This window comes from Tamandua tetradactyla, chromosome 11, assembly GCF_023851605.1.
Source record: "Tamandua tetradactyla isolate mTamTet1 chromosome 11, mTamTet1.pri, whole genome shotgun sequence".
NCBI classification, from domain to species: Eukaryota; Metazoa; Chordata; class Mammalia; order Pilosa; family Myrmecophagidae; genus Tamandua; species Tamandua tetradactyla.
Window position 1 is genome coordinate 22354983 of NC_135337.1, and position 144179 is coordinate 22499161.

The 144179-nt window shown below is 38.9% G+C and overlaps 1 protein-coding gene across 1 annotated transcript; it reads right to left on the minus strand.

Annotated features, from left to right (window-relative positions):
* Positions 1-119090: 119090 nt before the first annotated feature.
* Positions 119091-120911, minus strand: GPR88 (G protein-coupled receptor 88). Its single transcript, XM_077119478.1, has 2 exons — positions 120757-120911; positions 119091-120305 (listed from the first exon to the last, which is right to left on the minus strand). Exon 2 carries the CDS (start codon positions 120234-120236, stop codon positions 119091-119093), a length of 1146 nt encoding a protein of 381 aa, XP_076975593.1. The 5' UTR covers positions 120237-120305; positions 120757-120911.
* Between the last annotated feature and the right edge of the window lie 23268 nt (positions 120912-144179).

A 144179-nucleotide genomic window follows, 5' to 3' on the forward strand; every position in this document is an offset into this window, starting at 1 on the left:
CATCCAGAATTCTCGAGGCATTTGCCTCAAGGAAGAAAGCCAGGCAGATATTGTATTACTTTCTTTTCTGTCTCATCTCTCAAGACCTGTGGTGAGTGTAAGATTTTACCATACTTACAAGCTAATAAGTTAGCCTGCCACAGGCAGAAAGCAGAAGTCTCCTGGGTCAAAGGCAAAGGATAATTTGTTATTCACAGCACTAGCAGTAGACAGAGAATAAGCATTTTCTAGTGATTTCCTAAATTCCAGTTAGCACAAGGTGACAAAAAGAGGACAGGTGACAACTTTCACAGAGTAGGCTGGATTGCAGGAGAAGATCGTTGAGCATAGAAAACTTAAATATATTATACTGGAACTGGACACAAAAAAAACATGCTAGTCCTTTATTCTAGAGAAAGACATAATCTCTGTTTTCCAAGACTTTAAGCAAACCTGCCATTTGCTTCAAAGCAAGACATTGTGTATATCTTGTAAGTCAGTTCACTATGCAAGTGTCCTTCAAAAGATACTTGGAAAAAAGATGGCCAATGTTTCCATTCTGAAGACATGCAGAAATGCAAGAGATCCATAGAGAATAGTCATTCAACTGCCTCATTTCTATTGCATTGTTATAAGTGAGTCGCTGGGACTTGTGCTTACAATCAAGATAAATTGTAAGATAGACTGGACCAGATTTACCCTGCGACCTGAAACAACTAAAAAAGTGGGCAAAATATGTGAAAAAAATGACATATTAAAACACTTTACATCAGACAATGAGAGAGAGTGATCCCTTGGAAATGAAAAACAAATGAGGTAAGCCCTTGATTACCCAGCTACTGACTTGACAGAGTTTCCAGGCCTCAGTGAAGGGAGAGAAAATCCAAGCCAAACCCAGCGAACTCCCTGGGTTGGAGAGACAGGGCTGAGACCAAGGTGGTAGACTTGTCAGGTTAGTGTACCATAGAGGAGACAGCTGCCCAGAGAAAGAATCCAAGATCTGCAGAGAGATCCTCTTAAGTATTCAGCAGAGTACTGATTGGTGCATATGTATGACAAAACTATCTGAGGCTGAAAATAACTACCTGAAAATATTAGAAAGAATGGTAACCAGATCTTGCACAAGTCCAGGAGGAATGTCTGCCAACAATCAGACTAGAAAACTTCCTAATTAATGGGAATAAGCTAGAGTACTTAGGAGTGTCTTGCTTTCGTGGAAAATAATTACTCTAGAGTAAATACTACTTTGGACTGACACTAACAAATGTTAAGAAAATTATTATGTGTACTCCATATATAAATCTAGAGAACAAAATTGAATATGTTAAGTAGAAACATGGAAGATATTTTAAAAGAACAAGCCAAAAGTAATGTCTAAGAACTGATAATTATAGTGTATGAGGTGAAAAAGTGCAAAAGGTGAGATTAAAGACAGATTAGACATTGTATAAGAAAAGATTAGTGAACTTGAAGATATAGAAATAGAAGCTTTCCAAAATGAAGCCTACAGAGAGAAGAAAACTAAATATATATGGAGAACTGTGAGCAATATGGACAATTTCAAACAGCTTAATATAATTTTAAGGGAAATCCTAAAAAAGAGGAGTCAGAAAGGGGAAAAAAATATATTTGGAGAAATAATGGCTAAGAGTGTTCAAATTTAATTAAAACTATAATTCTACAGATCCAAAGTTAATTTCTTAATGTTGATAAATGAGCTGTGATTATGCATGATGGTAACATAAGGGGAAGTGGCAAAGGGTTTATGGAAATGTTCTGTATTACTTTGAAACTCTTCTGTAAGTATTAAATTACCTCAAAAAGTAAGACTAACTACTGTAAAATATAAAAAAGTAGGACCCAACTGCATGCTGCCTTTATGAAATCTATTTTAAATACAAAGACACAAATAAGCTAAAAGTAAAAAGATGGAGAAAAGATACCATGTTAATACAACTCAAAATAAAACTAGACTGGTTGTCTCAATATCAAAGTAGATTTCAGAGAAAATAATATTAAAGGAATAAGAAGGCAATTCTATAATGATAAAGGGACCAATTCATCAAGAAGACATAACATTCCTAAACATTCATGCACATAACAAAACTTCAAAATTAAAAAGCAAATGCTGATAGACTGGAAAGGAGAAATAGACAAATTCACAAGTATAGTCAGATGTTTCCATAGCTGTCTCTCAATAATTGATAGAACAAGTAGATAGAAGGACAATAAGGACATAGAAGACTTGAAAAATACTATCAACTAACTTGACCTATTTGATATATTTATGGAACACTTCACCCAAGAACAGTTGAATATACATTCTTTTAAAGCATACAGGGAACCTTAATAAAGGATACCATATTCTGGATCATTAAGATCTCAATAAATTTAAAAGTATTCAAGTGAGACAAAGTATTTAATTTTACCACAGTGGAATTAAATTAGCAACAATAAAGGGAAGAGCTCTGGAAAAACCTTAAATATTTGGAAACTAAGACACTTCTACAAAGCACAATGAGTCAAAGAAGAAACCAATGAGGAATTTAGATAGTATTTTTGGTGGAACAAACTTAAAGATGTAATATACAAATTTTGCAGGATGCTGCTAAAGCAGTATTTAGAGGAAATTTTGTAGTACTAAATGCTTGGAAAAAAATAAAGGTCTTAGATCAGTAACTTCATCTTTTACCATAAGAAACCAGAAAAATATTGACAAATTCAGTGCAAAGTAAGCCAAAGAAAAGAAATAATGAGTATCAGAATGGAAACCAATTAAACAGAAAATAGAAGAATAGAAATCAGAAGCTGATTCTTTAAGAAGAGCAATAAAATTGACAAACATTCAGCGAGACTGACAAATAAAAAGAGAAAGAAGGCAAGAATTATCAGTATAAGGAATAAGAGAGGTGATGCACTATATATTCTACAGATATTAGAAAGATAACAAAGGAGTGATGTCATCAATATAGTGATATAAGACATCCCTTGAATAAACCTCCCCAGAGATTCAGTGAATAAAATAAATCTCACTTGCTTAAAACCTTGGAGGGCAGTAGAGACTGGAGAATGACTCCACAAATGATGAATCAAAGAAAAAGGAGAATATTTGTTAGGAAACTTCCAACCTTGACCCAGAAGTCTACTTCATCTTCCTCACACAATCCTGCACAGCTTGGGGAGTTACTTAGGGCCAGGAGCTCAGATCCCTTTCAAGTCCCACCAGAGACAGCAGCAAAAGTACCCCATGCATATTCTGGCACAGTGACTCAGGTACACAGAGACCCTGGAGGAACACCAAAAATGAGGAGTGGTGCATACATAAGGGCCCCCAGGAGGAAAAAAGAGAGAGAGTGACCATGATAAAACTGTGGTTGGAAAGTGCTGTGCATACTCAATCCAGTTTTTGTTGATTGGACCACCTAAATACAACATGGACTTTTCTGGAGTGACACACCTGTCTTGATTGACACCATCTGGCTACCTAGTGTCTGATACCATATCAGGGAAGAAACCAGAGGTAGAAAAACCTCACAGAGAAGAAAAAAAAAGGTGAGGAGTTAAGCTGAAAGACTGTAAGACAGGAGGGTCCCAGAACTGAAAAGAGTAAGGAAAACAGAGCACTAAGTGAGGTCAAGGATTTAAATAAATCATAGGAGCTGGGGAGAAAATTCTGTGTAAAAACAGAACAGATTAAGATTCGTGGAGGAAGTTTTCTCTTTGAAGTGAAGCACTCACAAAAAAATGCAACCACAAAAATTGTACCACATATCCAGGGTAAAAATCAGATGAAGAGCTGAGAAAAACTGATCAGTTAAACATGGGCCATTCTAAAGGTCCAGAATAAGTTGGAAAAAGCGTCAACAAAGAGCTTTAACACAATTCCAATCAACAATAAAACCACAGATAAGCAGGGAAAAGTAACCTTCAGAGTTAGCGCAACAAGATAATTAGATTCCTAGACATAAGCTAAAATTTACAAGCCATACTAAAAAACAGGAAGATATGGCTCAGTTAAGGAATAAATTAAAACTTCAGAGAAGACAGAATTTGGAACAACTAATCAAAGAAGGTCAAGTGAATCTCCTAAATCAATTCAAAGAAATGAAAGAAAAATATGCATAAAGAAATAAAAAGGATATTAAGAAGACAATGTGTGAGCATAAGGAAGAATCTGTAAGTATAAAAAGAAACAAAGAAATTATGGTGCTAATAGTAGAGATTAAAATATATACTACAGGGCGGGCCACGGTGGCTCAGCAGGTAAGAGTGCTTGCCTGCCATGCCCAGGGACCCGGGTTCGTTTCCCGGTGCCTGCCCATGTTAAAAAAAAAAAAAAAAAAATATATATATATATTCTTTCTTTCGCCTATTCAAATCTGCTGTTGAATGTTTCTAGTATATATATATATATATATATATATATATATACTAGAAACATTCAACAGCAGATTTGAATAGGCGAAAGAAAGAATCAGTGAACTAGAAGAGAGGGAAATTGAATTCATACTGTCAAAAGAAGAGAAAGAAAAAAGAACAGAAAAAAATTTGAGCAGTGTCTCAGAGATTTGAGTGACAGTAAGAAGAACACACAGCTATGTATAATGGATGCCCCAGAAGGAGAAGATATGGGAAAAGGGGCAGAAAGAATATTTGAAGAAATAAAGGCCACAAATTTCCCAACTCTTATGAAAGATATAAATATGTATGAGCAAGAAGAGCAATGCACTTCAAACAGACTAAGTCCTAATAGATCTACTCCAACACATATCCTAATCAGAATGCCAGATAAAGAGAGAGCTCTGAAAGCAGCAAGAGAAAAGTGATTCTTCACATACCAGGATCCTCAATAAGACTAATTGCTGATTTCACACTGGAAACTACGGTGGCAAGAAAGTAGAGGACGGACATATTTAAGGTACCAAAACAGAAAATCTGCCAACCAAAGATTCCTAATCTGGCAAAACTGCCCTCCAAAAGTGAAGGAGAATTTAACATATTCACAAACAGAAACTGGGAGAGTTCATCAACAAGAAATCTGCTTTATAATAATTACTAAAGGTAGCTCTGCAGGATGAAAGTAAGACAGGAGAGAATAAGTTGGAGTACTGTGAAGAAATGAAGATCATCAGTAAAGGTAACTAAAAAGGTAAATGAAAGATTCAATAGTACTGTATTCTCAATGTAAAACTCTACTCTTTAATTCCTATAAGAAAATACAATTGAATAAGAAAAAGGCATATTTCCTGATAATTGGCATGCAAAATAAAAAGTGATAAAGTGGGGCAAACCCAACATAAACAGGAGAAACAGAGGGATATGGGAACAGAGAACATGCATGCTATTGAAGCTAAGCTGGTATCTTTTCAAATTAGTAGGCTATAGACATAGGTTATGCCCCAGAGTAACCATAAAGAAAGTATTTAGAAAATATGCAGAAATGGAAGGGATCAGTCAGATACATCAGAAAAGATTATTCAGAAAAGGAAGCTAAGATAAAGAAAAAAAAGAGACTATATGCAAAAACCAAAGGATAAAATGGCTGCAGTAAATACTGCTTTTACAATAATAACACTGAATGTTAGTGGATTGAACTCATTAATCAAAAGACAAAGAGTGGATAAAAAAGCATGACCCAACTATATTGTTTACAAGAGACACCTTAGATACAAAATCACAAATAGGTTGAAAATGAAAAATTGAAAAAACATATTCACACAAATAATAACCAAAAAAGAGTTAGGGTGGCTATACTGATATTGGACAAAACGTACTTTAAGTCAAACGCTGTTATAAGAGACAAATAAGAGCACTCATTTATAATTCACCAAGAAGGAATGATCATCATAAATACTTGAGGCAAAAACTGGCAAAACAGAAGGAAGAAATAGACACCTCTACAATAATAGCTGGAGACTTCAATATATCTCCTCCATAGACAGAACATCTAGACAGAAGATCAATAAGGAACAGGGAACTTGAATACTGTGATAAATGAACTAGATCTAACAGATACATAAAGAACATTCCACCCCCAAACAGCAAGGTTTACATTCTTCTCAAGTGCACACACATCATTCTCTAGGAGATGCCACATCTGGGTTACAAAACGAGTCTTAACAAATTTAAAAGGATTAAAATTATATAAAGCATCTTCTCTTACCATAATGGAATGAAGCTGGAAATCTATAACTGATGGGGAACTGGGAAATCCACAAATATATGCAAGTTAAACAGTACACTCTTAAACAATCAGTGGGTCGAGGAAGAAATTGCAAGGGAAATCAGTAAGTATCTTGAAATGAATGAAAAAGAGAACACAACTTATCAATACTTATGGGATGCAGTGAAGGCACTGCTGAGAGGGAAGTTCATAGCTGGAATGCTTACATCAAAACAAAGAAGAAAGAGCTAAAATCAAAGACCTAACTGCACATCTGAAGGAATTAGAAAAAGAACAGCAAACTAATCCCAAAGTAACCAGACAGAAAAAAATAACAAAAATTAGAACAGAAATAAATGAAATTAAAGATAAAAAAAAAGAGAGAGAGAGAAAATTAACAAAACCAAAAGCTGGTTCTTTGACAAGCCCTTAGCTGGAATGACAAAGAAAGAGAGAAAAGATACAAATGAATACAATTAGAAATGAGAGGGGAACATTACTACTGACCCTAAAGAAATAAAAGTATTACAAGACGATAATGTGAACATAGTATTCCAACGAATTATATACCCTAAATGAGACAGGCAAATTCTTAGAAACACATGAACAATGTACACTGATTCTAAAAGAAATAAAGACCTCAACCAATTACAAAATTATCCTAAGAAAGGCTCATGACCAGATGGCTTCACAAGTGAATTTTACCTATCATTCCAAGAATAATTAATACCAATCCTGCTCAAATTCTTTAAAAAAAAAAAGGAAGATGGAACACTATTTGACTCATTCTATGAGGCCAACATCACCCTAATACCAAAGCCAAATAAAGATAATTACAGACCAATCACTCTAATTAATATAGATGCAAACATCATCAACAAAATACTGCGAAATCACAATCAACAGCATTTTAAAAGAATTAAACACCATGATCAAGTTGACTTTAACCCTGGTATGCAAAAGTGGTTCAACATAAGAAAATCCATTAGTGTCAGTATACCAGATTGACAGAAGAGGGGAAAAAACACCTGATCATCTCAATCAACACAGAAAAGGCATTTGATAAAATCCAGCATCCTTTCCTGGTAAAAACATTTATAACACTAAGAACAGAAGGAAACTTCCTCAGCATCATAAAGGGCATATATGAAAAACCCACAACTAACATCATACTCGATGGTGAAAGATTCAAAGCTCTCCCTCTAAGATGTGGAACAAAACAAGGATGCCCACTATCACCACTGTTATTTAACATTTTACTGGAAATTCTAGCCAGAGCAGTTAGGCAAGAAAAAGAAATAAAAGATAGCTAAACGGGAAAGGAAGAAATAAAACAGATGACATGATCCTATACACAGAAACTCCAAAAATATCTACCAAAAAAGCTATGAGAGCTAATAAATGAATCCAACAAAGTGACAGAGTACAAGATCAAAAGGTAAAAATCAGTAGTGTTTCTATATCCAAGTAATGAGAAATATGAGGATGAACTCAAGAAAAAAATTATTTGCAATAGCAACTAAAAGAAATCAAATATCTAGGAATAAATTTAATCAAGAATTTAAAGGATTTGAACAAAGAAAATCATTTGAATCCACTCCCAATTTAAAACTCTCAGCAAACTAAGAAGAGGAGGGAACTTTCTCAATTTGATAAGAGTGTATTCAAAAAACACATAATTAGGTGAAAGACTGAACACTTTCCCCTTAAAATCAGGAAAAAATCAAGATATCTACTCTCACCATTTTTATTCTACATTGTGCTGGAAGTCCCAGACACTGCAAGACATATATACACCTAAAGCTGGAAGAATGGCATCTAGATTGGAAAGGAAGTAGTAAAATTGTCTATGTAGAAAATCCCATTAATCCACAAATAAACTCATAGAGTTAGAAAGCAAGTTTAGCAAGTTTGCAAGGTATAAGATGAATATACAAAAATAATTCTATTTCTATGTATTAGCAATTGACAACTGAAAATAAAAATATAAAAAAACATGATTTCCAATAGCAGCCAAAATATGAAATACTTAGATATAAATCTGACAAAAGATATACAAGACCTGCACACTGAAATCTATGAAACATTGTTGGGAAATAGATTGACACCTATATGAACAATTAAATTTTTTAGTGGGGCAACGGCAATTCAGTGGAGAAAGGATATATTTTTCAATAAGTGGAGCTGGAATAATTGGATATAGATATGCAAATGGCAGGAAGGAAGGGAGGGAAGGAGGAAGGAAGGAAGAAAAGCAGGAAATGAAGGGAGAAGGGAGAAAGGGAGGAAATAAGGAGAGAAAAGAACTTTGCTCCCTACATGCTTCATGTACAAAATTTAATGCAAAATGAATCACAGACCTAAATATAGCAACAAAGCTATAAAACTTCTAGAATAAAGCATAGAAGAAAACGTTTGCAAGTATGAGTTAGGCAAAGAGTTCTTAGATGCAACAGCAAAAGTACTTCCACAAAAGAAAAAATTGATAAACTGGACTCCATCAAAATTTGAAACTTTTACTCTGATAGATACTTGTTAAGAGAATGAAAAGACATGCCACGGACTGAGAGAAAATATTTCAAATCATATATCTAATAAAGCACTTGTATCCAGAATATAGACACCAGTTATTGCAAAGGATGTGGAGCAACTGGAACTCTCATATACTTCTAGTTGGAATGTATAATGGTATAAGCACTTTGGAAAAGTTTGGCAGTTTCTTAAGAAATTAAGTATGTACTTACCTTATGATCTAACCATTCCATTCCTTGGTATCTTACCAAGAGAAATGAAAGCATATGTCATATGAAGACTTGTACACAAACTTTTCTAGCAACTTTACTTGCAGCAGTCAAGATGTGAAAACAACTCAAGTGTCCATCAACAGATGAATAAATAACTAGTGTTAAATCCATTCAATGTGATGTTATTCCGCAATAAAAAAGAATGAACTATTGATGCACACACTAACATGAATGAACATTAAAATAACTGTGCTAAGTCGAAAAAGGCCAGTCAAAAAAAAAGAGTACATAATATGTGATTCCATTTATACATATTTCTAGAAAATGCAAAGTAACCTATAGAAATGAAAGCAGATTGGTGGTTAACTAACTGGGGACAGAGAGGGTGAGAGGTGGGTACAGGGAGAGGTTGGAGAATGGGATTCCAAAGATGCACAAGGGAACTTTGGAGTGATACATTTGTTTCTTATCTTGACTGATGTGATGGTTTCATGGATATGCACTTATCAAAGTCTACATTTTAAATATGTTCAGTGTATGTATGTCAATTTTATTTCTACAAATCTGTTTTATTTTAAAAAGGAATTAGTCACTAATGGGGTCCATATTTAAGAGGAGAGGAATTAGAACCTCTGTTTTGTGAGAGGTGTGCAAACAATTTGCAGACATGTTTTAAAACCACCACATGTGGAAAAAAAAGTGTGGATTAAAAAATTTACCAAAGTTTATTGCTATATATAAAAAAAAAAAACAAGGACAACAAAATAACAACAAAAACAACAGCAAAACCCACTACTCAAGAATATTCATAACAACCCAGAACTAAAATTCTAGAGAATAACAAGGCCAGGGATGGAGTAGGAAGGCAAGAAAGAGATGAAAAAGAGGAGATGAATGTGTGTTAAAGAACCCCCTCCTTGGCCTTGGGGAAGATATTAAGTGTTATTGGTTGATTTTTTAAAAAGTGTGCAAATAAAGTTAACAACCTTTTAAATCACCAGAATATAATTTAATCCTAATTTAAATTTACTTTAAACCCAAACAGAAGGCAGGAGAGGTTTCTTTTAAAGAAAAGAAATTAGAAAATATGAAATGAGTTAGAAACAGGTCTTAATGTAACCACCATTACAAAAGTATATGGGTAAATTTAAAAAGAAGCAGAGTCTTAGTTTGTGTTTGCATAAACAAGACCAGCTGTAAGAACTCTACAGTTGTACAAGTACTACAAGAAAAGGACAAGAAGAGTTGAAAATAAAGAGGTATAAGGCAAATATGAACCAAAAGAAAGCCAGGATAGAAATTTTAATATCAATATATAATTCAAAATAAAAACATCATTAGGGATGAAGAGGGACCTTCCATATGCTGAGGGAAAAAAAAAACAGTCCAAGAAATAACAATTGGTGGTTGAAAATTTTAACATACCTCTCTCAGAAAGTGATAGATTAAGGAGATAAAATATCAAGCAATGTTACTTCAATGCAAATGATTTTTAATATGTTTTGCACAACTCCACAATTTCCTGAGAATTAAAATCAGCTTATAGTCATAAAAAGAGCATGGGATTTGGTATCAGAAGACCTGGATTCCAGTTTTCATCTCTCCTTGTGTGGTAGCTTGGAAAAAAACATGTTTTTAACCTTAATCCATCCCTGTGGGTATGAATTCATTGTAAATGAGATGTCTGGATGAGGTTACCTCACTTAGGGTCTGGCCCAACTAACTTAGAATGGGCCTTAATCCTATTACTAAAGGCCTTGGAGGGAAGCCTAAAGAGAAGGAAGAAAGCCAGAGGGAGTAGCCAGAAATTGAAATAGAACCCCGAAGAGAGAGAAGCCAGAACATGCAGCCATGTGCATTTTTATGTGCCAGAAAAGTCAAGAATGAAGGATTGCCAGAAGCCAGCCCCAGAATGCCACACTTTTCTGGGAGAAAGCATCATCTTGATCACACCTTGATTTGAAACCTCCTGGCCTCAAAACCACAAGCCAATAGATTCCTGTTGTTTATGCCAACTCATTGCATGGTATTTGCTGTAGCAATGAGGAAACTAAGACAACTTACTAGTTTTGTGTCCTCTCTACAATAGGATGCACAATACTTTGCTGAACGACTGTGTGGTTTTATATTTTCTTGTCTGTTTCTCAATTTCCTAATTTCTACAGTAGATATTTTAAAATTACCTGCTTTGCCTAATTCACCAAGTTGGTAAGCCTCAAATAAGAAAATACATGTAAATGTATTTGGCAAAATGTTATGTCCTATAAATATTGTTGTGGCAGTTTCATTATGTCAGCAATTTACCCACTGTTTAGCTGTACCTTTTTAAAAATTAGAACACTTCAGTGTGATAATTCTACTACATATTGGGCGCTAACTCTGTGTAAAATATATCTTTTCGCATCATTTTACCACCAGAAGAGGAATAGATGGCCCCATATGAAAGATGATGAAACCGTGGTTCAGAAAAGTCACGGAACACAACCACGGTCACCCAGTTAGAAATTACAGAGCTAGTATTGAACCACCTCTGCCTGATGCTGAGGTTAAAATATATCAACACTATGTTTGCCGAGTAAAATATGTGTATTAACCAAATAACAAATAAACACACTAAAAAGAATTAAAAAAAAAAAAAACCTGGGAAAGGAAATGCCCCCTTAATCCTTAAAGAGTGTGGAGAGTGTAAGGAAATAGTTGGAATAGTCAGCATTCATTATACCTCAGAGTAGGAGAGAACAGGCAGCGTGAGAAACATAATGAGGCATCTATTTCCCCTAGTCCTTGGCCAGTGGTAGCCAAATATCACACAGAGAGCCCTTACACTGTCCGCCACTCCACACAATGCTCTAGTTCAGAAGAAACGTAGGGAGATGTTTTCCTTGACTATACATGGAGCTTTTCCAGAAAGCACAAAATGAAACCAAATGCTGAAACAAATGGCCAGCGTTTCTTATCAAAGATGGAAACAGCTGAATCCCCTGGGCTCTGTTATTTTCTGGATTTATCAAGAGCATCCAGGAACCTGTTGCCTTTCCCAGCAAGAAAGAGCACTCGTGTACAGTGGAGACAAGAAGTCTCAGTGACAGGGCTGCTTTAAAGATACCCAAAGCATCTACCAAGTACCTTTCCTCAGTGTTAATGAACAGCAAGATTTAGTTAAAATTGTGAGGAAGCCACACTATAAGCCCTCCCCTACCACATCCTATCCCATATTTCAGAATCTTCTTGCTGGGAAACCCCCATTTTCCCTTCCTCATGCTAGCTGGCCTTCTCCAGTTTCCTCTTTACTCCAGCTACAAACCTGTTTTTAATATTCACACCTCAGAGAAAAAACAAAGCCTTTTGCTTATAAAGTGTCATCTCTAATTGTTGAGGGAGAGATTCTGTCACATAATAAAGGTAATTGGGAGGAGAAAGAGGGGGAGCTTTGGGTGGGAGAAAATGTGCATCCTTCCCAAGCCTATGAAATCTCAGGTCTGAAGCCAGTTGACTCTTGGACAAAGACTTTCTCCCAGCACTGCCGGACAGGGGAGTGGGCGTGCAATTCCCCTTTCACTTACCGGTTGTGAGCTCCACTTACTAGATGAGCATTTTGAGGAAGGAAATTTTGTGGCTACCTTGTCAATGAGAGAAAAAGAAAATAGGAGTAGGAGGGTTATTTTACTGGCCACAAAGAGGAAATTAAAATATTTTCCCACCGAAGCATCCAGCTATGCTATCTTTAGACCAGAAGTAATTAAACCAAAATAAAAAGAAAAGCACACAGAAATTACGAGATTTTCTAGTTAAATAACACATTTCAATCTCAGAACTTTCAGCAAGAGAACAAAAAAAGTAAAAGGTCGACCAGATGTCCCGTGAAAAGTGTTGCTGCCTAAGACAGGTTCATGACTGGGTTACCTCTTCTCCTTCTCCCTCCCCCCTCAAAAGTTACCCACGTTACAGGTTTCTCATGCAGTAGAGGTGATGGAGTGGGTGGGGGTAAGGGACTATGCACTTTCTCCTACCCACAAGAGTGTAATGGTCCTGAATGCAAAGATTGTACCTTATTCGCGTTTGTGTATTCCACGTTTGGCAAGAAAAGGGTCATGACGAGTACAAATGTTTCTGTGTGTTTGTCAGCTACAATCTGCTGGTAGCTGCTACCAGGAGCTCTGCATTGTGGATTCCAAGGCTCGAGGAAGTGTGCTGTGATCCATTGGTGCTGTCTGCCATAGATGGGAACTGGGAGACTAGTATAGGACTTTACCATAGCTTTGGTCAATACAGTCAGCAAGTGATGTCTGACTGAATGAATTTACTTAAGGCAGGCTTAAGTGGGAAGACTTCGGCAAAGCAAGCATTTTATTCTGTGAAATCCAAGGGATTTTATAAGGAACTGTTTGGCAATGTTATCTCAGTGTTTGAAAGATATCACACCACTCTGATCAAAAAAAAAAAAAAATCAAAATCCTCAGGCAGGGAGTAAACATTTCTTTTCAGTAGCGGTTCACAGAACCAAATATCTATGTGGGCTGCAAGTTTGTTTGTTAACAAGAGAATATGGCTAGAGGACTGAGATAGCAGTGGGCCCCAAAATGAGTCAAGTCAGGGTGGAGGCTTTTTTCATAGCTAGCTTCTTTTGGTTATAAATCCCTAAAAAGGTCATAGTTACATAATGAAATGTTAGTGAAATTAAATCAGGTAGCTCAAAATTATAAGTTGCATTCACCTTCAGTCACACCAGCAGACTGACCCCAGCCTGCTGGCCTGACACAGTGGCTGTTAGGTGAAATGGCAGTGGCAGCAAGCAGTGAGGCCCTTCAAGTATACCCCCCGAAAATGTTTTAAAAACAACTATTTTTACAACAAGCCTCAGACCAGGCAACCTTGGGATAGCTAGACTCTTGAATCATATTTTGGATGGCAAAGAGATTTTCTTTGTCCTTAGACAAAGAAAATGTTGCTTCATTCTTCCTCTATCTTCATTCCAATCGAGAGGAAAGCTCGCTGTAAGACCTTTAATTTCTTTTTCTTGACAAAAAAAAAGGATGATTGATTGTACCCAAATGAAGAAAGTGTTCAGGAAGAGGAAAAGATAAATGAGCCTTCCCCTGCCCAAAGGAGACATTCAAACTCTTGTGTTTAGCCCATGGGCTGGGTCTGCTCCCCAGTCTCCAAACCCAGCAGTCTCAGTACCCAGTGGGGAGAAGTCACCGTCCGTCTCCGTGTGCATCAGGCATGAAACTCTGCACAGCTGCTGGACGCCTTCAGTGCAATGGGAATATGCCGCTTCCTTTAAGAAGAGATATTATTGTAACTCTTCTCACATGTCATGGGACTCTGATTAAATGCTGGAAAAAAACCAAGTTTTTGTCTTTTAACCATTACCTCAATTTAGAAAGGGAGAGAAGACAGAAGGGAGCAGCTAACAGGGTGTGGGGGCCTCGTCAGGGAAAGATTTCATAGAAGGAGACCCCTTGAGCTGACACTTGCAAGATGGGTAGTAGCTGTTCTCTGCGAATTATGGTAGAAGGGTCAGCATGATTCAGAGGTGGGAAATAGCCAGGCATGTAAGATTCATATCTCATTGTATCATCCTCATTCTCCGGCATGTGCTTATGATTTTCTATGGTGAGTAGACATAATAGCCTGCACTATTGAAATGTTTTTTTCCTCTTGCTCTCTTCTCAGAGGCTGAGGAATCAAAACCACTCTAAAAAATCTGCTTTAGGCAATGAGTACCCATCAAAGGCTTCTAAAGGAGGTGATGACATGATCAGAACTGTGTTTCATGAAGAACCTCAGGCATGAGTGAGGATGATGAACGGGAAAAGTAGAAAACTGAGGGCAAACGGACCACTTGGAGAGCAATGAAATCGCCAAGACAAGTTAGCCTGAACTGGAGAGCAGACAAAAATATGTGGAGAGGCTAATTATTTACCTCTCCTACAAACCATTATTTTGCACATATTTGCTCAGCATTTATTTAGAGAAAAGGCTGGGTGTAAGTGGAAGAATATTCCAATGCCCACTCCACAAAAGACAGGGCCCTGACTTGCAAAAAATCTATCTACTTCCTAAGACAGTTTAGTAACAGTCTGTTATTACCGAAGCAGGCCCTGGGACAGTTTCAGCCTCACCGCAAAGGCTTTTCAATGTACTTCTTTCAACGAATGCAGTACCCTCCTGACAGCTCCTGGTGCATACAAGATTCCCAGTGCTCTTTAAGCATCTTTTATAGATTAGCCTTCCAGGCTCTCAGTTGGCTTGATGTACCCCTTGGTTGTCTCTGCTTAAACTAAATCAGAGCAGAGTGGAGAGGATCCATCCAGGCACTATTAAAGAAGAAATAAGAAAAAGGCATATAAACAAGTAGAATCCATGTGACCTGGTTACTGAAAAGCAGAGGTAGGGCAGAGGACAGACAAAAGTCAGCCATGGACAAGGAACAATTGGAAAGATAAGTCGGAAACTTGACATAGGGGTATCTTGGAAGCTGTATTAGACAGGATTGCTGACAGCCCCCCAGCCTCTGTGGCTTAACATAAAAGACACACTCATTTGAAGTTCAAGGTAATTCCTAGTAGGGAGCCACTCTTGAGAGGCGTTCCTCATGATGGTGACCCTAAGATGTAGGCTACTTCCATCTTGTGATTCTGCCATCCTGTGGTTTCAAAGTTGCCCTGATCTACTAGCAGGTGTTGAGAGGATCATGCACCTCGGCTCAGCAATGACACATATCATTCTGCCCCTGTTCTATCAGCAATAAGTTAGTCCCAGGTCTGACCTAGATGTAAGGGTGGCTGGGAGATACAGTCGCTGCCTCAGAGCTATCCTCCAGCAACTCCGTATAAGGGCAGATAACTGCAAGTTCAGTGGCCACCTGGCCGACTCTGTCACGGGAGCCAAGGGAGGAGACAGTGCAGACCCTCACGTAATTGATAAGTTTTGAAAACTTTCATGAAGACACTTATCCTTGCATAATAATATATAAACTTTATCATAAATCCTTCCAGGCTAAGATAAGGTTATACGTAAGTAGATGCTACTTACTTTTTTATATTTTAAAAATATATTATCTAACCTAATTGAATGAATAGCCATAGAGTAATTTATCTCCAAGTTGGCTTTCATTTTAGTAGAGACTGAATTCTAAAAGTTTTCATGTCCAGGTAAAAAGGGCAACTGTGTTTCTTCACGGCTTTGCCTTGTTCTCTTGGGACCTGGGGAAACACAGCAAATTCTCGACAACTTGATCCAGCAATAAAAGTGAAGTATAACGTCAATGGAAGAAAAGCATAATATCAAACAATATAAATACAATATGGTATTTTTAATATATACGATATGTATACACGCATGTGCATGTGTTTACCACTTCAAACTTTAACAGTAATGTACTGTTAGCAATGTCATTACAAGAGATGTTTGGTTTCTTTTATACACTTGTCTTCTTTTTCCAAAATGTATTCAGTAAGCATGTATACTTTAACAATCCACTCATCTAAAGGGGCAAACAGTTCTAAGGCTTTGAGACTGATTTTATTAACTTCAGGAAAAAAATCTTCCACAGTGTATACAACAGGGAATATCTGAGATACATCCTCCTTTCAGAGATTTTTCTCTTTAATTCAAGTACGTTTGGCACCTTCTAGCTTGAGGCTACTTAATACTTTAGCAAGCTTAATTGTCCTCTGTAATTTAACACTTCTAGGGACAAAAGATGAAACTCTTGCCAAGGAACGTGCCACATAAACAACTTGTTCAGTGATTTTTAACCTTCCTAACAATTTTTTCTGTCACAGAGGGCACAGGGGAAGTGCAGGATGTCCAAGTAAAATATGCAACAACGGCAAGAAATACATTTATGAAACTCTCCCCAAAGTCCTGACAAACACAATATTCGTATTCTTTTTTTTTTTTTCAGTTCTTGCCCTCCACTCTTCTCACCCTTTTGTTTTGATTTTTGATTTCCTTATTTGCCTGTCCTTCCTCAGCCATCTTTTTAGCATCTCTTAAGACAGCTATGGGGCAAAAGGGACCATGAAATCAATGTTCATCTTATGAGAATATAGTGCCTGATACAAAGTAAGTACTTGACTGTAATATATATATTACATAACATATATATATGTATTAACCAGAGCCAAGATTGGAGGCTGAAAAGGCAGCCGTTACAGTAGCAATGTGGAGATTAGCTTGTCGCCCAATATAATGTATTTTCAGAGCGACAGCAATGGGGCCAAATTTATAGACTTTTAGGGAAGAGCTGAAACATGGTAATTCATTTTCATTGTCCTTTGAGTACAGAAAAAAAAAAGATTATAAATTGAGTAGGGCATTATATACTTGTGTAAACATTAGGGCACATATAACTTGAATACAAAATTTTTGTTTTTTCCTCAGATTTAATCACACTTTTTCTACAATTCCTTCTTATACGGATGGTAGCTTAGGTCTTCTGAAGTGATTTACAATCTCGGGGAGTCAGAGCCATGTTTTATAACTTCTCTTATATCATGGACAGAGTTAAGTACTTTGCCAGACACATGGGTAAGTGCTTCATATATACATGCTGATTTATTTTTGGATCAGAAAAATGTATGTACTTTTTAAAAAGCAACAGTAACAAAAATGATCTGAAAGTTTAAAAGACATTCTTAGAGGGAAAAAAACACCAGACCCCTACATACATTTCCTGTACCCCCTACTCATCCTTGCCTTAGGCAACCTCTTTGAAATCTTATAGCCATTTATTCTGGTAATTATTTCCATATATATATATATATACTATATATACATAACCAAAACATATATTATTTCTTCAGCAAATATATACCTTCTTATGGACTTCTTGCATTGGTAGAAATTTAACAGCCACCACTTAGTTTCCATCTTCCCTTATCCCAATAAATTCATGTCACGATGTTTTGTAAAATAAATAATCATTGATTTTATTACAATGATGATGTAAACATGATTCCATGCTGAGCCGAAGAGGATGTAAAAATTACATTTTCCTTCTTCTGCAACTTTGTAGTTTGCTTTCTTTTCTCATTTCTGAAAGTTCTTTGTGTGACTAATTTCTCCATCATATCAGTCAAATGCTTGCCAATATTATTTTTCAAGAACTCTTGTTTTTCTTTCCCTTCAAGTTCTCCCTTCTGGGTTACTGCATCTTCCTGCACACTTGTCACTCTGGGACTTCCTTCTCTTGGCTGATGTTCTTTACCCAGCTATTTCCCAAGCCTTGCCGTCCTCTTCCTTGTTTCACCCATCCTACAATAGCTTTCTATGACAGGATGCATGGAAATTACATTTTTGAGATCTTGTATGTCTGAAGAGTGATAGATTTCCCATATTTGATCCTGAGTATGAATGAGCCAATGAATAGGAAAAGGAAGAGTAGGTACAAAGGCCCAGAGGCAGGAAAGCTTGGCACGTTTGTGAACCTGCAAAAAAGAAGAATCAAGGCTTACACCAAACAGGCAATAAGAAATTGGATTGCAGCATGATTTTCAAAATAATACAATCTAAAAGGAGAACCAAAAAAAATAAATAAATAACTTCAGTTGAATATTAATTCAATAATTTACAAAAGCCAAGAGTCATGTAGAAGATGACAGGATAATTTTATCTACAGTCATTCTGCCATTGAGTTTATATTCTAAATAGCATTCTAGCAGCAGTGAGATAATGTGAGAAAAGACGATTCAAAGAAAAGTTTGCCTGCTGCCCTCCGACAATTTACCCTACCTTCATGTGAGATGATTGCGACTATTTGGTGGCTCCCAAACTTGACTGTGCTTCAGAATTATCAGGAAATGCTTTTAAAAATTTTCCTGTTCTCACCCAGGTCCACTGCATGAGAAACTCACTTGGCTGGAGCTTGGGAGTAGAAATATGAGAGTAAGAGGGGAAAGGAACTGAGGCTATTGTGGGATCCCAGGTCACATTATTCCCAGGTCATGAAAGGCCATCTCTCTTCCATACTCTGGGAGAGGCCAATTACCCACCTATTCAGTGGAGAGATAGAGAATAAGAAACAGTTGAAGACCTCCAGAGACTGCTCCATGATGCAGCTGTTTTGATACAGATATGGGGGACATATCTGTATCCCCAATGTCTCGAATTCTCCCTGGCCTCATGTCACACATTCAATAAATTTATGCTGAATAAAAGAAGAAAAGCAATCTTCATCTTACACTATAAATGCTGGTTATATATCTGCCTCTCCCTACCCCTGACTAGCCAGCAAGATCCTTGAGGGCCTTCATATCTAGAATACCTAAGGAAAATAGTGAAACTATAAATATATGAAACAACGAATAAGAATTTTAAACTTCTTAAATACCTCCTCTTTAATCTGGGACAAAACTTTAGAGAGAATTTTTTTTGGGAAAAGACACATACACACAGAAGCAAATATGTGGATTTTAATACTATGTACACACACACAAAAAAACCCAAAAAAGTGGTAAGAAGTCTTTAACTCCATAAGACACCCAGGCATGGGGGTATGCCCCCTCAAGGAGACATGTCCTGGGGTTGCTAACTTCCATTGATAACTTGCGCCTGGTGGATCAGCCAGGCTTGCCAATTAGACACCTCGTGCGGATTCTGTATCTCTAGCCCTCAATATTCGTTTCCTTAGGAATTGTCAACAAAATGGTCTTTAATCCCATTGTTAAACTTTTAATAATACATCAAAAGCAAATAATCAGAGGTATGGGCAAGAGTTACACAGAAGCAACTTCTTTAAAGTATGATTTGTAATATGAAACTCCAGAGACAACTTACCTGGCAAAATATAGGGTTATATTTAAAAGTACTATAACACATTTCATAATGAATTCCCACGGAACCATTACAGGGTGGATCACAACATGCAATTGACATAAATATTCATGATATAATTCCAAGTTCAAAGAAAAATGCAAAATTAAAAAGAATAATCTCAATTATTAAATAGGAATAATGACAAAGCACTGATGAATAATATTAAAAAACAAAATGATAATGTGTATGCTGAGGGGTGGAATTACAGATTTTGATTTTCCAAATTTTTATAATGAACACAATAGTCAGGAAAAAAAAAACTTGTGTCAATAATATACAATAGTTCTAGATAACTTGCCCGTGTCTTCCTAACACCAAATGTGAATGGCGTTTGGCTTCACCTGGGGCTAGAATCTGGATGTGGGGGTGGAGCGAGCATGTGGGCAAACCGGAAGGGGTCTAACTAGGCCACCTGTTAGGGACCATTCATTAGAAAAGCTTCTAATATCAAGCCCGAGCTCAGCTACCAAACCAGATAGGTTTCTTTGACTCCAAGCAATAGAGATGAACACTGGCTAACTAAAATAGAACGGGATGTATTGGTGGGATATTGGAGCATTCAAACAAAAGAAAAGAGGCTGCAGAAACAAGCTCTGGGTATCCAGGTAGAAGGAGCCTCCTTATCTTGCCATTGCTGATGGATTAAGTATAGCCTATCAATTAACACACACACATACACACACACACACACACACACACTGAAGAATATAGAAAAAAAAATCATGTAAATTTAGTATCAGTTTTAACTGGTTGTTCTTTTTCTGAAGTCAGGATCACCAGTCATGGCATACAGTTTTTTTTTTACTTTATTTCTTTTTAGGAAAATTTAAGCAGCAATGAAATAGCTAGATTGGATATGAGGCTGAGAGATAGAGAAAATAAGAAACAGCTGAAGACCTCTGGAGACTGCTCCATGCTGAAGCTGCTTTGAATTAGACATTAGGTCCTTAGAAGAAGGAAATCTTGCAATGTTCTTATTACACAACTGTTAATTAGCTGTGTATAGTCTTTGTTGGATATTTGAATAAATAAATGTTTATGTGATGGGAACTGTATCCGACTATTATTTGCAAGAGATAGTAAAGTGCTGACTAATAGCATCTTTAGTGAAGACATTGAAAACTTCCTCATCCGGGAAGACAATGCTCAACAGGGTAAGGTTAACCAATGAAGTGCTGTATTCATAAAAAGAGTCAAATGTAATAATAATAATAATAATAATAATAAAATCAGCTTGAAAAAATTGCCCACAAATTTTATATTCAAGAACCAGTATTTCTAAGCCTTCCAAATCTAACCAAACTTTAAATATTTTATCTTGTGTATTATGTCACACACAAAAAATATATACATATATATGTATATGCCCATGCACACTTGAATTTTGGTGTAAGTCTCATAAGAAGACAAACTTTGTGGCAAACAATTTTCCTGTTCTTCCTGTAGAAGAAATGGGAATTCTGTGAGAGTATCTTGCTGTTATTTTCTTTCCTTTCAGTTTTTGAATTTTTTCTGATTATTAAAATAGTAAACATTTATTTGGAAAATTCATGTGTTAAAGAGCAGGAATAAAATCAGTCATTAATATCTTGACATATTTCATCACAATCCTTTCTCTGAATTCTTTATATAACTGAAATATGGTAAGTGCATTTTGTATCTTCCTTTTTTCCACTTCCTGTCTTTATGAATAGATGTTTGACCTCTTTCTGATTGTTCTCTTGAAATACATTCCGTGAAGACTAAATAGGATATGAACACTATAAGGATTTAAAAATGTGCAGCCAAATTGCTTGCCAGAAGTTTTGTATCAATGTAACCACCAACATTTGATGAGGGTGCCTATTTTACTTCTCTCTGATCATCACTGAACTTTTAGAAATTATTTTTTTGCTAATCTGAAAGACTCTGTATTAATTTGCATTTATTTGAATCCTGAAGTTATTGATATTTACCAGCTAGTTACATCTTTCTTAGATGAATTTTCAGCTCATGTTCTTTGTCCATTCACCTCTCAATGTCTTACTGTTTTTCTTATCTCTTTTTATAAATTTTGAATATATTAAGATTATAAACCTGTCTATCATGTTTCTTGCAAATACCACATTTCCCTGATTCTTAGTTGTCATTGATTGTAAGACACACCATTACTTTAATAACAAGTTTCAAGAAAAAAAAAGAAATACTATATTCATAGGAGATGTTGATTTTAAGACATCCTGATTTCAGAAATGTTAAAATGTAGGTAATGTTAAAATATTAAAATGTGGAGAAAGTTAAAATGCAGAGTTGACTCTGAATCAATACAAAATGAGCTTCCTGTGGGTCCTGATGACTGACCCTATCATCTGATGAATGTTGCTGCTGGAGAGAGTAATATGACCTGCTAGCTAAGAATATACTATTCGGATGAAATACACAGATTTTTAATATAGTTCGTTGAAATATTGAATCACTAGCAGTTTTCTGAACTTGAATCAGAAACTACCCCAAATCATTCAGTAAATAAGCACTATTTGATGATGCAGAAATTGCAGGGCACGAACTCTGCTGTGAATGCTGTGTCATGTGTTGTTACAATATATGAGTTTATTCTGGTTATTATGAAGAAACTTATGAAGATTTATCTGTCTATTTATCTCTACCTATCTCTCTATCCAGAGAACGTATTATGTAAGGATATGTGTGTGTTTATAAAATAAGCCATTAATTTTGAGGGTTTAACATCTACAAAAGTTGTCACAAGGTCACTTTTCCAAAGTTTTTTCATATCCAATGTCCAAGAATGATAGAAAGTCCCAGAAAATGCAGTGGTTTTGATACATTAATGATGATAGATATGGGAGACTCATTATAATGGCATACTCAGGCTTCTTTAATTCTATCAAAGCCTTTTTTTTTGAATCAAAGGCCTGAATGTTGAGCTATAATTATCCATTAGTTGGTCCGGGGCCATTTTGTAATGCCGCACAATAGCAATAATTACAGTCATCATTGAATGTGTCCTAATGTGCTAATCACAGTGGAAGAATTTCATGAAAGAAACATAATCCAACAGAACCAATAGATTGGCTCCAACTTACACATTCATTCCAATATTTATTGAGCACCTCCTGTGTCCCTGTTTTGTGTGTGGAGAATACAGGAGCAGTCAAGAGAGACAAGACCACTCATCTCCTGGTATCCACAACGTGGTGGATTTGGAGGCAACGAACAGAAAATACATAGTTAATAAACTCGGAAATGTCCAAGTGTGATAAGTGCCTTAAAGAAAAGAAAATAAAATCATGAGGCAACGACTGGTGGTGAATGGCCAGGAAAGACTTGTGGGTGGGGCACATTCTCAGAGACAGCCCAGGACAATCCTCTTTCGCCCTGGTCTCTCCTGTGTCTGCCCCTGTTTAACAAAGCTTCCTATGACCACAAGTCTATGCCTTAAATTAATTAAAATCTGTTGCAGGCTGATACAACTTGTTTGTAATGTAAGAGTTTATATTTAGGTATAAATACTATTTGAAATGTAAGAGAGTGGCTGGGTTTTAGCAATATAATTTAAAATCATTACTGGTTACCTCGTGCACAGGCAGCCTCGCTGCTTTCCATGAAAACAATAACTAACCCAGTTTGTACCCTTAACCAAAAGGCTCTCTGGGGCTCTTTTTCCAGGGCAGTCATGTACTAAGTTCCACTCGTACAATAGCTGTTGCTCCTTGTCTGGATGAGCAGACCCAGTTTCTTGGGGGCCCACGGCTGTCAAAAACAAGCTATTCTTCAGTCTCTACATCTTTGCGTTCTATGAGAAAATCTAAACCTTTGTTTCTCCACTGGACTATAGGTCTAAGTATGGTGGGAGGGAACAATGTTGTGTGCTTTTGTGTTGTTCATTCTCTGTGTATTTACATTTTCTGTAAAGTTCATTTTACTGTCATTTGAATGTAGAAAATTAGACTTGAACTAGCCAGCACTACTGGTTCTCACTCCCCTCATCCTAATCCCAGCCCTGTTGGATGCTGCCTTTATTTAAAACTTTGATATTTTGTTCACCATGAATTTTTTGCATTAATTTTTATTTTTTTTTAAATATTGCATTAAAATATTATTTATCTTGATTGCTGAGTGTTTGACAGCCTCTTATTTATTTATTTTTTGTGCATGATCCAGGAATCGAACCCAGGTCTCCCACATGGAAGGCAAGCATTCTGTCACTGAACTACCTGCCTATAGTCCCTTAAATTTTGCATCTGCGGTGAGTGCCTTACTCTACTCACCCTAGTCCCTAGGCCTCCTTTGAATAATTATGTGGTGCAGAAACCAACCACACTGAATTGTGAGAATTAAATGTTTGTTGTCCTAAGCCACTGTGACATGGGAGCAGCTGATGTTATTTACCCCTAATACAATTCGCTAATTGTTCCCTGGATCCAGTGGGTGTTTCTCAAGCTTTTCCTTAGTTCATTTAGTAATATTTCCATATTATCTAAGACTTCTTTAATGGCTGACTCAGGAGGCATGCTGACTGTTGGCTTCCTATTATAATTTTAGAATCCATTTAAAACTTTATATGTACGCATGCATATACATATCCCATTCTGTTAGTATACAGAGACAATTCTCAGGCAGCAGTATAGCACAGCAGTTATAGACATAGACTATGGCGTCAGATATTCTGGATCTGAATTCCAGTTTGGTAGATTGTATAACCTTAAACTAGATACAAGCTTCTCTAAGCTTCACTTTCCTCATCTATAAAATGTAACTACCTCATAGTGTTGGCTAAAGAATAAATGAGATAATGCTTGGCATATAGTAAGCACACAATAATTGCTAATAGTTGTTCTCAATTCCTTTTTTTTTTTTTTCCTTTTGGGTAGATGCCACTTCTTAACTCTCCTCCTCCTTCATTTGGGAGGATTTCTGTTAGCAGAACCAGTGATTTAAACAAGAAATTTGAACTGCAAATTAAACACTCAGCCCTACTGCTGAAGAACTGAGTGATACTGACAATAGTCCTAGATAGGGTTGCAGAAGCCTTTGGGACTACACGTCCTAGAAGCTCAGATGCCAAAAATGACTCCAGAAAGCTGTTCCCACCCATACTGGGAGCTGTCAGCAAGGGAATTATAAATAAGGAATGGAATATCCTCTCCCATTGGATTAAATTCAAAATATGCAATGGTAGTCAGAATTCAGCTATCTTTGCCAAAAAGAAATCAAGTAAAAACAATGGATGTTGGAATTTTCTCTTGAAGTTGATTTCCCGCAGGGACTTTTTTTTCCTTGCTTTTACCTGTAAGTTTCACAATTCACAGAAAAAATTAATAACACAAGGAAGACTAATACAAGTTTCCCCATTGTCCTAATGGCAATTTATGGGAAATATTCTGCTTTGGCTGATGAGAGAAGATGAGACTGGATAAGATAATTCACTTTTTGTTTCAATTTACTGAAAATATTTGCTTCCTGGATTATCGACTCACAGAAGATTAAAGTTAAGAGGGAAATCGCTAGAAATCACTCAGAGAATAACTTCTATTTTATTTTGCAAGTGAAGAAACAAAACCCCTGAAAGGAAGTCCCCTGACTCTTGGTCTATTGCTTTATTGCATTATGCTTCTGGAGTAGTGAGGTTCAGCTGTCGTCGTGACCAGGTGATGGTACCCAGTTGTCTGTTACTGTGGACCGAAATCATCAGCAGGTGAAATTCATCTGTAGCTGATGACATCTGCAGTCAGTTAAGGGAAATGCCTTCTGCAATGAATGATGTTTAACTTAATTACTTGGAGGCTTAAAAGACAGAGGTCAAAAGAGCACTCAGGAGCTCAGACCTAGACATTTAGAGATGCAGAAAGGAATAGCCCCTGGGAAAGCTGTTTGAACCCAGAAGCCTGTCGGGAAGGCCAGCCAACATTGCCATGTGCCTTCCCGGGTGACAGAGAAACTCACATGAAAGTTGCATGCCTTTCCTCCAAAGAATTGTAAATTTGTATCTAAGTAAATCCCCTTCATAAAAGCCATTCTATTTCTGATGTATTGTATTCCCATAGCATTAGCAAATTAAGACAGCTTCTGTGCTGGGCATCCATTAGCTAATCTTTCTGAAGTGTTCTGCAATCATACAAAAGCCCTCCAATGATTTTCATGCTGCCCAAAGACTTCAGAGCAGGCCACTGATATGATATCAGTATTTGTAAGTTCCTATTTCTTCTTACACTTAGCAAAGTACTTAAAGTGGTAAGGATCAAGCAATGATTTTGAAATCAGTATCTATTTCAAAGGAACAAGTAATAAGCTTTAGCTGCTTTGGGCTGGAATATTAGACATACATCTGCTCTTATTTTTTTGAGCTTGAGAACTCTCAGATAAGATTTGTGTTTTGGCAGAATACAGAGAGAAGGAGGAAGCAGCTGTGAAGGGGCTGATGGCCAAGTTGATGATGTTTGAAGGCTCCTATAAGAACCTAAGTGGCATAAAATCCAAAGACATAATGCTGTTACACTCCTTTACACATTAATTCAATGAATATAGTACCAGGCACTAGGTTACAAACTGGAGAATCAGATTCTCTGCTCTTAACGGAGGCAAATGTTAACTGCTGTCATCCAATCTGATAAGCATGGTAAGGAGCTGGGGTTTGAGAAGTCAGGTGGAGCTATACAGATGGGGACTGGTAATCTGAGTTTTGAAGGATGAGTAAGTATAGGTGGACAAGATAAGAAGGGCATTCTTGACAGAAAATTCCAAACAGTGAATTTTCTTCAGAGATGGTGACTCATGAGCTAAATTTTGAAACATAAGTAAGACTATGCCAACAAGATAGGAAAGGACAAACCTGGCTGAAATCCTGGCAAAGGAAGCAGAAAAAAGCATGAAAAGTTTCATTCCAGATTCTCTTTGCTCCTGATGGTCAGGGACCATGTGCTGCTCAACTTTATAGTCCTAAGTGCAGAACAGAGTCTGCTAGAAAGGAAGGTATGTGAAATGAATGGCTATTAAGTAAATAAATGGAAGAATGCTGGGCTCAGGTATCCTCATTTTCAATCCTCAGAATTTGGGACTGTGTCCCAAATGGGGCCTGGGATTCTATGCATTTTTCCAAGCTCCCTGAACCTCTGGCATGAGGCATCAATTAGACCGCTGTGATAAAGGGTAACATTTGGCAGCAGCTGTTTGGATACTCAGCGTACAGCAAATTGAAGAGGAGGTCAGCACTATTTTCTTAGCCTTGGGTTCTGCTGGGAAATTGAGTAAGTTTTAATACAGAGATAAAAAGTCAGCTGCCAGATGATATACTGTGAACCACTGATTATACAATTTGGATGATTATTTGGTATGTGAATATATTATATATATATATATATATATATATATATATATCAATAAAATTGCATTCTAAAAAAGCTGTCAGAAAAATCAAGGTTAATGGTTAACAGCACAGACTTTGGAGTCAAGTAGGCTGAGGGCAAATCCTGACTACCATTTATAGGTTGTTTGGCCTTAGACAAGTTTTTCCACCTGTAAAATGGAGATAATAAGAGTACCTCCCTTATTGGGGATTTTATGAGGATTAAATAAGTGAATATCCATAAAGCATTTAAAATTTGAGCTTTATAGCTCAACTTGAGCCTGGCTCATAGCAAGTATTACATGTTTGTTAGTTAATTTGGCATTTTAAACATGTCTTTCTCTTTCCACACAAGTAATATACTTTTCCTAGTTCCCACTTTCCTCTCCAATCACCACCTTATCTTCATTTCTTCCTATACTTACTGTCTCCACTTCCTGGCCTTCTATTCACTACCCGACTTGCTGCGATTTGACTTCATTAAATGTACTCTCACTGAGGACACTATACTCAGAATCTCCTAATAGAATCCAATAGCTTTTATTGACCACTCAATTGAATATGTTGTTGTTGTTTTTCAATTGAATTTTAAGTCAATTATTCCCTCCTTGAATGACTCACTTCTCCTAGTTCCACAACATCCGCTACTGTTTTTCCTCCCGATAATCCAGTCATTCCTCTTTCTTCTCAATGGGCTTCTTTTCTTTGTCCCAATCCCTTAAACATCACTGTCATGCACTAACAAAGCTTTAATTTCCATCTGTATATTTGATGATTTTCAAATCTAAATCTCTATTCCAAATCTCCCTTTGATAGAGACTTCTAGAACCAGCTGCTTCTTAGAGATCACCACTTGCATTAGGAGCTCAAACCTAATAAAGTTCAAAAATGTATATTTGTATGTCTCCTCCTATACATTTTCCTCCTTTTGAAGGCTCCCTTTCTTAGAGAATGCTACTGCATCCACCCTGCTGATCAAGCCTGAAACCCAGACTTAATTCTTGGATGCTCCCCCTTCCTAAGCCTCCATATCTGAATCAATCATTGATTGGTTCTAATATCTTTTAAATCCATTTTTTTCCTCCATCCCAAAGGACACTATCCCCATTAAGCTTCTCTTAATTTCTGACCAGGATCCCTGGACCAGCTTCTCTGCCCCTAGACTTGCCCTCTCCCCTTCTTACTCCAGCATGAGTGATCTTTCTAAAAGTCGAATTTGATGCTCTGTCTCCCTGCCTGAAAGCACTTCAGTGGCTACCCATTGCCCTAGAGTCAGTCCAAACTCTTAATTCAGCAACTAGGGTTTTCCAGAGGCCTCTTGAGAGAATTGATTATCTTTAAAAATTCAGGAATTTTGTCAGCTGGCCCTTAAGTCGTGATACCTTGAAATCACCTACAGTGGGAATATTTACACCATGAAAATCAGCAAACACCCCCCAGAGATGGTTTACCAACATGCTTCACCTATACAGCCTCCTGTTTTAGCACTCCCTGGCTGGTGCTCTGTACTCCAGTGGTACTATACTACTGCTAATTGTCTCTCACTTTGGCCCCCGTATACCGCCATTCCCTCTGGTGTGAATCTTCTTCTCCCCCTCTCTATTGGCCATCTCCAATTCATCCTTCCAGTCTTATATTAGTAGCACCTCCTTAAGAAGGCCTTTCCTGATGCACCGACTTCAAGTTGACTTAATATGCTCCTTCCACGTGCCCCCATAGCACCTTGTTCTACATAAGTTTGTGTCTGCATCTATGCCCACATACAAAATGAGGGTTTGCTATTTTTCAAGCAATGTAAAAAGAGCTTTAGGCGGGTCAAGATGGCAGCTTAACAACATGCGCGTTTTAGTTCGTCCTCCAGAACAACTACTAAATAACCAGAAACAGTACAGAACAGCTCCTGGGGCCACGTCAGTGACCAGACACATAGCGTACCCCAGTCTGGATTGGCTGGACCAGCTACGAGCACCCCCCTGAACTGTGAGTTCCCAAAGCTGTGGTGGCCAGTGCCCCTCCCCCACAGGCCGCTTCCCAGAGGGGAAAGGAAAGGACTTTACCAGAAGCAGGGACTGGGCACAATCAAATGCCAATTGTGGAACTAATTAACAAATTCTGACTACTAAAAATAGGCCCCCAGCTTAGGTGAACCTGATCAAAGCAGAGGATGCTCATTTTTGCCCTGGCGCCAAGGGGGCAGGACTGATAGAAAAAGGGGGGGGGAGGGAAAGAAGGAAACAGAGGTTTTTGTGGCTGTGTATCTACAAAGGCTTGACTGCCTCTGGAGACAGCGGCAGGACTTTTCAGGCTGCAACTGCCCCAGGCATAGGCAGAAGTGAGCTCTTTTGGGGGCTTATCTGGAGCCTGGGCCTTCCCCAGGGGAGGGGTGAAACCCAACTCAGGTGGAATCCCTCCATCAAGGAATTCAGACCCCAGGGCTTGGTAATTTGAAGCCATTAAAACCAGCCTACAACTTCTCCTCTGTCTCCACCATGCCCCCAGCAGGGAGAGTCTGCCAAAGTTAAAGGTACCACATCATCTTATGCTGGTGGGACCTACAGTCAGACAAGTGCCACACACAGGGCAGGATAAGAAAAACAGAGTCCAGAGACTTCACAGGAAAGTCTTTCAACCTGCTGGGTCTCACCCTCAGGGAAAACCGATGCAGTGACTCTTTCCTCCTGATAGCAGGCTAGTTTGGTCTGGGAAAATCTGGCTGGGGTATATAATATCTAAGTAGACCCTCCTAAGTGTGGGTGTGGGGGGGGGAAGGCACCACACAAGTAGGGCAAGAAACAAGAAAACAAGAACTGAAAAATTCTCCTCTGTTAAACAAAACTTAAGCTAAAGGTCCAGATAAAGCTGAACAGAATGTCAAAGAACAGATAGACAACAAATTCATCCAGCAAGAAAACCCTAGATAAAAGAAGTGAAAGCAATCTCCAGAATAAACTAATTAAGGTAATTAAATGCCTAGATGCCAGCAAAAAATAACAAATTACACTAGGAAAATTGAAGATATGGCCCAGTCACAGGAACAAACCAACAATTCAAATGACATACAGGAGCTGAAACAACTAATTCAGAATGTACGAACAGACATGGAAAACCTCATCAAAAACCAAATCAATGAATTGAGGGAGAATATAAAGAAGGCAAGGAAAGAACAAGAAGAAGAAACTGAAAGTCTGAAAAACAAATCACAGAACTTATGGGAATGAAAGACACAGTACAAGAGATGAAAAAAACAATGGAAACCTACAATGGTAGATTTTGAGAGACAGAACATAGGATTTCTGAACTGGAGGATGGAACGTCTGAAATCCAACAAGAAACAGAAACTATAGGGGAAAAAAATGGAAAAATATGAGCAGGGACTCAGGGAATCGAAAGACAATATGAAGCACACAAATATACGTGTTGTGGGTGTCCCAGAAGGAGAAGAGAAGGGAAAAGGAGGAGAAAAACTAATGGAGGAAATTATCACTGAAAATTTCCCAACTCTTATGAAAGACTTAAAATTACAGATCCAAGAAGTGCAGCATACCCCAAACAGAATAGATCCAAATAGACATACTCCAAGACATTTAATAATCAGAATGTCAGAGGTCAAAGAAAAAGAGAGGATCTTGAAAGCAGCAAGAGAAAAGCAATCCATCACATACAAGGGAAGCCCAATAAGACTATGTGTAGATCTCTCAGCAGAAAGCATGGAGGCGAGAAGACAGTGGGATAATGTATTTAAATTATTAAAAGAGAAAAACTGCCAACCAAGAATTCTATATCCAGCAAAATTGTCCTTCAAAAATGAGGGAGAAATTAAAACATTTTCAGACAAAAAGCACTGAGAGAATTTGTGACCAAGAGACCAGCTCTGCAAGAAATACTAAAGGGAACACTAGAGACAAATATGAGAAGACAGAAGAGAGAGGTGTGGAGAAGAGTATAGAAAGGAAGACTATGAGTAAAGGTAAAAAGAAGGAAAATTAGATATGACATATAAAATCCAGAAGGCAAAATAGTAGAAGAAAGTACTACCCATGCAGTAATAACACTGAATGTTAATGGATTAAACTCTCCAATCAAAAGACATAGTCTGGCAGAATGGATTGAAAAACAGGACCCATCTATATGCTGTCTCTACTCAAAGGACACGAGGCCAAGGACACAAATGGACATTTGCACACCAATGTTTATAGCAGCATTATTAACAATTACCAAGAGATGGAAACAGCCAAAATGTCCATCAACAGACAGTTGGCTAAACAAACTGTGACATTTACATAAGATGGAATATTATGCAGCTGTAAGACAGAGTAAAGTTATGAAGTATGTAACAACATGGATGGACCTTAAGGACATTATGCTGAGTGTGATTAGCCAGAAACAAAAGGACAAATACTGTATGGTCTCACTGATATGAACTGACATTAGTGAATAAACTTGGAATATTTCCTTGGTAACAGAGACCATCAGGAGATAGAAATAGGGTGAGATATTGAGTAATTGGCACTGAAGGGACACAGATTGTGCAACAGGACTGAATATAAAAACTCTGAAATGGACAGACAGCACAATACTACCTAACTGTAATGTAATTATGTTAAAACACTGAATGAAGCTGCATGTGAGAATGATAGAGGGAGGAGGGCTGGGGACATAAATGAAATCAGAAAGAAAAATAGATGGTAAAGATTGAGATGGTATAATCTAGGAATGCCTAGAGTGTATAATAATAGTTAAATGTACAATGTACAAATTTTAAAAATGTTTTTGCATGAGGAAGAACAAAAGAATGTCATTATTGCAGGGTGCTGAAAATAGATGATAATTAATACTTTAAAATGTCACCTTATGTGTGAGACTAAAGCAAAAAACGTTTATTTGTTACAAAATTTATATTTTGACTAGAGCATTTCCTAATATAACTCATGTAGATAGTTTGATTGAATGTCATAAGTGCTTGGAATCTCAAGTAGGATATGAGATTTTGTTGGTTTGTCCAGAGTGATGCCCTGATGAATCCCAGAGTGATTTGATCAGTGACTGGAAAAGTATTTGCAAGCCCCCTTCAGGGAATGGTGAGAGTGGGGAGAAATTCAACTTCCCCAAGTTGAATTCTTGATATTCTCACCAGCAGTGTGGACAACCAAAGCTATAGGCTGAGCCCCCAGTCTTGGGGTTTGTTCATATGAAACTTAACCCCACAAAGGATAGGTCAAGTCTGCTTAAAATTTAGCCTAAGAGTCACCCCCAAGAGAGCCTCTTTTGTTGCTCAGATATGGCCTCTCTCTCCAGCCAACATGATGAGCAGTCTCACCACCCTCCCCCTCTCTGCGTGGGACATGACTCCCAGAGGTGTGGACCTTCCTGGCAACGTGGGACAGAGATCCTGGAATGAGCTGAGACTCAGCATCAAGGGACTGAAAAAAAGCCTAGAATGAGCTGAGAATTAACATCAAGGGATTGAGAGAACCTTCTTGACCAAAGGGGGAAGAGTGAAATGAGACTAAGTGTCAATGGCTGAGAGATTCCAAACAGAGTTGAGAGGTTATCCTGGAGGTTATTCTTATGCATTAAGTAGATATCACCTTGTTGTTCAAGATGTAGCGGAGAGGCTGGAGGGAACTGCCTCAAAATGTGGAGCTGTGTTTCAGTAGCCATGTTTCTTGATGATGATTGAACAATGATACAACTTTCACAATGAGACTCTGTGAATGTGAAAACCTTGTGTCTGATGCTCCTTTTAGCTACTATATCAACAGAAGAGTAGAACATATGGAACAAAAATAAATAATAGGGGGAACAAATGTTAAAATAAATTTAGTTTGAAATGCTAGTGGTAAATGAAAGCGAGGGGTAAGGGGTAAGGTACGTATAATCTTTTTTTTTCTCTGTTATTGTTTTATTTCTTTTTCTGTTGTCTTTTTATTTCTTTTTCTAAATCGATACAAATGTTCTAAGAAATGATGAATATGCAACTATGTCATGATATTAAGAATTACTGATTGTATATGTAGAATGGAATGATATCTTAATGTTTTGATTGTTAATTTTTTTTAATTAATAAAAAAAGTTAAAAAAATTTTAAAAATTAAAAAAAAGAGCTTTAGTACATCACTTCATTCAATAACTCACAACAGTCCTATGAGATGGGGACTATCCTTAGCCAAATTTTACAAATGAAGAAACTTGGGCTTAAAGCACTGTCATTTGTAAATGGTTAGCAACGGGTCACATCAAATGTCTGGTACTTACCCAAGTACATAATAAGTACCTATTTATTTGCCTGGATCACCTACTATTCTGTAAACTCCAGTTCATCTGATACTTATGACACTTCCTGGCACTTAGTAGATGTTTATTATGAATAGGTATTGAATAAATTAATCCTAACCTCTAAAATGACTGCTTGCCAAATTCTACATTATAACCTTCACAGCTCATTTTTTCCAACATCATATTAATAATTGTAAATTCTCTAAAAGCTTACAAATAATTCTGACTGGAAAATTTATCCACTAATCTCTATGAATAGCTGTACAAGACTCTGTTTTCAGGAAACAGAAATCAAGAACACACCCTCAATTGCTGCTAGTCACACCTCAACTCCACATTCCTCCCGGGTTCCCATTCACCAAACTTGAGAGGTTGGAACTTCTCCCTTAAAAGCATTGGCTTTCAGATGTTCTGAAAGATTAAACACTCAAGCTTTTTTTCAGTGTTTTGTTTTTAAATTGTGATTTCTTTGTGATCACTGCTGAGGTTCACTCGATCTTTTTCTCCAGATTCCAAAATAGCAGCCAAGAAGTTGGAATTTGAATAGGGAGCAAGAGTTATGAGCCTGAGACCTCACCCACTACAGTTCCAGTCACTTTGTTGCACCATAGACTCTTAGGGCACTGTGTTAAATAAATATTTATAGAGCATGATATTCTCACACAAGAAATAATAGTTATTTGGGAGTGAAACTACATCCAACCTGCTTTATCTCTTGAATTTCTTCAGTCTTCACGTCTGATGTCTATTACACTCTAGCAGGATCTTGCCTATAAAGGTTTTCCTCAATACTCTGTTTCACTATGAATTGGTTCCCAAAGATGACCATTATTCTTCTATTGTAGAGATTTATTTGCTTGTCTTTGAACTTTATATATAAGTGGAAACATAACTGTTTTCTTTTGCAACTAGCTTCTTTTGCCCAATATTATCTCTATGAGATTCATCCATATTGTTGCATGTAATAATAGCTTGCTCTTTTTTATTGATGGGTAAAATTATCTTGTGTGAATATTCCATAGTTTATCCATTTACTGTAGATGGATATTTGGGTGGGTTTCCATCTTTGATCCTTATAAATAATGCTACTATGAATATTACAATACATATGTGATGGTTAGGTTCTGGTGTCAACTTGGCCAAGTGATTATGCCCAGTTGTCTGGTCAGACAAGCACTGGTCTGACAGTTACTGCAATGATATTTTGTGGCTGGTTGAAAAAACAGAAGGGTGATATATTCAATAATCAGTCAATTGAATGCATCTTTGGCTGATTATATCTGTGATCAACTAAGACATGTCCCCTACAATGGGATAATCCAATCAGTTGAAGGCATTTAAGGAAAAAGAGTGACTTTTTCCCTGCTTGTTCAACCAGCAAGCCTCTTCTGTGGAGTTCATCCAGGCCCTTCAATGGACCTCCAGCTTCACAGATTGTCCTACAGATTTTGGAGTCTTTCATTCCCACGATTGCATGAGACACCTTTATAAATCTCGTGTCTACGGATATTTCTTGTTGGTTCTGTTTCTCTAGAGAACCCTGACTGATAGAGCTTGGCACCATGAGTAGTTCTTGAGAAAACCACTCATAAAATGATAAAAGTGGATTTTACAATTGGTCTTCTGTTCTGACTTCTATTCTGACTAGAATAAGAGGCACTAATGACTCTGCTTACAATAATCAAGATTGCATTGATAGTCCATGGGGTGAACTGACAAAAGAGATACTCAAAATATCACCATTAGATTCTGCTAATTGTACCCTTATATGAGGCAAGGCTCTTGGTAAGAGTGTTTTTGACACCTTTACAGAGTTTTGTTGAATTAAGAGTTAAAATAATGTTGGCTGGTTGTTGTTAGATATGCTGGATACAGTTAAGAGGGAAAGGGACAGGCTGAAGGCTTCAAATTTGCAACTTAAGCTCCAGATGAATGATGTAAAGTTTCCATGTTTGCCCTGAAAGAAAATCTTATTTCCTGTAGTTGCAGAGTTGAGGTCTTGGAAAACCAGAAAGCCTCATTGTGCAAGCAGCAGATTTACAACATCTAAAAGCTCAACCTTGTAAGGTGTCTGCTGTTAAAGTAAGGGCTTTGATGGGAAAATAGTGGGATCCTGAAACATGGGATAGAGATATATGGCTTGATAATGATGGTGATGGGGGGGACGGGATCCCTGGAATCTGCTGAGACTTTGCGAGACAGATCTGTAATGGACTGCCCAGAGGAAAGAGCTTCCTGACATCCAGCCTGCCTTGAGGAAACAACTTCCTGGACTCCAGTCTGCCCAGAGGAGTCTGCCATCCAACCTCTACCTAATGATATTGACCCTTCAGTGTCTGTTAAATCTGTAACCACCTCCCCTGGGGACACAGCCCTCACTCTTCTGTCTGGAATGTCTAATCCTGTTTCACCAGATGAAACTGCAATGGAATGCCCTGAGGTAATTGGCTTGAAAGACACTTCTATTTCTTTTCATGGCCCACACCTATCACCCCTTTTCTTCGAGACCTATAACTAGACTAAACCCCTAACAGGCCCTGAAAGGTGAGGTACAAAGTGTGACCCATGAGGAGGAATGCTATACTCCAAAAGAACAGTGTGAGTTATCCAATCTATTTAGACAGATTTCAGGAGGATATGTGTAGGAATGGACATTAAGGGTGTGGGATAATGGTGGAGGAATATAAAATTGGATCAAGTTGAATTAATTGATGTGGGCTCACTAAGCAGAGATTCTGCATTCAATGTTGTGCCTCAAGAAGTTAGAAAGGGCATTAACAGTTTGTTTGCATGGTTGGCTGAAATATGATCAAAAGGTGGCCAGCACTGCCCAAGGTCAAAATGCCAGAACTACCCTAGTATAATGTAATGAGGGGATCCAGAGACCTAGAGGGATTGGAACGTTAGAGTTGATTTATCATTGAAGACCTGCCTGCACACCCCAGGAATGTTCAGAGGACACATCTGTCACTGGAACCTTGAGAAATAAATTCATGAGGTCAGCTCCATCATCCCTGAAGAGCCCTGTAGTCGCCTTTCTCTCTAAGTCCAATATTACTATGGGCACTGCTGCACTGAGCAGGAATCCTTAAACACAGTGGGGATGATGGGATCCCAAGTTGGCAGAAGCCATGTGGGGATGGCTAATCACCATAGACAAGATGGGCATGGCCACCAGAACGGACTGCAGACTCAAAGCAGCAGTCAAAATAATCTGAATCACAGAGATTTGTGGCATTGGCTGGTAGATCATGAGTGTACCTAGAAGTAAAATAAATGATCCGGCTACTGAATTCTTGTTTGAACTGTATAAGCAAAAGAATTCTAGGTCAAGTGAACAAAAGTCTAACTTGAAATGCAAATTCAGAGAGTCACAGACCCTTAATCAATTCCCAGATTTGAGGCAGTTTACAGGCCCAGAACCCCTTGAATTAAAGGAAGGCTGGGTACCCTTGGGGAAGGACTTTTTTTATGCTGTCCCCAAATTTACACTGTTAACCTTTCTCCCAGTCTTTCCCAAGTAGACCTATGGCCTGTTAGCAGGGTAACTGTGCACTGGGGCAAGGGAAATGATCAGGTATTTCAGGGATTATTGAATATTGGCTCAGAAGTGACACTAATTCCAGGAGACCCAAAATCCATCACTTTGGTCCACCAGTCAGAGTAGAAGCTTATGGAAGTCAGGTGATTGATGGAATTTAACTCAGGTTCATCTCGCAATGGGTCCAGTGGGTCTCCAGACCCATTCTGTGATCATTTCCCAAGTTCCAGTATGCAATAATTGGAATTGACATGCTCATTAATTGGCAGAATACCCACCGTGGTTCTCTGACTTATGGAATGTGGGCTATTATGGTAGGGAAGGCCAAGTGGAAGTCATTAGAACTGACCCTACCTAGCAAAATACTGAATCGAAAGCAATACCATATTCTTAGTGGGATTTCAGTGATTAGTGCCACTCCTAAGGACTTGAAGAATTCAGGGGTGGTGATTCCCAACATATGCCCATTCAACTCTCCTATTTGGCCTATGCAAAAAACATATGGGACTTGGAGGATGACAGTGTATTATCATAAACTAGCCCAGATGGTGACTCCAATTGTAGCTGCTATCCCAAATATGGTATAATTGCTTGAGAAAATCAACACATTGCTTGGAACCTGGTATGGAGCTATTGATCTGAGAAATGTTTTTTTCAATAGCTGTCAGTAAGAACTACCAGAAAAAGTTTGCATTCAGCTGGCAAGGCCAGTAGTATATCTTCATTGACCTGCCTCAGGGGTATATCAACTCTCCAGCCCTGTGTCACAATTTTGTCCCCAAGGAACTTGATCATTTCTCCCTCCCACAGGACATCACACTGGTCCATTACATTGATGATATCATGTTGACTGAACCTAGAAAGCAAGAAGTAGAAACTACTCTAGACTTATTGGTGAGATATTTGCATGTCAGGGGATGGGAGATAAATCCAGGGAAATACAGGGACCTTCCACCTGAGTGAAATTTCTAGGTGCCCAGTGGTATGGGACATGTTGAGATATCCCCTCTAAGGTGAAGGATTAGCTCTTGCATCTGGCCCCTTTTACAACCAAAAAAGAGGCCTAGTTGGCCTATTTGGATTTTGGAGACAACATGTTCCTCATTTGGGTGTGCTACTCTGGCCCATTTGCCAAGTGATCAGAGAAGGTGCTAGTTTTGTGTGGGAACCAGAACAAGAGGAGGTTCTGCAGTAGGCCCAGGCTGCTGTGCAAGCTGCTCTGCCACTTGGGACATATGATCCAGCAGATCCAATGGTGCTGGAAGTGTCATTTGCAAATAGGGATGTTGTCTGGAGTTTTTGGCAGGCCCCTTTAGGAGAATCACAGCACAGACCCTTAGGATTTTGGAACAAAGCATTACCATCTGCTGCAGATAACTACTCTCCTTTTGAAAAATAGCTTTTCGCTTGCTACTGGACTTTAGTAGATACTGAACATTTAACTATCAGCCATCAAGTTACCATGAGGCCTGAGTTGCCTATCATGACCTGGGTGTTGTCTGACCCACCAAGCCATAAAGTTCAGTGTGCACAGCAGTTCTTCATCATAAAATGGATATGGTATATAAGAAGTAGGACTGGACCAACTTGCCAGGTGAGCTCACTTCCCTCCCCACTACATGGGACATAACTCCCAGGGGTGCAAATCTCCCTAGCAACGTGGGACAGAAATCCAGGGATGAGCCAGGACTCAGCATCATGTGATTGAGAAAGACTTCTGGACAAAAACTGGGAAGAGAGAAATGAGACAAAATAAAGTTTCAGTGGCTGAAAGATTTCAAACAGAGTTGAGAGGTTACTCTGGAGGTTATTCCTAAGCATTATATAGATAACCCTTTTTAGTTTATGGTGTATTGGAGTGGCTGGAGGGAAGTACCTAAAACTGTTGGTCTGTGTTCCAGTAGCATTGACTCTTGAACACGACTGTATGATGATATAACTTTTATAATGTGACTGTGTGATTGTGAAAACCTCGTGTCTGATGCTCTTTTTATCCAGGGAATGGACAAATAAGTAAAAAAAATGGATAATAAATAAATAATGGTGGGGACAAAGAGTAAAATAAATTGGGTAGATTGAAATACTAGTGTCAATGAGAAGGAGAGGTAAGGTGTATGAGAGGTGTGAGTTCTTTCTTTTTTCTTTTTATTTATTTTTCTGGAGTGATGCAAATGTTCTAAAAAAATGATCATGGGGGAGATACACAACTATGCAATGATTCTTATACACCTTATTTGGACTGTATGTGTGTGAAGATATGTCAATAAAAATATTTTTTAAGGATAAGAGAGGTAGGACTTAAGCAGGTCCTGAAAACACAAGTAACTTACATGAGAAAGTGGTCAAAATGCCCATGGTTCCCATTTCTGCCACATTATCTTATCTTTCCCAGGCCAAGGATATGGCCTCTTGGGGCGTTCCTTACAGTCAGTTGACTGAGGAAGAGAAAACTCAAGCCTGGTTTACAGCTGGTTCTGCCTGATATGCAGGGACCACCTGGAAGTGGACAGCTGTAGCACTACAACACCTTTCTGGGATGTCCTTAAAGGACAGTGGTGAAGGGAAATCCTCTCAGTGAGTCAAAGCAGTTGTGCTGGTTTAAAAGGATGCATGACCCCTAGAAAAGCCATGTTTTAATCAAAATCCCATTTCATAAAGGTAGAATAATCCCTATTCAATACTGTATGTTTGAAACTGTAATCAGATCATCTCCCTGGATAATGTTAGTCAAGAGTGGTTGTTAAACTGGATTAGGTGATGACGTGTCTCCACCCATTTGGTTGGGTCTTGATTGGTTTACTGGAGTCCTATAAAAGAGGAAACATTTTGCAGAATAAGAGATTCAGAGAGAGCAGAGAATGCTGCAACACCACAAAGCAGAGAGTCCATGAGCCAGTGACTTTTGGACATAAAGAAGGAAAATGCCTCCCAGGGAGTTTTGTGAAACCAGAAGCCAGGAGAGTAAGCTAGCAGATGATGCCATGTTCACCATGTGCCCTTCCAGCTGAGAGAGAAGCCCTGACTGTGTTCACCACATGCCTTCTCACTTGAGAGAGAAACCCTGAACTTCATCAGCCTTCTTGAACCAAGGTATCTTTCCCTGGAAGCCTTTGATTGGACATTTCTATAGACTTGTTTTGATTGGACATTTTCTGGGCCTTAGAACTGTAAACTAGCAACTTATTAAATTCCCCTTTTAAAAGCCATTCTGTTTCTAGTATGTTACATTCTGGCAGTTAGCAAACTAGAACAGCAGTGAACCTGGTAGTTCATTTTGCTTGGAAGGAGAACTAGTCAGAAGTACATTTGTATACTGACTCATGGGCTGTTGCTAATCATTTGGCTAAATTTTCAGGGACTTAGAAGGAACATAATTGGAAAATGGTGACAAAGAGGTTTAGGGAAGAAGTATGTGGATAGACCTTTCTGAGTGGGCAAATAAAATGAAGATATTTGTGTCCCATGTGGACGTACACTGGGAGTGACTACAGCAGAGGAAGGTTTTAATAATCAAGTGGCTAAAATGACCCATCCTGTGGATGCAAGCCATCATCTTTCCTCAGTCACTCCTGCGGGCTCATGAACAAAGTGGGCATGATGGTAGGGATGGAGGTTATGCATGGGCTCAACAACATAGACTTCCACCCACTAATGCTGACATGGCTATGGTCACTGCTGAGTGCCTAACCTGCCAGCAGCAGAAACCCACACTCAATCCCCCATAACGCATCATTCCCCAAGGTGATCAGCCTGCTACCTGGTGGCAGGTTGATTACATTGGACCACTTCCATCATGGAAGGGGCAGTGATTTGTTCTAATTGGAATAGACACATACTCTGGATATGGGTTTGCCTTCTCTGCATGCAATGCTTCCTCAAAAACTACCATCTGTGGACTTAAGGAATGCCTTATCCACCATCACGCTATTCCATGCAATATTCCTTCTGATCAAAGAAACCAGTTCACAGCAAATGAAGTGTGGGAATGGGCACATGTTCATGGAATTCTCTGGTCTTATCATGCTTCCCATTATCTAGAGGGAGCTGTGTTCATAGAACATTGGAGACCCAATTACAGTGCCTCCTAGGTGCAATAATTTGCAGGGCAGGGGCAATATTCTCCAGGAGCTGTTTACTCTCTGAATCAATGTCCATTCTGTGGTGCTGTTTCTCCCATAACCAGGATTCATGGGTCTAGGAATCAAGGGGTGGAAATGCGAGTGGCACCTCTCACTATCACTCCTAGTGACCCACTAGGAAAATTTTGCTTCCTGTCCCTGAAACATTAAGCTCTAGTGGTCTACAGGTCTTAGTTCCAAAAGGAGAAGTCCTCCTACCAGGAGACATAACAATGATCCCATGGAACTGGAAGTTAAGACTGTCACCTGGCCACTTTGAGTTTCTCATGCCACTGAATCAACAGTCATGAAAAGGGGTTACTGTTGTGTCTGAGGTGTTTGATCCTGAGTATCAAGGGGAAATAAGAGTACAGCTACACAGTGGAAGTAAAGAAGCATTGTTCTGGAATACAGAAGATTCCCTAGGTCATCTCTTAGTACCTCCATGCCTTGTGATTAAAATCAGTGGAAAACTGCAACAACCCAAACCAGGCAGGACTACCAATGGCTCTGAAAGTTCAGGAATGAAGGTTTGGGTCACCCTGCCTGACAAAGAATCATGGCCAGCTGAAGTGCTTGCTAAGGGTAAAGGGAACATGGAATGGGTAGTCAAAGGAGTAATAAATATGAACTATGGCCATGTGACCATTTACAGAAAAGAGGACTGTGATTGTGTGAATATTTCTTCCCTGTTTTGTTATGAGTATGTTTGCATTTATACATAAGAAAATATCTTGTTTTCTTCTTATCATATGACATAAGTTTTATTGTTCAGGTTTTAGTATTTAAGTCATGGGAGATGAATTTTAAGAGTGAATGTTACATAAGGACTTGCACCTTATTCTGGAGAGATGTGCGTTTCTGGTTTTACACAGAACAGTTGAGTATTATTAGGTGAAGCTTATGTCTATTATGGTGTTCTATTTGGAAATTAAGCATGTTTCAAGGTGATGTGTATAGCTGCCAGGGTGACAAGGGGTAGCCTGTGATGATTAGGTTCTGGTGTCAACTTGGCCAAGCGATGATGCCTAATTGTCTGGTCAGCAAGCACTGGCTTGACAGTTGCTGCAAGGATATTTCATGACTGGTTGGAAAACCAGAAAGCTGATTAAATCATCTGTCAGTTGATTGCATCTTTGGCTGATTACATCTGCAATCAACTAAGGTGTGTCCCCTGCAATGATATAATCCAATCAGGTGAAGGCTTTTAAGGAAGATGAGTGACTTTTTCACTGCTTCTTCAGCTAGCTAGACTCTCTTATGGAGTTCAGCCAGACTTTTCTTTGCTGCCAGCTTCATAGCCTGTCCTATAGATTTTGGTCTCTTCCATTCCCACAGTTGCATGAGACACCTTTATAAATCGCGTATTTACAGACATCTCATATTAGTCCTCTTTGTCTAGAGAACCCTGACTGATACAACATGTTTGGAGTGGTCATATTTCCATTGGATCTGTATCTAAAAGTGGAACTGCCAGAATATAGAAGTGGCTAGGTTTTGGATCTTTGTCTTTAGCTGACTGAAAAAAAGTTGGGAGAGGGAGATTGACAGAAAAATTACAAAAAAAAAAAGTGTGTTTCTTGACCTGCTTAGAGAGTATGTATTACTACAGTTGGCAGAGTTGAACAGAAGCCCTTCCAGCTAAAATCTCAAGGAGTGAGTGGATAACACCAGAAGGCATTTGAACTACATCATTAATATATTGTATATGGGCTAATGAGAATTATTTATGTGACTTATTTGAGCCTTTCAGGCTATGTCAAAATTCTGAACATGCTGCGTATTCAATGTTCTTGAGAAGATGGGAGTATTCCAACTAGACCCAACTATAAAACCTTTGATACAACACAAAGCTATCTGTGGGCCCCAAATAATCACTGATGGGTATGGTTTTTTTTTCATTTTTTTAATACTCTCATCTAGTTTATCTTTTTCATGGGCCACTGTGGGATTTGAATCTTCCACTTGGAAGTCATCAGTGAAATGGTACCAACCTTCAAATAAAATATCTCCTCCCCTCTCTTAGGGTTTTTCCTAGGCTTGAGTCAAAGTCTTTGTGTGCAGAATAAATCTGGTGCCAAGTACAAGTTAATAACAAATGATGCTTATCCTCTGGGGAAGCTGAAGTCTGCTCAACTTCCTCCTCATTCTAGAATTGTTTCTTCTTTCCCTTGAGTCGTTCCCTGCCCTTCCACTCTTCCCAACACCGCCACACACAGATGATTTGTGTTTACCTTTAAGGTCCTAGACTCCTTTTGCAAATCATATTATCTTCCATAAAACTCCTCTGATACTCTGATAATGCAGATCTCTAACCACCTTCTCACATCTCATTGGCATTAGATCAAGTGTACAAACATTATTTTGAGGTTTTGTCTAGACTTTAAAAAAATACATCCTGGGAATAATGCCAGGCTGTTTTGATTAACTGGGCAGCTCTGGAAATTAAGTCTGCCTTTGCCATTCCTCACTTGAATTACGGTATTCATTACTGGTTTTCTATAAATGGTGTGCTGCAGAGAGTTTCAGCCAGTACAGGATGTAGCAGCTCTGAGTCTCATGACACTGCTCATTCCAAGTCCATTTCACCTTCATATGTGTATATATATCCTTATTTAAACTTCTTAATAAATGAGGAATCAATTGCATATTTTTTTCTACAAACTTTTACCAAGTCCCTATGATAGACATAGGTGTGGTCCTCATAGCCTTTCTCTCTGATGACCTCCAGCCCTGTTGGTCCAATCTAATTCTGTTTCGCAGGAACATGGATTACAGCAGACTATTCTATACACTACATAGAAAACCACTTTTCAATGACTACCAAATTTGTTCCTAAGTTGGAATCTTTATGTACAAGTTGAAGAACTATGCAAGCCATAATTTCATTCAAATTGGTTAGTATCCTTGGGTGCATGAGAGACCTCAATCAGTTGAGAGTAATGAGTATGCTGATGACCAAGCCAGATCAGCTTTACCTTCACAAGATAGGGGTGGGGGCAGGAATTGGTTGTTACAAAATGACCTTTCTTATACATTGCCTCTAGAAGAAAGGAAGGCAAAGAACTAACTTTCATTGAGTTCCAACACATGCCAAAACATTGTCGAACATTTCACATGGGCTACCTGAAAAATTCATATTTACAAGAGAGACGTGAAAGAACTCCTCATAACAACAAAAATGGGGAATTCCTTGATCTATGGGTGTTATGGATTTTACAGATTCTAGTCTAATCTGAGGGAAGTTTCTTTAGGAATGACTTGGATAATTGCTGGGAGAACTCATGAGTATATTTTCTCAACGGCTGCTTCCTGCTCTTTGGCCTTGCCATATGTATCTGCCTCATTAAGTATTTAATTTAATAATTTATTTATCTACATCTATATTGCTGTCTAGCAGCTCTCCTCTGGATGGAGCTTCTCCTGTGTTCCTGCTCAGGATCTTATGTTGGCGATTGTCCTGTTTAGGCTGCCTGCCCTTCTCACTTTCCTGGAAATTATTGGAAATATTCTTGATTGCCTCCTGATTTTAGACTTGCCAATTCTTTTGCCAATTCCTCCCACATATCGCTTTGGCTCTACAAAGTCAACTCCAGTAGGCTCTGGACTTCTTCCACTTCAAATTGGTATCATTTCAGTTGGTCCTTCACTCCTGTGTAACTCCATTTGTGCTGGTTTGAAATTGTTATGCACCCCAGAATAGCCATATTTTCTTTCCTATTACAATCTTGTAGGGCCAGACCTATTGTGTAGGGTGGAAACCTTTTGATTGGATTGTTTCCATGAAGATGTGACCCACCCAAATGTGGGTGTGGCATTTTGATTAGATGGAGATGTGACTCTACCCATTCTGGGTGGGTCTTAATTAGTTTACTGGTGTTTTTTAAAAGGAGAAACATTTGGAGAAACCGCAAATGCAGACGCAGGTGTAGACACAGATGTTTGGAGATGCAAATGCCTCAGGAGACACACTTGCTTGAGAATCCAACAGACATTGCCATATCCTTCCCATGATATGCTAAGCAAGCTGGAACCCACAGTTGTGTCCCAGAGAGCCACGTGAAGGCCCAGAGATGCCTAGAGAGGAAACCACCAACGTCAGAAGCTGGAAACAAAAGAACCAAGAACAAGGACCAAAAGATTCCAGCCACGTGCCTTCCCATGTGACAGACATCATCCTTTCTTGAGTCAAGGTATTTTTTTCTTGGATGCCTTGGTTTGGACATTTTTAGGACCTTACAACTGTAAACTTGTAATCTAATAAATTTCCTTTATAAAAGCCATTCCATTTCAGGTGTATTACATTCTGGCAGTATTAAGAAACCAATACACCCCTCTAGATTTTTTTTTTTTTTACAGAAAAATCATGCATAAAATACAGGATTCCCATATACCACCCTTTTAGTAATACCTTGTACTAGTTTGGTACTTTTGTTACAATTGATGAAAGCACATTTTTATAATTGTACTATTAATTGTCCATGGTTTAATTTAGGGTATAATGTTTGTATAGTGCAGTTTCATGGATTAAAAAAAATTACCCTAATTCCATATATACAATATAAGATTTCTCCTTTTAACTACATTCAGATACATAATTCAGTGCTGTTAATTATGTTCACAATTGTGAACACCCCTCTAGATTTGATACCTGGAAACATGATCTTCCAGAGCACAAATGATTGCCCATGTCTACTACACCTCTGTACAGTTAAATTAAATGAATCACATTGGCCAAAAGTTATGACAGGAATAATTCTGTTAGTTGTTCTGTCTCTTGGCCCCAGCTTAAAAATAAAGTCAAAGAGTGTTTAAATGGTAGATCCTGAAAACCAACAAAGCATTCCAAGAGAATCTGGATCTGTTTGTATTTTTAAGGCATAACATTTAATAATTTAACAGCATCTTTGAAGTTATTAAATTATTTAATAATATCTTTGAAGTTAACATTAAAATCATTTCCCTGTGTTGGTTTATTTTTATAAGATACAAAACATTTGGAAATCTCTGATTTTCTGACCAAAGAATGGATTATATATCAAGCAAGTTACCAGGTATTTAGTTTAGGTGTATATCCTTATATAGAATTAATCAAATAATTGATTTAAAACAATAGTCTTTGTAAAAGGCTTGCAATTCCTCTATGAGAGGAAATGTTTACAAGCTGATTAATTGATGAATTAAATGGAGCTCATCTCCGAAATGGCTGTCATCAATTCCTTCCCTCCCTCTGGGTACATACCGCATCTCCAAGGAGATGGAGTCTAGTCCTCCACCACCTTGAAACTGGGCCGATCTCTTACTGCTTCAACCAATAGAATATGACAGAAGTGACCGTGTGCAAGTTCTTTTGTGAGGACTGGAAGTTTCCACTTCCTGCCTCTTGGAAGGCAGAGCTACAAAATACGTAGTCCAGGTTACTGTGCTGGGGAGAGAGGTCACACAGAGGAACACTGAAGTGCCAGCCTTAATAAAACAGCCACTTTGGATACTCAGCCAGTTGAGCCTTCACTCGGTAACAGCCCCAGCTGTTGTACGATGACAATTGCATGAGAGACCCCAAGTAAAGACTGCCCAGATGAACTCACAAAACTGGAAGGGACAGTAATAAATTATTGTCAGAAACCACTAAGCTTTGGCGGGTGATAAAGCAACAGATAAAAATAGAGACAAAGAGTCTCAAAGTTCAGTATAAAGCAAGAATCCAGACCAAGTATTTCCAATTAACAAATTTTATCTCTGAATTTACCTCTCTACACTCAATTGGCCTTTCTCCAGTTGTTTTAGCTACAACTTTAGTTGAGTCCTACATATAGTTTATGTGTGTGTGTGCATATATATATATATGTGAAAATTTGAAAATCTATTAAATAAACACACACAGTTCAAAAAAGCTATTGGCACATCATACAATGTCATTACTGTATAATTAATGGTGGGGAATACCTTTGGAGATCACCAAATTTTACTTTTCTATGATTTATTGGGCAACAGGGATATGCCATCTGATATATGCCCTTATTCTTTTTCCATAAGAGGATGCAAACAGAGGTCATTCTATGGCCCTCTGAAAATATCCGACATGATAATTTGTGCTCTAGTTTCCTAAAGAAAATATCCTGCATGATCATTTGCTATCTGACTTCCATGAGAACTTAATTCTTTGCCATAACTAAGAGACCAGAAAGTAGAAATATAAAGCTTCCTAGATCCATAGCTTGACTTCCAAATATCAAAACAATCTACCTGCTGAACTTCCTGACCCTATGTTTTAGTTTGCTAAAGCCATTGAAATGCCAATACCATAAAATGGGCTGGAGCTTTTAACAATGAGAATTTGTTAGTTTACAAGCTAATAAATTACAGTTCTGAGGCTGAAAAAATGTCCAAATCAAGGCATCATCAAGATGACACCTTCTTCCTGAAAACAGGCTGCCAGCAATCCTGGAATTCTCTGTCAGATGGCAAGGCACATGGTGGCATCTGCTTGTCTCTCCACTCTCTTCTGGGTTCTGTTGCTTCCAGCTTCTGGCTTCAGTGGTCTCCTCTGTACCTGTAGCTTTTTCTCTTAGCTTCTAATTTTCTTTGTCTATTTACTGCTTTTACGAAGAACTCCAGGAAGAGGATTAAGACCCACCCCGAATGAAGTTGGTCATACCTTAAGAACCTACTCACCAAAAGATCACATCTCAACTTCAGATCCTACTTACCATGGGTCCACTTCCACAGGAATGGATAATTGAAGAGCACACTATTCTGGGGTCTATAAAGCATCCAATCCATCACACCCTATACCCTGATTTCAATAATCGGGTCTTTAATTTGTACTTTGTACTTTGTACTCGTCTTCTCAGCAAAGGCCACATTTATCCAATTGCTTAATCCATAATCAAAGTGATATTTTTGCTGCCTTTCCTTCAAAAACTTTGTAGTTTGAAGGAAAGTATCCAGTCCTGTCATATCTATCTCTAAAATCACTGAATTGCACACTTTAAAAGGGCACAACTAAATAAAACTTATGGTTTGTTAATAAGGAAAGGGAAGTTATTACACATTTCTTACTGCTAAATTCATCAGTTCTTCCTGCCCAAGGATATGCTCCACATACCAGGGACATCAACCTCGCCTAAATTAATCGTGCTCTGGTTGGCTTTTATTTCCTCCCAGAGCCTTCTGGGCTGCAAGTATTCTAGCCATTTGAAGAGATGGGGGGCAGGCTGTGGGTGCAGTAGAGACACAAAAATACCCCTCTCAGGAAGTGACATTTAGAACAATAAACAAGTTCCAGGTCACAAAAAATTTCCTTTCAAGTATCGTTCTTGAAGCTCATCAATACACTCTCCAATAACTGCTTATTTTGCATAGTAACATTTGACAGGCCTTGTGCTAGACATTGAAGATTTAAAATAAGTACAATATAGGCACTTAGAAGATCCCTACAACTTCCCTGACTGCTTGTATATATATGGTTAAAAAAAATTAACCTGATTTTTCATTAGCAAGTAATTAGTATCTTTTTTTATTTCAAAGAGTGAATATATCCTTTATTCTGGTAAGAGATGCCTTAAAATCATTTCTTCTTGATAATTCCTCTCAGCTCATTTTCCCTCCTGTCCTCCTTTTATGGAACAGATTCATCTTTTCAGAGGTTAGCCCACTCACGGCATTCTTGTCTGCACCCCTTCCAATGACCCCTCCATCATTCAATCTCTATAATTTTCATTATCCAACCATCACAAAAAAATCCCCATTCTTCACAGATATTCTCTCCTTATCCATTACCAATGATCTCCTACACTAATTTCAATGCCACTGTCTTTATTCCCATCCTTTTAGAGATCTCAAAATTCTTTGATACCTTAACCTCTCTTCTTCAGACTCATCTGCCTCAGCTTAGCTGATTCTGCACCATTCTGTCCTCATCTCTTCCCTGGCAGTGCTCCCCAGTCTCCCACCCTGCCTTCCCCAGCCTACATGTGGGTAGTCTCCCAGGCTTGCTTTTCAGCCTCTGTTCCCTTCGTATTCTCATCTACATCCATGGCTTCAAACATCACCTTTCGTAAGTCCACATCTCCAATTGCAACCACAGTCCTAAACTCTATTCTCACATTTCCATATGCCTACTAAATATTTTTATCTGAAATTCCTCAAACTCAATATACCTGAAATAACACTTATTAGTTCCTATTCCATAAGCCAGTTCCTCATCTTACTTTCTAATTCTGTTAATGGCATCACACCATTGTCAAATCATCTTCTGTCTCTTTGTCTCTCTCATCTGCCTCCCTCTGTCTCTCTCTCTCTCTCCTATGCCTACTAAAACAGATCAGTTTTCAAGCTTTGTTGATTCCCCTTGCAGGTTGCCAACAGTGTTCTGTCCTATTCCCTGTACTTGTCACCACCCTGGTTCTGGCTTCTAGTGTCTTCTGTCTGGGCTCAAAGTAGTCTCAAAAATGTCTTCAGCTTCTCTCCAACCCATCCTTTAGTTTGCTTCCAAAATTTCCAATGGCTTGCCATTGCCTACTGAGTAGACTCTAAATTCCTTAGTTTGGAATTTAAGACACTATGATTTCTCTATGTGGTAATTTACCCTCCAGAAAAAGTGAACTCTTCGCTTTTTTCTGAGTACACCTTTTGCTTGAGTGCCTGCACATAGTTCTTCATATCTTTCTCTTTACCTTGACTGCCTTTTCCCCATCTCTTTCTTACAAAATCTTTTTTATGCCCGATAGAAAGAACATATCCACCATTAAGTCATTTATAACTAACCTCAGTCAAAAGAAATCTTTCCTTCCTCTCACATCTATAGAATTTTGTTTGTGCCTCATTTTAAAATTGCATTTAATTGTGTACATAGCTTGCTTCCTCAACTGCATTTTAACTTTCTTAAAAATGGGGACATCCATGGTAGATTATATTATTCTTCCCAAATATTCACTGCCCTCCTCTTGGGAGACATACTTGTCTTTCCCACTTGTACATTTTGGTTAAGTGACGGGCTTCTCAACCATCACATATTTCTGCCATCCCTCTTTTCCCCCTGCACAAGACAGGCCTGTGCCAATTAGGGGATGCTGCCTTTGTCCAGGTCCTAGAATGAAGAAGATAGGGAATAGAGCTGCTGTGAACTCACAAAGGATACTAACGCAGATGAGAAATAAACCAGTGTGTTGTAAAGTACTGAGATTTAGGAGTTGTTTGTTAGCAGCATAATTTAGCCAAAGTTGGATCAATTTACTCAATTCAGCAAATATCATTCAGTCGTTTAGAAGGTACTCTATGCTAAGACTACTTTAATTACATGATACATGCAAATATTTGAAAGATATGATGTCAGCCCTCAATGGTCTTTATCCTGTATAGTGAGATAAGATATGTGCTCAAGTTACCATAATACAAAGCAAAATGTGATAAATCTATGGGAGAATTGCAAACAAAAACTTACAAGGTATCAGGAAAGGAAGTGATGCCATTACACTGGAGGATTCAGAAAAAGTTCCATGTAGGAAGTGCTATTTTTATCTCTCACCACACCTAGCACACAGTAGGTTTTAAAGATTGTGAATTGAAACATAAATTAGTTAATAATAAAATAGACACAAATGGACAGCTAGTTATAGTCAATAAAGGCTGACACTTTGGTATTTATGAAATCAATTAATTTGCCACATTGGGGCAAGTGAAATGTTTCAGGGTAAAAGATAATGGGACTTGAGAACTTGTGAGTGGGTGATTTTGCTTTAAGTAGGTCCCTTGATGAAAGAAGTCTTACTCATCCACACTGGCATCTTCTAAGCTCCAATTATTTCTGGTTAGTCATGTGGCTTTTCATATGATCTGCTGCTTTTGGCAGACTACTCCAACAAATTTAACTCACAGTCAGCAACCAGAGGCTTCCTATTTTCAGTTTTACCCCTGATGGGAACCATCAAGCAGAACTGATGGGTGCAGTACTTCTGAGTTCGCTATGGTTGGGGGCACAGAGTCCAGGGATCAGTAAAGCATGTCCAGCTAGCTTCAATGCAGGCAAATATAGTCACCTGAAATAGCCTAAAACAGGATTTTTAGGAGAAATCTCTCCCTCACTGACTCTGTCTCTCCCTCACATGCTTTTGGGATGATTCAAATGATAAATGCCTGTTTCCTGGGTTCATACATTACAAATTCAGGAATCAGTTTAATAGCTTGATCATGCACCAGGAAAATGTTGAGTACAGAGCAGGAGGGCCATAAATGAACTCTTGCCCTAGCTTTCCCATGACCTACACCGAGCAATAGAGCAGAATGTCTATCTCTAAGGTCTTCTCAGCTTTGAAAATCTATGAGTACAGACTGTACAGATTCAAAAGGATTTGTCTCTGGGAAATGGGTAGCCTGCTCTAACTTGAACACTTTTCCAAATGATATGGGATTGTGGCTCCATCCACTCTCCCCCCAGTGTTTTCCTAAGTAAACAGAGCATGCAAGTTTTTGTTAGATGCCAGCCCCAGGGCTTACCCCAGCGTAGTATAGAGGCTTCGCCATGTCTATGCCTCAGTCCACGGGCCTCACATTTGAGTAACATCTGCTGGAAATACTAACACAGAGTCTGGTGGATGAAAGTAGGTCTTTCCCTTTCTGTATAGAGACCATTCTTTAAGCATAAAGTGAGCTTGCCAAGTGTGCTTACTCTGTGTTAGACAAATAACTTCATACAATACAGTAACCCAGTACAGCTCAAACCTAAGCTCACCATACATAGCAATCTCAAGACATTGAACCAGTTGCTTACTCTTTCTGAGACTTAGTTTTCAGATCTATGTAACAACCACCTTGCAGGACTCCAATAATGTTATTTTGTGGATGTGAAAGTGCCTAGGCCCAAAATGCACTTACATGAATTCAATGTGTGTTTGGTTCTCTTCCTCTCAGGACTCCCCCTTGGCACATTTCAGTTCCTGTCTTGAATATTGTTGTATTAACTTTTAAAAAACTTTATTTTTTGGTTATGTTGCTTTTATCTATGTTTAATATATTTTGCAGTATGATGAGAAACCATATGCAAAAAAAATGTAGACAATCCAGGAGGAAAAAGTACCAGGTCATCCCATGTAAAAGTGTTATCTGCTTTTAGGCTTATTAACAAAATTTGGGATTTCTCAGCACCTCACAAATTTCCTTTAGCCCATGAAATCTTTGGTTTTAAAATGCCCTACATTTTCACACCTCCTGGCACATCATCCATAATTTTCCCACAGGAACCCAGTCCGGAAGTTCCCACAGGCACCCAGTCTCATCTTGTCCCAATCCCCTCCCCAACAGCCCAATTAACTCAAATTCCTGGACCCGCCCAATGCTCAGCCTGGCTTCCCCCAATGAAGTAATGGCTCTTCCCACAACCCACTCCCATCACTCTCACGAGTAATAATCACCACCTTTCTCATAAAGTTTAATGAAAAGGGGCTCCATATCCATTATTTTTTGTGCTTTGTCTCTAAATGTCAGAAAATTCAGACATAAAATTGTGTATGTGTGCTTTCTAATGAACCAACCTACAGTTTACAGAGGAGAAAACTAAAGGACAAGAAGGTGAGTGATTTGTCCAGTGCCAAGAAATTAATATCAAAGGTCAAGGTTAGGCTTGAGCTCTAAACTTTTCTCCTTTCATCCTTTCATTTAGTAGTAAGACCCCGGCACAGGGTGGGCTCTTAATAAACAGTTTATTGAATATGTGTTGAATGAATAAATGTTCATTCTGTAAATGGAGGGTAACACTAGTTTCTGAAGTAGGTCCACATTGGAAGGTATGCTTCTTGCTTTGACAATGCTGTATGCAGGGTTGTGTTTAAACATTGCTTAGAAGTCCTGATGTTAGTGGCCAGTTCTGCAGACCACACACAGCACACATGACACAATCTTCAGATATTTCATAAGTTAAGAAACAAAAAAAAGAGAAGCTATTAGAGTCTCACTCTACGACAAGGCAGAGGAAGGAAAATGATCACATATGGATCAGCATTTCATAATTTTTTATGTGCTTTTATAAACCTTACCTCATTTGAAACTTCCATCAACCTTATGGAAATGGTAAGGCAGATATTATCATATCCATTTTCCATTTTAAAAACTGAAAGCTCAAATAATTCAAGTGACTTTTCCCATGTTACAATCTTAATAAGCAGTGGAACCAAAACTAGATCCCAGTTCTTCTGGGATGAGAATTAGTCATTCCTGTGCTAAATCAACAGCTATTAAGGCATTTAGCAGGCTACCGAATATGGCTTTTCTTTCTTAATGGGCACTTTCTATCTTCCCACCTTATTTAAGAACCACATACTTTCTTCCACAAGGTAGGTCCTCAAATGATATTATTGTTATTTTAGTGAAGAAAAACAACATTTTTAAGACAGCAGCTGCACATAGCAAGTTGGCTGTTTCAGGATATTTACTCATTTCCTGATCACATTACCCAAGCAAGGATGAAAAGTTAATTTATCAGTAAAGTCCCAACAACTTGGCTGAGTAGGTTTTCATGAGGGAAATTCATTCATTTTAAGAGAATCTGTTTCAAGTCTTTCAGAATGGGCCTCATTAGTGTCTTTAAAAGAAACTAATGATGAAAAAAATTATTTTCTCCTAAACTCTAAGATTAGAGATATTATCCTCCTTCCCTCCTCTTTTTCATTTTTAGAAAGTAGGGGATGTTTAGATAAGAATCTCCATCATTGACTGAGAAAAACCCTAAAATGAGCTGAGACTCAGCATCAAGGGATTGAGAAAACCTTTTCTACCAAAAGGGGGAAGAGTGAAATGAGACAGTGTCAATGGCTGAGAGATTCCAAACAGAGCTGAGAGGTTGTCCTGGAAGTTTTTCTTACACATTAAGTAGATACCACCTTGTTAGTCAACATGTAATGGAGAGGCTGGAGGGAACTGCCTGAAAATGTAGAACTGTGTTCCAGTAGCCATGTTTCTTGAAGATGATTTTATAATGATACAGCTTTCACAATGTGACTGTGTGATTGTGAAAACCTTGTGTCTGATGCTCCTTTTATCTACCTTGTCAACAGATGAGTACAACACATGGAATAAAAATAAATAATAGGGGGAACAAATGTTGAAATAAATTTAGTTTGAAATGCTAGTGATCAGTGAAAGCAAGGGGTAAGGGGCATGGTATGTATAATCTCTTTTTTTCTGTTTTCATTTTATTTCTTTTTCTGTTGTCTTTTTCTTTTTCTGAATTGATGCAAATGTTCTAAGAAATGATGAATATGCAACTATGTGATGATATTGTGAATTATCGATTATATATGTAGAACGGAATGATCACATGTTAATGTTTTAGTTCATTTGTTGTTAATTTTTTTTAATTAACAAATAAATAAATCAAAAAAAACAAAGAATCTCCATCATTTATATAGATAATATTTATGGAGTGTTCACTATGTATGCCATACTTTTTTGTGCATTATCTCATTTAACCATTGTTGGACCCTCTGACATAGGAATATTATTACTCTTAGCATATGGCTGTGATGGTTTGGTTTATGTGTCAACTGAGCCAGGTAATGGTGCCCAGTCATCTGGTCAAGTAAGCACTGGCCTAACCGTTAATGCAAGGACATTTCATGGACTTAAATCATCAGTGAACTGACTATACCTATGGCTGATTACATCTCCAATCAACTAAGGAGAGTGCCTTCAGGAATGAGAGACATTTAACTCAATCAGTTGAAGGAGAAGTCAGAAGAGAGAATCTCTCTCTCCACTTCAGCCAGCCTCTCCTGGGGAATTCATTGAAGTTGCCAGTTGTGGCCTGCCATACAGAATTTGAACTCATACATCCCCACAGTCACATGAGACACTTTGATAACATCTCATGTTTACAGATATCTCCTGTTGGTTCTGTTTCCCTAGCGAACCCTGACATCAAGTAAATTGCCCAAGAATACATAACTGATAAGTAGCCGAACTGAGATTTCATTTAGGTCTCTCTGAATTTGGAATTTAACCACCACACTATATAGTTTTCATTATTAAGGATGGTAGGTGATGAATCTCACATCATAGTCTTCCTTGACCTAAGGTATGAAACTTTTAGACAGTGGAACATAGACTCAGCTTCCTTTAGAATTTAATGGATCAAGCTATTGACCCAGATAACAAAGGCCCCAACTTATCTTCTTTCTAATCCATAAACTTGGAATGAGAAGACTTTTAACTTAAAAACTCACTGCACATAGTATATACAATTAGATTAAAGTGGAAAAATTGCCAACTTATGACCCATCAAAATACGTCTGGTCAAAAACTACAGTCATTTTCACCCAACACAATAAAAATAAACAAAAAACATGGAGTCATATTCTCAGAGGGTACATTTGTGTGTTTGCTTTTGTTGTTTTTTTAATACACCTGAAACACATAACATGGCATGTGACTAAAGGCTAATCCAGATTCCCAGGACCTCTGATGAAACAGCTGCTGTGTGATTAGGCTGGGAGAGGTTTGGAGTCTAGATGGCTAATCCATCACGGTGTGGAAGGCAGCCTCTCGAGAACATGTAAATGGGACAAAGAGCTCTCTGGGAAAGTTACAACAAACATGCTCCAGTCCTCTGGGTTTCTGTTTAGGTTCATTTCACTTATAATGATTCTTCCCCATCTTTAAGATCCTGGGAAGCATATGATACACCAGGCAGAAGGTATACATGTTTCTCAACTGCTTGTCTTTAATATGCAGAAGAGATTCTTTCTAGATAACCACAGTTTAAGGGAGAAACAGCAGGGCAGAGTCCAGGATTCTGCATGGATTGTTTATTCAAAAAATTTCTAATAACTAACAGAGCAAAAACTTGATTTAGGAAGTTAAATTTAAAACCCTATTTCAGGAACCTACGAGAAGGATACTTCAAAATAAAGATTTCTCCTAACTTTTAACATACTTTGCTTTTTGACATAAAGTTCACTTACTTCAGATTAAATACTGCTGGATAGTTAGCCCTCTCCCCCAAGGCCATATTTCTGGACTATATTCCATGTCTTTTCCATCCATTTAGGACTTATTTTCAGTGGAAAGGGAATCAGATGGGTCATGTGTCCTTAGAGTTCTTTTTTAGCTTGTTGTAAGTTATTCATATCCCTTCTCCTAGTCTGTCAGCTCACCCATGAACCATTTGCATACCATAATAAATGGTAGGTATTTTGAAAATGGCCAGTATAGATGCAGCTCAATTTAAGGCAGAGATTTCCAGATAAGAAGTCAACCGGTCTTTACAGGAATTGAGTCTTATGACTTTCCTAACAGTTTCATTATACCCTAATCCCTGTGACAAACACTAAATCTTAGAAGTAACTGAGGGATTTAGTAAACAGTATATTAGTGCAATAACTTTATGCCATCTACAAACCCATAGAAATGGAGGTGCATAAAATACCTTGAATGTTACTGCATATGTCACTGAATAGCAGATAAAAATTTTACTCTAATATAAGTCCTGCTATTTATTCATTTATTCAGCCATGCATCCATTCAGCAAGTATTTGTTGAGTGGCTCCTACATGCTGGCCACTATGCTAGACATAGGAAATATAAAGGTGAGCAGAGAGACATAATTCCTACAATCACAGAACTAATAATCTAGTCCAGGGTACAGAGGTCAACTGGAAATCACAATACTTTGTATATTAAAATGCTTTCATAATGGGGGAATTATAGTGTGCCATAGGGGCCATAAAGGATGGACAACTAATGCAGTTCTGTGTGTGTGTGTATGTGTGTAAAGGATGATTGTGGCCCATAGGGGCCACAAAGGATGGGGAACTAATGCAGTTCTGTGTGTGTATGTGTGTAAAGGTGATTATCAAATGCCTCAAGGATTAAAGGTTGGTACTTAAAATATGAGTTTGATTAGATAGATGGTAAGATGGTAAGGGGTGGGAAGAGGAGGGACTAACATGGACAAAGGTTCAAAGGTATTGACAATCTTTCCACATTATTTTCCTCTGTAAAAGAAGGCTGTGTCATGGCCAAACATTTGGGCAAGACTGTGTCTTAACTGGCCAAAAGCTGTTGCGCATACAAGTTTTTTCCCTGTTTATAATGGGTAAGCTGGTTGGACATGCCATTTATTGCCTTCCCACTTAAAATATTATCAACCTTCAGGAAGAGAGCGCAACTCACTGTATTTCCCAGAACTCGGTGCAGCATTCTGTATACACTGGAAAGTTAAGTAATGCTTGTGCTAAACAAACAGATAAATGGTAAGGAAAGTTCAGCAGCCAAGCTGGAACTCCCAGAATTTTCAAAGAAGCAGTAATGTTTATCTAGCAAAACTTTTTTTAGCCAACATTACTTTCTTAAGTTTCAGCTTTAGGAGCTTAGTAAAAAGATCCTTCTTAAAAAAAATACCTTGGCAATGTAAATAGTTACTGTACTGTAACTCTAACTTGAGTTAGCTGACTCCATGGATTCAGGAGGTCAAAATCAGAAGCATCAAGCCCAATGAAAGGTTAACTTCAGGGAAAGAAAGAAAATTCATTCCATAGTCCCCATCCATCAGTTGCACCCTGAACTCTGGCCAGGATTAAGGAAATATCATTGCATACAGTCTGTGGCCCATACTGCGGGGTGGACATTATGCGAGGTGCTGTTGACTTGGAGATAAATAAGAAGTAGTTCCTGTCTCCAAGATGAATATGGTACATAGCAACTGCTCAGTAAACATTTGTTAAAAAACTAAGTGAATATGGTTTAGGAGTTGTCACATATATAATCAAAGCACTTATAAAGTATGCTACAGATTTGTTTTTATATGTGGGGTTCTCTCCTAGACTATAGAAATATTTGTATCGTACAATCTCTTGGTAGTCTATGTAAAAGGCTAATTACTCCTTTCGGTCCTGAAGGAGTCCCTGACATTGCTTCTGAAGATAACAAATGCTGCAGCACTGAAGGAGCCCCATTGGTACTGCAGGTAAAGCTCTTGTTCCAACATTACCCTACCCTGGATGCAGCTGCTGGACCAAAAGAGTGACTCTGAGCCCGTAGCAGGGGCAGTATCCCAGAACACTTGAGCTGCCATCATCCCGAGAGAGCTCTCTTCTGCAAAGAACACATGTTTATAAGTAGCAGGATTCTACTTCTGCTCTTGGATTACCAGCTCCAGCACTAAAGACCATTAAGATGAGACAATCAAGCACAAGCTCTGATAAGAGGGATCAGTGACATTTCCTGATGCAGAGGACAAACAGCTTCCTCTGAAACTGGAAAATATGACTGTCATGGCTATTCATAAATGTACTCAAAATAAGGTCTCTCTCCCCTTGGACAAGGGCAATCTCAAATCTCAGAAAGTCAAGTTCTTATTTTTACTAATCCTAGTGATACTGGCCAGAAGCTCTGACTTTCGAATTCACTGAGTCATGGACGAGCAGTTTGTTTCCAGGGCACTTCCCTCAGGCTGGTGTGGTGTGAATCACTGCCAGGTCATGACCACTTCTTGGGTGAAGAAATCCACTTGGTTTCACACACTTTGGGATTAATGTGGATTGTTGGGTGTGCACGGAGGAATGAGGGGGACACTTCTTGCAATCCCTACGTGATTGCTTATCTCCCATTCTGTTGAGGCAGTAGGGTGGGGGGACGGAGTGAGCTAAGTGGCAGTGCAGTAACAGGCGGAAGATGCAATGTTTATTGCTGCCTGTACAACTCTCACTGATTGGGGAAAGAAAGAAAATAACAATGAGCAGCAATATCCCACAACTTGAGTTTCACTGACACAAAAATGTTCTCCATCAAACCCCTTCCGCCTTTATCCTTCTTCCCTAATTCTTACCTCCCCAAGACAACTGGGAACATTTTCTGCCCTGGTTTCTTTAACTCTGGTATTTGTTCATCCATCATTCATTCAGCAAGTACAAATTGAAACCCTGTCACGTGCCAGACACTGGGATTCAGTTCCACTTTTTCTGTCAAGTGATTAAATATTTTAAGTATAGAGAAGTTCTGCAGTAATAAGGTATCTGAGAATCATGGGGACAGGGAACAAAGGATATAAATTAAGAACTCTGTTAGAGCACTTGCTGATGACTTTCCTAAAAGTGAGACACTGAAGCTGAGTCTTGCAGAATATTTAAGGGTTTGCTGGCAAATAAAGGCAGGGAGAAGTCCACAGGGCAAAAAATAGAATTCCAGGGAAAGGAAAAATAACAATAGCAGTAGTCAACATTTCCTCATGTTCTAGGATCTGATGTGTTTACAATATTTTAGGTACACTGTTCTGAGCTCTTTACTGGATTAATCTTTTTAAGCCTCACAAGAATCAGGTAACCTCTATTATTATTTCCATTGTAGCTACTGATACACAGAGAGACTAAGGAAGTTGACCAAGTTCACACAGTTAAAAAGTGACAAGGCCACAAAGAGATCCAGAGCTTGAGATCTTAATCACTATAGGATACTATACAGAAAGACATGAGCCAAAGCAAAAGAGAGAACAGGATGTTTAGGGGAAATGGGAGTAGGTTTAAATGGGACAGAGAGGCTGGGGATGGGGAGGCAGGGAGAAGTGGAAATAAATGAGGATGAAGAAACAATGGGCTAGATTATGAAGGGTCTTTGTATCCCATTAGACTGTGTACTCAATCCTGAGAGCAACTGGGAGTAATGGAAGGTTTTATACCCAAGATCAGATCTGCACTTCAGGAAGATATCTAAGAGCAGATCAGAGAACAGATTGAAGAGGGGCAGCAGTGGACAGGAAAACCAGTTAGGTCAGTGCTGAAATTGCATAGTGGAGAGATGGTCAGGGACTCAAGAAGGGGAGCAGGAACAAGGCTGAGAGGAAGGGAGAGCTCCAGGAGCTGTCTAGATGTTAGAATTTACAGAACTAGGAAGGAAGTTGGCTGGATGTGGAAATTAACCCAGAAGGAAAGGAAAGAAAGGTGACTTTCAGGTTCAGGATTGGATAGATAGTTATGCTTTACCAAAACAGGGAATGGAAGAGGAGGACCTGGTTTAAGAGAGAACAGTTTGCTAAGCATAGTAAATAACCACTATATTTGGTTGAGTTGCCCATTCCAGTTCTCTATTGCTGCATAACAAACCATCCAAAATCTAGCAACTTAAAACAATATTTTGTGGTTCTCATTCATAGAAATGTGAGTTAAGTGGGCACAATTGGGAATTCTTGCCTCAGGTCTCTCCTACAGTTACTGATGGGTGTCAGCTGGGGCTGCAATCATCTGAAGGCTCAACTGGGATGGTTGTACAAGAGGGTTCACTCACAGGAGTGGCAGTTAATGCTGGCTATTGGATAGGCGCTCAGCTGAGCTTGTCCATCTACATGTGGGCTCTTTACATGGCTTGGGCTTCTCACAGCAGGACATCTGGGTTACTAGAGATAGAGTCCCAAGAACAAGCCTAGGCAGAAGCTACAAGACTTCTAATGACCTAGTCTTGGAAATCACACAGCATATCTTCTATTCCATTCATTAAGAGTGAGTCATTTGAAGAATGAATAACCAGCCATGCAATGAACTGGTAATAATTTTCTTTTAGGGAATAACTACAAGGGTATGGGTAAGTTGGGAACGCACTTGGCTTGTTCAATGTAGAGACTAGAGTAAGACAAGCTGGCAGGCAGAGTGGGGATGGGAAACATGGTCAGAGAGTAGCCTAAGATTGATTTGGAGAGGGACCAGAATCTTGACCCTTCTGATAGACCACAATTGGATATCATTCTAAGTATAGCAGGAAAGTCATTGGAAAATTTTAAACAAGGGAGTGACATTATTTGGTACATTTTAAAAAGATCACTCTGTTTTAAAAATAAATATACACCTACCCAGCAATTCTACTAAGCATTTACCCAAAACAAATGAAAACAGATGTTCACAAAAAGACTCACACAAAAATGTTCATAGCAAATGTATTTGTAGTAGCCCAAAAGTGGAAAGATTCCAGGTATCCATCAATAAAAAATTATAAACAAACTGTGATATATTCATAAGTGAACTATTACTCTGCAATAAAAATGAATGAATTACTGATACATGTAATAACATATTATATGATTCCATTGAAATTGTATTCTAGAACAGGAAAAACTTGTCTATAGTGGAAAAAATTAGTGGTTTCCAGGAGGAGGGGGCTGGGAGGAAGCATGAGGGAACTTTTTGTAGTAATGAGAATGTTCTGCACTTGGTAAGAATTAAATTTACGCAGTTGTCCAAAGCTCAGCAAATGTAAACTCAGAATTTAAATTGTACATTAAGAGACAAAAACTATGCATGAATATTGAACCCATTAATGATGTACATGCTGAAGTATTTAGAGGGAAGGGAGTTAGTATCTGCAATTTCTCTAAAATGTACCAAAATTAATATGGATTAACGGACAAATAGAGGGATGGATAGGTGGTCAGAAATGTGATAAAACAAGTATAAATAAAATGTTAACAGTGAAATACAGATGGTGGGTATATTCCAAGAAAGGAATTTTTCTTCAAAACATATGCATTTCAATGTAAATACAGAAAAATATCAGCAAAAGAGATGAGAGGCAAGGTAAAAGCAAATTCTATATTTATGTTGGAGGCATAAACAGCAAGACTTTCTATAGATTGCATGCATGAAATGAATATGAAAAAATCAAAGATGACTGTGAGGTGTTTCTGCAACTGGGTAAATGGTAGTATCATGTACTAAGATGGAAAATACCAGATTTATAGGAGCAAATCAAAATGTTTTGTTCCTAAGTTTGAAATGCCTATGGGATATTCAGTGGAATTATCGTGTAGTAAGTTAAATACAAAGTTTTACATCTCAGAAGATAAAATATATGTAAAGTGGCACCAGGCCTGATACATAGTAGGCATTCAATAAATGCTTAATATTAATTTCAATTATTTGAATTATTATAGAAGTGAGTAGAGATAAACCTCTTAACATTGTATGTTGGTATACTTGTTTTTTTACCTTATAAAGGTGATAAAGTAAAATATACAGTCAGATCTGAGACGCATGTGGAACAGCTAATATAAGGTTTTGATTAAGAGTCATCATTGAATAATATAGGGCTGAGAGAGAGTTCTGCGTGACCTGTTATCTTATTCACCCCTCAGGCAGTGTCACTTCCAAACCACCTCAGAGAAATGAGGATTTATTTTCTAATAAATAAATCATTCTAATGTTTAATAACTGCTGCAGTCATTCGTGTTTTTTTCCAACGTGAATTTGTCTAAATATAGTGAGAGCTCAAATTACTGGAACACAGCTCCTTAAATTCCTAATATATGATATGATTATGTTTATGTTTATCAGATATGGCAGAGTTCCTGGATGGATATGCAATACAGTATTCTCAGATAGAAGAAATCCAATACATTTTAGACATCTTTGTTAGAATTTTCTATTTTTCACCAGGTGCAGCTCACAGATAGAGCCCCTAGATTAACCACGTAGGCAGGAGAATTGGGGGGGAAATGAAAACCTGTCATCGTGTCATTATTTCAGCACTGAGCCTTCAGGGTGTAGGAGAAATGTCACTCAGAACGTCTTTGCATTTGCCTGAGCTGGCATCAGTATCAGCAGCTGCGTGATCACTTAGAGCTTGTTGAAACTCTCACCTTTTTTGCTTCCATCTATGTATTCCTTCCTCTCTTCAGTAGAAACTGGGCCAGTGTTTGCTCAAATGCAATCATAGTTTGTTTTTTCTTTTCACAGTTACAGCTAATAGCTTACTTGAGCTCTTAACAGAGTGCTAGGCTAGATATCACTGTGCAAGCATCATTTCATTCAATCTTCATAGCAACGGCCCTAAGAGGTGGCATCTATTACTGTCTCATATTACAGATGAGGTGATTGATGCTCCAAGAGGTTAAGTAATCTGCCCAACTAGTAAGTAAAGGAATTGACATTCAAAAACGAAGTCAGACAGAGGAAAATCTCTTAACTACTGCGTTCTCAACTTCCCAAAGGGAATGACATCAGAAGCCTGGAGAGTGAGGGAGCCGTGACTGAGCCTCCAGAATCTTCAAGCACAACAGTGAAGCTACATGGCTTCTGTTCTGTCTCTGAGGGCAAAGCCTGAATTAGCAACTCCTGCTCTATATGAACTTGGAGGCTTCCCTGGGGGTCCCTTCCTACACATACTCCAAACTCTCCTAACATCCAACTTACACCTGTAGTGCTTTCACAAGACTATAAAGCTTTATATTCCCCAGTAAAGATGAAGTTGAACTGCAAATACTCCTTTAAAAAGCAAAGGTGATTTAAATTCACACTAGGCTATACATGACATGTGTTCAGATTTGCCTGGATAACATTTAGCTGGCAGAGATTGAGGAGAAAAGGAGAAAGAGCAGCTAGCTGTAAAGGGGTGTAGAAGGACCGAGAAAATATTCAGAAATAACTATTTAGACCCTGAAGGCAAACTTCACCTAACATGTTACTGAGTGTCAATCAACCCATCCCCAAAAGAAGTAAAGATTATATACACTGGCCCCCAGACTATTGTTTTTGGAGCATTGAACATACAGTATATGGGATTTCACACAGCACCTACATCGAGCTTTTACCTTGCCTCGCATCTCTTTTGCTGATATTTTTCTGTATTTACATTGAAATGAAAGTGTTTTTGAAGAAAAATTCCATTTCTTGGATAGATTATATATAGATAGATAGACAGGTATATATATCTATCTACCTACAGTTAGGTGCTGAGTATTAGTCAGGGTTCTCTAGAAAAACAGAAAATACAGGAGATATCTGTAAATATGAGATCTATAAAAGTGCCTCTCACAACCATTAGGACACAAGAGTCCCAAATCCATAGGGCAAGCTGCGAGGCTAGCAACTCAAATAAAGGTTCTTGATGAACTCCATCAGAGAGGCTTGCTGGCCGAAGAAGCACTGAAACTTCTTCTCCCTTCAAAGTCTTCAACTACCTGTATCAAATCCAACTGATTGAATTATCTTATTTGTAAGAGGCACGCCCTTAATTGATCATAGATGTAATCAGTCACAGATGCAATTAACTGACTGATGGTTTAATAAACCAACCTTCTGGTTTTTCAACAAGTATAAAATATCCTTGCATAATGGTTAGGCAAGTGCTTGCCTGATTAGACAACTGGGCACCGTGACCTGACCGAGTTGACAATGGAACCCAACCATCACAGTCTACCCCTTGCCAACTTAGCAGCTATACATATCACCATAAACCACACTTAATGTCTAAATAAAGCACAATAACAGAAATATGCTTCATCTAACAATAATCAGCTGTCCTGTGTACAACTGGAAATGCACTAAATTTCTCCAGAATTGGGTTGAAGTCCTTAAGTGACATTCACTCTTAAACTTGATATCCTATAATTAAATACTATAACATGAACAATACAACTTAAGTCATATGATAAGAAAGCAAGATTTTTGCTTTATATGTAAATGCAAACATACTTTTAACAAAACAAGGAGAAAATATTCACACCATCACAGTCCTTGCTTCTGCAATTGGTCATGTGGTTGTAGTTCATGTTTATCACTACCTTCTTCCACTACCCATTTCATGTTCCCTTTTCCCTCAGTAAGCACTTCAGTTGCCCATGGTTCTTTGCCTAATGGAGTACCCAGACCTTCATCCCTGAAGTTTCTGGGTCATTAGTATTTCTGCATTGTTGGGTTGTTGCAGTTTTCCACTGACTTTAATCACAGGGCACAGTAGTACTAAGAGATACCCTAGAGGATCACCTTTATTCCAGGAAAACTCTTCTTTACCTCTATTGTATAGTTGTATTCCTATTTCCCGTTGATAGTCAGGATCAATCATCCCAGACAGAACAGTAATCTCCTTCCTTGTCTGTTGATTCAGAGCCATGAGAAGCCCAAAGTAGCCAGTCTTAACTTCCAGTTCAATGGAATCATTGTTGTGTCTCCTGGTAGGAGGACTCCTTTTGAAATTAAGACCTGTAGATCAACAGAGACAGGAAGCAAAAATTTTCTTAGTGAGTCACTAGGGGTGATAGTGAGTGGTGCCACTTGATCACCAATTAAGTGGTTCCTTGACTCCTGGACCATGAATCTTGGCTATGGGAGAAACAGTACCACAGAATGCACACTAATTCAGAGCATACACAGCTTCCTGGATAACACTGCCCCAGCCCTGCAAGGTATTACTACTTTAGTTGTTTCCAAAATTGTGTCTTCAAAAAGCCATTCCACCACTCTATCAACCCAGCTGCCTCTGGATGATGAGAAACATGGTAAGACCAGAGAATTGCATGAGCACGTGCTCATTCCTGCACTTCATTTGCCATGAAATGGGTTCCTTGATTAGAAGCTATGCTGTGTGGAATACCATGATGGAAGATAAAGCATTCCTTATATCCACAGATGGTAGTCCTGGAGGAAGCAATGCATGCTGGGAAGGCAAACCCATATCCAGAGTATGTGTTTTTTCCAGTTAGAACAAATCGCTGCCTCCCCAGATTGAAGTGGTCCAATGTAATCAATCTGCTACCAGATACCAGGCTGATCAACCCAGGGAATGGTGCCATATTGGGGACTGAATGTGGATCTCGGCTGTCGTAGATTGGCACTGAGCGGTGGTGGTAGCCATGTTGGCCTTGATGAGTGGAAGTCTACGTTGCTGAGCCCATTCATAACTGCCATCCCTACCCTCATGACCACTTTGTTCATGAGCCCATCAGGCAATGACAGGAGTTGCTGGGGAAAGAGGCTGACTGGTATCCACAGAATGGGTCATCTTATCTACTTGATTATTAAAAACTTCCTCTGCTAAAGTCACCCTCTGGTAAGCACTCACATGGAACACAAATATCTTTATGTTCTTTGGCCACTCAGAAAGGTCTATCCACACACCTCTTCCCCAGACCTCTTTGTCTCCAATTTTCCAATCATGCTCCTTCCAAGTTCCTGACCAACCATTAGCAACAGCCTGTGAGTCAATATACAAATGCACATCTGGTCAGTTCTCCTTCCAAGCAAAATGTGCTGTTCAAAGTTCTACCCACTGGAAGGATTTTCCCTCACAACTATCCTTCGAGGACATCCTAGAAAGGGGCTGTAGTGCTGCAGCTATCCACTTTCTAGTGGTACCTGCATATCGTGCAGAACCATCTGTAAACCAGACCCTAGTTTTCTCTTCCTCAGTCAACTGACTATATGGAACTTCTTAAGAAGCCAGTACTCTGGGCTGGGGAAGAGAAGATAATGTGGCAGAACTGGGGCCATGGGCATTTGGGCCACTTCATGATGTAACTTACCTGTGCCTTCAGGACCTGCTTGAGCTCTATTTCTTTTTTTTTTTTTTTTTTTTTTTTTTTTTTAAAGTATTTTGTTTATTTTATTATTTTTTGTTTGTTTGTTTGTTTTTTACATTGGCTGGGGCCGGGAATCGAACCGGGGTCCTCCGGCATGGCAGGCAAGCACTCTTGCCCGCTGAGCCACCGCGGCCCGCCCTTGAGCTCTATTTCTTATATACTATTTTCATTTTATGGTGGAGTGCTGCTGTTCATGCCCAACTTTTTGGCTTAGTAGGTCAGACAACACCCAGATAATGTTAGACAACTCAGATATCATGGTAACTTGGTGGCTGATGGTTAAGCATTCAGTATCTGCTAAGCCCCAGAAGCAGGCTAAAAGCTGTTTCTCAAATGGAGAGTATTTATCTGCAGAGAAGAGTAAGGCTTTACTCCAAAATCCCAAGGACTTTTGTTGTGATTCTCCTATAGGTGCTTGCCAAAGGCTCCAGACAGCATCTCTATTTGCCACTGACATTTCCAGCACCATTGGATCTGCTGGACCATATGGCCCAAGGGGCAGAGCAGCTTGCACAGCAGCCTGGGCCTGTCACAGAGCCTCTTGTTCTGGTTCCCACACAAAACTAGCAACTTTTCTGGTCACTCGATCAATGGGCCAGAGTAGCACATCCACATGAGGAATATGCTATCTCCAAAATCCAAACAGGCCAACTAAGCATTGTGCCTGTTTTTCTGTAATAGGAGGGGCCAGATGCAACAGCTTATCTTCCACCTTAGAAGGGGTATCTCAACGTGTCCCACACCACTGTATGCATAGAAATTTCACTAGGGTGGAAGGCCCCTGTATTTTTGTTAGATTTATCTCCCATCCATTGACATGCAAATGCCTTACCAAAAAAGTCTAGAGTAGTTCTACTTCTTGCTCACTAGGTCCAATTAATATGTTATCATCAGTATAATGAACCAGTGTGATGTCTTTTGGAAGGGAGAAGCAATCAAGTTTCCTGTGGACAAGAATATGACATAGGACTGGAGAGTGGTATACTCCTGAGGTAGGACAGTAAAGGTATACTGCTGGCCTTGCCAGCTGAATGCAACTGTTTCAGATGATCCCTAGTAACAGCTATTGAAAAGAAAAGTTTGTCAGATCAGTAGCTGCATACCCAGGTATAGGCAATATGTTGATTTGCTCAAGTAATGATACCACATCTGGAACAGAAGTTACAATTGGAATCACCACCCGGTTAAGTTTACGACAATACACTGTCATTCCAAGAACCAACCCTTTTCTCTACAGTCCAAATAGGATTGCATTGAATGGGGATGTGGTGGAAATCACCTGTATCAAGTCCTAAAGAGTGGTATTAATCTCTACAATCAGCCGGCAATCCAGTATTGCTTCTGATTTACTATTTTTGCTGAATAGAGGCAGTTCTAGTGGCTTCCACTTGGTCTTTCTTACTGTAACAGCCCTCACTCCATGACTCAGAAAACTAATTGGGGACTCTTCCAGTTGTGCTAGTAATCCATAAAATATATGAGCATTTCCTTTTCCCCAGTGCACACTCATCCTGGTAAAAGGCTATAGGTCTTATTGAGGAAGTCTGGGAGGAAGATAAACAGTATAAATTTTGTGCAGTGTAAAAGGAAGTTACCCAGCCTTCCTTTGATTCAAGAGGTTCTTCTTGTATTCAGAATCTCTGCTTAGTGGTCCCATATCAATAAATTCAGCCTGACCCAACTTTATATTCCTTCCAACAATTATCCCACACCCTTAATATCCATTCCCACACATATTCCCCTAATTTTGGTCTATATACATTGGAAAATTCACATGATTGTTTTGGAGTATAGCACACCTCCTCATGGATCATACTTTGTATCTTACCTTTTGGGATCTGTTGGGATTTTAATTATAGGTCTTGATGGAAAGAGGGGGTGGTGGAGGGGAGTCATGAAAAGAATTAGAAGTGTCTTTCAAACCAACTATCTCAGGAAATTCCATTGCAGTTTTATTTGATGAAATAGTATTACTTGCTCCAAACAAAGGAGCAAGGGTTGTTTCCCAAGGAGAGGTGGTGGCAGATTTAGCAGGCATGTGGAGTTAATCTATTTAGATGGAGGTTGGATGACAGACTCCTCAGGGCAGACTAGAAGCTGGGAAGCTACTCCCTCAAGGAAGGCTGGAGGTCAGGTAGCTGTCTCCTCAGTCCAGACTGGAGATGGGTTAGCTGTTTCTTCAGGACAGACCATTACAGGTCTATGTAGCAAAAGCTCAGCAGAATCCAGGGTTTCCATGTCCCCACTGCCATCATTATCAACCCGTATGTTCCCATCCCAAGTTCCGGATCCCATTCTTATCCAATCAAAGCCCTTACTTTAATGGCAGACACCTTGCAAGGTTAAGAATTTAGTTTATATTGTAAATCTGCTACTCACACAATGAGACTCTGGGTCTGGTTTTCAGAGATCTCATGTCTGAAAACACAGGAAATAAGATTTTCTTTCAGGGCAGACACAGAAACTTTTGCATCTTTCATATGGCATTTCAGTTGCAAATTTGAAACCTTCAGCTCATCTCTTTCCCTTGTAATTGTTTCCAGCATATCTAGGAACAACCAGTCAACCTCATTCTACCCCTTAACTACACAAAATACCGTTAAGGTGTCAAAAACACTCCCATCCAGAGCCTTGCCTCATATAAGCATACAATTAGCCAAATCAAATGGTGGTGTTTGTGTCTCTCTATTACTAACTCATGCCACGGGCTGTCAGTACCATCTTGATTGGAAATAGAGTCATTTGTGCCTTTGAGTCTAATCAGAGTAGAAAACCAATTGCAAAAACTCATTTTTAAGATTGTGTTTCTCAAAAACACTCTTGGTACCAAGCTATATGAGTTAGGGTTCTCTACAAAAACAGAACCAACAGGAGATCTCTATAAATATTAGATTTATAAAAGTGTCTCATGCAATGTCCAAAATTCATAGTGCAAGCTGCAAGGTTGGCAACACTGATGAAGGGTCAGCAAACACCATAAGAGAGGTTCACTGGCTGAAATAACTGAAAAATTTCCCTTCTCCCTTAAAAGTCTTCAACTGGTTGGATCAAATCCTACTGAATAGATTCTCCTGTTTGTGGAAGACACACCCTTCATTGATTATAGATGTAATCAGTCACATATGCCATCAAATTGACTGATAATTTTATAAACCAGCCTTCTGGTTTATCAAACAGCCACAAAGTATCCTTGCTGTAATGGTTAGACCAGTGCTTGCCTGACCATACAACTGTGCACATCACCAGAACAACTTAACACCTGAACCTGACCAAAACAGCCTCTTAAAGAAATACATACAAGTTAGAATTTATTCTTATATTCCCCAAGCCATACCAGTATGTTATTCTGAGGCCAGGATCTGGAGCAGAATTGGGTGATTCTCCTCCAGAAGTGCCTACAGTGTATGTTCTGACATTAATACACATTACCTAAATAAAGAATTTACTGCTGCCTAGTATCAAATTTCATATAAATTATTCTCTTCTTGAATCAACAGATCTTTAGATCAAATTAAACATGTCTTGCCTTTGGGTTTAGAATATTTCATTTGTCAAGTTTTCTGTTTGAAAGACAAAAAACCCCACTACAAAGAAAATTATCCATTTTTTATCCACACATGAGAATCAGCTTGAAAACCTGTAGTAAATTTGGGGGGTGGTAACTAGTTTACCACCAATTGTTCAACTGAATTCAACTGTCATTTTTTCCCAAGCCAATTTTTGTGTAGTTATGGCCTAAATCTAGATCTTTTTAGACTTAAAATAAACTTTCCATCCCTACATATCCTTAATAACTAAACAGTTAAGACATGGTTTAAAATGGCCTGAATTTGATCCCTGGAATCTCCCTAAAAGTGATTTCACTGGGGCAGAATTTCCCTGAGAAAAAAATAAAAAATAAATGAAGGCAGACCTTATTTTGGAATATGCATATCCCTTATTTGGGGAAGGGAAGGGAGCTATTAATCACAGAAAATTTGTCTTAAAGTTGAACTTTCTAAAGTAGAACTGCACAACAATTAATAAATTAGAAATACAAAAAGTCATAGAATGAATGTCTTAATAGCATCACATTAGTCGTTTATTTGGTTATAAAATGACCAACCACAAGAGGCAAATCATGTTTGCTCAGTTATTTCCCCACATCTGAGGAAGAGATAATAGATGATGTCTCAGGCAGACACAGCATAGGAGCCAACAACCACTGAGGTACAGAGTAATTTCTAATAATTCTTTCCAACTAGAAGAGTCACCTTGAAAATTCTACACAGCCATATGTAATGACATGACATGACAACCACAAACGACTATTTTCAAAATGGGATGCAAAGTAGGATTTAATTTTGATTAAAATCTATTACTATGATTTAAATGTCAACATAAGCAAAAAAGCCTACTAGACATAAAGTATAACATTATCAGTGAATAGTGCTGACTGATGGAAGGGTGAAGGATCTTTATTTTCCTCTTTAACTTTATTATACTTTCTGAAGTTTTCTAATCATACTTTTAAAAGCCTTTTTTTAAAAAGAGATACTTCATATATTATAGCTGTTGGTTTCAAGCAGAGACCCAAAGAACTATCCTCCCATGTTATGTTGGCTATTCTGGACGCTCAGCACGAATGGCCATGACATTGGAAGACATGAGGTACTGCTCCACCCTCATCCTCATTGCCATGGCAGAGGCTTAGGAATGCTGGCCAGATCCAGATGGCTGGAGATAGGTGCAGCTCCTAGGGATCTCGAAATTCTGAGAAAGCTACTGAACTGTTCTCTCCAAGTGGAGTGACCACTGCAAATGGGAAGCCAGAACCCTCTTCTGTCTGCTGATAGATGGTTTTGGTAATCATTTGACTCAGAGGATTTGAATTTATCCATTTTTTAACCAAGTATTTCTGAACTTCTCTCAAGAAATAAGAACCCAGACCACTTCGTTTTTCTTCTGGGTTATTGAATGCTACAGTCACACATAAAGCAAATTTCAGGGAAATGGACTGAAGTGGCCAAATGTTGTTTCCTCCCTCTCTGGACAACAAAGAGAGAGAGGTGATCCCTGCTGGAGCTGCCAGGATTGAATGAGCATTTGGACTAGGTCTCAGGCAAAAGAGACATCTTTGTGATGGAACAACTAAGTCTTGGATAGGAATCCACATAGATATTTAGGTGAGAACTGTATAAGTAGTGCCCTGGAATATGGAGGGACTCAGTTTCTGGTTATCACTATCTAACAGCTGTGTCTTAGCCTTTCCTTACCTATAAACCCCCTCCTTCCAATGAACTCAGACCCTGTTCTCTTTGAAACAATAGCTCACAGGACTGGGTCCTTCTTCATTAACCATCCTCCTACTTCTAGCCAGTGCAAATTTGTGTAGTGGCCATCCCATGTAAAATACAGTAAAAATTATTGTATATAGTCTCAATTAAATTTTAAAGAAAATGGTATGAAAACGTAAAACAGTTGATCACCTGAAAAAAAAAAAAAAGAGATACTTCAGGGTGGTACAGCAGTGGCTCAGTGACAAAATTCTCACTGGCCATGTCAGAGACCCGGGTTAGGTTCCCAGAGCCTGCCCACGCCAAAAAGATGTCAGACTTCTTTTCTCTTTCCTGATGAACTTTTCTTTCTTTCTGCAGCCATATCTTTAACACTATACAAATGCAACTCTTATTAACATACCCTTAACTATTTGCAGCCAATAGGAAGGAATTCAGACTCTTTGATGACATGTGTTGATGATATGGTATCTGATGGTTACTAAGTTTGATTGGAGACCACAGAGAGAAAGAAAAATTTCATTTGATTTTTTTTTAGAAGAATTTTTAAAAGCCTCTGAAGGCTTATATAATAATCTGGCAATACACCAAATTGTTGTATTTACAGCATCTGTTACCTTTGGCGGTCATAAACATAACTTGACTTTTTTCCAAGGAAAGAGAAATATGCAGTGTTCTCTGGTTAATTCACATAATTAAAAGCTTCAAAATCTCCTGGAATTAAAGTCTCTGATGGTTCCTTTGGTAAGAATGAGGGGAAGCTTATGCATTTACTTAAAAACAAAGTCAGTAGGCATTGACTTTGATAAAATGGGTCAAGGGAAGGCTATACTGGCAGTAGCAGCAGAGAAATACAGCCCTCCATGCCCTTGACTGCTTCTTCTCCGGGCATGTGGCATTCTTCGGGTTAGGCACACAACTGCAGGCAGCAGGGGCATGCATGAAGCATTGGAAGAGTAAGGAGACAACTACAAAATCAACCAGACTCAACTGGGCAACATTGCAGTCAGATCACCTAAGTTTCCAGAGAGTGAAAAATTCATTGAATGCAAAAAAAAACTATAATGCAGGGCGGGCCAAGTGGCTCAGCAGGCAGAGTTCTCACCTACCATGCCAGAGACATGGGTTCAATTTCTGGTGCCTACCCATGCAAAAAAAAACCCACAAACTGTAATGTAGGGATTGAGACTACAGCTTCAAGAACAGTGCTACAAACTTTAGTGTGCATAGGAATCACCCAGTGAGCTTGATAAAACATAGGTTCCTGGGCTGCTCATCCAAAGAATTGATTCAGTCAGTCTAGAGTATGCTCGAGAACTTGCATTTCTACCAAGTTCCCAGCTGTTGTTATTACTGGTCTGTGGGTCACTCTTGGAGAATTAATAGAGTCAGACTGTGGCCTCAGGTACCATCGCCACCATTTATTAGCTATATGATGTTAAAAAGTTAACTGAGCTAACCCCTTTCATGCTCAGCTAACTACTCTGTGAAGTGGGGTTTTAATAGTCCTGCAGAGTAGTGCTATTGTGAGAATTAAATGAAATAAGCCACGTAAGGCTCTTAAAATACTCCTTGGTGAAACAATCAATGTCACCTACTTTAATACCAACAATGCTATACTATTTTACCTGGCCCTCTTAATTCAAAGATGAGGAAACTGAGGCTTCAGGAGATTAAGGACTATCCCATGGCCCAAAGCTAATGACCAGTGGACCTAGGACGTGGACCCCATTTCCATGCTCTCTCACTTCATCAGACTGAGTATGCATGCCCTTGGGACATGTTAGAGAGGTTGAACATTTTCAGCTGGTCTCAAATCCATGATTTCCATGTAGCAAACAAATACAGAAACTCACTTGAAAAGAATATAAGCTCCTAACAAAGCTGACTGACAACAGTGTCATACCAATTCTGCCAAATTGAGAGAGAACATACTGTCCTGGGTTATCAAAACGGGAAACAAAGGTCATGATGAATGAGAAAACTGTTATAACCCTAATAACTAAAGTGCTGGCATTACCCTGAGAATACTGGCTTACACTGAATACATCTCCTGACCCCCAAGGAACATATGGGAGGGGGGCAACACATTGTCACAATCTAAGCTTCCAGGAGGAAACTTGAGATATCAGAAAGTTATTGCCAGAGTATTGCCTACCTTTGGCCTGCTAAGACAAAATGCCTTAACTTGTGCTTTAATACAATGCACAATTATGCATTTTTTTACAGAACAAAATAAACGACTTTTTTCCCAACCAGTAGAATATGATGTGATTTCAATAAAGCTGCTGAGAAAGGCAAAAACTCCTAAGTCTTGCTGTAATAATATGTCTATGCAAGAAATCAAGGGATAAGACTCTTCTCAAGTCTCCAGTCAGCTTTCTGCTTTGGGCAGTTGGCATACTGAAGAGAAACAGAAATTCTTAGAGTGTTTCCTTCAATGCAGATCTCAAAGGAACGTGTTATATTAAGAGTTACTTCACACCATCCCAAAGATTCCAGCAATCTTTACATGATATCAGAAAGCTTCTTTGAATCTTGTTGAATTGACTACTTCCTAGGGTTGTTATAATGCTTTAATTGAGTAATATATATATATATATAAGAAGCTTAATAAATACCATAGTACCTAGTAAGCGCTCTGTGTTTGCTATTATTATTATTATTATTATTATTATTAATTATTATGGCTTAGTGCTATGGTAAAGTCCTTGGGTTTAATAGGCTGGTTCAGATCTTTGTGACCTTCACAACTATGTGAGGTTAAGAAATATGTTCCCCAATGGGATTAAATATAGAAAAGTAGAAAATGGTTGAGGGAAAGAAATATTTCGACAGTAAAAATTTTACCAAATATGAAAACAAGACTTTTTGCAAAGAACTGAGTTTGTTTTTTGCTTGTTATTTCAAATTGGTCTACATATTCTGTGAAGGGATATTTAGGACTTTTCAAAACCACAATAGATTTATTGTAATCGAATATAAGCAGAATATGCACACAAGCACACAGCAGGAAACATTCTGTCTTTTCTTCTGACTTTTCTATTCATCAAAATCAGGTTCTTAAAAACCCAGATGTCTCACAGGAAGTCTGCTTGCCACGTTTATTTCAGTAACCATTTAATTAATTATTTTATGTAATAGTTTCATGTGTTCTGACATTATACCGAATCTGAAGGGTCACTTTTATTATTAGTTTTGAACAGGACAGTTGCTCCTGTTCATAGCATTAGAGCCCAAATGCATGTGTTTTCATAAATGCTAGAGATATAATACTAGGCAAGTATTCATGACTGTAGGAAAAATATTATTCAAAGAAAGTTAAAAAGTATGCTAATTGCAATCATTCTTTCTTCACCATAGAGAAGAGAGGTAAGACTCACTAACCGCGGGTGATAAGTTCAGCGTTGTAAAAGACATGTGTGCATGTCGCCAGGGGAGAGCATAGAAAACAGAACATGGTTGTCAGTCATCCTCTGTCTTTATGTCAGTCTTAGACTTTTGCAGGTCCTCCTAAGCCTGTGCTGCGTCCATTCCTATTACGATTGAACTATTGGCTCTATCAGAATTCCATTCTGTCTTAGTTTGCTAGGGCTGCTATGACAAATACCACACCCACCTTGGCTTAAATGACAAGAATTTACTGTCTTGCAGTTTGGGAGGCTAGAAGTCCAAACACCAAGATATCAACAGGCCATGCTTTTTCCTAGAATTTTTGGCATTCTGGTGGTGGCTCACCAACAATGCTTGGGGCTTGTAGATACATCTCTGCCTCCAACATATGGCAGTCACTCTCTTCTCTGGTTTCTCTGATTGTATCTGAATTTCCCCTGCTTACATCCACTTCAGACATATTGGATTAAGGCCCACCTTGTTCAGTTTGGCCTTATCCACCTCGGAACTGGGTTTTCAAGACACACTTGAAAACATTTCTGTATCCAGTCTACCACACCTGCCCTTTGGAATGGGGTTGGACCCGACTTCTCAAGCTTCTCTACTTTTCGCTGCACTTCAAAGATTATCTTAAAGTTGAGTTTCCAGCTCTCCAAGTTGTCTGATCCTGGGAAGTTTATGCCCTGTCTCATCTAGCCAAAACAATCTCATCCATGACCTGAAGCCCATATAGCCCCCAATCTCCTGCACAGGGTGACTCCTAAATTGAAAAGCTAAGTAAGATTGTGGTTAAATGTTTTGTTCAATTTTATTAGTTAGCATAATATTATCCAATAACTTGAAGTCAGGAGGAAAACACTGGTATAAAGTTTTAATATAAATTATAAAACTTGTGTAAGATAGATTCACTCTTATATAAATCTGCTTTTCTATTGTATACTAGACTTAACTTCTTCAATAGGAAATTGTGGTTTAGACTAACATATTCTTTTGGTGAAGAGTGTCTAGATACCTTTCCCCATTTCACTCTGCCACTGTGCTGTAGAGGGATGAACTTCTAATTTTTGAAGCCTTCTGTCTTGCTACATTAGGCACAGGGTGTTAGTAAGTTAACCTAATTCTTAATGCAACTTTCCCCAGGAAGAAAAACATTGAGGAAATCACAACAGCAACAGTTCATCCAGGCAAACACTTATTTAACTGCTTTAACCCTCAGTGGGATTCCTAATTCCACCACTAGAGGAAAAAAAGTCAGCTTCATTTCTCATCTTTGTCTTTTGGACAAAAATGACATTTTCTTTTCCTTTATCGAATCTTAGGAGATTATAGCAACATACCTTTAATCATGCCAATGTTTTATTTACAGAATACAATATATGATTTTTCAAATATGATGTGATTATCATCTACAAATAGAATTATGCCTGAATAACAGAATTCAGACAAATCAGATAGCTAACTTAGGGCCAAATAACAATGATTAATTAGATAAAAATTCACAAAAGGAACAAATTATCTTTCTCTAAAAGACTTCCAGGACTTCTATCTCAAAGCTCCACCAGATGGTTTTTATATTCATTAAAATTCATTTAAAACCAAAGGAACCCAGGGCCCTAACAGAGCAGAGGCTGGGCAGTAATGCAGTGCCACCTAGCTTCTCTCCTGCAAGATGGAAACCCAGCACCAGATCTTTGCAAATGCCGACGAAAGTAAACTGGGTCCAACAGTGTGTTAAGGCTTTATGAGGCAGTCATCCAAATGCAGCTGAACATCAGAAAGTACCTGGAATCAGGCAAGATCTCTACAATCTGATTCCACTGCTCAGTCTAACCTTCCCCCATCCCCACCCCCAAAACTTTTCAGAAGGAGAAGGCAGCATGTATAACATCTACTGTGCTTATGATTATAATTATGCAAATCATGTATTTCTCCTAATCACCCCAAATCGATAAGTCATGACTATTCCTGCCTGTGTTATATAAGCTTTTGTCCAGCTAAAATTTCCTCTCTTCTTGTTTCCCCTTTCAAATCTTTCTAATCCTTCAAATCCCACTACCTTTATACAGCTTTCCTTACCCCAAACCTCAGAAATAATCTTATCTTTAAATTGCATTGTGTTTTCAGTTCTTCATTGTAGCTTTCATTACTCTCTACATTCCTGCCCATTCAAAAGTCAATAGACAACTCTCTTATTAATTTCCAAAACTCAGCTTCCTCTCCTTCAGACAAACAGATTTGCAATTTTTTTCTCTCCCTATCAGACTCTGAGCAGGCACTATGTTTTAGTATCCTGGTTTAGAGTAGGCATTAATAAATGGTTGTTGAATTGATAGTGGTTGAATGTATGAACTACATAGCCTTTTAACTATTTTGTGTGTCTTTTGTCTTTCCAATGAGTCTACATTGCTTGGGAAAGAACTGTCTCTCTTAATCCTTTTATTCTCATAGTCTCAAAGACTGATTCCTGTTTATCCCTTTTGACCTCGTCAAAAAACAACTACATTTCTTAGTGAGTTTATTCTTTCACTTCCCAAGACAACAACTCTCTTTTTTTCTTCCCATAAATACTTCCATTCTCACCCCTAACTGAAGATTTTACTCCTTACTTCACTGAAAAAGTAGAAGCAATCAGGGTTCTTCACGGTATGATCAATCAGAAATTCTGAAACCCTCCTTCTGCACAATATCTTAAAATGCTCAATAAAGTATTCTTCAAAGATTTGCAGGGTGGTGTGACGGTGGCTCAGTGGCAGATTCTCATCTGCCATGCTGGAGACCTGGGTTCGATTCCTGGTACCTGCCCATGAGATAAAAAAACAAACTTTGCAAATAATTGGATGAACTGGCAGGAAAATTAGGGAAATCAATTGAAGTAAAAATTAAGACCAAGAGATAGATAAATATTAAAGCTACATGATACAGTGACATATATACCTTTAGCTTCATTATTCAGCAGGGACTGATGATAAGGTCTTTAGAGAGCCTGAGATATTGCAGCCAGATGGGAGTCTGCTCATACAAAGATCTGAGACCCAGACTATTTGCAATGCATTAGCCAGACGGATGTTTTAAAAATGTCACCCAGCTCATAAGGTTGTGGAAAGATGGCAGAGTAGAAAGTTCCAGGAATCAGTCCCTCCATAAGAATAGCTATTAAGCAAAGTAGAACAGTCTGAATCAACTATTTTGAAACTCCAGAGTTGGGTGCAGCATCCAAGGAAGAGCACGTAGAAGAGACTAGTAAATTGCTGGAAATGCCCCTGATTTACACTCTTCCGCATGGTGGCAACCATCATGCATCTCCCAACTTCACAGCACGTAGCAGTTTAATGTACTGACACAACTTGCTGGTGCAAGAGTGGGATATAACAACCCAGTTCACCACGATCTGGGGATATACAGCCCAAGCACTGATCACTGCTTTTGTTTAACTACTTTGGAATACTGGGGCCCACCTCTGAGGGCAATCATTGTTCCAATTTGCCACAACAAAGGCAGTGGAGGAGACGTAAAGACTGAACACTTCATCCGAGTTGTGCAGACAGTTGAAGGAGTTCCTTGACTGGGACAGCATTAAGAAAAGAAAATGCAATTTGGGGGAACCATGGTGGGACTTCCTAGCACCTTTCCTGGGTGCTTCCTTTTCCCCTCCACAGACAATTTGGAGCCAGTCAGCACTCAGTTTGTGGGTCCCTAGCTTTGTTTCAGCAAGAAGAGACTGATTTGGAAAACAATTTTCCCACTCCAAGAATTTGTCCTCCATGTCTCTTCCTGTGAAGTAAAGGCAGTATTCAAATGCCTGTAAACAGGGGAAATCCTATGGCTGCTAGCAAGCACAAGCCCAAGACAAGATACAGATCCAGAAAAGACAGGGAGGCTGATGGACTTTACATGTGCCTTAGGCTGACTTTCTTGATAGAAGGCTGAACTCAAGGATTATACCACCCAATGCAAAGCCACTTTGCAAAGACAGGGAAAGGTGTTTTTTTGCTTAGGTTTATTTCATTTTATTAGCTTCTGATATTCAAGAAAATCTCTGTCATAATCACTAGCTGGATAAAAATTCAAGAAGCAGACAACTCAAACAATAAATTCCAGATTTAACAGTTTTAAATATTAGAATATATAATGTTCAATAAAAGATTACAAGACAAACAAGGAAACAAGAAATGATGGCCCCTCCATATGAAGAGGATAAAAATACATAACACATTAATGAAGAAAGAACAGCCTGTGGACTTTTACAGGAAAAAGACTTTAAGAAAATGACCTTCAATACACTCGAGGATATGAAGGAAAATACAGAGAAAGAATTAAAGGATCTCGGGAAAACAACGAATGAACAACATGAGAAATTCCTATTTCTATTAAGAGATAAAAATTTTTAAAAGGAACCAAACAGAGCTACTGAAATTGCAACCCACAATAAGTGAAATAAGGAATGCCCAGGAGGGTTTTGACAACAGATTGGAGCTGGAAAAGGAAAGAATCATTAAACTTAAAGACAAGACCATTGAAATGAGTAAGGTCAAGGACCAGAAAGAAAAGAGAATTATAAAAAGTGAAAATAGCCTAGAAGACCTGTGGGCACCATCAAGTGTACCAATATACATGTTATGGGAGTTCCAGAAGGAAAAGAAAGAGATTAAGGGGCAGAAGGAATAGTCAAAGAAATTAATGACAAAAAAACTTACCAAACTTAGAAAAGACATGAATATGCATATCTAAGGAGCCTAGAGAACAACAAATAGGATAAATTTAAAGAGAAATGCACTCTACCATATAATGGTCAGATTGTCAAATGTAGAAAACAAGGAGAAAGTTCTGAAAGCTGCAAGAGAAAGCAACATGTTATATAAAAAGAAGTCCCAATTAGATTAAGTGCTGATTTTTTTTATCTGAAACCATGGACACAAAATGCAGTGAGTTGAAATACTTAAAGTACTGAGAGCACAATCCCCTCTGACTATGCACCTATGAGACTTAGAAGCAGTTTTCTGCTTTCAATATACAAAGGAGGGACAATCGTAGAACATTCTCACTGCTATAGGGAGATGCTGGAAGGAAAACCAGGGTCAAGGATCCTAAACAGTTCTGAAACCCTCCATTAAATTTCAAGGTCTGAGAACAATCTATAGAAAGATGTTTCTTATTTCAGGAATTGATAGAGCAGCAGCCCCACCCTTTCCATGGGTGCATGCAGCAGCCCTGCTCTCTCCAAAACACTGGGGTGAGGGCTTCAACATCACCAAACATTGGGGAGATGGCCATCCTCTCAGATCCAACCTCCTCAAGCATCAGGGTTGCAGCCAGACTCTCTGCAATCCTTGGGGCACAGGATCCACACCCTCAGAACAATGGAGTGGTGGCCAGACTCATCCAATCCCTGAGGAATGTGCCCCACCATCTCCAAAAGCTAAGTCAGCAACACTCTTCCTGAACAATGGAGCAACCAAGCTCTCCTCAATCCCCCAGCCATCTAAGAACTCTGGAGTGGTGTATTAGTTAGGGCTCTCTAGAGAAACAGAATCAACAGGGAACACTTGCAAATATAATTTATAAAAGGGTCTCACATGACTGTGGGAATGCAGGGTCCAAAATCTGCAGGGCAGGCTATGAGGCCAACGATTCCAATGGAGGGTCGGGATGAACTCCACAGGAGAGGCTCACCAGCTGAGACAGGAAGAGCCTATCTCTTCTGAATCCTCCTTAAAAGGCTTCCAGTGATCAGATTAAGCATTACTCATTGCAGAAGACACTCCTCTTTGGCTGATTACAAATGTAATCAGCTGTGGATGTGACTGACATGATCATGATTTAATTCTATGAAATGTCCTCATTACAACAGACAGGCCAGCACTTGCCCAACCAGACAAACAGGCACCATCACTTGGCCAAGTTGACACATGAACCTGACCATGACAAGTGGTAACACTCTTTCTCAACAAGGAGGTGGAAGGCCTGCCCTCTGCAAGCACCAGGGCACACTCACTGTCTCCACATACACAGGTGGGTGTGCTCTCCTGGTGTGAGGTATCTTTGTATCAAACCTCAGCTTCCATCGTTCTGCCTTTGAAGTCATTTCTCCTTCAATCTTTTCCTTTCTATCCTTGTTAGACCTGGCTGGTTGTGGTTCCATTCATATAGATCTAAAAAAAATTTGTCAGTTTTGCATGCAGCACACTGGGGTCCCAACCATTAGACAATAAGACTTTCTACAAATCCTTTCTGAATAACTGTGTTTCTAATCCTGACTCACACTGAAATGGCTGACTGGCTCCATGCTCAGTTAAATCCTCGTATGGGGCACTATCCTCTGGGGACTCACTTTCTGGAAGCTAAGCATTTTCCAAACCATCAATTTCTGGTTTTTTTGTGCCCAAGAGTTCGGTTCGCAGCTTATTCCTTTCTTCTCGCACTTTACTATAAGCTGCAAGAAGAAGCCAGGCCACATTTTCCGTATATAATTTGGAAATCTCCTCAGGTAAACATCCACTTTCAAATTCTGCCTTTTAGCAAACATCAGTACTTAATTTCACCAAATTCTCTTCCACTTTAAAACAAGGGTCACTTTTCTTCTAGTTGGCAATGACACATTCTTCATTTCCAATGAATGTTTCATCAGAAGTGCCTTTCGTATCTGTACTTCTACCAACAGTCTTTTCAAAACAATCTAGGCCTTTTCTATCAAGCTCCTCACAATTCTGTCAGAATTGTTCCCTTACCCATTTTTTTGGTATTTGCATCTCAGCACCCCTTCTCTCTTGCACCAAAATCTGTTTAGTTTGCTAACGCTGAGGAAATGTGATATACAAGAAATAGACTGGCTTTTAACAATGGGGAATTGATTAGCTTACTAGTTTACAACTTTAAGGCCATGAAAATGTCCAAATTAAGGCATCAGCAGGACAATAATTTCTCCCTGAAGACCAGCTCCAGTAAGCTTGGGCTTCTCTGTCAGATAGCAATGCACCATGGCAACACCTCCTATCCTTCTCTCCTGGGTTTCATTGCTTCCAGTTTGTGCCTTCAGTGATGTCCTCTCTGTTTTCTGTGTGTCCTCTTTCAGCTTCTCTGGGGCTTTTTTCCTTTCTTTTATCTTCTTATAAAGAACTCCAGTAAGAGAATTAAGACTCAGCTTGAGTGAGTTGGGTCACATCTCAATTGAAATAACCTAATCAAAAAGTTTCACCTACAATAGGTTGTACCCACAGGGATGGATTAAAAGAGCATGGTCTTTTCTGGGGTGCATGTGGCTTCAAACCATCACAGACAGCCATGAGGCAGAGGCAGAAATTGCTACATGGAATGTCTGCAAGCTACCACTGGAATCCTACAGACTTCAGAGGAAGCATGGCACTGCTAATTATCTAGATTTTGGACCTCTAGCCTCTATAACTGAGAAACAATAAATTTCTTCTGTGTATGGCCAATTATTTTGTGGTACTTTATTACAGCAGCCTTAGCAAGGTAAGACACAAAGCCATACCTAACTTCAAAGGATCCTGGGAAAGCAGTCTAAATGTGACTTCAGAAAGAAAAGGAAGTGGGGTTTGGTAAACACATAGTACAATACTATCTGTCATGAGCTGTTACTTGGTGGTTAGTTGATTTATAAAGGATGAGAAATTTGCACTAAAATAGGAGAAGGAAAGTTTTTTAGGGGATGGGAACAGCGGCTGCAAAGAGGTATTAAAAAATCGCACATTTCTGGAACTTCTAGTTATGGTTTTGGCTAAATATGCAGTATGAAAATGGAAAGGCATAAGGTTGGGAAATTGACAGAATCTGGACAATGAAGGGCCCTTGTATGTCATGACAAAGGGTTCAACTCATCCTGAGGGTAACTGGGAACGATTGAACGGCATTAAGGGGAAGAGTTGTAGAATAACATGATCAAATGTATGTTCCTGAAAGAGCACTATGATAGCTGTGCAGAGAATGAACAGTGGTTAGAGAAAATGGCGGCAAGAAAATCAGTTGGGAGGCTGCTCCAGAAGTATAACAAGAAATAGCAAAGGATGGGAGCCAAAACAAAGGTAGTAGCTGAATAGGGCGTGTTAAATTCTTCCTTCTTTCTGGAAAGTCTCATGAGCATGCTAATTGTCTTTGATGAGCCGAAAACTCTGTACTTTCAGCTTAGAAATTCATCTAATAAAGAGGTTAGTAAAGTCACATTTTAATTAAATTTGTAATTGAACTTGTAATGGCTGTCATTTAAAAAATAAGGGTCAGCAAACAACTGAGGCATATGCTGGCGACATCTGGAACATGGAACGTTAAGGCCTGAAGATTCAATGAATCTAGCAATGGAGTGAACAAAGCAAATGGAAACTGGATTGTAAAATGTCTCTGGAAAAAAACACTGATTACCGAATGTGAATATTTTTACAACATTCCTTGAATTTGTTGTGTTTAGTTAAGTAATAATCTAAGTAATAACCTGGGAATAAGGAGGGAAAAAATATATGACTCTATTAAGGGTTCAAAATAAAGAGTCAATTTCTGAGGCATAAATAAATAAATATCTAATGGATAAAGCTATTTTCCAAGCAAAGCTAAAGACTACTGGCCGGGGAAGGGGCAGGGGAAGGGGTGAGTGAACTCTCATTTATATTGATAGTGTGTAAGAAGGGGAAAGATGATGAAAGCTCTCACCCCCATATCCATTGAGATAGTATAATTCTAACAAAAAAAAATGGAAAGGGATAGATTGTTATCATAACAGGTGTGTTCAACCCTACCAGATAAATTAATATCACAATTTAATTAAATAAAGCTTTAGGTGTTTCCCCATAACTATCAATACTTTTCCACTTTTCTCTTTACTATTATAAACTTACCACTTTCCTGAGTCATTACAGATCCACAATAATTCCAATTTAGAATATATAGATATAAAATGTTGATGTTGTAAAGCCATGGAAGACAAAGGAAACAGAAAGCTGGTTTTGTTTTGTTTTTTTCTACTTTGAAAAAAACAGAAGGGTCCTAAAAGGTACAGGGCAAATGAAAGCATCAAGATAAATTAAAGCAACCTTTACAAATCCAAGATCACTCTGTATATAATACCTGTCATATTGAAGTAGTAGAATTATGAATGAATAACTTATTTTTCTCCATCAAACTTTGTATGTAAGTACATTACTTGTATAATTTTTTTAAAAGAATAGAGATAGATTCACCTTGATAAATAAATTTGCTCATAAAATTATCAGGGAAATCTAGATTTAAATCTCAGCACCACCATTTTACGTGACATAGAACATTAATATCATTGCTATCATTATTATTTATCACTATAATTTTAATCATTAGTATTATTAGATTGCAATCAGCACCTATTACATGCCAGTCCTGCTGAGTGTATAAGGAATTTATATACACTACCTTATTATTGAATCTTTCAAAACATATTTGTTACCTATTAAAAGCTGATTAGGAACACTTACTTCATAGAACAGTTGTGAAGATTACATGAGATTATACATGTGAAGCAGTTTGTAAACTGTATTATATTATACAGGTATTTGTTTTAATTTTGGGATATTCCAATTCTAAGGTATACTCAGATAATACATACACATTTACTAATACTTCTACTTTCTTAAACAGTGGTAGAATTGGCCTACTATTGAACTTTAAGGAATTGGCTTCTCTTAACTATAACTACTCTCTGAGAAGCAGGCACAATGTTAAAAACCGAAGCAAACGCTATTATTTTGGTTTTTAGGGCTTCACAGTTCTAAACATGCAGAAAACACTTCTTTTCAGAAAAGAGTTAAGGAGGAAAATTGGAGAAGAGGGGAAAATTCCCTACATCCTTAAGAACCCACTAATAGGAATCAAGTTCTGAGGTCTCTCCACTCTCAGTCACTGCTACTTCTGATGCTTCATTTTCCTTCTCTTTATGGGCTTACTAAACCATATGGCATATTCAGAGTGAGAGGAATTCCTTTTCCTTTTCTTTTTTTGCTACTAGTTTAATTTAATGTGTGTATATGCAAATTATTTTTACAGGCTGCAAAAGATAAAGGAATTTGAACTCAGAGAAAGGAAGGTAGCCTGTCTCTACCTACCACTTAGTGCTAGGAAGTTTTGCTTAGCAGAATACCAGGCTATATTTCTGCTTTAAATCTGGGGTTCCATTCTTTTTTGCACCTTCTCAAAGAAAGAACCATTTGATTGTCAAATTGCTCAAGCCAAAAACTAAAAACTATGCCTCAGTTGTCCCCTTCCTTATCCTCCATAACCCCTATGGTTCTCTTTCAAATGCGTCTCATCTTCACCCACCACTTCTATCATTGTCATCCTAGCTCAAGGCAAAATTGTGTCTCACCTGGGCTTCTACAACAGTCTCCTAACTCATCCTTTCTCTTCTTTCATTCCTGAAAGGGTATTTGTATCCCTCTTGGTGCTTAATTTTTCTCTCACATGTTCTTTGTTTTTCCTTTTTTATTGTGTTTTGGGATAATTCCTTCAATTCAATCTTCTAACACTACATTGTCCAATATGATAACCATCAGCCATAAGTGCCTACTGGGCACTTGAAGTGCAGCCAGCCAGTCCAGATTGAGGGGCGCTATCAGCACAAAATGCACACTGGGTTTTAAACACTCAGCAAAAAAGAAGAATGTACAAAAGCACAGACAGTGACTCCTAATGTAAACCATGGACTTTAGCTATCAGTACAATTATAAAAAATGTTCTTTCATGAATTGTAACAAATGTACCACACTAATGCAAGATGTTAATAATAGGGTGGTATATGAGAACTCTGTATTTTACGCATGATTTTTCTGTAAAACTACAACCTCTATAAAAAAATAACAAAAAGAATGCGCAAAGTCTCGTTAATGATTGTTTATACTGATCATATGTTAAAATGATAACATTTTTAATATAGAGAGTTTAATAAAATACATTATTAAAATTGATTTCAACTTTTTCTTTTAATGTGGCTACTAGGATATTTAAAATTATATATGTGGACTCATTATATTTCTATCAGATAGCATTGTTCTCCATTGCTAATTCAGTTCTTAACTGTTCCCACTTTTCCTTTTTATTGAGGGGTATGGGGCTTTTTTGGAAATCATGTTTTCAATTTCCATTAGTTTAGTATCTTCTAACTTCTTTTTCACAATAATCTATTTTTGTTTTATGGTTTAAAATCTCAAATCTTTCTGAAAATATATGAATAGAATTTCATTAACATTCTCTTCTATTCTCCACATTAATATATTTCTTCAGCTCCTCCTTTTTTTTTTTCATTCTAGAATCTCTCTTTCATGGTGCTGGTTTACCCCCCAGTGGTTGTGGTTCTTGGCCATCTGTATTTAAAATGAGTATCTTGACTAATCAGTTACTGATGCCCACATTGTGTTTTCTCATCCCAGCTGGAAATGTCACTTCCCTTAGCAGTGAATAAAGATTTTGATTAAAGTAACCTTAGATGTAAGGAGTAGGTAGGACATGTGGCCTGGCTGGCCTCTCTTTAGAGTGTCTGAGAAGCTTGCCTTTTTGATACAGGTACTCCTTTTCCATTGTGTCAGTTGTATAAATCCTGAGGCACTACTTTAAGTATCTCACTAGCCCCAGTAGCAACTTTGGAGGTCCTTAAGATATATCATCCATTTTATTTACTGTTTTCAGCCTATTACAAGAAATAATTTTAACCTAAAAAATGGAAGCCAAAACTCATTACAGAACTATGTGCTAAAACAGTCAATAGAAGAAGAAAAAAAAAAAAGAAGAAAGACAAATTATCATTATGGGAATAACTTTCAATCTACTCAAATAATCTGAGTATCTTCTTCATGCTAGCCCAATCCCTGGAAAAAAGGCAATATGAGAGAAAAACAAAGGATATCAACTATCCATATATCTGTTCATGACAAACATCTAGCTATTGAACCTATCCAAAAATGAATTGACCTGTCTTGGGGTTCTCACTGGATAAATTTGCACTGGATAAGTAAGAGAGGAAATTCAAGTACTTAACATGTTTAAAATTGCTTCATTTCTAAGGTCTATGCTGAAGACATATCAAGAAGAACATCCTTGGATGTATAGAAGGAACACTGACATGAAAGTCTTGATGCTTTACTGCCAGTCCCAACACTGCCACTAGATAGCTGTATAACTTGAGCAATTCTCTTAACCTCCCTGGGCCTTAACTGTGAGCAGCTCAAGTGCAGAGTGTGTCTTTCCCAAGACCAATTACCTGGGTTCAATCCTGGCTCCACCATAGGAACCCCTTCTTGACTCAGTTGTATCATTTATAACAGAGGTCAACAAACTTTTTCTGTAAAAGATCAGGTAGTGAGTATTTTAAGCTTTTCCAAACCTAATACAGTTTCTATAGCATATTCTTCTTTCTTTTTTTAAATACAACCTTTTAAAAATGTAAAAAACATTCCTAGGTCATTAGCCCTACAAAAACACACATAGTTTGCCAATTCCTGATCTATAAAATAGTGATAATAACAGTGCTCCTACGTAGGGTTGTTGTGGCTATTGAAAGAGTTGACAAATGAAAAGCATTTGAAACAATGGAGGGCACATAGAGAGTTCTCAATATATATTAAATGACATTATTGCTATTATAATTGTTATTATATCGTAGCTCACTTAGAGCTAAGAACATATGATGCTTATTGGTTATTAAATAAATGAATAGGTAGTAAATGAGATATCTGCACACAGATGTTTTAAAACAACATTGTTCAGAACTGCTAAAAGATGGAAACAACCCAAGTATCCATCAACCAATAAATAAATAGCACACCATTCACTGAAATCTTCTAGCGTTATCTGTACCAAAATCATAATTCATAATCATATTCTGTCTTGTGCTGATACCAAGTTGTTTTATTGATTCAAATTAAATTCCTACTTGGAGCCAGGTTCTGGGCTGGGCCTTGTAAGAGTTCAGACACAGAACTTACATTCAAGGAAATTAATCAAGTAATGGGGAGAAAAAGCTTATAACTAATGATAAAATATAGAAAACATTTTTATAAAGATGCACAGATAAAAGCATCATTTCTTAGCTCTCTTTTCCTTTCCCAGGTATTTAATCCGTATATGCACTATAAAGAAAATCTGAACTGTATGTCTTTAGTCTGAAACTCTTTGGTGCACTCCAGTCTCATAAATAAAATTCTCCATTCCACATCTATACCTGAATGGCATATAGGCATCTCAAATGTAGTGTGTTCAAAACAAATTTCTATTCTTTCCAAAACCCACTCCTTCCCCCATTTTCCCATTTTTTTACATCACATATCCAAGAGTGATTTCCTGGAAGTTTTACCTTCAAAACACTTGAAAAATCAAACCACACCTCCCCACTTCCACCATTTCCACAAAGGTCTTAACCTATTGCTGGTGCTCTGGCTTCCTTCCCTGACCCACTACAGCCTATTTGCAACCCGGGAGCCATAGTAATCCTTTTGAAATATAAATCAAACGATGCTACTTCTCTGCTCAAAACCCTGCAATGGCTTCCCATCTTGCTGTAGGTAAAAGCCAAAATCCTTAAATAGCTAAAGAATCTGCATCTCAATCCTAATGCCACCCTTACATATCCGACCTCCTATCCTGTTAGTCTCTCGTTCTCTCTCTCTCTCTCTCTGTCTATCCTCTCCTCTCCAGGCTCCTCACTGACCTTTACACTTGCTGTTCCCTCTGTCTGGAGCACTCTTCCAGCTTACTCCCCAACTTCCTTCAGGTCTCTGATTCAAGATCATTTCTCAGTGAGATCACCCTACTTACATTTGCAATCTTTCCCCCCAACCCTAAAACTCTCTACGCTCTGTTCCTGATTTACTTTTCTCCATGGCACTCATCACCATTTAACATAATACATATACTTTATTTTGCCCGCCTTCCCCCACCATATGGTAACCTCCATGAGAGCAAAGATTTTTGTCTACACATAGTAGATATTTGTTAAATGAATGAATGAATGAATACATGAGCAAACAAATGAATGAAGTGCTACAGGAGTCCAAAGGAAGGGCACATCACATCCTGACCAAGGAATAAAGCAAGGTTCATGGTGGAGGTGGCATGCGAGTTGGTCCTGGAAGAATTGGCAGATTTGAACAATAGAGATGTTACATGGAGCCTTATCACTTTGCCAAACTTAGAAGAGTTTGGGGCCAATTCTAATCCAGTTTGGCCTCATCTTAACTAATCACATCTTCAAAGATCTTGTTTACAAGTGAGATCACATTCACAGGGAGTTCCGATCATGAGTGTCAGTACTAGAACACGTCTTTTCAGGGTGCACAATTCAACCCAAAATGCCTGCTGATGATTATATTATGCTCCTAAAACTCATCATGTGATTTATCTCCTCTATGAGAATCAAATAGGGTACTTATTTTATCTTGAGTAGAAAATGTGGCAAACAAAACAGAATGTTTATTCTGGAAAGAATTATAGGGTTTTTTATTCTAGCAACTCTCATTCTCCAATGAGAAAGTGGGTTTCTGAACATGTAGACTCTATTCAAGGTCATAAAGTTGGTTAGTTTGAGATCCTGGACAAGAGCTCAGAGCATCTGGCTTCCTGTCTAGGGCTCTTTCTCTGTTGTTAAGTTGACAACTGTCCACTACATTGTTTGTTTTATTGAATAGCAAAGTAAGTCTGCTAGCCAATACTTGGTATATTATCTGATATATCCTGCAAAACTTGAGTTCTGGTCTCCACTTAAGTTCCTACTGAAAGTCAAGGTTGGTTTAACAGTTGTTCATGCCATTCATTCAGTAAATATTTACTAAGTACTTACTATATGCCAGGCTCTGCAAGTACTGTCAGTCCAACAATAAGCATGACAGTCAAAGCCCTTCCTTCACAGAGCTTATGTTCTGGTAGGGGTGGGAGAAAAAAAACAATAAAAACTACTAAGTGTTGTGATAAGAAATATGAAGGAAAAAAACAAGATGGCTGTGGTAGAGAGGAAGAAGGGGGCCTTACTTAAAAACAGTGGTCAAAAAGGATGTCAGAGGAAGTTGCTAAGAAGAGGCATCGTTTAGACCTGAAGTGTAAGGAGTCAGGCATTGGAAGAGCTTTTTGATGGAGGGAATAGCAGATGAAAAGGCCCTGATAGAGCAGAGAGCTTGGCATGTCTGAGAAATTGTGTCTGGAGCACAGTGAGGCAGGGAAAGAGCAGACTGAGATGAAGTTGGAACGGAAGGCAGGGACCTAACACACAGAACCTGGAGGTTCTGGTTTGGAGCTTGAGTTTTATATTAAGTACATGGGAAGCCATCAAAGGATCTTAAGCATGGAGTAAAATTATTTTATTTGTATGTTAATAAGAGTTTTCTATGTTTGGCACAGTTCTATACACTCCAATGGAAAAAAAACTCATTTAATTATCATAATAGCCCTACGAGAAAGGTGCTATTATTATTATTATTATTATATAGCTGAGGCAACTTCAGCACAGAAAATTTAAATAACTTGCCTAAATTCACACAGCTAGTAAGTGGCAGAACCAGGACTCAAAGCAGGTAGTATCATTTCACGTGTTCACTTATAACCACTATAATTTTATTTTTATGTACAATAAGGATCTGGTGGGTCACGGAAGGAGGCATTGGAGACAGAGATAACCAGTTTGGGAGTTATTGCAGGGGCCTAAAGCTAACATAATAGTTGCCATATTGTGGCTAAATTAGGAAAGTGGCAAGGAAGATACAGAGAACTTTGCGGATCTCAGATATATTTTGGTAATGGATTCTAAAGGAGGTGAGGAAAATTAAGGAATCAAAAACGGCTCTTCAGTTTCTAACATAAGTAGCAAACTAGGTAGATGCTGATGTTATTTACTGAAATGTAGAAGATGACAGAAGCGAAACGAGTTTCAGAGGTTAGGAAAAAAAAGAAGGTGTTCTGATCTAGCTATTTTAAGTTGAACATGTCAAGCAAACATGTGGGTGAGTCTGGAGCTCAGAGGGGTGGGTATGAAAATTTAGAAATAATCTCTATAAAGATTATTTATAAAACCGTAAGTATAGAAAAATAAACTTAGGGAGAGTATAAAGAAAGACAAGAAGTTCTGAGAATAATTTCTGAGGGTCAATGATGTTTAGAAGTTGATTATAAAAACACTCATTATATCTATCTGAGATACTGTCGACAGTGAAACGGGAAAAGCAAGAAGTGTGGTAACAGAAAATCCAAGCAAGTCTTGGGTTTCATAAAAAAGGAATGGCCAATATGTCAAATGCTGTTGAGAAGTCAAGCAACAGGCATAAATTAGGTCATACACACCACATGATCCTAGGGGCTCCTGGGAGCTCTCAACTTCTACCCACCAAGGCCCCAAGGTCCCACACATAAGGCTTCATTCTTTTTTCCATTACATTCAAAGTCCCATGAATGAAATATCAAATTGGGTCACTTCTAGCCCCCAGAGTGAACAAGTTTCAGATCATGTCTGATTTCTGCAGATTTTACAAGGAAGAAAGAGAGATCAGTATAGGATAATGAGGGAAGAGGGGATACCATCCAAGTGGGAAAGAAGAAAAGGCAGAAATGAGGAGTGTGGGAAACATCAAATAGCAGCTTTATTTCACACATTTTCTTGGAGAATGCGCACTATATTGAGCCATTTCTGTTTCTTACTAGTATTCTGTCTGATATCTGATGTGAAGACTGAGCATAAAAACTCCTTTACATCTCTTCAGTGTATAAACAAATGTTCTTTCAACTTAATATGCTGTTGATAATGAAATTCTTGACCTAGTCTCTTAAAAATCCCCATGTCAACATCCTCACTGAGGAATAAAGAGTAAACACCACATGATGCCCCCATTTTACTAATGTTTTGGAGGCCAAAAAAGACACATTAGGAGACTTGCTCTTTAGAGCTGCTCCAAATTAGACCAACCCATAACTGTAAGGAGTGTGCATTTGCCAGGCAGAAATTATTCCATTCCTAGTTGGATGCTGGATGGATTTGAATTATAGCTGACACACTGAACCTGAACCCATTGGTTGTCCACTTTTTCACATTCTCTTAATTCTTCTTTGATCTTTCCCTGACCCTGTGGGTTGAGGAAAACTGGGTGCCAAATGTTTTCAAAGTAAATGGGTTCCAATCCCCTGATGATATCATTCATCAAAATACCTAATATTTTGGAACCTGCTTTCACATGTCTGTAGAACAAAACAAAGGAAGATGGCATCCTCTCCATGGCTAGTGGCTAGAAAAACAATGATGTTATAAAACAAATGTTTCTTAACAATAGAATATGTCTGTTCAGATCAAGAATGGATGGGTGGGGTGTATGGGTAGTTCAGTGGTAGAATGCTTGCCTTCCTCGCAGGAAACCTGGGTTTGATTCCTGGACCATGGACCACCGCCCCACCACCCCCAAAAAAGGAATGGATGAGTGAACTAATGAATGAAAGAAAAAAAGCACACTATGCATTTGATTGTTCGAGATATGCTTCCAGTGGCTGTGTTTCCTTCCAGACTCAGAACATGGTATAAGATTGTAACAGATATGATAGGAATGCAGGAAAAGCTACGCGGTGCATAAACAAAGAGACCTTGGCCACTGAATGGTGGGTGACCATGTCCTGGACATTTGTCCTTGTAGACTTTTTTAAGCAATCACAGCCAACTATTCTCAAATCGCTTATCTGAGGATAAAATTTCCCTGACTGTACAAAAATGAGGCAGCTGGTGGCCTCCCTAAGGAGGTATTTTTTGCAAAGCAAGCATTTCCCCTCTGCAGAGTAACCCCCTTCAGAGAAGATTAGCATTCCTGGAGAGGCTCCAAACTGCCCAGAGAGTCTCTCTGTCCCTGGAGTCTGAACAGAACAACAGTAAGAAAGAGAAAATGTCTTATAAACAAAAACAGAGGAAAACAAGTGCTTCTCATTTGCAGCCTATAGGGGAGGGTTAGTTGAGACACTAAGGATAATTGTTCCCAGGGTCATGAAACCACGTTAAGTCAACATCAGAGTCAGAGTTGTGATTTGGCTCTCCAGTGACTTTGCCAAGCATGAGTCCCTCTTTCTTTAAATTAATCATTGGTATTTCTTATACTAACCCTACAGTGTTCCTAGATGGTCAGCATGGTATGCATCCAGTTGTTTGATGGGTTTGCCTCTTTGAAACAGTTCCTTGTTAAGATTTCACATCCAGAAGTGAGAATATATTGCCAGCCTCAGCCTCCATTCATATTCTTCTCTCTTACAAGATCTGTTTCCTTTTCCCTCTTTACCTGTGAAAAACGGCCATGTTGTCTGAAATGATCATTTGTCCCAATACCTTGAGGCAGCATGAGTTAGAGAAAAGGGCAGAAAAATCAGATCAAACGTGGCTAGTGTTCCAACTCCACCATTTACCAATTGCTTGACCTCCAATAAGCTCCTAACTCCTCTGAGCCTCACTTTCCTAGCCTTACATGAAGCTAAGAATACATACTGCACAATATTGTTGTGAACATTACCTAAAACAGTATACGCAAGCTCATATCACACCATCGGCACTTGGCAAGCACTCAATAAATGTTGGCTACGTTCAGGTCCTGTGACCATGCTCACCCCAAACAGAAATGACTCTCATTTTTCCCCACACCCCTAGAATATTTACAGGCAATCCTTATTTTATTGCATTTCACTTTTTTGCACTTCGCAGATACTGTGCTTTTAAGCAAATTGAAGGTTTGTTGCAACACTTCATTGAGCAAGTCTACTAGCACCATTTTTCCAACAGCATGTGCTCACTTCCTGCCTCTATGTTACATTTTGATTAAGATATGCACATTGCTTTTTTTAGACATATGCTATTGCCACACTTAGACTGCAGTATATTGTAAACATTACCTTTATATTTACTGGAAAACCAAAACATCCACGTAACTCGTTTTATTGCAAACTTGCTTTATTGTGGTGGTCTGGAACTGAGCTCATAATATCTCCTTGTATGCCTGTACTATTTATCCATTTATAGAATACCTATCATGTCTTGCTTAATCCCTTCCGTGACACGGCACACTCCACAAGGACATGGAATGACCACGCATGACAAAATTGTATTGTCATGCCCATATTCTCTAGCAGTCAGCTTCACATGGAAAGCACTCTGTGAATATTTGTTAAACAACAAAAAAAAAACTTTATTTTATAGTAGCAGATCAGTATGCAAACTTTCTTCATGTCATTTTTATTTATAAGTCTTCACAAAGAGAAAAAACTGAAGATGTAAGTAATAAATGAGCTGGTAAAAAGGCAATAGCTCCTATTGAGTCCAGATTATGATATTTATTAATCACATCAAGTCTCCTTTAGTCCCCATGTACAAAAAAGAAACTCAGAGATGTAAATAACTTACCTAGGATATCACAGATAATGATAGCATTTCAAGAACTCTGACTGAAATGTTTCTATACAAAATTAAAAAGAGATTGAGGAAGAAACACAGGGTTGCATCCAGAACCCCTGATGATCATAAGTTTTGATCAACTCTCTGTTTTGCCTAGTCACTATCTAAAAGTGACAATAATAACTGAGAACCTGCTAACAAGTTGGTTAAATTTTATAAGCTATCCAGTCTTCTAAAAGAAAAAAAAAACTAAAAAGGCAACTCCCTGGAACCCACAAGTCTTCTGTATTTGCTAAAATTCAAAATCTCTTTGTTACCTTTTGTCTCCTTCCAATACACAAGGTCTTTCACCCAGTTGAGAAATACTTGTCCTGAGAGATGTTATTTTAAAGGCTAAAATTTGCACCCTCAGCAATCCTGCCCTAGAACGGGAACAGTCTGTTCTCCAGAAGATCCCAGAGCTTCACAATCCAAACAAATATGCTACCAGGATCTCCTCCACAACCTCAGAGGATAGGGTCCAGATACCTACAGAAATAAAGTGACCCTCCAACAGTCTTTCCCCTACATAAGAGCTTCAGATGGCTGCTTATTTTCTCTCCAAAGTTCTTAGGATTTAAAACTTTGATTTACTTAGGAGGAAAAATCTTCTTTCATTCCTCATGGTCTTTAGCATCTTTTCCCTCCTAAACAGAGACAAACACATGTTCAATATGCATGAGGCAGCAGTAGTAGCCTGGCTCAGGAAGGGGTGGGGGTGAGGATACAAGGGTGAGGTAGGAGGATAAAGCAATATCAGGAAGTAAATCCTCAAGATTGTTTTGAAACACAAGTCTAAAACCCACAAACCTCTGATTACATATTCATGATGTCTAAGCTGCTTCACTCAGAAGTGAAGCCCTGAGGTTGATGTAGAAGCCAGCCCAGGTTTTAGATCACTGGCCACTCTTTTCTTCTCCTCTATGAATTGAACTCATGCTCTGGTCCACGGCTCTTCTTAGCCCTGAAATCTTGGCCTGCATCTTAGGACCACCAGACATCTCCTCCAGCTCTTCTCTTCCTGTGCCCTTTTGGTGACTTTATTCAACCCCATCCTTATTTTCTGTCTCATGATTCTATTTATCAGGTCCTGCTTCACATCACAGTGAGCCACATCAAAGTCACCTACATCCTCATAAATGTGTGGTTTTATCATGCATATTTGAATTTCAGATTGTAAAATTTGATTTTACAAACTCAGTATTTCACACCCTACTTCCTGTTCCAGGAGAAATCTGCATGAAAATCTCAACTATCTTTTCAGGGAGATGGGCCATAGTTCTACAGATTACCTCTAGGTTTAACTCCTGGACCAATAGGAGGTTTGATGGATCAGAAGCTTTCCCGCAAGAGAGTCTAAAATAGAAAGATGACGCTAGCTTAGTACACTTGGAGAGGAAAGCCAAATTTGTCAAGGCCAGGGCAGGTTATCACACCTCCATTTGGACTACTGAGATGAATTTTATAATTGCACAATGGAAGCCATACAATAATTAGGTTCAGGAAGAGTGTAAATAACTTAATGGATGATAAGTCCATGACGGGTTATTTAAAGAGACCCAAGGACATCCTGAATCGTTAAGGTCAATGGCTCCATGCAATTCTGTGAACTCACACTAACTATCCCTCAATACTACTAGAAAAGATCTCTTTTTTTAAAAGGGATAAGCATTCAAGGACAAAAATGAATTAACCTGTCCGCTCACAAGTTACCCTCACTGTGTCACTAGGAAATATTAGGGCTTCTTACAAGAAAAGTGAAGAGGACACAATTTAAAATATGTTTTTTCTCTTTGGAAAAATGAATGAGAATTAAAACTATGGAGCAAATTTGAAGGAGAGGATGATGGGAGATTCAGGAAGAAAGGATTGAGACACCATGCGTGTCCTGGGATTGAGGTTGATTTTCAGTGGGGACAGAGGCTTTTAGAACAACCTTGCCTGGAAGTCCCCTTGCCAGTTCTCTGACCCAGCCCTAAGGAAGCTTGTCCCATGTTAAGAAAAACCAAAAGACGAAGGCCAGCTTCAAAGGAGACCCAAAGTATCATGATGATACTTGTGAGGAAAGGGTTCTCTTCATGCTTCGTGGAAGAAACGTCATCAGACACTAGGGTGAAGTGGTTGAAAGGGTGACCACAGTTGACAGCCCGGTCTCTTTCCTGGGCAAAAAAATGGCAACCTCATTAGCCAATCAAGGCCATGAGGGAGAAGGAGCCATCAGCCAATCTGAATGTTTTAGCAGAAATTGTATCTTCCTTCAATAAGACTCTTCCAGCCATAACTTCTCTAAGTATGCAAAGTTCCCATCTGCAATGAGGTTTGGAAAACCTCATCCAAATCCATTGTGTTTCAGTTCCTGAGGTAGCACCAGAGCTAGCCGGGCTCTAGGTGAAGATCAGAGGGAGGTAAAGGCAAATCGCACTCATTCACCTATCACCCACTTTTGTCCTTTTGCAATCCCTGATTCAAATTTTTGTCTGAATCATTTTCTCTTCCTACTGGATATTTATTTTTCTGATGGTCATATCCTTATTGTTTATTATTACTTAACTACTGAGAGATCATTTCTTTTTCATTTGATTTAATTTGTTTATAAAAGTACTCCTATACTTTAATTGCAGAGTTGCAGCTGTGGCACACGAGCATTTCTGCGGGTGAACGATGTATGGCAGGGAATTGGTGAGCAGCTCCCCCAGGGTCCGATCATCCAAACAGCGACTGGGAGGCATATTTGCAAGAGAGAGCCCGCTCTGTAGGGAAATATTGTGTGCTTTATCTAGATGAACAATCACTTGTATTTATTCTAAAGAGATACCTCACAATGTTCATTTCAAGGGATTCTGCAGGTGAAAACCCTAAAACAGAATATTTTCCCTTTAAAAAAATTACCACTGGCATGGTAAAATTTGCCAAAATTGCATTTACATGAATGAAATATCATGTGTCTACAGGGAACAGATTAAGAGCTCAACATTTCTACATACGACTAAGTGAATGTTCTTAAGGTCTCGCAAGGTCTGGCATTGGCAGTTACTTAATTTGTCTTAGCCTAGTACTGCAACTGCGTGTGTGTGTGTGTGTGTGTGTACACACGTGTGCATGTGTGTGCGCGCGTGTGTGTGTGTGTGTGGTGTAGCCATTTTACAACCTTCACTCTGAGGCTCTTCCTCTGCCTACAGAATCTGATGAACCTTCTGCATCATCCAATTCTTCAAGTTAATGCTTATTTTATGCACTAGTCAAGTACACAAATTGTCACTTTCTAAAGTGTGAAGACTAATGGACTTACTTTACTGCTAAGGCGATATGCAAACAGGGCTTGTAATTAACAGTATATTTGAAAAAAAAAGCAGCACATAGTCATTCAGAAAGGTGCAATTACTCTTGAACTCAGGAAAAGGGAAGTAAAGCATGAATCTTCCTCAGAGGGACAGATCTGGAGAGTCCTACTGTGGGCTCAAATAATCCACTTGCAAATTTCAAAACACAAGAGATGAGGAAATCACAGGCTGTCACTTTTATTTACCACTTCTCTCCAACCAGACCTGCTTACACCGCTGCATCTGACACCAGTGCATATAGAAGGTTTTGGAGGCATGGCCAGCAGTTGGCACATTCATTGTTCCTGAATCTGCTGGACCACAGCCCTGAACACGTATGTGGCTGTACTTTGCTCAAGCAACCTTAGCCCCAACCTCAAAGAGTTCTGCAGACAGGAGGATAGGTGGGGGACAGAAGTTATAGAAACACATTTTGAAAATTAAAAAATGCAACTGAAGTTCGATCTTAATCAAAAACAGTAACAAGCTCTGCTAGATACCCACAAGGCCTGCTAAAAATATGCAAAGTTCATCCTCAGTTCAAATCTCAGACTTATTTTTAGTTCACAGCCTAGATCTGAAATGCCATGCAGACACTCTTTGTTTTACCTGGAAGATAGTTATTCAGTGCAAACGGACTAACCTGTTCTTATATGGCAAGATGAAGCCAGGACTGAAAGAAACTTGACCCTTCTTTCCTTGCCATTTTACCAAATTAGGAGCACAGAGTTTGGAGTCAGTCGAACCTGGATTTGAAGATACTACTTCATGACAACTTCTCTGAGCCTCCTTTTTCTTAACCTTTAAATGCATTGTTTGTAAGAATTAAATGATATCATATATATATATATATATATATATATATATATATATATATATATATATATATATGAGCACAGGCCACTGTACTACATGGTAAAGGAGAAATTCAATAAGTTCTTTCTTCCCACTTTGATGTTTTGCTTTGGATCATGTGTCGGGTTAGACATAACGATATAGATACACGACAGCTGCTTCCCACTGACCCGGGGACACTTAGAAAAGAAAAGGCATTGGCGGAAGAGATCGGGAGAGTTTAATTCGAAACCAGATATCTTTAAAACAGGTAATCTCGTTGTGAGCTAAAATCACCCTCTCCTCTGAGACTGACACGAAACTGTACTGTGCCCTCCCCACCCCTTCCTTTGGTGAGAGGTCCTGTGCTCTATGAAGACTTCTGTAAAACCTCAGAGGCTTGGGCTTTCACGGTCACTTCTGACCTCAAGTTCACGCCTCTGCTGCACTTCCCAATTGACTTGAGACTCGCCTGCTCTTCTCTTCTCCCCTTCCCAAGTGAAACTCGGCCTCTGTTCACCGAATTCTCAAAAACCAAAGCAAAGCCAAAACAAAAACAGTCATGTAAGCATTTAATGAATGGCAGACTTTACAGAAGGTTTGAGGATGCAAGGAACTGAATAGATGCCGCTTGGCACCCTAAAGCCCCTTGCTGCTCGCTTTTCTACCGCATCCCTCCCATCGGCCGTCCCTCTCCCTCCAAACACCGTCTCTCATCAAGATTCCCCTAACATTATTTGCAGAGAGATTTATTCCTCTACCCCCCACTCGACGCCGGGACTTCTTCGGCACATTCAAAGACACACTGATGTGCTCTTGAGAACGGTCAGCTTGGAGTCACCCTTCACAGAGGAACTAGCCGAGGCTGTGAAGTTTTAGTCTTTCCTGCCTTGCATTTCCCACGCCCAGCAGTTTCTGTAAGTGGAAGGAAGTGGTATAGAGATTAATTTTCCCATTGATATATGTTATTCTCCCCCCCCACCCCAAACGCTTAAGAAGGCAGCACTGACTATTTTAAGTTTTAAATAACTTTTTTTTCATCTGGTTACACTCAAAACAGCAAATGGCAATGAGGGTCGGTGCTTGGAATAAAGGCTTCAAACTAGGCTGAGTGCCATGTGTCTCCATATGGTACAGATCGTCTTACTCTTAACACACAAAAATTCATATTCAATCTGTGCAGTACCATCAGGGTTAATAAGGTAGATAATTATTGCCTTGAAAGAATTTTCCATCCAAATAGTCCACTTGGCGCTTTTAAAGATTTAACTAGTTTCAAATAAAAATCACCAAAATTCCAGCTGCAAATATTTACCCTTTAAGGTGAAGTGAAGCAATATTTTTATATTCAGGGGTATTAAGGGAATATTTTAAAAGAATTTTATAATCCTAACAAACCACCCTAATTCATCTTTATTTCTCTTACAAAGGGAGTTTCTACTGTCTTTCTCCCTCCAAGGTTAAATCCCCAAATTTATCCTGATCAGTATTAGAACAGAGAAATATTCTGTAACTTGTATCTAATTGATTGGCATCTTACTTGTTTATTTATTTGTCCCCTTGAAATGCCATGCATAAAATCCTCGAGACCAGAAATCATGCCCCCTGAGGAACACAGTAGCAGTTTAGCAGTTTAGAAATGGGCAAGTCTTCCCATTTCTCCTCCTGGAAACCATATGAAGCAATAAGAAGAATAAAGAAAAATAAAACCTAAAAGCTGTTTTTCAGTGAAACTATCAAAAAAGAGAAAAGCTGAAAACTCCAAATTGCTTATAAGTTATGCATGAGATGTCATAATGCTGTGGAGAAAGACAAGGAGTGCAGAGAGGGTCTAACAATAGCAGAACTAAGGAATCTCCAGCATATATGCCCAGGAAAGAATACTGAAGACATAGCATTAGGAATGAGGTTGGGAAAAAGATAAGGTTTGCAGAGTGCTTTGGGGGACCGAGAGAGGGAAGGTCTTGAAAAACATCAGCAAAGTACACTTTCTAAAATTGAGTGTATTACCTTGGTCTCCTGTGATAGTTGCCCATTAAAAGTTGAAGAGGCCAAGGGGTGAGAGCATCGAAGCCCTCCTGAACTAGGTTATCTGAGAGACAGAAGAGGCATGGCCACACAGAGGCACCATATTTTAACAGTCTGCATCTCTTGTTGTAACAACAAAAGAAGGAGCTCTTGAGCAGTGAAGCCTGGAAAGCTATGCTAGCCCTTCCCTCCATCCATGCGAATATCCTAAAACAGTCCAAAAAATATGAAATTCCTTCCAATATGAGAAACAAGAAAAGGAATATGCTCACCATACAACAAGCAACTCAGATTGAAGACAGCAGCTCGACTCTCCAATAGACGATTAAAACTTACCAGAAAAATAGTACTTTAAAGCAGATAAAAATTATAACCTGGAATTCCAACATAAATATTTTAAAGCCTAATGACACCATCACAACTCTGAAAGTAGACCACAAAGAAATAAAATAATTTCTGAGAAAACTCCAAATAGCATAAGGACATGAAACAGGAATTAGCAGTACTCAAGAATGAAATAGAAAATGGAGCACATAAGACCATTTCAGAAATAAAAACTAAATTACATGGAGCACAAAGGAGAATAGCTATCACAAGGGCCTGCATTAAAACAAAAGTAAAGAAATAAAATGGATTCAAGTCAAAAATATAAAGGGCAAGGGAAGGAGAGCCAACCTACTCATAATTGGAGTTCCCAAGGAAGAAAGCACAAGCAGTGAAACAAATGTTTTAAAATATAATTCAAGAAAACTTTCCTGAAATTCAAAACAACAGACTTGAATCATTGTTACAAAGGGTGTATGTGAATCAAGGCAAACTGACCAGAAGAGTTAACACTAAGATATCCCAATAAAATTATTTTGTTTTAAATATTAAAAGGAAAAACAATCCTTTGGGAGTTAGCAGAATTAAAACAAATGATTACTACGAAAAAAATTCAGGTTACATTATACCTCTACACAACAACATAGGAAAACAGAAGAACAAACTTATAAAATGCTCAAGGAAAAGTTCCAACGAGGACATTGGCATTTAGAGTGAAATGGGGCACCATGAGCGAAGTTTAAGCTGAGGTCCGACAGGCTCTAACTTGTGTGTTAAAAGGGCATCGTAGCTACTGCACTGACATTAGATTGTAAGGGGGCAAGGTCAATAACAGGGAATCCAGCTTTCACAATATTCAGGTGAGTACAGCTTGGACTAGGGTGGCAGGAGTGGAAATGGTGAGAAATGATAGGATTCTGAATAGTCAAGACCATTTTTTACTGCCTGGAACAAGAGATGTGAGAGAAAGAAAACACTCAAGAATGATTCCTCAGCCCAGGCGCTGGGTCCCTCCTCTTCCCACACTCCACGACACTAAGGATTCAGCGTGCTTCTCGCTACGGCAAGTCTCTGCAGACATTTGGTGAGTCTCCAGTGTTTTGTTTTGTTTCCCTTCGCTCTTCTTCCCTCCTTATTATTCCCTTCTTCCTCATTGTGATTATTCTCCTTTTTCTTCTGAGTTTCAGAACAACTGTCTAGGTTATCATCAGAACTACCCTTACACTCTTGAGACATGGCCTGATATGGTTTCATATTGTCCAGTCATTTAAACTGCCTTCATCATATGAAATGGCTGAGTTACATGGAGTTTTAGCAAAAGATTGGGCTTTTCTTTCCTAAAATGTAAAAGCATGATGATCCACAAAGAGTTCAGTAAACTGTTTTCTTCATTGGGAAAATGGGCAAAGAGTTTTGGGATGTTATTATAATCTTGCTTGAGCCATGGAAAGTCTTGGAAATTTTTTACGGAAAGATCTAAACTAGATGTAACCACAAGGTAAATCTTTGGAAATAACAGTTTTAATTCTCTAAAATAATATCCATGGATGAATAGCTTTAACCTCTGAAATTGAAAGGAATTGTTAAGCCCAAGGTTGTGATGCATTGTTAAATTATCCTTGACCATTCCATCCCATTTAGGTTTAATAAGTCCCTTAAAATGCTAGTTCCTAAAAATTAGTTTTCTGAATAATAATGACCATCATTTATTCAGTGCTTATGGTGTGTCAGATACTGGTTTAAAATCCTTTTCATACATTTCGGGACTCCCATGAAATGAATTACTGTTTTAGAGATTAGAAAATGAGGCTCAAATGCATCAAGTAGCTTCCCGCATCAATTAAGTGGTAAAACCAGTGTCTGTTAAACTCAAAAGCCAGTATTCTTAATCAGTGCCCCACCTGTCCTTTTTCTTTAGGCATCAACTCACAGAACAAAGGAAAATGTCTTTCTCAAACCAGGTTTTAATTTGTACTTTATATGAAAATTGCTGCATTCATTATCTTCCTTGTCAAAAGTGATATCTCCATGTGCTGAGACCGTTTGTGCCAATTTGTGTCAAAAGAACAAATGATGGCAGCTTTGTTCAGTGATGCTTTCTTTTCTGGTCAGTAGTGTTTAGAAAGAAAACTCTTTAAAGATTAACCATCAAATTAATGTACATGAGTCATCAAGTCTCAGAATAAATTGTAGACAAAGAGATTATGTTTGTAATTTAACCCACTGTCTGCGTGATGAAACACATGACAGATTTTATCTCCACATTAATTAAAACTACAAATAAAGCACACTAAATTAGGGTTTCAAATTCAACAATATATGAATAATTAATAAATGAAAGAAACTGTAAATAAAAAAGCTCCTCGCTTTTTAACTCTACCGTATGCCACTTGCTTGGTGTAGCCAGCTGCCTCCAATCATCTTCATCTTTCATTTTTGAGAGCAAATTTATGCTGAACTATAAATAATTGGCTGTCATGCTTACTTGTTGAAGTGTGTATATTTGGCTGGCTTAGTTACTCTTTTGGCATTTATTTCCCTACTTCTCAGTCATTATTTCGCAAAGAAAATCTGGGAAAGTTGCAACAGATCAAGCGCGGTCTCTGAGGAGCACGGTCTACAGTGCAAACACTGCCCATGGACCCATCAAGAGTCTATTGAATTTTCTGATGCAGAGGTCACTGCAAACCTTGGCAAGAGCAATACTAGAGGAAGATGGAAGGCAGGATAGAGATGATTAGGTAAAAGAGGGCCAAGAAAACGGATGCAGGGAGTATGGGCTATTCATCCAATAAATTTGTCTGGAGATGACTTGAGCATGTTAAAATTCTGTTGAAAAGAAGCCAGTAAAGAAGGGGAGATTTAAGATAAAGGCGTAAGAAGGGGAATAAAGGATAGTTCCTGGTGTCCATGAGGATTGAAGGGAATATTGCTCTAGGGCATGAGTGAAAACCCACTAGAGCTGGGGAAAGGTACAGGAAAAACTCTATCCCAAGGGAGGGCCTAGATGATGACCTCGAGGTCCCAGATAACGACAGGCCTGGAACCATAGCTGAGAGAGGGTAGGAGCACTGAAAAAGGCCACATTCCCTACACCCAGGAATACAGAACCTGGACAAAACTGAAGATTAATCTAAATAACAGAAAACATCCCTCCCCACCCCACCCCACCACCACCAAACTGAAAAGAGTTGAGACACATGTAACAGTGGAAAGCTGCTGGGGGAGTTGCAAGAGCATGGAGACAGACCCTCTCTGAGGTGCAGCACAAGAGGAAGACATTGAGCTGACAGAGGAGCAGACATTGAGAAAACTCTGGCAAATCAGCCCCCACACTGAGCACAAGGTATCACTAGAGGAGTTTGGAGGCTGTGGTGCACTGAGGGTAACCATAGCAACAACAAACCTCAACCCCAGCTTAATTCCTAACGAGAGTAATTCAAACTCCCACACTAGGAAGTAGGAAAACTTGCTCATTTCCAGGTATAAAAACTATTTACCTCACTATCTACTGTCCTCCACAAGATGTCCAGCTTCCAACAAAAAAATTATGAGGCAAATGAAGGGCATGAAAATACATACACTGACAAGAGACAAAACAATGTTAGAATTGGGAATTTAAAATAACTGTGAGTAAGATGTTAAAGATCCTAAAAGAAAATATGGACAACATGCAAGATCAGATGAATAATCTCAGCAGAGAGGTGAAACTATAAGGGAAAAAAAGAGATAAATTTGGGGGGTGGCAGGGAGTGGATAAATCTCTGGGATTGTTTGAGAGGTGAGGGTGAAAAGAGAGAGAAAATGAGGAAAGGAGAGAGATAATTACTATGATCCTACATACTAAGGTAAGAAACATAGGAAGGTTAGTTTTAAAAGGAATGATTATGGGCAGCCCAATGGTAGAATTCTTGCTTGCCATGCAGGAGATGCAGGTTCAATTCCTGGTGCCTGCCCATGCAAAAAAAAAGCAGGAATGATCATAAGTTCATTTTCAAACAGCTGGAGTTTAAGTGGTCGATGGAACATCCAAGTATTTATAGTCAATATAAATTATACATAGTGGTTTAAAATTCAGGAGAAATATCTAGTTTGGGATCAGCAGGATACATATGGTCATCCGAATCACTGGAATGGATAATAGCCCTCAAAAAGTTTGTGTACATTGAGAGCAGAAAAATGTATGGAACAACGTGTACACTGAGAACAGAGCCAACATTTAAAGGGTCGGCAGATGAGGAGGAGCCCACAAAGGGGACTGAGAAGGAGAAGAACCAATGCCAACAAGGTCATGTCAACAGCATGAATGCTTCAGAGAAATCAAGTAAGATATGTGACAATTAGGTTTGGCCACAAAGACATCATTGATAAGTTAGCAATTCTGGTAAGAAGTGGGATAGAAAATCGGTTTGCTGAAAAAAAGAAAATAGAGACAGCCAGGAAAGATACCTCTTTCAGCAAGCTTTTCCATAAAGGTGGGAAGAGAAATAAAGCAGTAGACGGATGAAGAGTGTATTAGTTAGGGTTCTCTAGAGAAACAGAACCAACAAGGAACACTTGCAAATATAAAATTTATGAAAGTGTCTCACGTGACCATAGGAACGCAGAGTCCAAAATCCACAGGGCAGGCTGCGAAGCCGATGACTCCGATGGATGGCCTGGATGAACTCCACAGGAGAGGCTCACCAGCCAAAGCAGGAATGGAACCTGTCTCCTCTGAGTCCTCCTTAAAAGGCTTCCCATGATTGGATTTAGCATCACTAATTGCAGAAGACACTCCCCTTTGGCTGATTACAAATGGAATCAGCTGTGGATGTAGCTGACGTGATCATGACCTAATCCTATGAAATGTCCTCATTGCAACAGACAGGCCAGTGCTTGCCCAATCAGATGAACAGGTACCACAACTTGGCCAAGTTGACACCTGTCCCTAACCATGACAAAGAGATATAGTTTAAAAAGGATTTCTTTTCTGCAAGATCAGTTTGAATATGGTCAGGTTCTGATAGGAAAGATCCAGATAGAAGATAAAGAAGAGAGAGTTTAATTGATGAAATATTTTCACTGACAAGACCAGTGCCTATCACCCACTTTTATATATTCAACATTTATTTAGTGCCAATTATGTACTAGGAAATAAGACATGGACCAAGACATAGCCCTAGCCTTCAAAGCACTTATGGCGTTGAGAGGCATTCAGATCAATAAACAAAAATTTGCCATAGAACATGATATGAGCTATAGATTGATCACTGGATGCTATGAGGGTATGTAGGAAGGGTATATAACTCAGTCTTAGGGAGTCAGAGACAATTTTCTAAAGTCAAAAATTCAAGGGAGTAGAGAGAAATCACCTGATTTCTAAACAAAGGATATAGTTTATGAAGGTGAAAAGGCTAGAGAGAGCACTTACCATTTTGGGAAATACCGTAAGTTCAATGTGACAGAGCCGTAGCAGACAAGAAGTGTGTTGAGCGGTGAGAGAAGAGGCTGGAGAGGGAACAGATCATGAAAGGCTCATAAACCATGTTAAGCATGCGGAATCCAGGCAGGTAATTTAGAATATTTTAACCTGAGGAATGTCATGATCAGCTTTAAGTTTAGAAAGTTCATTGTGGCTACATTGGAATGGATTGGTGGGAAGCTACATCCCCATTAAGATGATTAAAAGCAAGCAGGAAGGTGGTGGAGTGGAGGATCTGAATAAGGTTGATACTGGAAAAAATAAAGGACTGCCACTCCAGTTTGAAGGTTGACTCAAAGCCGAAAATGATGGATTTGTAATGGCAATGATGGCTGCGATTACGTGTCTCCATCCATTAACTTTCATCAGTCTTGGAATAGGGGTGAACAAGGCCAATATTTGAATGGCAGAATTGGGTTCATGCAGTTGAGCACAAAGGAAGTACAAGGGGCCCGAGGAGAAGAGAGGGTTGTCAGCAGGGTTAAAGTTGTAGTCCATGCTGTCCACGCTGGAGCAGAAAGAAACTGAAGACAGAAAGAGGGATTTTGGAGAAATGGGAAGAGTTCAAGGATCAGAAGGAAGTCTTCATAAAGTCAAAGAACTGGTATAGAGCTCGTGGCCATGGAGAGATTTAGAAGAAGATAAGCTCGTGGTTAAAGTGGAGAATGTTTGAATTTTAAGATTTTGGAGGTGGATCACTGTTAAGTGGAGATAAGTTTCGTGAACTGGCCGTGGGGTCTGGAAGCGGAATGTAGGCTAGGTCAACTGTCATTCAGAATATTGACCTGAAGATAAAGACAAAAGAAATATTGAGATGGGAAATTTTTATTGAAATTGATTTGAAACCTTAGCTCTGTGGCATCTATTTTTAAAATAAAAAATATTATTGGCAAAAAAATAGTCATGACGTAGGCAACAGAAGAGAGTGGAATGGGGGTTACTTGCTGCCAACACTGTTTCTCCCACAAAACTTTTTATTGAAAAAGTCTACCTTCACCTATAAAGACTCTAGAATCTCTTGGGTCTACAGTTTCCAAGTTAAGGAAGAACATCAAGTAAAATGTGGAAGTACAACCCTCATCTCAAAGAGTTCACAGATACTACACCCAGTACCTGGAATTCATTTCCCTCCCTCCATGTACCCCCCCGCCCCCAACTAGCATCACTTGATTAACTCTGACTCCATCAGGTCTTTTAAATGTCACTTCCTCAGAAAGGCCTTTTCTGACACTCCAAGCTAATTTAGTTCTCCCGTTTATAAATTTTCATAGCATTTGACGCTTGTTTCTTGTCACTTATCACAGCTGTAATTAAATAACGATGTGTGGAATTGTTTCATGTTTCTCTCCCCTCCTGATGCTAAATTCCTTAAAGGCAGTTTGCACAGTATAGAAGAGGCTTGCTGTAAGGGAATAAATGACTGAAACCAAAATTGCAATAATTACGCTCAGCTGTCCTATCCCGTGGGGAGAGTCTGAAGAAGAAATCACATAAACATGTTTAACTTGGAGGCAAAGTACATTAAAGCCAAATGCATCTGATTCCTGATGTCGGGCTCTGACATGGTATCTTATGAGGCCAGGACACATTGCTAACAACCAACTCGATAGAAGTGCATCAAGGAGGGGAATCTATTTTTAGCTATAGTATTACTTTATGCTTTCAGATGTTCATCTCTGCAAATGAGTTCCCCTGTTCTTGCCTTTTTCAGATCAAAGTAAGATAAATTTTTTTATGAAGTAAGAAGACAGTCTCTAAAACAAAGCATGTCCTCTCAAGCTCCACTCCAGCTCAGAGGTTCAAAGTGCCTTTGGTAGGCCGTTCTTTGCTTTTCCCTGAAAATAGGGATGGTCAAATTAGGAAATATCCTTCATAAGGATATTTTTGTAATGACACTATAGACTCAAAGCCAGGCAGGGGAAACAGTCCAAAAAGAACAAAATGAAAATTTGACTATGAATCTAGTGAGAGAAATGATGTACTACAATGATGCAATCGGTTAGCAAGAAACCTACATTATCCAATTATAGATATATTTTACTGCATTTGTAAATATGGTCCTGTTATGTAAAAACAAGCTATAGACTCCCACAATCAAATGCAGTTTATGAAATGCCCTGAAGATGATAATATGCTTCAAAGACAAGTCACGTAGCTTCTAGGTTAACAAATGGTGTAAAGGAGGTCAAAGCTGCAAGCTGAAATGTGTTACAGATTAAATATTTCCCAGAGAGAGAGAATCTTATTTCATGGAGGGGGGTTGTAAAAAGATAACAGACGGCCTGCATCCTTGGGATGTCATGTCGGTAGGGGCTGTGGTGGAAAGAAATGTGCAGCTTTTTAAGATTTGAAATATAATTTCATATTTTAAAAAATTATTACATTGTAATACAAACATTAAAAAATTTAAAATGACATATATTTCTCAACTGATACGGATGTGCAGAAAAGATTTCACTTAGAATCACTAAGGAGACGTAAGATTTTTATGTTTAGTCAAGGAAGACATAGGTATGGAACCGATTGGCCCAAAGTAGGACTATGGAATGTGGTTGGATCAGTGTAAATTTACTTTCCACTTCTTTTTTTTCCTATACCAATTTAATAAGAGAAGTGAGTAGTACAGGAATGGTGCAGGTCGCTAAACCAGGTAGGCTAGCTCTGCAGACAAGAAGAGAACGAGAAAGAGAATCTCCAAGTCCTCCCCCCACAAGCTGAGGGGGTCTAGCTCCTCTAAAAGATGCATTGTAGTATATGTCCCAATTTGCAGATTTGAAAAGCACTTCACTTTCCCAGGACTCAAACATATAACAGCAATTGGCCATATTCAACATTTAAAAGTACAACGCAGAAAAAGCTGAAGCATTTTCATTCTAAAGTTTGGTGACTTCTAAAAAGTGATTGTGATTTGGCAGAGTAGGTCTTTTGATTTGAAGTTGGTGTGCTGGTTTGGAAGGATGTATGTCCCCTAGAAAAGCCATGTGTTAATCTAAATCCCATTTCATAAAGGCAGAATAATCCCTATTCAATACAGTGTATTTGAAATTGTAATCAGATCATCTCCCTAGAGATGTGATGTAATCAAGAGTGGTTGTTAAACTGGATAAGGTGATGAAATGTCTCCACCCATTTGGGTGGGTCTTGATAAGTTTCTGGAGTCCTAAGAAAGAGGAAACATTTTGGAGAATGAAAGCGATTCAGAAAGAGCAGAGCAGAACAACATAGCCACGAGAAACAGAGTCCACCAGCCAGCGACATTTAGAGATGAAGAAGGAAAATGCCTCCCAGGGTGCTTCACGGAACAGGAAGCCAGGAAAAGAAGCTAGCAGATGACACCATGCTCACCATGTGTCCTTCCAGATGAGAGAGAAACTATGACTGTGTTCACCATGTGCCCTTCCACTTGAGAGAGAAACCCTGAACTTCATTGGCCTTCTTGAACCAAGGTCTCTTTCCCTGGATGCCTTAGATTGGATATTTCTATAGACTTGTTTAATTGGGACATTTTCTTGGCCTTAGAACTGTAAACTAGAAACTTATTAAATTCCTCTTTTAAAAGCCATTCCATTTCTGGTTTATTGCATTCTGTCAGCTAGCAAACTAGAACAGTTGGGAAATTACTATTCTCACCACTGAGAATCTGGCACAGCCTTCAAATGTCACATTTAAGAGAGGACCACAGACTCTGAACTTGGCTTACAGAGATATTCCTCGTGGTGTCTACTAGTGAGCTGTTTGTTATGTTTTTTTTTTTTTAAGATGTTCTGGATTTATGCAAAAATCATGAATAAAATACAGGATTCCCATAATAATAAACATCCTGCATTAGTGTGGTACATTTGTTATAATTGACGAAAGCACATTTTTATAACTGTACTATCAACTTCTTTTTCCCTATTAAATGGTTCCTTTGCAGTTAAACACACAATGCATAGTCTGGCTTCTGTGTCAGTGATAAATAGAATAATAGTCCCCAAAGCAGCCCACATCTTAATCCTCAGAATCTTTGAATATGTTGCTGTACATGACAAATGGGATTTTGTATATGTTACTAAGGTTAAGAACCTTGAAGTGGGGAGATTAATTCTGGATTACCGGGAAGGATCCAATCTAATCTCATGGGTCTAGAAATATGCAAACAGAAGGCAGGAAGGTGGGTCAGAAGCATGTAATATGAGAAAGACTCAAACTGTCACTGATGACTTTAAGATGGAGGAAAGGGGCCATGAGCCAAGGAATGTGAGCTTCTGAAAGCTGGGAATGTTTACTGTTATAGCAAGAAAATGGAGACTTTGGTCGAATAACTGCAGGGCACTGAATTCTGCCAACAACCTGCATGAGCAGAAAACAGAGTCTCCAGAAAGGAAAGCAGCCTTCTAATATATTAATTCTAGCCTGATGGGTTTGTATTGGTTTTCTGACCTAATGAATTCCAAGATAATAAATGTGTTATTTTAAGCCACTAAGTTTGTGGTAATTTGCTATGGCAGCAATAGAAAGCATATACAATGTTATTTGCCTATCATTCTCTAAGCTTGCAACATCTTATCCCCTCCTTACTGCTAGGTCCTTCCTCCTCTATAAACTCGTCCCTGACTTCACTGACATTTCCCTACTCTGTTCCACTGTACGGCATTTCTACTTAGCACAGTTAGTTATCTTTTTAAACTTATCTTCTATCTCCGTTATTAAATGACCTTTTTAGGACAAGGGTGATGCATTAGTAGCTGTGGCACATTGTAAAAATTGTTACAAACCCTTTCCCTCCCATACACATGGTCTTGCAATCTGACTTTGAAGATGCTCCCATCTCAAGGTGAAGAATATTCCTCCAACCTCTGAATCCAGGTAGGCCCTGTGCCTTGTTGTACCACTGTACATTAGGAAATGTAGCAAAATAGAAACTTGCAAAGCAGTTGTGCATTGGGGCTCACCCTCTCTTGCTGCTATCGAGATCCCTGAAATCACCATCATGTGAACAATCCTGGGTTAGCTCAGCCAGCTAACTGCTAACCCACCTAACAGTGAGTTACCTACCAGAGAGATACATGGACCATGGAGCTCCAGCTGACGACACTTATAAATGAGTTTGGCTGAGACCCATAGAACGACCAGCCCAAATTACTAATTCACAGACTCATGGGTAACCAATGTTTGCTGTTTAAACCAGTAGATTTGGGGGTGGCTTACTGCACAGCAAAAACCAACTTATACATAGTCTCAGCGCTCTACGTGGGGTTCTTTCTGAGTAATGTTGATGATGATTGTCAATGACAGCAATGACAATGACAAAACGGAAAAGATGAGAAAGCCATATTTAGTTCTAGTAAAACAAAAAGGGCAATGGCTTCATTTCCACATCCAAATTTAGGTGCTTCAAAATTAGGGTGCTTCCGGGTGGTGCAATGGTGGCTCAGTGGCAGAATTCTTGCCTGTGATGCCAGAGACCTGGGTTCGATTTCTGGCACCTGCCCATACAAAAATAAATAAATAAATAAAAATTAAGGTATTTCAAAATTTTTGTTCAAGTAAATCAAAAAGCACAAGAGTTTAAAGATTTGGGGTTTACATATACTAGAATCTATTATTGGCCTCCAATAAATCCAAAATAGCTCTGTACTAAGCTTTTGCATTAGTAACTTTTGATATTTCAATCTGTCTCTCATTGTTTCAAAATGATGGGAAGCACAAGGTTCTCACTGTGTCATGCTAGATCCCAGTGAGCAGGACGAGCCTGGCCGGGTCTGCACCACTTTTGCTGATGTAGCCAGCCAGCAGGAGTGAGCGTGACAAAAAAATTAGTAGTAATGTCTCCCTTTTCATTTCTGATTTTAGTTATTTGTATCCTCTCTTTTTTTGAAAAAAAAAATTTATATGGAAGGGTAAGAGGCTCAGACTAGCCAAAGCCATCTTGATAAAGAAGAATGGAATTGGAGGACTCACACTTCCAGTTCTTAAAACTTACCACAAAGTTACAGTAATCAAAACAGCATGGCACCGGCACAAGGAAGGACATACAGAAGACCAATTCTGTCTTCTTCATTTCAAGACCAATGAAACAGGATTGAAAATTCAGAAATCAACCCTCACATTTATGGTCAGCTTATTTTTGGTCTTTGACAACTCCATTGGGAAAGAGTAGTCTCTTCAAAAACTGGTGCTTGGAAAACTGGATCTCCATTTGCAAAAAAAATAAAACAAAACAGAGGACCCCTATCTCACTCCTTATATGAAAATCAACTCAAAATGGATCAAAGATCTAAATATAAGAGCTAAAACTATCAAACCTCCAACATGAAAATGTAGGGAGGCATCTTCACGACCTTGTGTTAGGCGATGGTTTCTCAGACTTTATACACAAAGCACTAGAAACAAAAGAAAAACCAATTAAATGAGACTTCCTCAAAGTTAAAAACTTTCGTGCCTCAAAGGACTTCATCATGAAAGAAATACACAGTTTCTCTCTCTCTCTTTTTTTTTCCCACTACCTGGGAGCTGTTTTGTTTATAGCTCTCCTCAGTAGGTAGTGTTCCTCCAGGGTCTCTACATACTTGGGTCCTGTGCCTGGATCTGAGTGGGGTTCTAACTCATGCTGTGAATTCCTCTATAGTCTGTGTCCCCAGAGGGATGGACCCAGGCCACTGCCTTTGGAGAACTCCAAGCATCTCAGGACCGAGTAAGGGGGTCGGGAGAGGAGCAGACCTCACCAGGTCAGAAATTTCCTACCTGATAATTGTCTCATTCTTCAATTCAGCTTTTGTGGAGTCTTTCTCCAGTCTCTACCATCCTCCAGAGCTCTAAGCAAGTGGAATTTGTCCTCACATTCACTGAATCACTGGATTGATTTGTTTTCAGGAGATGCATTGCATCACCCTATTGATGACGCCATTCCCCTCCCTTTTGTTTTGAGAGCTGGTATGTGATTACCTGTTGTCTAGAGTTACAGCAGCCACCTTAGAATCATGAAACAGCAAGCATGGAGATTGGCAGAATGCAAGGATGCAAAGAACATTGTTATGCCACTGACCAAATTCTGAAAGCACCTATCTCCAGACTTCTCTTTTATGTGTTAATTAAACATCATCATTGATTAAGCTATTTTCAATTAGGTAATGTGTTCCTTGTAGTTGAACATATCCTAACTGTTACCAGCTCTAGTGGTAAATACATAGGCCTCTCCTCAGAATATCTTTCATCTGCTCACACTTATTTTTATAGATAGGTGGAGATATGTGTGTATGTGTGACCTCAATTATGTACAATAAGTATACACAAGAAGAGAGGGGAAAAAGTAGACGAGAAGAGCAAAACATTAAACATGGTAATTTTGGGTAGTATAAGTAATGGATTTTATATTTTCTACTATCTTTTTGTGTTTTACGTATTTCCTATGAAAACAGACACTAATTTCCAAATTTTAAAAATCAACTTTATTTTTAAGAAGTAAAGCTTTCATAGGGGCAAGTGTTTGTAGAAATAGGGAAATTCAATTGTGTCAACATTACCTAGAACTTTCACTTGACTACAAGCAGAGCACTTGTTACAGCATTATGACCTAAAAGATGCTACATACTATTCCTCTCCCTGAGAAAAGAAATACGAGACTGGACCTAATTTATTCCAGAAAAGATTAAAAATTAAAGCACTTACTGGCTAGTAAAAATAGCAGGGAGCTGGGCTGGATGATCTCTGGAACCTCTTCCAGGCCTGTCATTCCCTGGACTGACAAGGAAAGGTAAAGACACTTCCTGGGCTATTTTTCCCAATATTCTAGCAAAATAATCTAATGGAACAGTAATGTTTAAGAATTTTACAAACCAAAAATACACATTTTTCTATACAAGGCCCTGGGAAATACTTACAACTTCTGACCTTGAATTTAAAGTAGTAATTAGATTTGAAACTTCTTATTGCTGCTTTAGCAAGTGTGAAAAGAGCTGGATATAACAAGAGCATAAATTTCCCTCAAAATAAGAGCATTGACAGCATGTGATTTATATACAAGACATATGATCCCATGCATTACTTTGGGATATCCTTTGGCAAGATATGAAATGGGAGCTCATATTTATTCTTCGGTGTATTACTGTGAGAAAAAAAAATAAACATACAAGCGAAATGACCAAGTGATTTTTTTCTTTCAGAATTAGTGCCATCAACTGTAAATATACATTAAATACCTACTTATGTTTCAGGTAACTGAGTATACAAAAAGATAAAAGTCAGTATTTCTCCTAAAATTATAAAAAAAAAAACAAAACGTAAAAAAGACACACACACACACAAAAAAAAAACTTTTCCTGTCTAGTTTTGTAGACAAGAAATACCCATAAAAGCAAGAAGGGACTGTGTGGTAAGAACAAAACAGGGCAGGAGTTCTATGGAGGAAGAGCTTATGGCTGGGAGGCTCTAGGGAGGACGTAGAAAGAAACCTGAGTCTTCCTTGAAGGAAGGCCAGGGGTTAGTAAGCAATGGAGAGAGAGCACACCCAGGAACGTCTGCAAATACAGTCCAAGGCTCAGACACAGTAGGGACCGTGGTTAGAAGATACTGCTTAGTCCAACTTGGCCATAGTACAGTAGGAAAGTAGGGGAGCTGTAAGAGAGAAATTTGGAAAATTAGGGAATGTTCACATCACAGAGAGAATTCCACATCTGACTAAAAATTTCTGATCTTATCCTACAGGGTAATGGTTTGAACACAGGTTTGACTCCTAGCTTCTCCACTTACTTACTGTATGAACTTAGTAGGCACATTAGATCATTTTTATTTAGCTCTTTTTCTTTTGTGTGTGTGTTTTGTTATGGCTTCGCTTTTTCTTTAACTTTTCATTATGAAAAATTTCAAAGACGCACGAAAGCAGAGAGAATTGTGTGATAAATCCCCATGCACCCACCATCCCCCTTCTACCACCGTCAATATCTCACCTATCTTGTTTCCTCTACTCCCTTCCCACTCTCTCCGCAACAGCCTCCGGTTACATTAGGTCTGATGAGATTCCCTACGTGAGGAAACCCTAAGTGTGCCCCTATTTCAGGGGCCCTGCAGGTAGGAGGAGCTGGGAAAGCAAGGTGCCCTTCACATGCACTTAGACAAAAGAAACTAAAGTGCCAACTTGGTCCCCACACTGAAGGGTCTATTCCTGTCCTCTTCCAGCCACTCTCCTTCCCATGGGGAAATAAGTTCCAAGGGAATGCACCCTCCTAAATCCCATGCGCCCCTCATCAGTTGCTAGTGCCTGGAACGCAAGAATTCCCTGCCCAAACTGTCCAAGCCTACTTTCAAGGCATACTCTGCCACCGGCATGTGTACTGCTAGATCCCAGGGGAGCAAGGGGGCTGGCTGGCCAAGGGGGAGAAGGGTATGAGCAGAGCTCAGACCTGTGGGCTTAGCCTCGCGCATACATGAAAGGTAGAGTCAGGCGTGGCAGGGGTGTGGTGGGGGGGAGAAAGTGTCCTTCCTTGTCACTGAAGACCAAGGGCTCCACACACCTAAGGGGCAGGCCTCTGGAAGTAAGGAACATCTACAGTTTGTCTCAGTTTTCAAATCTAAATTTATGCCACTGATACTTCCCTTTGTCAAGTCAAATCAAGGCCTGCAAAAGAACTGGATTAGCTTAGGCTGGGTTCCTGGAAGAACAGAACAAGTTACACAGGAGGCAGTGAAGTTGGCCAAAAAAGTTGCCAAGAGAAGATGACGGGTGTCCTGAACCATGAGTTGAAGCATCCAGGAACCAGACTTCAGTGGGTGAGCAGATTTTTTCAAGGACTTTTTCTATCAGAGGGTTAAAGTAAGTCACTTCTCCCTTCTTCTGCCTCACTCACCCCATCCTTCCATTTGGTCCTCCAGCATATCACCTCCATTGTAGAAACCTTAATTCTGAGACACAAGGAAACTCGTTTGACCTTGGAAATCTCCCTATAGCATTTAAAACAAAAGCCATCTCTGGATGCCACTGTGCAAAACAGGATTCTTGCTTATGGACATACTTCATTTTGTAAAGAGGGAAGTGAAGAGCTGGTGGTTAGTACCTATTACCTGCATCCGAGAATGATGTAGAGAGTGATGTGAGAAAGGGTGAGAGGGTCTAGGCCTTAAAAGTCATGCATCTAAAGAAAAAAATAGAAGGCAAAGTAGGGCAGCCCACGGCAACAATTAGGATTTTTTTTATTCCTATGTGGATAATAGGTGGTTTCATTTGAATAAGAACACAATCTCCGTTAACTTAATTTGTAAAAGCAGTCACTCGGCATTCACAGCTAGTGCCCTAGGAAGGCATTTTTAGACACATCACTGCTACTTTGAAATTAAAAGTGAATCAGTCCTGTGGAGTTAATTGCCAGTAAATATAACCTGAAGTAGGTCTCCCACCTGGCGCTGAGCCAGTATGAGAAGATTCTCAATGTTAGCAGGAAACATTGCAAGATATCAGGTCTACACTTGCAAAGCTGAGTCTATATGTGTGCCAAATATTTATTGGAGCAAGGGGAGAACTCTTTCCCAGCATCCACCGTGATAAACAGATAACGGCCTTATTAAAGGAAGCGATTTTATAAAAGTGCCCTGATGCCCACCCCCACTCCCCAAAGAAAATCCTCAGCTCTGTGTGGTTATTGCAGCCTATTCTTCAAATGGCTATGTTTACAGAAAGCAAATTATACCTGTTTCTTTTTAATGCTGAAATACTAGCCCTATTTAATTATATAAAGTAGGGAATATTTTGGAAACTAGAAATAAAATTAAATAAACCCAACACAAAAAGTTACTTTCATTACTGGTGTTTCGGAATAATATGTCCTCTGGAATGTTCTTATGGAGGTTTGCAGAAAATCAGAATCAGATAGAAAGAAAAAACCTCAGAGAGATAGTTGTCTGAACTTTAATTAAATATTTGAATCAAGGAAAATGGGAACAGATGAAATCTTAGTAAAAGAGAAATGGTGCATGCACAAAGGGGATAGTTTAATAAAATGACCGCTGATATACTGATGATGAACATATTGATTTGTTTTGTTTCTCTATAAACATTTCAAAGTTTTCTGCAATTTCTATGATTACTCAAAAACACAAGGTTTTATGTCCCGGCTTAAAATGTCCAGGTAGCGTGCAGCTAAAGCCAGCAGTGTTTGTTTCTGAATTATACAATTAGTTGAGGCTGTTTGGCCCCAGATTCGATGCCTTTAGCAGTCAGAATACAGATATATAATCAGTTAAAATTAATTTCTTCCCATTTTAATTTTATAAAGCGGTTTCACATGATTTTGCATTTCGAGTATTTCTAAATAATTTAGTATAGCAAAGGTAAAAATGACAAATCTCAAATAACACATTTTAGAACAGATTCCCATTTGTACTGTTCATTGCGCATAACTGAGTCGATTATACCTTCTTCAACAGACACAATATTAATGTTAAAGGTCATGGTAATATATATGAAAGTTGTAAAAACAAAATGTCGCTTTCTAATATGTGGCTTGTCTAAAAGAGCACAGATCACTTTGCAGAATCAAGCCATCTTATTGACCCATCTTGACTGTGGTTCCGTTTGTGAGATCAAGTCCCAATCTAGGGTTTCCTCATAAATTAGGTCAAGAGGAGAAGAACTCTAGGTCAGAGGTGTCTCTGAGTCTCTTTCAAATAATAGAAGGCCACTTCTTCTCGTATCCGGAAGAAGTAAAACGTCCAGTGTTCTTGTCAAATGGGTATTGCTTTAGTATACCACATGCCCAATGTGTTCTAGCATCTAGGAGCATGCAATAACAGTTAACTTTAGCTATGCAATCTTGGTTATATTAGTGTTTAATTATATGATGTGCATTGAGATATTTTAAGTGTTCAAGACAAAGCAGAAGGACTTATTCTCTTTAGCAACCATTATACTACAGAATATTCAAAGCTGCAATCACACTCATAAGGCAAGAAAAACGGTTAATATATGAGGGTAGCAACAAGTGTGCATGCTATAGAAAATGTGAAACTGGTCCCTACAATAGATAACCCCCTTATTTGTTTCTGAAATTCTGTTGCTGGCACAGGCCATCAATTTTCAAACTGGAAAATTTTCACTTTAATACTCAATGGCAATTTTCAGTCTTGGGAGTGTAAAAGGCTTTAAAAATTTTTTCTCACTGGATAAGATTCTATCTCCTTCAAGATTGACTTTGCTTTGTAAAGCCCTTTTAAGAATAAAGGGCTTGAGGTCTACATGGCAACTCATAGCGGTGTGTGCACACATGTGGCTTCATTTTCGGGCTAACATACAAAGGCTAAATTATAATAGAGGTATCATCAAAGATAGATTAGTTTCTAAAATACCGTATTATCTCCTTTGGCTCATGCACACTCAAGGCGCTTCCTACATAAGACAATGAAGGTGGGAACATAAATACGTTATCAAAGCTTTTTTCCAAAAAAAACAAACGGTGTTGAAATTTAACTGGATCTTGTAAAATGCCAGTTGGCAAGTTCTTGAAGTCTCCGGCGTTCCGATTTTAGGGTTTCTTAAAACACAGAAACAAAGGGTAAAAATCAGATGGCCGTCCGAAACGACTTGGGGGTCCCCATTTCGAGAGAGATCTTGGTTCAGGTACCCCACTGGGGTCAAAGGCGAAATCTTCGCACGGGGTTCTCCGGCTTCACCTTGAGAGTCTTGGGGCAGGGAAGCTCTGCGAGGGGAGGCAGCTAGGAGGGCCAAGGAAGTTGGAAGCCGGGAATCTCCGGTTCCCCCCAGCCTAAGTGGGGTCACCAATGCTGGCCGGCGGCGCGGGTGCCCAACTGCGCCTGGGACACGGCGGGCATGGCCGTGGCGGCGACGGCAGCGGCCGCCGCGTCGCCCACGCCAGGCAGGACGGAGCGCACGGAGCGGCGGAACTCCTCGTTCCTCCACGTGTAGAGCAGCGGGTTGAGCGCGGACAGGGCGCAGCACAGGAGCCAGCTGGCCGCCTGCACGCCCCAGGGCACGGGCAGCGAGAAGCCGCTGGCCAGGCTCACCCACACCAGCGGCTGCGTGGCCAGCAGGAAGACGCAGCAGAGCAGCAACACCGACAGGCCGCTGAGACGCCGCTGCGCCCGCCGCGGATGCAGCGCGGGCGGCAGGGGCTGGGCCTGCGCCGGGTGCGCGGCGCCGCCGGGGCCCGGGGCGCCCGGGAAGGCGGCGGCGGCGGCGGCGCAACCGGGCAGCTGGTGCAGCAGGTGGAAGTTGAGGACGCTGACCCGCTTGACGCTGACGCGCACGCGGCGCACGATGCCCAGGTAGCAGTGCAGCAGCAGCGCCGTCTGCGCCAGCAGCGCCGCGGCGGCCAGCAGCGCGGGGTAGTGGACGCGCGGAGGCGCCGCCCCGGGACGCGGCGTCCAGGGCGGGAGCAGCAGCACGAGGCCCAGGGCGAGCGCCCAGGACAGCGCCAGCATGCCCGCCGTGTGGCGCCGCTGGTACAGGGCCTGGTAGGTGGCGGGCGTCCGGGTGATGAGCAGATAGCGGTTCAGGGCCACGAGGCAGTGGGACAGGAGGGACACGGTGAGCCCGAGACCCAGCAGCCCGCCCCGCAGGAGGCGATAGCTGCCCCCCGCGCCGTCCCAGTCCCCGGGGGGCTCCGCGGTGCCCGCGGGCAGGAGGCCGAGCACCGCCTCCTGCGGCATCCAGAGGGCGCAGACGCTGAGGTCGGCGGCGCAGCCGTTCACGATGAAGGCGTTGCTGGTGGTCTGCAGCTTGCGGAAGGACGACACGAGATAGATGACCATGCCGTTGGCCAGCGTGCCCCCGATGGCCAGGCCCGAGTACAGGAGCGACACCGGGATGCGCCGGCCCGCCCACGACTCCTCTTCCTCGCAGAGCAGCAGCAGCGATCCCCCGGTGGTGGAGGAGGTGGACGTGGAGGAGGAGTTGGTCATTCTGACCAACTCTTCACACCTCGCTCGCTAGCGTCGGCTTCTCGCAGCGCGGCCCATCGTGACACCTGCCTGAGGGGAGGGAGGGCAAAGACATCCCTTCAGCCCTCTGCCACTGACACAAAAGGCTGGAAGCAGAATAATGGGCTGGGGGAGGGGGGGGGAGAGGAAGCTCGAGGAGAACGGGGGTGGCAGATGACAGGTGCCTGCTTCGGAAATGTCTCCGATGCCCGGGGAGAGGCCTCTTGGCATTCAGCGAGCACCGGGAGCCCCAGAACAGAGCAGCATCAAGGGCCCTCTCCTCTTCTCCCCCAGCGCGCTGCGCGCACACACGCACACGTGGACCCACACGGACACACACACGGGAATTCTGCCACCACCACCACCCCCGGAGCCCCTAATTTCCAAGAGAAAGCAGGGATATCCCAGCTGGGAAAAATGCCAGGAGGAAGTGGTGAAGGGTACCTTGCTTTGGGTTTGGTCCTAAGCTGGCAGGAGCAGAGGGAGGGATGCCAGAAAATACCTCCTCGGCAGCAGCATCTGTGGTCCAGAGATCGACCGGAGAAACTCAGCTGGTATCAGTGCCAGGCACAAGTGTCCACTTCCCCAAAGCAGCATCCACACATATGGTCCTAGGCAGGAAGCAGCAGCTGCAGGGAGACTTCTCAGCTGGCAGCAGGGCTGGGGAAAGTAAAAAAAAAAAAAAAAAAAGTGGCCAGACAGGTGGGCAGGCAGGCAGCAGCCTCAGGAATGCGTGGCTGCAAAAGCAGAAGCTGAGCTCGAGGAGTAGCACCCTTTGCTCAGAAGGGAGAGTGGTGCCTGGTGTAGTGAACCCACCCGGAGCTCTCTCTTGCTCAGTTATACATCACCGAGGGAAAAGGCAGCCTTTCCATGCTTAGCATGAATTATTCAACAGCTTCTAACTTGTGAGAAGAAGAAAAATGTCTTGCTCAGAAAGTCGTGTAATTAACAAGTTTCTCCTGCTCTCTTTCTCTCTCTCTCTGTTTTTTTTTTTTTTTTCCACCCAGCTTCATTTTCTTTCCCTTCTTCGTTTCCTCCCTTGAATGTTGGAATAAAATTTCACATAGCCCAACATGTTCCAACCCAGTCTGACACATTCTGGGGGTAAATTTTTTTTGGAGAGGTGTAAATATACTCCAATACCCAGGATAGATCTCTTCATTCCCACACTTAGACAGAATAGATTTTTAGGGAGAATTGTTTTATATTCTAATTGAAATTTTGAAATTCCTTTTTTCTTTTCTTTGGTAAGGTGGGACATAGATAATTATCCACAGAAAATCTCCAAGCCTAAATTTAAATAATAATTTTAGAATGCAGTCATCTTCAACACCTCTCCCTCTCGTTTTGAACATTTAATCCTTCACCAAGTTTGGAGCTGAAATTATTCTTTTTGTTTCTTATGCTTTTGTCCAACTTGAGCTCTTATCATCTTTCATTTGGAGTTTTACTGTGGCCTCCTAACTGGTTACTGTTTCATATCTCAGCCTCCTCATCAGCTGCTTCTAAGATACAGATCATCTCGACCTCCTTTTTGAGTACTCAGAATTTATCCTATATGTGTTGGTTGTGTGGCTTCACTGTAACACAGGCGTAGCTTTAGAGCTTCCTAAGCAATAGAGGGCTCTCTGAGTGTGTGCTCATGGGCCCTGTTTGCTAAACATCGTGTGCCATTTAGAAGTTTTCATTTTTTCAGCCAGTTTCTATTGATGACTTACAAGCATGAGTCAAGTACTTGCTAGGTGTTGCTTGCTGTGGGGTTAGCTTTTGACATCGCTGCAATGTACCAGCCACTAATAGCTACCTCCTCCCCATGATCTGGCCTGATGTTTCTCCTGTACTATGGGCAAATGTGGTCGATTGAATCGTGCACTACAACAAAAGTGTGTTCCTAATCCACTTCGCAGTGGATGTGAACCATTTGTAAACAGGACCCTTTGAAGAGGTATTATCAGTTAACATGTGTACTGATTTGGGACTAGAATCTTCACAGATCCTATTTAGGTGTGGTTACCTTAATCAAGGTGGGCCTTAGCCCATGTTACTGGAGGCTTTATGAAGAGAAGCCAGAGGACGTAGTAGCCAGAAGTCAAAGAAAGCCACAGGAGAAGACCAGTGTGATGGCCAACACCAGGGCACTGCAGACTTCAGGGAGAAAACATGGCCTGGAGGAGTCTCTGATTTTAGACTTCTAATCTCCCAAACTGTGAGCCGATAAATTCTAGTGTTTAAGTCAACCAGCCTGTGGTATTTATCATAGCATCCCTGGCACAGTAAGACAGCAGGGAAACTAAATATCATATTTTATTGGCATTGGATGCAAAGTAGCACTAAATAGATTCTGAGTGAGCCTGAGATTCTCCTATGAACACAGCTAAAAGGCATGGATTTTGGTGGCAGTCTTTAGAAGAAACAAAATGGCTTGGAGTTTTGGGCTCTCATTTATTTTGGAGTTTTGACACTCACTTATTTTCCAGGTCATAGTTTCTCTAGATAATCAATTTCTTACTCTAGCATTCCAAAGCCAAGTTTCATGACATCTTTCCAGGGTTAACAAAAGAGGTGGCCAGAAACCATTTTTTTTCCCTCTTCCCATAGCTCAGTGGTGTACAAAACTGAGGTTGTTTAGGAGTTAGAGAATTCCTTTGGAAAATGTGATAAGGCGTTTTCCCTCATGGCAGCATAGCAGAGGGAAGGAAGGTACTTTCCTTTCACCTCAAGCTGTATAAGAGGAGCCTTATAAGGGAATAAGGGAACTTAACGAAACTGACCTGACTTCTCTGGAAATTTGAGATACAGAGATTGTGCCTGACCCATACTTAAATAGAGCCTTTGTGGGGCAAACTGTCAAAAAATAAAACAAAACCTGAGACTAAGGAGAAAGTTGAAGAGACATTGCCCATGTTAAGGAAACTGCAGGTGAGATCTCCTTGGTGATAAATGTCTCTGAGGAACCCGCAAAAATACCTAAATTAGAGTCAGCTTTAAATACCACCAACACTCCCAAAGCCAGAGAGCATAGTGCCAGAACAGGTAATATCAGTCACGTAAGACCTTGCTTATCTCTTACCTCATCTCCCTCTCCCTGTTTCCTTCCTAGAAGCTCCAGAGACAGTCTAGTGAGTGGGGAAGCCAAGATTGAAAATGTAAGACAGAAAGAAGCTTATCATATTAGTTTTCTATAGCTATGTAACAAATTGCCCTTAAGCTTAGCAGCCAAAAACAACCAACATTTGTTATCTTATACAGTTTCTGAGGTCAAGTGCTTTCTTGCTTGCTGAGTTTTCAGGTATCTGGGAACAGCATGGTTGTGGCTTGGAGACTGTTCCGAAGTTGCAGTCAAGCTGCGGTCTTCTCCAGGATTGTCTGGGGCTGGAAGAGCCACTTCCAAGGTAGCCACATGGGCCTCTCCAAAGGGCTATTCGTACCGTGGCAGCTGGCTTCCCCTTGAGCAAGTGATCCAAGAGAAAGAGAAAGCTGCCAAGATGAAAGCTGGAGAGCCTTTTATAACCTAATCTCAGAAGTGCCGTACATCACTCACACTGAATCCTGTTGACCACACAGACCGACCTTGGTACATTGTGGGAGGAGACTTCTACCTAAGGGTATGAACACCAGCAGGCAGGGATGCTGGATGTCATTTTGAAGACTAGAGAAGAAGCCAACCAACCACAGCCTCTTCTCCTGCTTGGTAGTCAGCACAAAGCAGGGAGGGAAAGAGAAGAAGCCTTACATGCGAATGAACTCCAGAGTTTTTGAAATTATTATTATTACTGTAGATCAGATACATTTTTTATCAAAATGAGACCATTCTTGTGAAAATTACTAGAAAAACTTTTTTTTTTTTTTACATAGGCAGGCTCTTGGAATCGAACCCTGGTCTTTGGCATGGCAGGCGAGAACTCTGCCACGGAGCCCCACTGCCCTAGAAGACTTTTATTTTCTAAAAATAAGAAACCTATTCCAGATCTCATCAAGGGGCAGGGAATGAGCTTATTTGCATGATCAGCATGGAGTAGGCAGGTGGGGGGCAGGGGACGAAATTGTTTCTTGTTTACACTCATTCTTGCTTATTTAACAAAGGATTTTCACTCTTTTAGAAGAGTATCTGGGCTAGTTTTGATTGTTTAATCTTCCCTATGAACTCTAAGCTTAGATCATCTGATTCTATGAAAATTTCCAAGGGTGTCTTAGGATTGCACTGAATCCATATATTCATTGAGAGACTGGAGGGAAAGGATAATAAGGAACACCCATTGATGTCCATGCCCTGAGTTCTGAACTAACTGGGGAAGAAGACACAGGAAACTGCCAATTTTATTACTGATGAAACTGACTGGAGAACACACCTTATAAATACTTTCCCCCTGAATCAGGTGGCCTTATCCACCCAGCCACAGCAGCACTGGACAAGGGCCTGCCTGCAAATGAGAAAGCAGCCTTTCTGCTTCAGAGCTAATCCAAAAGGGGAAAAGGAAGGTGCAGAGATGAGTATGTCGATCTCCTGCCCTCAAACTCATCTATCAAATATGCCCACCTTTATTCCCCTGCAAGGAGGGAGTGACAGAGTGGGGAGAAACTGGATGTTCTCTTCCCATATGTTTCCCAACTGAAAGTAGAGGGGAAATCCCCTTTCCCATCTATAGAAATATTAAGAGTGAGATGTGTGCTCCCTCCTGCAGCAAAAGAGCAATTGCATTTCCCCATCCATAAACCCATCCTATACCTTCATTCAGGTCTTCTTTTCAGTCCTTCGGTAAAACGTTGTCATTTTCTCTACAGGACATTTCTGATGTATTTTTAAAAAATATTAGGTGGTCTTGGTTGCTGCTGTGAATCAGATATTTTTCTATTTCTTATTTGATTATTCTGGCTATTAAAAACTCTTCATTTTTATATGTTAATCTTGTATCCGGATATTTTACATAACTGTCATTTCTTCAAATAATTTATCCATTGACTCTCTTGACTTTATTGGTAAAGAATTAGTCATATGTAGATAATGACAACTTTGTCTCCTCCTTTCCAATAATTACACCAAAACTCTTTTTCTTATTTTATTTCTTTGTCTAGACTCTCCAGTACGTTACTGAAAGTAGTCAAACTAAATGGGAGTGTTTTTAACATTTCATCATCAAATATGGTGTTTGTTGCAGTTTTCTGTTATATTTTCTGTCAAGTTAAGGACATTTCCATCTAATTCTAGTATGAGTTTTTATATGAAATAAGTGATTTCTCCTTTAACTGTTTATAGAATTGATTACATTTGATGATTTTTAAAGTTGAGTCCTCTATGTGTCCTTGTGATATACCTTGTTAGGACAAAGTATATTATCCTTTTTAATAGATTGTGGGATTGTATTTGTTAATATTTTATTTAACATTTTTTCATCATAAATGAAACCTACTTAGTGTAGTTTTCTTGTGCTATTCTTGTCCTTTCCTATGAACATTATTCTAAAATTACAAGATTAAGGTATTTTTTGTCTGTTTCTAGAAAATATTTATGGGCATTGCAGAACTTATCTACTCTCTCTGGGCCTGATGACAATTTTAGACAGAGATGTTTGCCTAACATTTTCATTTTTCTTAGGGTTATTGGTCTATGTGGGCTCAACTTTTTTCTTAAAGAATTTTTATCATTTATATTTTTCTACAAAATTGTCTGAGTTTCTATTTTCATTGATATTTTATCATTATTATAATATATGTATTTTAATTATAATGTGCTTATGATATGTTGTAAAAGGATATGGGGCATATATAAAATACGTAACTGCCTATTTATCCCCACATCCATTTACCCCTACCCACAAATTTATTGAGCCCTTATTATGTACTGGGCAGTGAACATATAAAAATAAATAAAATCCGTACTCAACCATCAAACAGTTCAGTTTAGAGGATTAAGCATATATGTAAGCAAAGCAGTGATAAGGTAGTATGCAAAATGCTATAGACTGGCCACAGAATAAGAACTGTGTAACTGTACCTGGAGGTCAGAAAAGCCTTTGAAGAGGAGATGATGAAAATTGAGCTGAATCTTGAAAATTAAGCCTTTAGAACTGTCACCAGTTGCCCCTGCCACCATCACCATGGCACTGGGATGAGGGGCATGCTGTCTAAGCATAAATACACAACCTTTACATTTTTATCTCAGGCCGGACAAGAATGTGGAAAGGGTGGAGGCTGTCCCTTTAGAAGGAGTGTAAGAAATAGAGATTATGTCGTTCCAGCACAGTCTGAGAAGTGCTACAAAAGAAAAATGTTCAAGGTACTATAGAAGTTCAGAAGAGGAAGCAATTAACTGTGCTGAAAGAAGGACGGGGGCAGGATAGCTCTACAGAGGTGGTGATGAACTTAGCTTTGAAAAAATGAGAAGTGCTTTTCCACGAAGCTCCGAGAACCTGGAGGCAGGATATTCCAAGTATAAAGTACCAAGGGAAGGGGAGTTGAAGATCATGGAGGCCTTCTGCAGAGAAATAACACTCAAATACCCCAAGACTGGCTAGAAGAGCCAGACCCATTGTTGGCTTTCATAGCCCTAGAATTTTTCAGGAGATTCTCCTTCATCTTGAAGCTAATTTTCTGATTTCCACTGCTACTACACGCTGGCTAATGGGGATAGTGAGGTGCGTTGTTCCCCCTTAATCAACACTGTGGCCCAAGAATGATACATAATCCTCTCTTTCTTTGTATATTACTGAGATAGACTGGAATATTTAAATACTTTACTAAATGCCAAAGGAAGATTGGGGATAAACAGAGTAACGTGAAATCAAACAAACTGGTTTATAAAATGTACTCATCCTCAGCTTCTGATCCATAGGATAAGGTCTCCCAGCCTAACCTAGACTGCTTCCCAATGCCCCCTCACCCCACTCTCAACCCCCCCGCCCCCCAAAAAACTACCTCAAGGCTCCTTAAATGCAGAGCCAAGAAAGCAGGACTCATTCAAGAAGAGGAAGATACTTCCTTTCCAACTGGTCAAAGGTCCACCCATGTATAAAATTGTCTAGTCCTTATTCTATAGACACCTCAAATCTCTAATGTCCAAAACTGAGTCCCTCATCTTTTCAAACAAGCCCCTCCTTTTCCTGTGCTCCAAGCTTGAGTGAGCAGCATCACTATTATCCTGGTGTGTAAGTTAGAATCCTAGCTGTCATCTTTCTTTCCTTTGTCTTCCTCCCTGTGCCCATCAATCACCACGTATCATCATTCTGCCACATGAATGTTAAATCTGTTCATTGATCTCTGTTGACTCTCCTACTACCTTACATCAGGCAAAGATCATCTCTTCTCGAGATTATCCCCATAAGCTCATAACTGAACCCCACTAGCAATCTTGCCTCCCTGTAGCCAAAATGATCTTTCTAAATCCAAAAGACTTACCATCATTTGACTGTTAAATATTTTTATTTAGATATGTCTCCACCCTCCCTGCTATAATATCCATTCTGTGGAAACAGGAACCTTGTTTGCAATGAGCAGATCTATGCAGGCTTAACCCTCTAATTCATAGGTTTAAAACATGGCTGTTTTAGCATTTGGGCCCTTTAAGCATGGTCCCTAGAGCCTACCAGCTTTTTAAGACTCTCTGAAAATGTTTGATATCCAGGGGGAAAAAATTACTAGCTCTGAGATACAAATGTATATATATATATATATACATTTAATATAATACATATAATATAATATATATATTAAATATATTATATATATATACAAGTCAATATGCTATTAAATATTCAAGTGAAACTCGTCTTTATTTATATGTTATTTCATGTGGAATTTGTGTAGCTTTTAGTATGTTTAATATAGCAATATGTACAATGGAGCTTCCAAAAGTAAGAGTGTCTAGGCCTACAGAAGTTTTAAAACAGCCCTGCATAAGTCCCTACATGACCTCTTACATTCTCACCTCTCCTTCTCATCTCTCACTCCTCCAACTCTACTGCAGCCAGACTCTATGGCTGGCCATCCCCAGAGTGTGCCTGGGTCTCTCCTCTCTCCAATTCCGGCATTGTTTATTTGTTCAGTGCATGCTATTTCTTTGCCCTCTCACTACCTGTCCACAATCTTCCCCCACTCTTATCCAACTAAGTCCTACTCATCTTCCAGGTCTGACCATAGACGTTATCTCCTGCACAAGTCCTTCTAGGTCCTCCCTGGCCCAGCCCATGTCCAACCAAATCACCTGAGTGTTTCACTACCATAGCCTGACTTCCCGGTTAATCCTTCACCCAACAGTGAACAGTCAAGGGCAGGACTCTCTTTTTGAGCAGAGCAACACATTGTAAGTATTTAATGAATGTTTGTTAACTGAATAGGACCCTTGAGAATCTCTGACATGAGGGATCAAGATTTCAATCTCAACTTTTTTTCTCAAGAAATATAACTAACAGTAGTCATGCAGCAAACGTTATTGCTGATTTTTCTAAAATATGTTAATAGCATCATATAATCACGTCTTCATGGTTTATGCCACCAAACTATTTTTTAAGTGAGGTCTTATTGATAATAACGACCCTCCCAAACACACACACACACACACAAACCAGACAGGATCCAGTGTGAACTTTGTTAGTACTGAATTTCATAATCCACCAAAATGTGATGTTGCATCCAGTTCACATACTTTGGAAAACCACAGTTTAAGTCGGAGCAATGAATAAGCGCTAATTTCTTGTTGCCTTCCCTCCTGGCTATTAGCCAAGCCATAGAACAACCTCGCTAAGCACAACACTGGACTTTCTAAAATCCCACATCAAATCCCAGTATTTTCTCAGCTCCGGTCTCCGATAGAGTACACAACTGAGAATCGTATTGGTATAGGCCTGTTTGCACTGTATTAGATGTTTTTCAAAAGAACATCTTTCTGTTGTTTCATAGCCAAATTTAGGAGTGATTCAGCTGTTATGTGAGCGTTCACCAAGAGAAGAAAGCCCCATGGGATAGTTCCTAGAAATTATGAAAGTGTAGAATCATGAAGCTGGAGATGACTTCTAGTTTATTCTGTTCCGAAGTGCTTTACCTGGGGTACATGGAACCTTGTAATCCTGTTCTCAAGTTTCTTTCCTGCACTATCAAACGGGACTCAATATCTCTGCCCCAGCCGCAGTGACTCAGCAGGGTGGTGGAGGGACAGGAGCACACCAAAGAGAAGTGTGTCTCAACTGGGGGCAATTCTGTCCCCCAGAGGATGTTCGGCACTGTCTGGGGCCATTTTTGGTTGTTACACGTGGAGGGAGGGTGCTTACCATGTGCAGAGTAACCCTCACGACAAGGAATTATCTGGCCAAAAATGTCAATGGAGATTGAGAAGCCGTATCACACTCCGGGTCAAATACCTGGCTGTTGTTATTAGCTGGGTGATCTTTACAGACTCATTTGTAGAACAGTAATAATGTCACCTAGCTCTGAAAGTCTGCTAATGATGAAATGAGGCAAACTTCTGCAAACAGCTTAACACGTTGGCCAGCATACAGTAAGCGTGCTACACATGCTGGCGATAATGGTGACTCCCAGCCAGGACGGGTGGCGGGCAGGAGGGGATGTGGCTCTCAAAGAGAATAAATTTGAACAGTGGGGGAGAGAGGAATTATGAAACACAGATCCTGATAAACCCTAACTCCCAGCCAAAGAGTCACGGCTAAAGGAAGTCCATGTAAGTATCTTAAGCAAACTATGACCCTCCCTAAATTTGTATGCCAAAAAACAAAAGTATTTGTGTTCAAACATTATGAACCACCAATGTCATCCAGTCTCCTCATTTTATAGAAAAGAAAGCTGGAATCCAAAGACAGAGAAAGAAAGACTTGCCCAAAGTCACACCCAGCTGGGGTAGCTACACCTTGAACCAGGTGGTCTCGGTTCAGGCTGGAACAGGCTGAGAGATGGCGTCCCAAAGACAAGTCCCTCCGTGGGTCCTTTAATTTATAAGTATCTACATTTGTCTTCTCAGAGTTAACTGAGCTGTGATCTTCCAATTTTTGTACCACGAACATGTGGGTCAGGGTCAGAGCTCCTGGCTGGGCCCGGGAATCTGCATTTTAACACGCTGCCCAGGCAATTCTTTTCTCCGCTAGTATCTGACCATCGTTGAAGTGGAAGATATTCAGACTGATCTTGTTAGTTTTTGAGTGTTGATTTGTAAAGTTGCCAAGGCATGTCTTTACTGAACTACATTTTCAGCTTTTCCAAGAAAACCAATTTGAGCTAAAATTGCTTTGGCTTGGTCTCGGTCCAAAAGTGACTCTTTTTCCAGTAAAGAGTTTAACATAGTTTATTTGAAAAAAAAATCTACTTAAAAATATTTCTGTCTGATAGAAATAGGAATTGGATGGAGAGGGCAAAGTGGTCACAAGCATTTAGAAATTATTTCAGGTAATTTAAATGAAGAGATCAAATTGTTTTAAAAGAGCTGTGTGTGCGTGTGTGTTCTCAAGTATTGTGCTGATGTGGGGGAAATGACCATATATCCTTTGGTACTTGGCCTTAATTATCATCCCTAATTATAATAAAACAGGCTTAACAAGATCATAAATGGAGTAACTTAAGAAAAACCTAAGGAATTGTTTATGTAAGATGAACTCCACATTATACTGAGCGGAGGACAAAAAAAAAGAAAACCAGGGGCTATTATCTTGAAGTAGACTTCATAGAGGCAATCACTGGGTGGTTAAAGAAACTAATACACTTCTATTTTCCTCATCTCAGAAATAAGGTCCCTGCTTCCTGCTTAGAAAGCAAACTGGCATTCTCAATTTCTAGGAGCCTGTTTCTCGGGGTATTCCTGTTTTATAACCATTGGAGACCTTCCCTGGATGCTGGGCACAATCCTCTGAGCCTCAATGAAAGCAACTGCCAAATTATGTGATTGTGTGGTAAGAAGAGGACTATTGGAAGCTGCTCTACTTATGGAATTTAAGAGTTGGTCCGGTGATAGAATCCAGTTGTTTGATGAAGCAAGCTCTGGCCTGATTATTACTGTGACAACATTTCATGGCCTTAAATCATCAATAAGTTGATTGCATCTAAGGCTGATAACATCTGTAATCAGTCGAGAAGATTGCCTTCAACAATGAGAGCTGTCTCATCCAATCACTTGAAGGCCTTAAAAGGACAAATGATCATTTCAGCAGTCAGAAGAGAGAATTTCCATCTCTTCTTCAGCCAGCCATCTTCTCTTGGGGAATTCATCGAAAACCTTCATTGGAGTTCCCAGCTTGTAGCCTGCCCTAGGGAATTTGAACTTACCGACCCCACAGTCGAGACAGTTCTTACAAAAATCTTATCATAGTTACAGATACCTCCTGTCTGTTCTGTTTCCCTAGAGAACCCTGCTAACACGTTGCTGAAGTAAATGAATAAAACTAAACTCTTCTGTGCTTGCAGCATATTGAAATATAAGACAGACAGTAATTCTCTGTGTAGACCAGATAGTAACCAATAGCATAAATCAGCCCAGCATATGCTAAGCACCCTGTAGGAACCACCTCACTTCATCTAACCACCACCCCAATCCATACGAGATGGGTAGTCTAAGTGTACATACTCTGATGCAATTCTGCCAACAGGCTGCTCCTAAGGTGGGCAAAGCAATATTCTGTACATTCATTTAGTAATTCTGCTATACTACACTGTTCTCCAGTGTTGTCTTGTAGCATCCTTATCTTGCAATGCTGTGAATGTAGAGGAAACTTTTTTTTATCTGCACAGCCAACCCCTCTTTCCACATTCTTTGTTCGGGACTAGGACTCTTATTCTTTTAAAAAGATAGTGTAAAATGTTTGGAAAGTTTGCCTTATCGTACCCCCCGCCCCAACTTAACTGACATGAAGGCATTAAAGATTGTTTAAAAACAAAGCAAAAAACTAAAATGGAAATAATCGAGTCTCCCTTTCTCTATATAAGTGGTTCTTATTGTTACTGTGCATCAGAAAGCTCTTAAAACTACCAGTGCTCAGTCTATATGCCCCAGGTTGTGATTTAATTGGTATGAAGTAGGGCTTGGGCACCAATACTTTTAACAGGCTCCCAAGGTGATTCTAATGCATCTGATGGCTAAGAACCATCCTTTGATATGAATCTCACTTTACAATTGTTTTAGTGTTAAAATTATATGTATCCTTTAAACACAGCCAAGTGAGGAAAGTTCTATTTTGATAAAAGTTATAGTGTTTTCATGGTTCTGCTCCTCCAACCTCCCACCGCCACCTCATGCCCTCAATTAATTCTCCCAGTTCATGGAAAGCAGTAAGGATTGAGCAGGCAGCTCACTCTGTCCTGCAAACCATTCTTTTCTAGGACTCACCTTGAAGTTTAGAAAGTATGGACCCTGCTGGGGTGGTGAGCTGGTTGGAGTTCCAGCACAGGATGGTTCCAATTGGTCTGAAGACTGTTATTGCTGCTAATACTTGCCAGGTGAAAACATTTGGGTTTTTAATTATGGAACGTATATCAATATTTAGTCCTGTACCTCTGCTATTTTCTCAATCATCTTAAACAAGTGCTGGCTCCTCTGTGAAGGCTTCTCTCACGTCATCCCTCTTCAAATTGAGTCTGCACTATCTCCTCTGCATTCCCCAGGAAAAGCAGTTCAAACGACTGGGTGGCAATTGCTAAGGTATCTAAACAATTTGCGTTCCTAAGAAAACTGTAAACTTGATCACAGCAATTTTAACTTTATGTCTGTAGCTTCTCAGTAGCCTCTCAACCGTTGTAGGAAGAATGAATGAATGAGTATTTATCAATTCATAGTCAGCTTTCCAATCTCTTTGGGTGAATATAAGAGTTCTTATTTTTGATTCTTTTCTCTGGCCTCACCTCTTTGTAAACCAACAAAGTCCCCCACCAGATATAACAGCCCATTAAATCTCCTCAAATCTTTTCTAATAAAGCCTCTTCAAAGTTCTGCTCCCAGCCAGAAGCTATCCCATATCAGAGATCACTCAAACTTCCAGACCCAATGACTTATGGATCTACCCAAAGAAATGAAATCTATGTAGCACTTCATTTCTGAAAAATTCAGAGAAAATGGAAAAAATAAAAGCAAAGGGAAATAAACGGGTCCAACCTATACTTATTATGCATCAGGCACCTGGGCAGAGGAATAAAAAGCATATGACCTTAATTAAGGATGTCACAGATTAATGAGGGAAAAATGAATACTTCACTAAATCCAAAATGGGAGAAGGCTCCCTGAAGTAGGTGTGAAGTAGGCTGATCACTAAAAGGATTGACATTATGTGGTATATGAAAATATTTAAGAAGTCTTAAAATATAACACACAAAAGGGGTCAGGGACTATTTTAATCCAGCACAACATTTGGAACACTGAGCGTAGTTGTGCAAGAACAAGCAAACACAATTTTTTCGGTTTCCAGGTAGAGTCATTATTTAAGTACAGAACATGCTTTAGGAAAAAAAATTTGCAAGGCTAATCTGGTATCACAATTACTTCAGATCAGTGGATTTCGGGGAAAAAAGGACTTGAACATTTTACTCTGTTCAAGAGCCATATTACTTTGTAAAATGAAAATAGTATGTTCACTGAAAACCAAGATTCATGCTTTCAATAAAATATTTTATTAAACGGGATTTTAATTATAATATAGTCAGGTATATTCATACAAAGCGTTCAAGCTAATTAAAACCAAAAGAACAGGGCTATTTGGAAAAGAATTGCCCAGAGTTTATCGCTAAGACAATGTTAAAATAGATACTTTTAAAAAATTCCTTAAATGATGTTTTTTATTAGATGTTGCTCATTGTTATATAAGCACACAAAAAGGACCTTTTCCTAGTATTTATCAAAAAGATATATGGGAAGGTTGTGGTGGAACCTTAAACCCAAATTCTGCCTTTCAGCAAACTGAGCTTTTCTTTTCAACACTACATTAAAGCAATTTTTTTAATTTCAAGAATTTAATTTTCTTTCATCAGCTTCCAATATATGGTTTCTTGACCTCTTTAGGTTGTTCAGGCTAGCTGAGAATCGGCAAGAGAATATTATTTTACATACATATCTGTAAGCCTCACTGTCTAAAAACATGTCCAATTTTCGAAACAATTAAACTTTTTAACTGAATTTTTCTGAGCCTAACAATGTGTGCTTCAGCCTGAAGCTTTGAAATGCTGTGAACTGTCTCACTTTGGGTACTATTATTTTTTTTTTGGTGTGCAGTCAAACCATATTTAATGGGAATTGCTTCACTCTGAATAATAAGTGTTTAGGAGATGGATGTTGGCATTAGAAAGGCCTGTGCTTAAATTTAGGCTCTATGACTTGCCAGCTATATCACCTTAAGTAAGTCACTTAACTTCTCCAGGTCTGGTTCCTCAACCATAAAACTTCTCAGGGCTATAATAACAGTACAGTTGATAATGAATTTATAGCACTTATCACATTATCTGTAAAGACTCAAAAAAAATGGTGTTATTAAGATTATCCTAAGACTTAATAGCTCTTGCAGGCAGGTCTACAGGTTCCAGGATGGTACGCTAACTGGGATAATTTTGAGCAGACAAAAGAATTCTTCCATGTAGATCATCTTGTTAGAATATTCTGCCTGGAGTTCTCCACAATTATAACTATTATACTGGCAAGACTGTTTGAATCAACTCTTTTGAAGCTCTGGAGTCTAGTGGAACACTGTGAAGCATCAGGGAAGAGTTGGATGAAGAGGATGGTAATTAGCAGTAAGTATGGGTGAATTTCATCTTCCATGCAGCAGCTACCATACCTCATGGCAGGTAGTAGTGAGGACTAGAACTCAGGTTCCTGGTGCAGCTTACTGGTGCCATGGTAGGCTTTAAGAAGCCTTATTCCTCCAAACTCCCAGAGAGTGTGGTCTGATTGCTGATCACTATTGTTATCAGCTACTTTAGATCACTGACAGGCTGGCTCTGAAGACAGTCACTATTCTAATCTCCTCAGGCAAAAGCAGTAGAGGGATCTTAAAGAGACAATACCTATTTTATTCTCTTTTCTCTTTCGATTCCTCATTTGGGAGCAAAAATAGTTTGGAAAAGTTAAAAAAAAAAAAAAAAAGAGTTCTAGCCTTCAACAGCAGCAGCAAAACCTAGCAATCCCAGAGGAGTGGGAGAACTATATGTGTAGAGTTATAAGAAGATAATACTCAGAATATTTAGTTCTCAACAAAAAATTACAGAACATACAATGAAACAGGAAAGGATGGTCCATGCCAGAAGCCATGCCTGAGGAAGCTCATACATTGGAACAATTAGCCAAAGACTTTAAATCAAATATTAAATATGTTCAATGAGCTAAAGAAATCCATATACAAAGAACTAAAGGAAATTAGGAAAACATTGAACAAAACAAAGAGAACTTATAAGAACCAAACAGAAATCTCTGAGTGCAAAATATAGTAACTGAAATGAAAAACTCACTAGATAGATTCAACAGCACATTTGAACAGGCAGAAGAAAGAATAAAGAAACTTGAAGAAATTATCCAGTGTGGGGAAAAGAAAGAAAAAACTAATGAAGAAAAAAAACCAGAGAGCTTGACAGTCCAGTGGGACACCAACAAGCATACCAACACACACATATTTGTAGTCACAGAAGGAAAAGAGAGAAAAAAGCAGAGAAATGTATTTGATGAAACAATGGCTGAAAACTTCCCAAATCTGATAGACATGAATATATACATCCAGGAATCTCAACAAATTTTCAAACAGAATAAACTCGAAGACATCTACACCAAGACTCATTATAGTGAAATTGTTAAAATCCAATGAAGAGAGGATTTTGAAAGCAGCAAAAGAGAAGCTGCTTGTCACACACAAGGAATCCCCAATAAGATAAAAAAAATAGATATCTCATCAGAAACCATGGAGGCCAGAAGACAGTGGGGTGATATATTTAAAGTACTTAAAGAAAAAACTGTCAACAAAGAATTCTCTATGCAGTGAAATTATCTTTCAAAAATGAAGGAGAGATAAGACATTTACAGGTAAACAAAGGCCAAAAGTGTTTATTACTAGAAGAACTTCCCTACAAGAAATGCTAAAGGGAATCCCTCAGATTGAAATAAAAGCACACTAGACAATAACTTGAAGCCATAAGACAGATAAAGAAACTTGGCAAAGGTAAATATGTAGAAAAATATGAAATCCTCTCTATTGTACTTTGGGTTTGTAATGGCTTTTATCCCACTTATAAAACTTAACAAGCAAATGTGTAAAATAACATTTAAAATCTGTTAAAGGATGTAACAATGTGTAAAGAGGTAATCTGAGACAATAACAATATAAAGGGGGAGGGATGGAGGCTCATAGTAGTAGAAAGTTTTATTCATTTAAGATGTTCATTGTAATTACAAAGGTAACCACTAAGACAATAACAAAAAATATAAAGAAGGGAATCAAAACAGTAAACTACAAAAAAGCAACCAAATACAAAAAAAGAGGCAGCAATATGGTAATCAAACAAAAACATACAAGATATACAAGAAAAATTAATAGCTAAATGGCTGAAGTAGATCCTTCTGAAGTAAAAAGACAACCTACAGAATGGGAGAAAATACTTGGAGTCCATATCTCTGTTAAGGGTTTAATGTCCAGAAAAATAAATGACCCCTACAACTCAACCACAAAAAGACAAAACAACCCAATTAAAAAATGGATTAAGGATTTGAATAGACATTTCTCCTAAGAAGATATTCAAATGGCCAATAAGCATATGAAAAAATGTTCAACATCAATAGCCAGTAGAGAAATGCACATTAAAACTACAATGGGTTCTATTTCACACCCACTAGATGACTACTCTTAAACAAACTGAAAATAACTAGTGTTGGTGAGGATGTGGAGAAATGGAAACTCTCACATTTTGTTGGTGAAACTGTAAAATGGTACAGCCCTTGTGGAAAATAGTATGGTGGTTCCTCAGAAAGTGAAGTGTAGAATGACTATATGATGCAGTGTTCTAGTTTGCTAGCTGCTGGAGGCAATATACCAGAAACAGAATGGCTTTTAAAAAGGGAAATTTAATAAGTTGTTAGTTTACAGTTCTAAGGCTGAGAAAATGTCCCAATTAAAACAAGTCTATAGAAATGTCCAATCACAGGCAACCAGAGAAAGATACCTTGGTTCAAGAAAGCTGATGATGTTCAGGGTTTCTCTCTCAAGTGAGAAGGCACGTGACGAACATAGTCAGGGTTTCTCTCACATCTGGAAGGGCACATGGTGAACACGGCATCATCTGCTAGCTTTCTCTCCTGGTTTCCTGTTTCATGAAGCTCCCCGGGAGGCGTTTTCCTTCTTCATCTCCAAAGTTCGGTGTCTGGTAGACTCTGCTTCTCGTGGCTATGTCATTCTCTGCTCTCTCAGAGATCTCTCATTCTCCAAACTGTTTTCCTCTTTTACAGGACTCCAGTAAACCATTCAAGACCCACCCAAATGGGTGGAGACACATCTCCCTTAATCCAGTTTAACAACCACTCTTGATTGGGTTACATCTCCAGGGAGATGATCTAATTACAGATTCAAACATACAGTATTGAATAGTGAATATTCTGCCTTTACGAAATGGGATTTTGATTAAAAATGGGTTTTCTAGGGTCCAAACATCCTTTAAAACCAGCACATGGAAGCAATCCCACTTCCAGGTATACAACAAAAAAATTGAAAGCAAGAATTCAAACAGATGTTTGCACATCAATGTTCATAGAGGCATTATTCACAATTGCCAAAAGATGGAAGCAATCCATGTCTATCAATAGATTAATGTATAAATAAAATGTAGTATATACATACAATGAAATATTATTCAGGTGTAAAAAGGAATGAAGTCCTAATCCATGTGACAACATGGATAAAACTTGAAGAATCATGTTAGTGAAGTAAGCCATACACAAAAGAACAAATGTTGTATGATTCCTCTTATATGAAGTACTTACCAGTAAGCAAATTCTTAGAGACAGGAAGTAGGATAATAGTTTCCCCAGATGGAGGAAGGGGAGGATGGGTAGCTATCGCTAAATGAATTTTGGTTTGGGGTGATTAAAATAGTCTGGAAATAGATGCTGGTGAAAGTTATATGGAAATTGTCAATGTTCATTTAAAAAGGTTAAAATGATGTTTTATGTTGTATATAGTACAATTAAAAATAGAAATTTAAAAGTTGGCATAGCAGGTCTGAGACTGCTATCCTTAGAAGGTCTGTGTGTATGTGTCTGGGAACATGATGTTAACAGCTCCCTATACAGATATAAAACTTTCCCTAAATGATGGGTGTTTTCACTATACCTAGACTGTGCAAAAAAACATTTGGTTTATGTTGAACATCTGCTTTCCTTGTGGGAGTCTGGAATTTTGATACATGGTAGACAGAGATTTGCTATGTGACCAGCCCCCAATAAAAACCTTGGGTTCTTAGTGTCTAGTGATCTTTCCTGGTTGTTACAACTTGTTGCTGGGATAATTGTGTCCTATGTGACTCTACTGGGAGAAGAGTCATGAAAACTTGCATATTCTACCTCGTGCTCCTTTTCCCTTTGCTGTTTTTTTTTTTTTTTTGGTATCCTTTCACTGTAATAAATCTGAGCCATGAGTGCTATATGCTGAGTTCTGTGAATCTTTTTAGCAAAATACTGAACCTGGGGGTGGTCTTGGGGACCTCTTAAGTAGATACTGATTGAATAGTTGGCTACTTATCTCTTCCTCTTTTGGGTTAACTTTCAAATTAATAACCCCAACTACCAGTCACTTAAACAGGATTCCTTAATTAAGGATAATTTTCCAATAGGTTTGATTGTAAAATAGATCACACTATTGCAAAGTCTCAAATTTGCCAGCAGAGTCGATTACTAAAATCTCCACCAGCAGTTCCACTTCTTGTCATGACAGGAGCCCAGCCTCACCATTTGGCCTCTGGTGCAGTATCTGAGAAAGGGAATTCCAAGGCTGGTGTTTTGTGGTGATAGGAGACGAGAATCTCTGAGCCTAGTAACTCTGCCACCGGTGTCTACTCTGTTTTATAAGTTTCCGCAGTGCTGCCTTGTGACATGACCCCTGACCATTTTTAACTTGGTCAGTGAAAACACGAGACCCAAGTGGTAAAGCAGGCTACTGGCTAGACTTAAAGCAGCAGGGAACATCTAGGATTGACTACTGTACTTACAAAACAGATTCACATGATAAATGGCCAAAGGAGAAACCGGAAGTAAAGATAACACATTTCCTCAAATCCTGAAAAACTAGGCCTATCCAATCCTATTTGGTCACACTTAGCAGATGCCACATTACTTTATAACCCCAAGCTACACAAAAAGCTAACTCATTATATCTTTCTAGACTTGATAAAACTTCCAGGAATTTGCCTCTTGGAGTAAGTATCTCACTTAGAATGTGGCAGTACGGGATTAAGTCTCTCTGCCTGCATTTTTAGAAAATGGCTCCGTCCCCTCTAGAGTTTTACTCGTTGTTTTTGTTTGTTTTTCCAAAAACAAGAATGGACTGGCTCTTTTAATCTCAAGTCTTTGGGACCCCAGGATCAATAAAAACCTATCTTTTCCAAATTTTATTTACCTTCCCAGTACAAAAAGGCGTATGTTATACTTTTAAATTTTTTTCGAATGCTACACTTTAAAGCTTAGTCACCATTACCTGTCAGTATAGGCCAGGCATATACGAAATAAATGATAAAGGGATAAATAGATAATTGTATAGATGATCATTCTGCTATTCTGAACTCTGTTTTAATTTGTCTTTTGAACTCTCATGCACCTGACATCATTATTTTGAGGGATCTGGGTGTCAAGACTGACAATGGCACTTTTAGATGACACTTGGGGATAATCTCTGAAGTCTTGAGTAAAATAAACCCCAACGAGGATTCCTGGAGTTACCTGAAGTTGTACACTTGGTGTAAATTTGCGCAACCTTGGAAGAGATGACAGCCTGGGACTTTTGAGAGGCCTGTTTATGTCAGCTTTTAGTCCCAGTGTCAGTTGCCTCACTTCAAATCTTTTTGGAAGACAGTTGTAATAAAAATAAACAAAATACATTTGATAGATCATTAACCCAAATATGAAGTTTTAGCTAAACAGTTGTAGCTGGAATTTTGTCTACACTACTACCTCACACCATTCTTCTCTTATGGGCCAATTTCGCAGAAATGCTTAAGTTACCTTGATTCAAACCAAAAGAGAAATAGCAATTGGTGATGTGCTCCCGCTGTATGTTGGTGGTATACAGGTTTAAACAAGGCACAGTGAGCGAAAAGGTCATCTAATTTATGTTGACCCATTTTAAGCCAGTTCCAAATAAATAGATTTGCATTAAAAGTAGTTTTTCAGCATAAGTTTCTACCTGCACTTATCAAAAAAGTTTAAAATTCTCTAGAAAAGCTATTTTTTTCCTTCTTGATATGATTATCATAATTCAATCCATAGAAAAGGAACGGGGTGGGAATATATTAACATTTCATTTCAGCTCAAAATAACTTAATACAATTATTTTCTTCTTTCCTTTACACATCATAGGTGCCACTTCTGTGCAATCTATGTGTAAATAAAGGAGATGTATCTTATGCTGTAATTAATATCCTGATAGAATTGGGTATGTCCCTGATTACTCCTCTGAGACTAATGACCAAATTCTTGCTTTGCTGAGAATTGCAAAAGGACTACAAGGCTTTTGCAGGCATTAACTCTGCCTTATCATGGAACTTTGGGAAGGGGCACGGATCTCTTATATTATTTGAAACACCACAGAGTACTGTTCAGCTTATAACGTATTGGTTGAATACCTCCTGTCACTAAAGAAAGCAGATAAGTGAGAACAATTTTTAGAAAACATTTGTTTAGCTTATAGTTGATAAATTGGTGTTCTCTCTGTATTTGAATCATAGATGAATATATATTGGGCAGGCTCTCCGGTTGTGTTTTGAGATTCATAAATCATTTTACAGCTAAGGGTACAAAACTACACAAACTCAATGGCTAGTATGTGAGAAATTTGTTGGAACGAATTGATTTTTTTTACTTTCTTTTTCTTAAGAACCAAATCCGTTGAGAGATTTTTGCTTCTCTACATACATTCATGGATTCAGAAGAAATTGCTTCTCTAACATGTGATCCCATGACAACCTGTGTATCCTATTTTATGTAGTGTGTAGAGTAGTTCAGTGGTAGATTTCCAATTTCAAATTTTATTTATAGCCAGTCCCTTCTCCACAACTTCTTCCCAGCCACAACCTTTTGTCTTCTGACAAAAAAGGAAAAAAGCATAAAAAAAAATCACAACCAGAATCGATCCAGTTTAATATATAAAACAACCTCAGCAAATAGTGTTGCTTCTTCCTCTCCAGTTGGCTCTTCAGGGCATAGATCTCACAGATGAGAGGTTTGTTTCATCTGACTTATTTCTATAATTTCTTCTTAAAGAAAAATGGCCATTTTTCATCACAAGGAACTGATGATCAGTATATTATACAATAGTCATAAATGACCAAGCAGGACCAAAAACACTAATCATAATTAGTGATTTTTTAATGGAATGGAAAGTAAAATTATAGAGAGAGAAAGAGGGAGAGCCTGAGAATATCTGACTTATGTGAAATTCAATGTGTAAGGTTTCTTTGAGTTCAATGTAATATGTTTTAGGCAGTGGCCACAACCAGAAAGTCAATTAAAGATAAACTAAAAAGCCAGAACAAGGATCTTGAGAAACTAGCAAGGAATCAATCGGATTGGATTAAAAAAACAATTATAGACTTCAATACATTGATAACTTAAAAGCCAGAAAACAAGTAAATTGCATAAAACTTTTATTATTAGCAGTGTATTCTTCTACACTTTAAAATAAAACAAAATATCTTTTGGAAGGTAAACTATTCATAACAAAATAAATGCCAAACAATTTTTATCATTGGAGAATTATTTTACTATATACTTTCTATATTATATACATATATTTAGTGTGTCTATGTATATACATGTGTATAAATTTTAAGATATACACATGTAGATACATATGACATATACATACACAATTATGGAGAATTTACAGTAGTTAATTTTACAATCAATTTAATAGCTGCACACAAATTAGTGTTCACAAAACAAAGTCAATGTTTCCCTTTCGTCCACTTCTCAATTGTCATCTTAGTTAATTTTCATTGAGAATTAAAAAAAAAAAATACTACCATCTTCCTATACAATTGACAAATATTTTCTACAATAACTCATAATAAAATATTTTACTTTTCAGCTTTAGAAAAGGTATACATTTTAACTCCACTTATTTTTGATTTTTAAAACATACACAATTCATTTTTTTATCAGTTTAGTGCAATTATTTGGTACTGCAGTTACTGAAGGCTAAGTTAATGAACCTGAGTTAAACATTCATTCAAATGCCTTTTTAAAAATGTAAAACATGAACAAGATGTTTTGCTGAAGCATATATACTAATTTCAAGGTACCCCCTTCCTAATATATATTTTAAATAATTCTGTGTTTGGAAATAAAGCACTTCAGAAAATCCATTCAACTAGCAATTTTCAATGTCACTGAGTAGTCCATTCTTAAGAAGCATGGAACCAGGATCTAAGGCTCCCCAATTCCCCACAGAAATTAAGCCTATCGGGTTCCAGAGATACAACATTATACTTACATGAAAGGGCTGTCTGTGAGTACCTACAAAGGGTCCTTTTATTTTCATTTTAGGTTCTAACATACGAGTGTGTATGTCACGGGTGTGTACTGTTAAAAAATATATATCTCCTATAGAGAGCCATTTAGCAGCATCTTTTTCTGCTTTTTCATTGATTTAAAGCTGGTATCAGACAATGTATGATTACAGGCAGCAACATCGTACCAAAAGCAGAATATTCTAATTGGCCTAAGAACTCTTACGAGAAGAGGGAAAAAATAAAAGCATTTGGAATGTTGGTTATTTCATAGAGAAAAACCATGCATTCAGGAGGAACATTTGGTGAATTCTGATTTTCAGTTAGATGTTAAACATTTTTAAAGTCCTCAAGGATGCAAAACTAATTTAAATGCTCAGCAACAAAAACAAAGGGAAAAGCAATGGTCTAAATAAACCATACCAAACAAGTATATTCTTGCTAGAGGTAAACTTGGGTAGCTCGTTAAGTCAAATCCGAATGACTTCCCAAAAGCATGAAGGGATCTGTCATATTTATAGTGGGAGCATAAAAATCACTTTCTGAAACAGTCTCCCTAATTTTTCTTAATAAGGGGGAATTATTGATTCATCATAGACAAAACCATCCTAAACAAATTCAAAATACAAATTTTTGGTAGCAAACAGCAGGTAAATCTAAAATCAAAATATATAGTCTAGTTTTTACATAATTTTATATATTTATAAAGTTATCAAAATAGTCTTTTAAAGTTGACAATACAGACATAATGTAACACTGTACAAGTAAAAGTAATAAATGTATTACTGAAATACATTAAAAATAACCTTTCAAAATACCAAATTCAACATTAAAACTGTCTTAAAAATTGTTGACATCTCCATAAACATAATTTCAGTGCACTTATAGTAGTCATTAGCCAGAGTTCTGGTTTCAAGTCTGTTGAAAGTCTTATCTTAATGCTTTCTTTAATTTAAGGTAAGAAGGCAGAGATATCCTCCCAGCGTGCAGCTGCTTTCCCTCTGCATTGCTCATCCAGATGAAGAAATTATTTCTAAGAGTGGAACAGCTTTCACCGGAGTGGCAAGGCCTTAATAATGAACATATTCAGACTGAAGGGACTGTACAGAGGAGAGACATAAACTGAGGTTAAATTCCATCACATATAAAACTTCCAGTAAACCAACCATACAGCTGCTTCTTTCAAAACACAGCAGTTTTGGTCTATTATATTAAAGATATGTGAAATAAGTTAAAGAAAAAAATAGAAAAAACTGGGGG

Bases quoted from the DNA above. Each gene is read 5' to 3' on its own strand.
- GPR88 (XM_077119478.1), bottom strand. From the start codon at position 120,236: ATGACCAACTCCTCCTCCACGTCCACCTCCTCCACCACCGGGGGATCG.